The sequence below is a fragment of the Cotesia glomerata genome, linkage group LG8, assembly GCF_020080835.1.
Source record: "Cotesia glomerata isolate CgM1 linkage group LG8, MPM_Cglom_v2.3, whole genome shotgun sequence".
Taxonomy (NCBI): Eukaryota; Metazoa; Arthropoda; class Insecta; order Hymenoptera; family Braconidae; genus Cotesia; species Cotesia glomerata.
This window is the reverse complement of record NC_058165.1, coordinates 3,429,047-3,564,086: the sequence shown is the minus strand read 5'-3', so window position 1 is coordinate 3,564,086 and position 135,040 is coordinate 3,429,047. Positions and strand designations below refer to the sequence as shown.

At 26.9% G+C, this 135,040-nt stretch overlaps 1 protein-coding gene, 1 long non-coding RNA gene and 2 other non-coding genes across 4 annotated transcripts; all 4 read left to right on the top strand.

Annotated features, from left to right (window-relative positions):
- The first annotated feature begins 15,018 nt into the window (after positions 1-15,018).
- On the top strand, positions 15,019-127,445 carry LOC123270321 (gamma-aminobutyric acid type B receptor subunit 2). The gene is made up of 19 exons (XM_044736323.1): positions 15,019-15,212; positions 18,031-18,529; positions 36,930-37,711; positions 67,232-67,549; positions 70,890-70,994; positions 71,164-71,229; positions 84,616-84,804; positions 97,993-98,217; positions 98,378-98,438; positions 105,526-105,766; positions 106,001-106,133; positions 110,357-110,473; positions 110,772-110,933; positions 114,622-114,725; positions 114,821-115,114; positions 117,225-117,469; positions 121,764-121,964; positions 122,859-123,086; positions 126,409-127,445. The coding sequence occupies exons 3-19, from the start codon at positions 36,986-36,988 to the stop codon at positions 127,218-127,220; spliced, it is 4,227 nt and encodes a 1,408-aa protein (XP_044592258.1). The 5' UTR covers positions 15,019-15,212; positions 18,031-18,529; positions 36,930-36,985; the 3' UTR covers positions 127,221-127,445.
- On the top strand, positions 26,966-27,156 carry LOC123271101. Its single transcript, XR_006510782.1, has one exon. It is a non-coding gene; the product is annotated as a U2 spliceosomal RNA (small nuclear RNA).
- Positions 38,691-55,034, top strand: LOC123270322. The gene is made up of 3 exons (XR_006510566.1): positions 38,691-38,702; positions 54,079-54,081; positions 54,846-55,034. It is a non-coding gene; the product is annotated as an uncharacterized LOC123270322 (long non-coding RNA).
- On the top strand, positions 80,247-80,437 carry LOC123271099. The gene has a single exon (XR_006510780.1). It is a non-coding gene; the product is annotated as a U2 spliceosomal RNA (small nuclear RNA).
- Positions 127,446-135,040: the final 7,595 nt, after the last annotated feature.

Sequence of the window (135,040 nt, the reverse complement as noted above, 5' to 3'; positions counted from 1 at the left end):
TATATATATATATATATATATATATATATATATATATATATATATATATATATCAAAATGCATGTGGGTACTCAAATGAAAGGTCTTAATGAGTGTAACATCAGGATGAGCTTATATCTTTAAAAATGTTAATAATTAAGAAATTAGACTGTATTTAGTCAAGTGATGATATTTGTAGAGATATAAGCTCATCTCGATATTATACTCGTTGAGACCTTTCATTTGAGTACCCACATCAATTTTTCGTATATATATATATATATATATATGTATATATGAAAAATATATAAAAATGCATGTGGGTACTCAAATGAAAGCTCTTGATGAATGTAACATCGGGATGAGCTTACATCTTTAAAAATATCAATAATTAAGAAATGACTTAGTATCTTGTGGACAATTGAAATTTTTAAATATATAATCTCACCCTGACATTACACTCATCAAGACCTTTCATTTGAGTACCCTCATCAATTTTTCATATATTTATATATATATATATATATATATATATATATATATATATATATATATATATATATATATATATATGAAAAATATATAAAAATGCTTGTGGGTACTCAAATGAAAGCTCTTGATGAGTATAACAACGAGATGAGCTTATATTTTTAAAATATATATTATATATATGAATATATAAAAAATATATCAAAAATGCATGTGGGTACTCAAATGAAAGCTCTTGATGCGTGTAATATCGGGATGAGCTTATATCTTTATAAATATCAATAATTAAGAACTGACATTGCTATCTTGTCAATTGATGATATTTCTAAAGATATAAGGTGACTGCAAGGTTGCTAGTCGTTTAGAGATCTTTCTATCAATGATAATAAATTTAATTTTAGGTAAAATAACAATTAAGTAGTGGTGATGCTATTTAACTAGATTTTTCTAACTTATAGATCTATATTCTTTTCTCAGTGTTACGAAGAAATGAATATTCAGATTAAAAAAATGAAGGCTTACTATTTTCCAGAAGCACTTAGTCTCGAGCACGCTAGAAATCCAGGATCCAAATATTTGCCGGGTGAGTTTGCAGTACAGGTACGGTTTGTGAGCACAATCCCGCATGATTGCCCGCGGCTAAGTAATTAGTAGGTCGCGCGTCGTTTCGCCGGATATTAACCGTGGACCTTTTAGTCTAATAAAAATCCTTTTGTTTCAATGTAAACAATATTAATAATTGCTTCTCTGTATATATATCTAATTGTAATTAAAAATTGTTATTGCTGTCCTATAATTAATTTTACTTTCATCAGACTCTTTATCACAAAATAAAACAAATATTAGAAGTGAAATCGAAGACTGGAATTAAAAAGGACGTCAACCCCGTCGAATAAAATCCATTGGAAATAAAGTCCTTTCCGGTAAAACAGGAAGAAATAGAGTAACCCACGTGCGCTCGAGTTAAATAACTTGGAATTGTTCCTGCTGGAATGTATCGATGATAAAATTTTATTGACGGCACTTTTGTGGCAAGGACAAAGAATTTATAATAGAAGAGGAACAAGATCAAGAAGACACTAAAACTTTATTCAAGTCCTTCAATTTTCGCTGACTATTCAAGGAAGAAAGCTCTTTCCTTTATCGTTAGGAAAAGGCTATTGTAAATCTTAGTTTTGTTAACTTTTTCGAGCCCAATTTATTATTAAGGGCTTCTAGGGCCATTCAGTCCAAGCTGCAATTTTTGTGATCGATATGAGGTTGATAATTAAAGTTAGAAGCCTTTGAAATACACTGCTGGAAAATTTTGTTGATTTATTAACATTTTTTAATAGACCAAAATACGTTTAGAATTAAATATCGATGTTATACTTAATGAGATCTTTAATTCAAGTATCCACAAGAATATTTTATATATTTCATGAATATCATATATAGGTAATGATATTTGTAAAGATATAAGTTCATCTCGATATTACACTCATCGAGACCTTTCATTTGAATACCCACACGAATTTTTCATATATTTTATATATTTCACGAATATCATATTCATCAAATATATGAAATATATACAAAATTACATATGGGTACTCAAATGAAAGGTCTCAAGTTGTGCAGTACCAAGATGAGCTTATATTTTAAAAAGTATCATTACACAGTAAAAAAATTTTCGTAAAATTTAACATAAAATTTTGTGCAGATGATTTTTTTACATAAAATTTATGTTAATTCTACACAAACTGTTTGTATTGATCAATCCATCCATTTTTTAACACACTCAAGTGTTAATTCAAAGTAAAACTACACTTTTTTAATGTTACTGGCCAACCAACACAAAATTTATGTTAAAGAATACTCCCATTCGGTTAGTAGTATAAATAACACTTTTTAAATGTCAATTCAACATAAAGGCTATGTTGATTTCTTCCCCGTGCAAAAAAAAATTTGTTTCGTTATGAATTTCATTGTGAATTTGATAATGAAATTCAGATTTTGAAACAAATATGAGTTTGATAATGAATTAGCTATAAAAATCCTCTAATTTTCTATTGCAGCTGAATCTAACAGCTAACCAACAGCTGAAATCTAATAATTTAATGGGTTATTTTTAAAAACTTACTTTTCACTTTAAACAAGTGATAAGTATATTATAAAAATCGTATATTTCCAGCTTTGAAGAAGATTCAAAATTGTTGAATCTAAAGAAATTAAGACAACGAAGAGGAGTAATTCATGATGAATTTGATGATAATGATTATCAATTTAGTACGAGAGTCATATTGAATTAATTATAAGATAAATATGTTTTATTTTATAATTGTATTTTTTGTTTTTACCCCCGAAATTTCAAAAAAAAAAAAAAAAAAAACTATTTTATTTAACTTAGAGGAAATGTATTACTAATTTAACAGTAATCAACAAAAATCATGTAACCATATAAAATTAATACTTGATTCATAATAAATTTATCATAAAAAGGTTATAAATTTTATATTAATTTGATCTTACCTTAATACTTGATTCATAATAAGTTTATTATAAATCATAAATAATTATCATAAATAAATAAATAAATAAATAAACTTAATTTAATAATGCAGAATGAACTATATTTTTAGTTTATTTCTTTTTAAATTATTCAATAAATAAATTTTTTTTTGTAATAGCACAAACAACGAACTGTAAACAATAGATATATATTTTTAAAAATAAATTTTAAATCTTGTTAACGCTTACATAAGAGTCACAAATAATTTTTTTTTAAATAGATTTATTATCATCAAATTCATCATGAATTACTCCTCTTCGTTGTCTTAATTTCTTTAGATTCAACAATTTTGAATCTTCTTCAAAGCTGGAAATATACGATTTTTATAATGTACTTATCACTTGTTTAAACTGACAAGTAAGTTTTTAAAAATAACCCATTAAATTATTAAATTTCAGCTGTTGGTTAGCTGTTAGATTCAGCTGCAATAGAAAATTAGAGGATTTTTATAGCTAATTCATTATCAAACTCATATTTGTTTCAAAATCTGAATTTCATTATCAAATTCACAATGAAATTCATAATGAAACAAATTTTTTTTTGCACGGGTCTATAGTAACATAAATAATATGTTGAATTTACACAAATTATGACGCCGTTCCGCTTTATTTTGCGCGGGATCTCGGGAGTACGAGCTCAGTCACGTATGCCACACAAGATATTTAGACATTTGAATGTGATAGCCTCAACGTCATTTTAATTTGGTGGATTTTGATTTGTGTCATTTACGTGAAATACTTAAATGCAGCGTAAAAAAAAATTATTTTCCATTAATATATAATTAACGAGTTTATTAATAATTAATAATTAGAAATTAATACATCATTAATTCTAATCATCTATTGCCACTGACTTGTAATAAAGTAGCAACTATTGATTAAAATTAATTAATCACTATTTAAAAATTTGAATTCTTTATTAAGTTCTTTAACTTTGTATTTATGGAAAACAATTTATTTTTTATTCAGAAATTAAAATCTATTTAAATATATATTTAAATTATTAATAAAACTCACATATTTGACAGCTGATCTGATTAACACAAATAAAATGTTAAAATCAACACTTTATTTGTGTTACGGATAACATTTAAGTGTGTAGAAATCGAAGAATCAGCCGATGAAAGTTTTAACATATTTTTGTGTTACTTTTAACACAGAATTATGTTGATTTTATCAATACAAACAGTATGTGTAGAATTAACATAAATTTTGTGTAAAAAAATCATCTACACAAAGTTTTATGTTAAATTTTACGAAAATTTTTTTAACTGTGTATCATTAGTTGACCTTATCTTGTAGTTCACAGACAATTATTCTTTCTATTGATGTTTGATATGGAATTATTAAAGAATTAAAAATCATACTGAAGTTATAATTAAAAATTTATTTATTTAAGCTTTAGTATGATTCATTTACACAAAGTACGAGCGCTTAAGGCAGGTCATTATCTGTAGATTTACCAAACTTTATCTTTACATTAGTTTAATGGTTACAGTTAAATGAATGCTAGCGGCTCTATTATTTTAAACGGAATTTCCACTGATTATGAAGATAATTGAACGGATATAAATTGAACTACACCGAAAGAAAAATTTCTTGACTGGAGAACAAAATTCTTGGCTCAAGAAAATTTGTCCGGTGCCTGAAGGAAGACCGAAGTTGTGTTGGCCGAAGTTAAAATTTTTCTTTAAATTCTATTCTTGGTGGAAGTCATTTTTTCTTAATTCAGATCATAAATACTTGATACATTAAATTTTTATATTTGATCAAGATTTTAAGATACTTTAGGGAAGCAGCGCCACCTACTTCAGCTGAGGAAAAAATTTTCTCACCTTGAGAAAATTTTTCTCGAGAATATTTGATACTCATTTTATATTATTTTAGCGTGCAATTATACATATTGAATGAAAAAAAATGATGAAATATTATTCGATCTTCCCATTTGACATGTTAATCAATAGAAATATTAATGAAAATTTACTTCTATATTTATATTTAATTTTTTGGAGCAAGAGAGAAATTTTCTCAAGACAAGAAAATTAACTTCTATCAAGAACTAAATTTTTTGGAGCTCGAGGCTGAATTTTCTCAAAACAACAAGATTTTCTTGACTTAAATAAATTTTCTTGGATCAAGATACGTATTTCTTAAAGCAAGAGAATTAATTTTGTTGGAATAAGTGAAATTTCTTGTCAAAAAAAAACTTTTTTTCGCTCAAAAACATAATTAGGAAAATATTTTCTTGGCTCAAGTAAACCTTTTTTTTTGTGCAAAATGAAAAATTTCTGGACTGAAGAACAAATTTCTTGGCTCAAGAAAATTTTCGAGTGTCTGAAAGAAGACCGAAGTGAAAATTTTTCTTTAAATTCTCTTCTTGAGTACCCACATCAATTTTTCATATATTTTATACATTTCGTAAATATCATATACATAATATATATGAAATATATATAAAAAATCATGTGGGTACTCAAATGAAAGGTCTTGATGAGTGTAATATCAAGATGAGCTCGTATCTTCAATAACATCATTTGGTGACAAGATACAACATCATCTCTTAATTATTGACATTTTTAAAGATATAAGATCACCTTGATGTTACACTCATCGAGACCTTTTATTTGAGTACCCACATCAATTTTTCATATATTTTATATATTTCATAAATATCATATACATAAAATATATGAAATATATATAAAAAATCATGTGGGTACTCAAATTAAAGGTCTTGATGAGTCTAATATCAAGATGAGCTTATATCTTAAATAACATCATTAGGTGACAAGATTCAAGGTCCTATCTTAATTATTGATAATTTAAAAAATATAAGCTTACCCCGACATTACACTCATCAAGACCTTTTATTCGAGTACCCACATCAATTTTTCATATATTTTATATATTTCATAAATATCATATACATAAAATATATCAAATATATAAAATATCATGTGGGTACTCAAATGAAAGGTCTCGATGAGTGTAATATCAAGATGAGCTTATATTTTCAATAACATCATCATATGACAAGATACAACACCATATTTTAATTAGTGATATTTTTAAAGATATAAGATCATCCCGACATTACACTTATCGAGACCTTTCATTTGAGTACTCACATCAATTTTTCATATATTTTACATATTTATGTATTTTAATATATGAAAAATATGTCAAAATGCATGTGGGTACTCAATTGAAAGCTCTTGATGAGTGTAACATCGGGATGAGCTCATATCTTTGAAAACATTAATAGTTAAGAATGTAAAACCAATAACTTTCCGATATTAGAAAATTTGCAATTTTCTTAGCGGAAAGTTAAAAAATCTCGTTAATACCTTAACTTCGTTTTTTTTTATGACTGCAAATTGATGAAGCTCTACTTCTAGATAATTAGTGCCTATTCTTAGCACAGTCAATGCCTGGAAAACAATTAAAGGAAGGAGCAAAATTTCAGATGAAAACATGTTAACTTTGCAGCAATGAGCTGCATATGAGTGTGCCTAGATTTAGTGAATTCAGCTAAAAGTGAGAGAGATAGGATCATTTGCAATTCAAATTAGTGCATCCTTGAATACTCTTGTAGGAGCTCGAAATAAACAAGAATGAAGACGATAAGAGTTTGCGAGTTTCTGCTCACTCAGTAGATAAAGCTCCAGAAAATAATGTCGTACGCGACCAAAAATCCTCAAAACAATCCAGAGAATTAATATTCCTTGCAAATTAACACGCTTCAGAAAGTGCGGGCGCATTCATTTCCAAGCGGGGAGGAGTAACGTAATGTCGCCGAAGTTAATCTTTTCTCTACTAATTATTTACTATGTTTTCTCCAAGATTCCCTCACAAATTATCGTTTTATTGGTGAGAATTATTAACTCTAAGAAGAAGAAGAAGAAGAAAAACTAAAAAAAAAAAATTTTTATTTAGCTTAAAAAGTGATTTTAATTTCGGCGCTCGAAAATTTTGGCAAGATTTTTACGTTGATTGCTAGGGCTTTATATACTCTGGTTAGATTTTTCTGCAAACGAGAGACAATAGCCATCTAGTGGTGAGATCAAGTACTAATTATGAAAAGTATTCAAAATTTTTTTTCACCATTGAGCGTAAAAGTTTACAAAGTAATAAAAACCTAACAAGATTCATATGAATAGTGATTCGTTGCTTCAAAGACGTCTTAGAATTTAATTTTTAATAATTTTTTCACTAAGGGGGCATTCCATAGTGACTGGTGGGACATTTGACTCTGAAATTCCATCAATTATATATAATTATGTGACTGGAATTTATACTATAGTCAAATTTATCTTATAATAAAGAAGAATAACTAATTAACAACATCCTTTTAGCAAAAACCTTCATTTCTTTTTAAGTTTCTCATAATTATCATTTGACTGAGTGTGACTGGTGAGACTAAGAAAAATCCTTCTCTCTTACCAAAGACATACTTGAAGTCCAATTTCAGTTCGACCACTAAACTTTTAAAAAATACTTCCCTCTCAATACTAAATTTATCCTACAAACATTCAATATTATGAAGAATTAGACTGATTACCTACGTAGAAACAATTGAAAAAATTTGTTTTTATTGTGACTGGTGGGACAGGCATTTGTGACTGGTCGGGAAGTACAAAATGTCTACATCAAGTTGTTTATTACAGACTTTTATATTATTTCAACTTTAGAAATATTATTGTTTATATATTTAACTATATATTATTTAGGATAATTAAAAAAAACTAATTAAAAAACACAAATAAAGGATTTAGCATGCTGACAACACGATCTTGATAAACTTAGGTGATAATTAATAACGAACATAAACAAAATTTGTTCTTAAAACTATAATAATAAATATGTTAGTTAATAACAAATATAAAATGAGTTTGTTGTTAAAACTATTAAAACAACATTTGACCCGGATACAAATTAGTACGGCTGAAAAGTTACTAGGAGAGAAAAATCGATTTTCTTATTGATTAAAAAAAATTTTCTTTAGGGGCATCCCATAGTGACTGGTGGAACATTTGACTCTGGAATTCCACCAATTATAATCTATAATTATGTGACTGAAACTTATACTATAGTTAAATTTATCTTATAATATAGAAGAATAACTAATTAACAACATCCCGTTGTCAAAAACCTCCATTTCTTTTTAAGTTTCTCATAATTATCATTTAACAGTGTGACTGGTGGGACTAAGAAAAATCCTTCTCTCTTACCAAAGATATACTTAAAGTCCAATTTCAGTTCGACCATTAAACTTTTAAAAAATACTTCCCTCTCCATACAAAATTTATCCTACAAACATTCAATATTGTGAAGAATTAGACTGATTACCTACGTAGAAACAATTAAAAAAATTTGTTTTTATTGTGACTGGTGGGACAGGCATTTGTGACTGATCGGACAAGTACAAAATGTCTACATCAAGTTGTTTATTAAAGACTTTTATATTATTTCAACCTTAGAAACATTATTGTTTATATATTTAACTATAAATTATTTAGGATAATAAAAAAAAACTAATTAAAAAACACAAATAAAGGATTTAGCATGCTGACAACACGATCTTGATAAACTTAGGTGTTAATTAATAACGAACATAAACAAAATTTGTTCTTAAAACTATAATAATAAATATGTTAGTTAATAACAAATATAAAATGAGTTTGTTGTTAAAACTATTAAAACAACATTTGACCCGGATACAAATTAGAACGGCTGAAAAGTTACTAGGAGAGAAAAATCGATTTTCTTATTGATTAAAAAAAATTTTCTTTAGGGGCATCCCATAGTGACTGGTGGAACATTTGACTCTGGAATTCCATCAATTATAATCTATAATTATGTGACTGAAACTTATACTATAGTTAAATTTATCTTATAATATAGAAGAATAACTAATTAACAACATCCCGTTGTCAAAAACCCCCATTTCTTTTTAAGTTTCTCATAATTATCATTTAACAGTGTGACTGGTGAGACTAAGAAAAATCCTTCTCTCTTACCAAAGATATACTTAAAGTCCAATTTCAGTTCGACCATTAAACTTTTAAAAAATACTTCCCTCTCCATACAAAATTTATCCTACAAACATTCAATATTATGAAGAATTAGACTGATTACCTACGTAGAAACAATTAAAAAAATTTGTTTTTATTGCGACTGGTGGGACAGGCATTTGTGACTGGTCGGACAAGTACAAAATGTCTACATCAAGTTGTTTATTAAAGACTTTTACATTATTTCAACCTTAGAAACATTATTGTTTATATATTTCATTATTAATTATTTAGGATAATTAAAAAAAACTAATTAAAAAACACAAATAAAGGATTTAGCATGCTGACAACACGATCTTGATAAACTTAGGTGTTAATTAATAACGAACATAAACAAAATTTGTTCTTAAAACTATAATAATAAATATGTTAGTTAATAACAAACATAAAATGAATTTGTTGTTAAAACTATTAAAACAACATTTGACCCGGATACAAGTTAGTACGGCTGAAAAGTTACTAGGAGAGAAAAATCGATTTTCTTATTGATTAAAAAAAATTTTCTTTAGGGGCATCCCATAGTGACTGGTGGAACATTTGACTCTGGAATTCCATCAATTATAATCTATAATTATGTGACTGAAACTTATACTATAGATAATTTGTCTTATAATATAGAAGAATAACTAATTAACAACATCCCTTTGTCAAAAACCTCCATTTCTTTTTAAGTTTCTCATAATTATCATTTAACAGTGTGACTGGTGGGACTAAGAAAAATCCTTCTCTCTTACCAAAGATATACTTAAAGTCCAATTTCAGTTCGACCATTAAACTTTTAAAAAATACTTCCCTCTCCATACAAAATTTATCCTACAAACATTCAATATTGTGAAGAATTAGACTGATTACCTACGTAGAAACAATTAAAAAAATTTGTTTTTACTGCGACTGGTGGGACAGGCATTTGTGACTGGTCGGACAAGTACAAAATGTCTACATCAAGTTGTTTATTAAAGACTTTTACATTATTTCAACCTTAGAAACATTATTGTTTATATATTTAACTATAAATTATTTAGGATAATTAAAAAAAACTAATTAAAAAACACAAATAAAGGATTTAGCATGCTGACGACACGATCTTGATAAACTTAGGTGTTAATTAATAACGAACATAAACAAAATTTGTTCTTAAAACTATAATAATAAATATGTTAGTTAATAACAAACATAAAATGAATTTGTTCTTAAAACTATTAAAACAACATTTGACCCGGATACAAGTTAGTACGGCTGAAAAGTTACTAAGAGAGAAAAATCAATTTTCTTATTGATTAAAAAAAATTTTCTTTACAAATTAGTAAAATATAAACTTTTAATAATAAATTAGAATGAATTAGAGAAATTTTTTAATTTTAGTCATTTTCCCATTTTGCATGAAATGCCTCATTATCTTTTATTAAGTAAAAAAAAAAAATTTTATAAAAAACTAACTAGATTAATAAGAATAGTGATTCGTTGCTTCAGAGAGATCTTAGAATTTAATGTTTAATAAACTTTTTACTAAGGTATTATTATAAATTTTCCTGGAAAGCGATTCGATTACCTTAGGTACACATGTTCTTATTTCGCATATAAAATGAAACTTCACGGGCTCGGGTATCGGAAAAGTTATCAGATAAGTGAGAGAAAGACGCTCTCTTGACATTATAGACTCAGTAAGCTCCGATTTATTATATAAGTCTATATCTAGTTCGAAAACACAACGTAGAATTGAAATCCCAAGACAGTAAATGAAATGTCTTCTTGTAAAAACAAAGTCAAAACTCAACTATCACTGATAAAAGGATTTATTAACTACTAATAATTTAATTTATTTGAAGACAATTATTCAATTTTTTTAATTTTAATAAATATTTTTTAACATTCAATAAATATTTATTTCGGAGAAAAGTACATTTATTTATAGTTAATAAGTATTTATTAATAGTTAACAAATATTTATTAACAGTTAATAAATATTTTGTGAGTGAATTTGTTTAGCTCGCAATGTCATATGATTTCAAGATTGCTTACAAACAAAAATAATCTTTATAAATTATTTGCATTAATTATATTACATTATAATAACGTTTATTGTAAAATAGCAAATTCTATCACAGCTCATAATTATCTTTTATACTTTTAAATATTAAAAACGTTAATTTATTTAGTGAATTTAATTATTATTATGTATTCCATCTGAAGAGTTATAAAAAGTGCCAAAAGAAAATTGCTATTTTTGCTTTTTATTTTAAATAAATATTTGTTAACAGTTAATAAATATTCATTAACAGTTAATAAATAGTACTTAATAAATTACTTATTAACTGTTAATAAATATTTGTTAACTGTTAACAAATATTTATTGACATTTAATAAATCGTATTTAATAAATAATTTATTAACTGTTAATAAACATTTATTAAATCCTACGTTAAAAAATTATTTATTAATAGTTAATAAAACTTATTAAATATAAACAAATCCATCTTTCAGTAAATTGAAAAAAAAAGAAATATTCTGACAGAAAATTATCAATTTCAAGGCAGATGTTTCTAAAAAATAAAAAATTTAAAGAGAAAAAAATATATAAATAAATGAAACGTGTGTGTAAGATTTTTACATTCGCTGATAAATGTATAAGAAAGGAAAGTGACAAATAAAAAATGGAGAAATAAACCCAGTGTGATTTATTATAAAAATCTTATACGTTGACGTAAAGCCGATTTAATTTAACGAATCGCTTTGAAAAGTTTTGCAATTGAGTAATTTTCGAAGCGCTCGAAATAACAAACGAAGAGTTTTAGATTTAACGGGTACGAGATGCATTCAAATCTTGTTCTTGTTCATGTTCTTGTCTGTTATTATTCTCGGATCTATAAAGCGCGGGTGGAAGAAGAGGGTGAGCTTGTTTCGAGGATGAATAGACTATGAAACAGTGAAGAAGAACAAGGACCATTATACTTGCACGTAAAGTCGCGTCAGCTATAACTCAAGTGTTCGTTCTCATTCTCTTAAGCCTGTTGTGGTTCTTTTTTTTTTTTGACTTTTACTTTTCACGGGCTACCTCACTCTTCACACTGTTGTCCAAAGAAACAGAATACTGTTTTATGATAAACTTCACCATCTGAATTTTAAATTACGGTCAAATCTTTCTTTTTTTAACTTGAGATGTCATTCTTGTTTGTAATTCAACAAAAAAATTTTACATTTTACATTTTTTTTAAAGTATATGTATCTAAAAGTATTATGTTAAAGTTTTTAAGTAATCGGACTACTGTAACTATATTATTTTAGGATGTTTAAGCGAATTTTCGAGCGGAAGAAAATAAAGCCGCCGAAATTCCTTGTTTATAAAGTTGCAACCACTATGTTACTGCCGTGACTTGTGAACTATAAATAAATAAAATTTCGCTTTAATTCGTTAAATTGCACTGTACTTTCTTAAATATTGACGTTTTTAAAGATATAAGCTCATCCCGATGTTACACTCATTGAAACCATTCATTTGAGTACCCACATGCATTTTGATATATTTTTCATATATTCATATATATAATATATAAAATTATATGAAATATATGAAAAATTGATGTGGATACTCAAATGAAAGGTCTTGATGAGTGTAACATAGAAATGAGCTTATATCTTCAAAAATGTCAGTAGTTGACTAAATACAAGGTCATTTCTTAATTATTGATTTTTTTAAAGATGTAAGCTCATCCTGATGTTACACTCATCAAGAGCTTTCATTTGAATACCCACATGCACTTTTCATATATTTTATATATTTCACATATATATATATATATATATATATATATATATATATATATATATATATATATATATATATATAATATATATATAAATATATAAAAAATTGATGTAGGTACTCAAATGAAAGGTATTGATGAATGTAACATCAGAATAAGCTTATATCTTCAAAAATGTCAATATTTCATAAGATACAAGTTCATTTCTTAATTATTGATATTTTAACAGATGTAAGCTCATCGCGATGTTACACTCATCAAGAGCTTTCATTTGAGTACCCACATGGCATTTTTTATATATTTTATATATATGGTATATGTGAAATATATAAAATATATGAAAAATTGATGTGGGTACTCAAATGAAAGGTTTCGAAAAATGTAACATCGGAATGAGCTTATATCTTTAAAAATGTCAATCGGGCATAAGATACAAGGTCATTTATTAATTATTGATATTTTTAGAAATGTAAGCTCATCCGGATGTTCCACTCGTCAAGAGCTTTCATTTGAGTACCCACTTGTATATTTGATATATTTTTCATATATACATATATATATATATATATGTATACTATATAAAAATATATAAAATATATGAAAAATTGATGTGGGTACTCAAATGAAAAGTCTTGATGAGTTTAACATCGGGATGAGCTTATATCTTTAAAAATGTCAATAGTTTACAGGATACAAGGTCAATTATGTATCTAGAGATAGAGAATTTATGAATGCAGCCTAAATACTTTTCATCAAAAATTTACTATCGGTGAGAATGATATGAAACCTTGAAAAGGCACAAATTCAAATCAAAACCTTTGCAATGACACTAAACTTCACTAAAAAAAACCGATTTTATCATATGACTATCCTGAACACAAAATTTTTTTATTCTTTTAATAATATAGATTACGAATTATAAACAAACTATTATTTTATTACGATACATTCAAGTTTAATAATAATTATAATAATAATAAAATAGACACGATTAAAAAGTTAACAAAATTTCCGACCACAAAATCAAATAATTTAAATCATTTTTATGTATTGCTAACAATTTCTACTACTTAATTGGAAGTTAGTGTTTGATTTTTCCGCTAGATGGCTACCGTTTCTCGCTTGCAGAAAAATCTAACCAAAGTATATAAAGCTTCAACAATCAAAGCAAATTTCACCACAAAAACTCCTTATTTATAAAATTAGAATTATAAATAAACTATTATTTAATTACGATAGATTCAAACATAATAATAATAATAACAATAATAATAATGATAATACTAAAATAAACACGATTGAAAAGTTAACAAAATTTCCGAATACAAAATTGAATAATTTAAATCATTTTTATGTATTGCTTACAATTTTTACTGCTTGATTTAAAGTTAGTGTTTGATTTTTCCGCTAGATGGCTACCGCCTCTCGCTTGCAGAAAGATCTAACCAAAGTATATAAATCCCTAACAATCACAGCTTAATTTTTCACAAGAACTTCTTATTTATTAATAAAGAATAATAATAAAATTATAAAAATATTACAAAATAAAATAAAAAATTTAAATGATAAGCTCAATAAAATTAATTTTCAAATCAGTAAATCTATTAACACAAATAACTGAATAAATAATAATAACAATAGCATAGCTATTGGCAATAATACGATTTAAATGCATTGAATAGTCCTGCTGATACCGCTCGAGAGTTTCAAACAGTTCCGTTAAAATTGATGATAACTGTGGGCCAGCCAAAGGTAGGGAAAGCGTAAGTAGGAAAATTCCAGAGGGTAGAACAGAAATTGCAGAGAAGGGTGAGTTGAAGTGCAACTGTTGAAAGTTTTGCATACGTGTCTTTATGGCTTTTCTACTCTACAATATTGCTATGTAACTATTTAGCCATACATACATCCACAATCTTCTGTATACATATATCTATATATGTTTGTTTAAAATATAGAGTTCGTTCTATTCCATTTTATTGTTACATATGTATATGTATGTTTCAACTCAGTTGCACACATATTTTGTAAGGACAGTACAAGGGCGAAGAAAAAGGACACAAATTGAGCGCACGAGCGGCTGCGTCGTTTTCTCTTGGTAGATATATATCATATGATACGAAAGCTTTCCCTCGAGCTTTATTTCTAACAGCAGTTCCGATAGTGCGCGGCCCGCGAATACATCAAGTGTATTTTGTTCTATTGTTTCAATCTTACGATTGACGAAACTTTTTTTTTTGTTATAATAAAAAAAAATTTTTTTTAAGTAATTTTTTTTTCAAAAATTTTGAAATAATAAATTTTTTATTTTATTGGATGTTCTTTATCAGAGTACTGTCATTACGGATACTATCAAGTCAATGTAATTATATTTCGGCTGAATTCAAAAATGCATACATAATTAAGATATTACCGTGTATCTTGTGAACTATTGACATTTTTAAAGATATAAGCTCATCCCGATGTTACACTCATCGAGACCTTTCATTTGAGTACTCACATCAATTTTTCATATATTTTATATATATTTATATATATATATATATATATATATATATATATATATATATATATTAGGGTGTTTCAATATTAAGCGAATTTTTTTTTTCAACGAAAAAACAGGCTGAAAACTCGCATAAAGGTGAGAACAGAAGCCTGTTCAAAGCGGAGTTCATAATATTAATATTTAGAGGTGTCTGTCCCTAATTTTTCATTTCCCATTTAAATAACATAGGAAAAAAAATTATTTTTTTTGTTTATTTTTCTAGCTCGGCATACGCACCTCATATAAATAAGTCCATAGCATATTTTTGTAGGGAATTCAACGCTCTACAAAAAAGGTCTCCTACACTTTTATCATAACGACAGCCGTTCTAAAGTTATTCAGACGTAAACTTCTAAATGTATAAAATTTTGATTATTCAAGTATTAAACTGATACAAATTAATTTATTATTGTCTTAAAAATTATTCTTATATGTAAAATTGGTTCTGATGCGCTTACATTTTCATAAGGCTAAAAAAAAAATTACTCATGTATCAAATTTTTTTTTTCTTTATTTCATTTTTTGTAAGAAAATCATGACCCGAGTAGAATGAATAAAATTTTTAAAAAGTTTCACGGAATTATCAATTTCGATTATTTGTTAATTCATTCAAGAGTTATTGCACTTCGAAAGTTCAAAAAATAGTGTTATTTGAAACTTTTATCAGACTTTTGACTTGAAGAGCTCAAAAACCTCATAAGTGCAATGTTAAGCGCTTAGATATGGAATTAGCGGAAGTTTCAGGGATGGCCTTTAGGGTCAACCGTTTTCCAAATTTTTTTTTGACAAATCAGCGTTATGAGACGTGTACTTTTCTGATTTTCCAAACTTATCTTTTCTCTCCGTGTAGAGTAATAAATTAATAATTCCGTGAAACTTTTTAAAAATTTAATTCATTCTACTCGGGTCTTGATTTTCTTATGGTAAATAAAATAAAGAAGAAAAAAATTTGATACATAAGTAATTTTTTTTTTAGCCTTATGAAAATGTTAGCGTATCAGAACCAATTTTACATATAAGAATAATTTTCAAGGCAGTAATAAATTAATTTTTATCAGTTTAATACTTGAATAATCAAAATTTTATACATTTAGAAGTTTACGTCTGAATAACCTTAGAACGGCTGTCTTTATGATAAAAGTGTAAGAGACCTTTTTTGTAGAGCGTTGAATTCCTTACAATAATATGCTATGGACTTATTTATATAAGGTGCGTATGCCGAGCTAGAAAAATAAACAAAAAAAAGAATTTTTTTCCTATGTTATTTAAATGGGAAATGAAAAATTAGGGACAGACACCTCTAAATATTAATATTAAGAACTCCGCTTTGAACAGGCTTCTGTTTTCAGCTTCATGCAAGTTTTCAGCCTGTTTTTTCGTTAAAAAAAAAAAAGTCGCCTAAAATTGAAACACCCTAATATATTTATATATATATGAAAAATATATGAAAAATTGATGTGGGTACTCAAATGAAAGATTTTGATGAGTGTAACATCGGGATGAGTTTATATCTGTAAAAAAATCAATAATTAAGAAATGACCTTGTATCTTGTGAAATATTAACATTTTTTAAGATATATGCTTTCTCTGATGTTACACACATCGAGACCTTTCATTTGAGTACCCACATCAATTATTCATATATTTTATAAATTATATATATGTATATATGAAAAATATATCAGAAATGCATGAGGGTATTCAAATGAAAGATCTTGATGAGTGTAACATCGGGATGAACTTATATCTGTAAAAATATCAATAATTAAGAAATGACCTTGTATCTTGTGAAATATTGACATTTTTTAAGATATAAGCTTACTCTGATGTTACACTTATCAAGACCTTTTATTTGAGTACCCACATCAATTTTTCATATATTTTATATATTTATATATTTCATAAATGCCATATATATATAAAATATGTAAAATTTTTATGTGGTTACTTAAATGAAAGGCTTGACGAGTGTAACATCGTAATGAGCTTATATCTGTAAAAATATCAATAATTAAGAAGTGACGTTGTATTTTGTCACCTAATAATGTTATTAAAGATATAAGCTCATCTCTATATTACACTCATCGAGACCTTTCATTTGAGTACCCACAAGAATTTTTTTATATATTCTATATATATATATGATATTTATAAAATATATAAAATTTATAAAAAATTGATGTGGGTACTTAAATAAAAGATCTTGATGAGTGTAACATTGGGATGAGCTTATATCTTTAAAATATATATTATATATATTTATATATATACTTTTTATTAAATATATATATATATATATATATATATATATATATATATATATATATATATATACATATATATATATATATATATATATATTTAATAAAAAGTATATATATATATATATATATATATATATATATATATATATAAAAATTTTTATTAAGTAATTTTTGATTTTTTTCAAAAAAAATTTTGAAATGACAAATTTTTTATTTTTTCAAAAATGTTGTAGTGAAAAATTAAAAAATGATGAATTTTAATTTTTTTTTATAAATTTTTGGATTTTAAATTTAAAAATTATAAATGAAAAAAAAAACAATTTGCAAGTGTTAAGTGAAAGTTAATTAATAAAAACTCTAATTGTTTTCAGTGATTAAATTAAACAAAAAACTTTTTGGTGTAAACACAATGATAAAACACTTTAATTTAATTTATTGGTAATTGGAATAATAAAATAAAATGTACGGAGAAAAAACAAATGTATCAAGATAATCGCATAATTATGAGCCATAGAAAAACATACCCTGGTTAACAGTGTTTGTACTCAATCATCATCATCGTATTTGATCTGCCAACAAACACATCCAAGCAAATGAGATCGCTGCGGTTTGATAACAAACGGCTTCGAGTATTCATCGGAGATTTGTTCGCCATGACCATACTACCTCTTTATTTAATTACCAGATACATCCCGCCGAGTACACTTGCAAATCACCTATTTTGAGCTCTGATAATCAATCATAATTAATAATTATTATTATTTTATTTTTTTTAATTGTTAATGGAAAATTTTAATAAGAGAAAAGTTTATAGTTTTTATAATTTTGCGGCTGGAAATTGCAAATGGATATCTTCGAATTTTTAACGAGGTAATTTTAAGAATTTTTATTTAATAATTTAATTAGAAAATTTTTTAAAAAAGATTGAAATATTTTTATAATTTTTTAGATTGTATTTAAAAGAAAAATTTATTAGTTTAAAAAAATTTAAAAGAAAATGAAAAATAATTTTTAAAATTTCAAATAAAAATTTTTTATTTAAATTAAATTTTATTTTTTTATTTAATAAATAAATTATTTTTTTAAAAATAGAGGGAAAACTTTCTTTAATTAGAAAAATTTTTCTTTAATTAGAAAAATTTAATTAGAAAATTTTTTAAAAAAGATTGAAATAATTTTATAATTTTTTAAATTATATTTAAAAGAAAAATTTATAAGTTTAAAAAAATTTTAAGTAATTTTTGAAATTTAAAATAAAAATTTTTTATTTAAATTTAATTTTATTTTTTAATTTTAATAAATAAATTTAATTATTTAAAAAAAAATAAATGAAGGGTAAAATTTTCCTTGAATTTTTTAATTTTTAAATTATTCATAATATTTTTTTAAATAAAAATTTTCAGGGCTTGTAAAAGTCTCAGTTATATTTTAAAACTGAATAATACTGTAATGAGCACTTTAGAATTATTATAATGAATTATATTATAAAAGAGTAAAAATACGGTTTAATAGCAAACTAATTTAGCAAGAAAAATATGTTTAAGTTTTTTGAATAAGTTTATAAAAGAATACGAGTAATTAATAAAAAACAATATATTTTGTGTTGTAAAAAAAGTGAGGCAAGCTTAATAAAATTTTTGTAAATATTTTTAGAAGTAAAAATATAAAAATATCTTGAAAAGTAAGTTAGTTCTATAATAAAATGAATTTTATTGTAAATCATTCTTTTCTTATTCAAAATTACTTTCCAATTGTGAATAAAATTTACGATCGGTAAATTCATACAGGTCAAACTAATAAAAGCGACATAGAAAAGTTTTAACGACAATAAAAGTATTGTAAAAATTACAGTAATAGTTTTTCAAAATTTTTCTATATAAATCTTTTTCAAACTATTTTATTAATGCAATTATTAATGACAAAATTATTAAATTTTTACAATTTTAAGCGACTAATTAAATATTAATATCTCATAACATAAAGAAAATTAACTTTAATTGAATTAAGAGAAAACATTTTTGATCTGGAAAATTTTTTTCATCAAATCGATCAATTTTTTTATTAAATTGTTCGTTTTTTTATGTATTTAAAAAAAAACAATATTGATTACATCAAAAAAAGATAAAATTAAGATTTTATCTAAAAACATGAAAGCCAATATTTATTCCAACTTTTAAAGGCAAAAACGCTATCGAAATCTTTATTTTTTCCTTTTACGACTTTTTTATCATAAATGCGTGGAAAAAATAAGCGGAATAAAAAACAATTTTTTTAATGTTAATTTTTCATCCAGTTATGGTCCCTCTTGTAAATAATTACACAGAAAGAAAAATTTCTTGACTGGAGAACAAAATTCTTGGCTCAAAAAAATTTGTCGGGTGCCTGAGGGAAAACCGAAGTTGTGTTGGCCGAAGTAAAAATTTTTCGAGAAATTCTGTTCTTGGTGGAAGTCATTTTTTCTTAATTCAGATCATAAATACTTGATACAATTAATTTTTATATTTGATCAAGATTTTTAGATACTTTAGGGAAGCAGCGCCACCTACTTCAGCTGAGAAAAAAATTTTCTCACCTTGAGAAAATTTTTCTCGAGAATATTTGATACTCATTTTATATTATTTTAGCGTGCAATTATACATATTGAATGAAAAAAAATGATGAAATATTATTTGATCTTCCCATTTGACATGTTCATCAATAAAAACATTAATGAAAATTTACTTCTATCTTTATATTTAATTTTTTGGAGCAAGAGAGAAATTTTCTCAAGACAAGAAAATTAACTTCTATCAAGAACTAAATTTTTTGGAGCTCGAGGCTGAATTTTCTCAAAACAACAAGATTTTCTTGACTTAAATAAATTTTCTTGGATCAAGATACGTATTTCTTAAATCAAGAGAATTAATTTTATTGAATTAAGTGAAATTTCTTGTGTCAAAAAAAATTTTTTTTTTCGCTCAAGAAAATAATTAGGAAAAATATTTTCTTGGCTCAAGTGACCTTTTTTATTAAATAATTACTATTTATTGACTTGAAAATTTTTCATTTTGATTTAAAATTATTATTTTTTGGTTAATAAATTTTTTTCTTGATTCTAGTTAATTATTATACAAGTACAATAAGACACTAATTATTAAAATCAAAACGAAAATACAGTAAAATAATATCAACCCAAGGTAGTGAGTATAAATTTATTATTAACGTCGGTACTTATAGCAGTACGTGCTTACCGATCATGAAGGGTCATAACGGCATTAGGAACTTAATTTCCGGCGCCGAGTAAGCATCGCAACCCTCGTGTTCGTGTCTACATTTATATATAAGTGTATACATTTATATATAAGACACATAAGTCGTAAATCAGAAAATGTGAGACCATCTGTAGCCTTGGTCTCGACTCATAACGGAGATCTTTCATCCTGGACGTCTTCATTTATTTAAGTCACCCTACATCCCTAATTGACTTATTCCGTGTCTCATTATAATTATAATTACACTCGCTAAAGGTTATAATGAAAAATAATTAATAGATTATTTTTATTTTGACAAGTAATATTATTTATATTAGGACATAAAAAATAAGTTGTTGATTGTAATTAGCAATCGGTAATAAATTATAGAGTGTATAAGGAGAAATATTACTGATAATTAGGCAAACAAACTTGTCAGTAAGATTTAAGGCATGAGGTATATCTTGTAAAGTAATAGCAATTCTAAACTTCTTGCTTATTGCGGGGTTATAATGATAATAACGTTGTTGCTGTACGGTAGTAAAAGCACTACAAGTTACCTCAACACTGAATATTATAATGTGGAGGAAAATAAGTGTATAATTTACCGCGATCACTTACAGCGCAAACTAACCGTATAGAAACTGAAATTCAACTACTTTCATTAATTAATTCATTAATTATCGTAAATTTGTATATAATAATAATAATAATGATAATAATGATAATAATAATAATTATAATAATAATAATAATAATAATAATAATAAACTAGCAACCTTGCAGTTACTATGTGACTGCCGAGACTAGTGAGTTATAAATAAATAAAATTTTGCTTCATTAAATAATTACTTTTGTTAAATTGTAGTGTACTTTCTTAAATATGGACGTTTTTAAAGATATAAGCTCATCCCAATGTTACACTCATGAAGAGCTTTCATTTGCGTATCCACATGCATTTAGATATATTTTTCATATATTCATATACTTAAATATATAAAATATATGAAAAATTGATGTGGGTACACAAATGAAAGGTTTTGATAAGTGTAATGTCGAAATGAGCTTATATCTTTAAAAACGTCAATATCTAAGAAATGACATTGTATCTTGTCAAATAATGATATTTTAAAAAATATAAGCTCATCTCGACATTACACTCATCGAGACCTTTCATTTGAGTACCCACATGCATTTTGATATATTTTTCATACATACATATATATAATATATATAAATTGATAAATATATGAAAAATTGATGTGGGTATTCAAATGAAAGGTCTCGATAAGTCTAACATCGGGATGAGCTTATATCTTTAAAAATGTCAATAGTTCACAACATACAAGGTCATCTCTTAATTATTGATATTTTTAAAGATATAAGCTTATCATGGTGTTACATTCATCAAGAGCTTTCATTTGACTACCCACATTGATTTTTATATATTTTTCATATATACATATATATAATATATAAAAATATATGAAAAATTGATGTGGGTACTCAAATGAAAGGTTTCGATGAGTGTAACATCGGGATGAGCTTATATCTTTAAAAATGTCAATAGTTCACAAGATACTAGATCATTTCTTAAATATGTATCTATAGATCATTTTCAAATGCAGCCTAAATACTTATAATAAATTTTTTTTACTCTCTTAATAATAATAATAACAAAATTTACGATAAAAAAATGTTTCTTTAAAACTTTGACCGTTGAATTTTCAATGAATATTAAAAACCCTTGGGATAAGATTTTATTATACATATATACAAAATTTTTTTTTTATTTTTTTTATATTAGATCTGTTTAGTAGTTTATCTAATGCAAAATATGGATATGGATGCTCTGGTGTTCAAGTTTGCCGTGTCTATGTGTAGGAAAATAAATTCATGAATCTATTCTGTTGGAAAAGCCAACGAGTACGCGGGTAAAATCATAAACGGATGAGTGAGTTAGCATAGAGGATACGATAGTACATATATGATATATCTATATGATATATCTATATTATATATCTATATATCTATATATCTATATATATATATATATATATATATATATATATATATATATATATATATAATGTATATTTAATGTATATAGTGTAATGGGATTGAAGGAGCCAAGCTGTTGAAGGAATAGCAAAATATCTGTATACCTATATAGATAATCCAAATGATATATATATATATATATATATATATATATATATATATATATATATATATATATATATATATATATAGTTGTATGCAATAGCTACCGAATGGAACTTTCAGTAGTAGAGAACTCGAGCTCGAATGAACTTAAAGGAAGTTGATCGGGTAAAATTGAATCCTATGACCCGTCGGGATTTAAATTTGTTATTTTTAAACATTTTTATTACACGCATAATCTTACTTTCCGAGTTCAATTTTCAATTTTTACGGGCAATCTTTAAAAAAAAAAAATTAAGTAATAAAATTTTGCAAGGATTGAAAATAAATTTTATCAAAATAATGTCGTGAAAATTTTTAATAACTTTTTTTTTTTTGCAATTGAATTTAATTTACATAGTTAAATTACCTATCGATTACTTCGTTTGACATACGTCGTAAAAATCTAAAGTAGGTTAATATGTGTTTACTTTGAAAAATATCAAGTGCAAGACGCTGCGAAAGCTCAGACGCCCGATAAATTTTATTTGAATTTAATATGTACACATCTACTCTTATTACATGCTATAGAGTATATGTCAGATATATATATATATATATATATATATATATATATATATATGGTTGATTGTCTGTAAGGACGTCCTAAATCTGTACAAAATTGTCCGACCAAATTATTTTTGATTTTATTAGAAAAAAAATTAACAAGGGCTACAAAACTATCAACTTAATCATTATAAATAAACAGCCGATTTTATTTTTGCTTTTTCGATATTTGTGTGTCTTTTGCCTTATAATATGACAGGGGACTGTTTGCCAGGGGACTGTTTTTTTTTTATCAAATTGAGAAAAATCAAGCAAACTATTTCAATGCATTCAACCTTTCAAGTTCTCAATGAATTTTTACATTAATTAGATTAATATTAAGACTTATGGATCCAGTTTTATAAATAAATTATAAATAAAAATAGTTGCCAGGGGACTGAGTTTTCAAGTGGCCCAGACACATATTTCCAGCACAAACGGTGCTTTGACACTAAATAAAATGACGATAAAGCGCTAACAGCCCTATGGTTATTAACTTAAAACTAGTTAGATCCTTATAAACCTTACAAAAGGTAAAATAACACGCTGGATTTTTTTTTTGGCTTTGAACTTCTGGCAGGGGACTGTTCTTAAAATGCCTGGGACAAACTTTGGTTTAATGATTTTAATGAAACAAATTAATTTTCGGTACTTTTTATTGAAGAAGATTGTTAGTTAACTAATTAAGTTCATAAACATTATGGACCAAATTATATATTATGGACGATTAATTTAAAATTTAATCTTAAAGTTTTAATTTTGGGAATGGGACAGGCCCAGGGGACTGTTATTTCGGTGGTTTACGAATTCATAGCAAAAAAACCAAAATTTATTTCATTTTAGTTTTCAATGCTCCAAATAGAAATGTTTTTTTACTTTCATAACAAATATTTTTTAGTAACAAAATAACAATTTTACTAATAAAAAAATCCCTGGGACAGCGAAAAACATCCTTACAGAGAATCAACCATATACTGAGAAGATAAATTATTAAATGTTAATAAATTTATTTACACAGAAAAAAAGGTTCACTTGAGCCAAGAAAATATTTTCCTTCCTAATTATTTTTTTGAAAGATTATAAGATGATAATTATTTGTATACAAGCCAGTACAAAAAAAAAAAAAAACAAATTTTATGCATGAAAAAAAAAAATTTTTTCCCGAGTCAAAATTCGAGTCCCGTTTTGACCGTAAAATGTGCCAACTCTTTAAAGTCTAATATGCCGCTGAAAATCGAGTCTGTTTTGACCGTACAAGACGGTATCGGAGAATAAATACGGTTAAAACAGGCGTACGCACGTCTGTTTTGACCGTAAAAATTTCCAGGAGTATAATATTATAATATTATAATATTATAATATGATAATTATCATTATTAATATTATTACTATATTTGTCATCTTGTTGATTATTATTATTTCTCTTGCCATCTTGTAGTTCTTAGGCGCGAAAATTCAAATTAATAAAAAACATGAAAAGTTGACATTTAAAAATTAAAAATGAAATAATAATAATAATAATAATAATAATCTCAGAGAAGGGTTTTTTTTCAAAAATTTGAATTTTGGAAAAAAAATATCATTCTTTTCTAAATTCAGCTTAGTTCACATATTTTCACTGCAAAATATTTTAAAATATATATAAATCGCAGGTAATTGTTTAATTTCACGTTTTTTAAAAGTAATTAATTTTTTGATATTTTTTCATAGTTTTTTTTTAATCCAACAATTGACGTTTTTCATATTTTTTTTATTCTAAAATTCAAATTTTTCAAAAAATTAAAAAAAAATTTTTCTATTTTAGATTTACTCTGATAAAAAAAAATATTTTACAAGTAGAAAAAAAAAATTTTTTAAATTATCAATTTTTCGATATTTTGCTAAAACTTTTTTTTAACCCAAAATTTGAAATTTTTCATAATTTGTTTTTGAAAACATTTTTGAAAAAAATTTTTCTATTTTAGATTTACTCTAAAAAAAAAAAAAAAAAAATATCTATTAAATAGAAAATAATCTAATCATGTTGATTTCACACCCCGTGAAAATAAGCAATTACCGAATCTTACAATTGAAATTAGAAGTATAAGATAAATAATTGAGAATGGGAAACTAAATTTCAATTTTGAATGTCTATAAATAATAATAATAATAATAAAAAATAAAAATAATAATAAAATTATTATTATTCATTTAATTAATTTCCCCGTAAAGTTCTTTTTCAGATTCCACTCAGAACTTAGTCATTTCAAGACGCATCATTTAAAAAGTTTATGAGACTACTGAGATTCGCTTTTTACCAATCGGACGTGTAGCGATGCGGGTAGCGCGTAAGTCTTGGCGAGCGATAGGTTCCGAGTTCGGTTCTCGATTAGGGCAAAGCGATTTTTATTTATTTCTTTATTTACAAAGCGTATTAGGTTAAATTATCATAAGTAATCCTTTCCTCCTATCTCCTTACTCCTTAATCTGTACAAACTGGACAATAAATAACCCCTGTTCATAAAAAAAAACTCTCCCAAATTTAGGAAATCATTCATTTTTGTTTTTTTTATTACAAAATTAATTTATATATTTTTTTGTGCTCATAAACGATTTTGATAGTAGTAATTGTAATAATTGTTAGTTACAAATTTTTATGTTAATGACAGTTATTATTAATTACTACTACTTATTTTTTATAACAATAATAATTATTATTCATAATAATAATTATTATTATTATTCATAATAATAATTATTATTATTATTCATAATAATAATTATTATTATTATTCATAATAATAATTATTATTATTGCAGTGATTAAAACAAAAAAAAATAAATAAATGGGATTTCAGTTGGATTTGAACCCGTACCCCTAAGTATTTTAAAATTTAATTTATTATTTATTATTATTATTATTTCAAGCCTGGTTTGACCGTAATCGTGGTACAATGGGACAAAACTCCACTAGTTACGGTGAAACCAGGCTCAGTTTAAATGAGCTATCAATACAGCGCCAAGTCTATTTTGACCGTAAAATTGAGATGGGAAAAAATTACGGTTAAAACGGAACTCGAATTTCGACTCGGGTTTTCTTCCGAAAAAATGGCCCCTTTCGCTAGTTCCGAAAGTGGTTATATTTACACGAAAAAGAGAAAGCATTGCAATGAATGTTATTTTCTAATCTTTCATCAGGAGTGGGGAAAGATAGAAGGGGTAGTCAAGTATGCTTGACAGTGAGCGGAACTTCGTAAGTTAACGTGAGGTGTCGCACATAACAACTTTTTGTCCGTTTGAAGACAGTTATTTCAGAATGGATAAATTCTATTTATTTTGACGAATTGGTATCGCTTCTCGGCCTTATGGCTAAGATCATAGGTGTAGTATCTGTTCTTATCAGCTTAATATCTGGTACGATTCTCATCGAGAATCCAGTATATTAACCTGACTTTTAAACTTTACGGAACTATGGAGCTTGCTCCGAGTCTGTCATGAGTTGCCCGGTATTGCAGTGGCGCCGGAGTCAGCTTGATAATAAGATCGTAATATAACTGATGGAGGATGTTTCTGTCTAAGGACAGGAATACTTATATTATAGGAATAAAATTCTACTCATTCCTAACTAAATTTGAAATTAATACATGAAAATTTTAAAATTCCTAATTCTTTTCTTGAGCGAAAAAAAAATTTTTTCTCCCCTCCGGGCGGAAAGCGTCAATTTTCCGCCCGCTGCGCTAAATGAAAATGCCGCTTTCCGCCTCCGTCGAGGAGAAAAATAGTATTCTCACCACGGGCAGAAAATAAGAAAGCCTTAGATCACACGTTTGTCGACCTCGGCTTCGCCTCGGTCAACAATTACATGTAATCTGAGACATTTCTTATTTTCCTGTCCTAGGTAAGAAAAATACTATTTTTGAGAAGAAATTCACTTATTTCAACAAAAGTAATATACTTGCTTTAAGAAATACGTATCTTGATCCAAGATAATTTATTTAGTTAATAAATATTTGTTAACTATCAATAAATACTTATTAACTATTAATAAATGTACTTTCCTCCCAAATAAATATTTATTAAATGTTAAAAAATATTTGTTAAAATTTAATAAATTAAACAATTGTCTTCAAATAAATTAAATTATTAATAGTTAATATATACTTCTATCAGAGTACACTGATAGAAAGATTTGTTTATATTTAATAAGCTTTATTAACTTAATAAATAATTTTTTAACATGGGATTTAATAAATATTTAGTAACAGTTAATAAATTATTTATTAAATACGATTTATTAAATGTTAATAAATAATTGTTAACGGTTAACAAATATTTATTAACAGTTAATAAGTAATTTATTAAGTACAATTTATTAACTGTTAATGAATATTCATTAATGGTTAATGAATATTTGTTAACTGTTATCAAATATTTATTTAAAATAAAAAGCAAAAATAGCAATTTTCTTTTGACACCTTTATAACTCTATAGTTGGAATTCATGATAATAATTAAATTCACTAAATAAATAAACGTTTTTATTATTTAAAAATATAAAAGATAATTATGAGCTGTAATAGAATTTGATATTTTACAATAAACGTTATTATAATGTAATATAATTAATGCAAATAATTTATAAAGATGACATTTGTTTATAAACAATCTTGATATCATATGACATTGCAAGCCAAACGAATTCACTCAACATAATATTTGTTAACTCTTAATAAATATTTGTTAACTATTAATAAATACTTATTAACTATTAATAAATGTACTTTCTTCTCAAATAAATACACAGAAAAAAAGGTTCACTTGAGCCAAGAAAATATTTTTCTTCCTAATTATTTTCTTGAGCGAAAAAAAAATTTTTTTTTGACAAGAAATTTCACTTATTCCAACAAAATTAATTCTCTTGCTTTAAGAAATACGTATCTTGATCCAAGAAAATTTATTTAAGTCAAGAAAATCTTGTTGTTTTGAGAAAATTCAGCCTCGAGCTCCAAAAAATTTAGTTCTTGATAGAAGTTAATTTTCTTGTCTTGAGAAAATTTCTCTCTTGCTCCAAAATATTAATTATAAAGATAGAAGTGAATTTTCATTAATATTTTTATTGATTAACATGTCAAATGGGAAGATCAAATAATATTTCATCATTTTTTTTCATTCAATATGTATAATTGCACGCTAAAATAATATAAAATGGGTAAATATTCTCGAGAAAAATTTTCTCAAGGTGAGAAAATTTTTTTCTCAGCTGAAGTAGGTGGCGCTGCTTCCCTAAAGCATCTAAATATCTTGATCAAATATAGAAATTTATTGTATCAAGTATTTACGATAATTTGAATTAAGAAAAAGTGGCTTCCACCAAGAAGAGAATTTAAAGAAAAATTTTCACTTCGGTCTTCTTTCAGACACCCGAAAATTTTCTTGAGCCAAGAAATTTGTTCTCCAGTCCAGAAATTTTTCTTTTTGCACAAAAAAAAAGGTTTACTTGAGCCAAGAAAATATTTTCCTAATTATTTTCTTGAGCGAAAAAAAATTTTTTTTTGACAAGAAATTTCACTTATTCCAACAAAATTAATTCTCTTGCTTTAAGAAATACGTATCTTGATCCAAGAAAATTTATTTAAGTCAAGAAAATCTTGTTGTTTTGAGAAAATTCAGCCTCGAGCTCCAAAAAATTTAGTTCTTGATAGAAGTTAATTTTCTTGTCTTGAGAAAATTTCTCTCTTGCTCCAAAAAATTAAATATAGATATAGAAGTAAATTTTCATTAATATTTTTATTGATTAACATGACAAATGGGAAGATCAAATAATATTTCATCATTTTTTTTCATTCAATATGTATAATTGCACGCTAAAATAATATAAAATGGGTAAATATTCTCGAGAAAAATTTTCTCAAGGTGAGAAAATTTTTTTCTCAGCTGAAGTAGGTGGAGCTGCTTCTCTAAAGTATCTAAAAATCTTGATCAAATATAAAAATTAATTGTATCAAGTATTTATGATCTGAATTAAGAAAAAATTACTTTCACCAAGAATAGAATTTCTCGAAAATTTTTTACTTCGGCCAACACAACTTCGGTCTTCCTTCAGGCACCCGACAAATTTTCTTGAGCCAAGAATTTTGTTCTCCAGTCAAGGAATTTTTCTTTCTGAGTACTCAGAAAGAATAAATAAATTCATTTATTTGTTCGTCATCAAGATAACTATAAAGCCGACTATAATTAAAAATAGTTTAAGTAAACATGTAGGATAGGTAAATATTTAAATTTTGAACAAACTAGAACGCTTTTTGACTAATTAATTATTGAATAAAAAATCATTAAACTTAGCAGGAGTAAATAATCCTTCGTAAATAGATTCTATTTTTAAATTTAATCATTGAAAAAAAAATAACTAAATGTTAAATAAATAGGTAGTGTTCGCGCATAAAACTGCCTTATCTCAGGACCCATCATATATTCAACTAAATAAACTTTACTATAAAGAAATTACTAATAAAGGTACAACCAATATAATCGGAGAGATTGATTTAATTTTTTGGTTATTCTTTATTTTAGTTTAGATAACTTATAAGACAGAATTATTCAAATGCAGCTAGGTTAGAGTAGAAATCTAATTATCAACAAAAAATTTCATTTGCTATACTTTGATGTAGACCGCAAGAGAGTGCCAAAGGTAAATTATCTAGTTTAATTTTTTTAAACAGTGTTTAGAGTATTTACAGTCAATCTGATAACCTCCTTCAGTGCAATTTACATGTGTTTCAAATAAACAAACCGATATATTAAATTGGCATTTGTTGTCACTGGTACAGACTGAATTATCGACATCAGACTGTACTACATGTTCTTAAGTCAAGATGATAAAATTCAAGGCAAAAAATTGTTGAAACAAAACAACTAGCTATCTTTAAAATAATTTTCTTGGATCCGGATTATCTCTTTAAAATACAAGAAAATTTCTTAATTATCTTAACAAAGTACAATAAAAATAAGCTTTTTGCAGGGCCAGTGCAATTTAATTATTAGACCAAGTTCATATGCATTATATATATTGTTTTAAGCCATAAAAATCCTTGTTCTACACAAGACTCATGTGTTATGTAAATAAACAATAAGATTATTTTTTTAAGTAGTGTTTAAAGTATTTACAGTCAGTCTGATAACTTTCTTCAGTGCATTTTACATTTGTTAAATAAAACACCTCACCAAAGAAATTTTATATAGTTTTACAGTTTTAATAAAAAAAGAGTATATATATATATATATATATATATATATATATATATATATATATATATATATATATATATATATTTTAAATACTAAATTCAATATATTTTATAAAACGGACAATTTATTGAAAAATTTTTAATTAACTGATGAAAAAAACATAGGTAATTACGTAGGTAATTATTAACGGAATGTTATTTTTATTTCATAATTTCAATTAAAAGTTTTAAGTGGGGCGATGAATTGCTTGAGACGAAAAAAAAAGAACAGTAGCTGGAGGGCTTGCGGAAACAGAATTGTATGGGAGTTTGATTTGTTGGTTTAAAATGTTACTTTCGTGAGACTATATAAGTTTTATTCGAGAAATTCTAGGTTTTTTTTCGAGTGAGAATAGAAATTGGACAATTGGAAGGCAGAATTTTTTATCGCTGCAGTTGGATTGATCTTTTAGCTTTGATGGAAGGATTTCTCGTACTATTAGCCGTCAAAGGTTAAATTATACTTTTGACGTTAATAGCTCGCTAGGAATATGCAAGAAAAAAGTTTGACGTTTATATATAGGTCCATATACACTACTTTGGTTAGATTTTTCTGCGAGCGAGAAACGTAGCCATCTAAGCCACTTTTGATGAATGTAACATCAGGATGAGCTAATTTAAAAATGTCAATAATTAAAAAATAACACTCTATCTTGTTAAGTAATGATATTTTCGATAGTGTAAGCTCATCTTAATGTTACACTCATCGAGACCTTTTATTTAAGTACACACATCAATTTTTCATATATTTATATATATTTTATATATGTATATATAAAAAATACATCAAAATGCACGTGGATACTCAAATGAAAGCTCTTGATGAATGTAACATCAAGATGTGCTTATATCTTTAAAAATGTCAATAGTTCTAAAGATACAAAGTAATCTCTTAATTATCGACATTTTTCAAGATATAAGCTCACCCCAACATTACACTCATTAAGACCTTTCATTTGAGTACTCACATCAATTTTTCATATATTTTATATATTTAAGTATATGAATATATGAAAAATATATGAAAATGCATGTGGGTACTCAAATGAAAGCTCTTGATGAGTGTAATGTCGGGGTGAGCTTATATTTTTTAAATTATCAATAATTAAGATAGGATGTTGAATCTTGTCACCTAATGATGTTATTTAAGACATAAGCTCATCTTGATATTAGACTCATCAAGACCTTTCATTTGAGTACCCACATGATTTTTTATATATATTTCATATATTTTATGTGTATGATATTTATAAAATATATAAAATATATGAAAAATTGATGTGGGTACTCAAATGAAAGGTCTCGATGAGTATAACATCAAGGTGATCTTATATCTTTAAAAATGTCAATAATTAAGAGATGATGTTGTATCTTGTCACCAAATGATGTTATTGAAGATACGAGCTCATCTTGATATTACACTCATCAAGACCTTTCATTTGAGTACCCACATGATTTTTTTCATATATTTGATATATATATATATATATATATATATATATATATATATATATATATATAATATTTACGAAAAATATAAAATATATGAAAAATTGATGTGGGTACTCAAATGAAAGCTCTTGGTGAGTATAACATCGGGATGAGCTTATCCCGTGAAAAAATATTCTGATCAGACTTGATATGAGCTGATAAGGCCATATAAAAATTTTTGATATGTTCATATCTGGCCTGATATGATCTGATAAGTCCATATTTAATTTTTGATATGTCCTGATATGGCCTGATATGAAAATTGGCCATATCAGGCCTGATCGGGCCTTATCAATTTGATATGTCTATATCAGACTTGATATAGCTTGATATGCTCATATCTAATTTTACATTATTTTTTAATAGGTCCTGATATGCCCTGATATAACCTTATAAAGTTATATATACTTTGATAAACTTGAAAAAAAAATCCCTGATCAGGGTTGATATAACTTGATATGGATTCATATAGTCTGATATACTCATACCCTTACCAGCACATAAGTAGTCTTATGTACTCATATAAAGGCATACCCGAGTTAAAAAAACTATATATCATTATATATGATTCATATCTAATTATATAGAAGCATATGTAATTCATTTATAATTATATAGATGTATATATAATTCATATAGAATTCTATATGAATCATATAGAATTCTATATAATTTTTTTTACTCCAGTGGGTATTTTGTGATTATCATAACACATTCTCTTTTTCTATCTAAGCGTCTGTTACTCCAATGATTAACAATTTTTTAATATATAGTATTTTTCGGATGAAATAATAGGAACTTAAAAAAAAATTTAATTTCACAAAAATTATTAGTTTTGTCAAGTTCAAAAATTGTTAGCCAGGCCCTCCAGCAATATATAGTTCTATATACTAAACAAATAATTCCATCAAAATTTAAGCTTTCAATTCTGATTTTACCTCGATTATTTTTTTAATTTCAAAGAAATTATAAATTCTAAAGCAACGAAGTACCTTAACAATATATCGTAGAATCATTTTTGCGATTTCATGTATACATGTATAATTTTATAAATCTACATATAGATACCATTATTATATATAAATATTGACAGTTAATAATTAATTTAGGATAATATTTAGTTGAAAAATAAAACTCTTTAAAATTTCCAACAATTCAATTTTTTACAAACATTGACTAAAATTTTTTTAAATGATTTTTTTTTCTCTCTTTATGAAAAGATCCCTTATACAAAAAACAGTAGTAATAAAATTAATGACAAGTTGCATGTGTACATGTTATAAAATATTTCAACAAATGTATAAAAAATATCATCCCGTATTTTACACAATATTACTTCCCGCTAAAATCCTTTTTTACCTCATTTCTTGTTTTATTTCATCCCAACACATTGAAATTTAAAACTAGAGAAGAAACACACGGCGAATTGGTCACACCCATACGGCGACCGCGTGTTAAAAAGTTTCGAGTCCTCTAAAATCCAAGATAACACGACCCTGAAGACCTAAAGACCTTCCAGCACGTTCGAACCACTCAGAACTACCATTTTATTGCTGCTCCTTTTCTTCCTTTTCCTTTTTTTTTTAAGTTAAGAGATATTTTATCTTCAAATGTTATCCTTCTGTCTTTACAAACAATCCTGATGTAATTTTAAAAAAAAATATTTAATATTTTTAAACACTCTCAAAAATTTTAATATTTAATATTAATATTAAATATTAATATTTTAAATATTTTAATATTAAACCTTTAATATTTATAAACACTCTCAAAAATTTTATTTGAAGTTAAATAGAAAAATTTTATTTTCATTAAAAATATTTATTAGAGTGTAATTATTTAATTGAAATGATTTTTAATTAATGATATTTAGTGTCGACAGTAACTAGAGCATAAATTTTAAATTATTAATAATAATGGTATATTATTATCTATTGTTATAATTTTTATTGTCAGCGACGAGATTACGAACCAATCAGAAGATTTCTAAAAGATAAAGGGAGGGGAAGGGAAAAGGTTATTGGATAAAATAGCTTTTATATTATTATAACGGCGTAGTCTGACAATAGGTGATTTTACAACTCAGGCTGACTTAATACGCTCTTCACTACTCGAATACTACCAAAGGAGTGAATACTAACAAAGGAGTGAATTTTAGGAGCTCATTACTTGATTTTTTTTATATTTTCAGTTTATGGAAATCTTTATTAGCTATCTTGATAATTTACTACGGGTTTAAAAGGTTTTTTAGAATTTAATACTAAATAGAAATAATCGTTTTGAATAATATATGAAAAAATTTATAAAAAAATTCTTTTTGTTGAAAAAATTGTAAAATTTCTTTGTTAATACAATTGAAAAAAATTTTTTTGATAAGAAAATAATAAAAATGTATTCTTAAAAAAAATTCAGCGCCATTGATTGAGAATAAATTTAATTGATGTGACCGATTTTAGATTTTATATGAAAGTGTAATCTATTGTAAAAATGAATCGCAAAAAATTAATACATTGTTTATAATTGTGATGTAAATTATTATTTCTGATTAGAAAAAATAATTAAAAACTGACAACTATGCAGTCACTTCGTGACTGCCGTGACTAGTGACCTATAAATAAATGAAATTTTGCTTTATTAATCAATGACTTTTGTTAAATTGCACTGTACTTTCTTAACTATAGACGTTTTTAAAGATATAAGCTCATCCTGATGTTATGCTTATCAAGAGCTTTCATTTAAGTACCTACATGCATTTTTGATATATTTTCCATATATACATATATAATATATATAAATATATAAAATATATGAAAAATTGGTGTGAGTATTCAAATGAAAGGTCTCGATGAGTGTAATGTCGAGGTGATCTTATATCTTTGAAAATATCATCAGGTGACAAGATGCAATGTCATTTCTTAATAATTGAAATTTTTTAAGATATAAGCTCATCCCGATGTTACACTCATCAAGACCTTTCATTTGAGTACCCACATGCATTTTTATATAACTTTCATATATATATATATATATATATATATATATATATACATATATATAAATATATACATATATATAAATATATACATATATATAAATATATAAAAAAATGATGTGGGTACTCAAATGAAAGGTCTCGGTGAGTATAATGTCAGGGTGAGCTTATATCTTTAAAAATGTCAATAGTTCACAATATACAAGGTCATTTCTTAATAATTGATATTTTTTAAGATGTAAGCTCATCCTGATATTACACTCATCAAGAGCTTTCATTTGAGTACCCACATACATTTTGATTTATTTTTCATATATACATATATATAATATATATATAAATATATGAAAAAATAATGTGGGTACTCAAATGAAAGATCTCGATGAATGTAACATCGGAATGAGCTTATATCTTTAAAAATGTCAATCGTTTATAAGATACAAGGTCATTTCTTAATTATTGATATTTTTAAATATATAAGCTCATCCCGATGTTATACTCATCAAAAGCTTTCATTTGAGTACCCACATGCATTTTCATATATTTTTCATATATCCTTATATATAATGTGCATAAATATATGAAAAAATTGATGTGGGTACTCAAATGAAAGGTCTCGATGAGTGTAACATCAGGAAGAGCTTATATCCCTAGAAATGTCAATAGTTTTCAAGATACAAGGTAATTTCTTAATTATTGATATTTTTAAAGATGTACACAGAAAAAAAGGTTCACTTGAGCCAAGAAAATATTTTTCTGCCTAATTATTTTCTTGAGCGAAAAAAAAATTTTTTTTTGACAAGAAATTTCACTTATTCCAACAAAATTAATTCTCTTGCTTTAAGAAGTACGTATCTTGATCCAAATAAATTTATTTAAGTCAAGAAAATTTTGTTGTTTTGAGAAAATTCAGCCTCTTGCTCCAAAAAATTTAGTTCTTGATAGAAGTTAATTTTTTTGTCTTGAGAAAATTTCTCTCTTGCTCCAAAAAATTAATTATAAAGATAAAAGTAAATTTTCATTAATATTTTTATTGATTAACATGACAAATGGGAAGATCAAATAATATTTCATCATTTTTTTTCATTCAATATGTATAATTATTTATACATTTATTTATAATTATTTATTATTATAATTATTTCACGCTGAAATAATATAAAATGGGTATCAAATATTCTCGAGAAAAATTTTCTCAAGGTGAGAAAATTTTTTTCTCAGCTGAAGTAGGTGGCGCTGCTTCCCTAAAGTATCTAAAAATCTTGATCAAATATAAAAAATTATTGTATCAAGTATTTATGATCTACGAAAAAATGACTTCCACCAAAAATAGAATTTCTCTCAAAATTTTTACTTCGACCAACACAACTTCGGTCTTCCTTCAAATTTTCTTGAGCCAAAAATTTTGATAAAATCAAATTTACAAACTATTGACATATACTTCAAACTAAAATTTCCATCGACTCCCATCTTTGAAGCTTGATCCTTTTCAAACTTGAACAAAATAATGATCAAATATTAATCTGACAAACTCAAATTTTGTTCCAGATGTCCAAGTTGAGATTGAAAGTCCCCCGAAGTCGTCGAGTAAACGACGACTGACTATGTCGGATCACCGCAAGCGTCACCCTCACAATTTCCAACCCTCGCAGCCAGCCTGGTCCATTACGCTATTAATCCTCCTGCTCCTACCGATAAACTGTCACCGTAAGACCGTCGCCTTAGCTCAAGAATCGACTTCTGAACTAGCTAATAATAATCACAACATCGTCAACAACAACAACAACAACAACAGCAATTACAATAAATCTCTGGATGTAAGCACTAGCAGATTAATCTCTAGTTCAACAGACAATTACAAGGGGATCTTGGTCTTCGAACGAGATGTTAAAGACTCTCCAATCATCCAAGAAAACCACTCGGAATCCGAGCCAGCAATAATCCCGGAATGCGCGAGTATCGGGTGCCTTTATGATGATGATAATAAATCACCAAGTGACTCTGAGCTCGTCAATTCAACTCTTAACCCGATAGTGCCCTCGAAGATTCCTCCTCAGACGGAAAACCACTCCAAGATCTCTCGTAATAATAATAATAACGATAAATTAAAAGTATTGAGAAAACAGTATGACGGGAGAAGCAGAAATGAAAGCTTTGAGCACGATAAATTAGAGGTAACTATTCTCGGGCTCTTTGAGCTCTCTACGGGTAATGAACCACGTCATGAAGGACTCACCGAGTTGGCCGCTGCTCAGCTGGCTATCGACCGCGTTAATCAGATGAATATGCTGGACAATTTCCGACTCAGGCTCATTCACAACGATACTAAGGTAAAGTTATTTAATTTTTTAGTTAAATTTTTTTTTTTGGGGCTTATATATACTCTGGTTAGATTTTTTTGGAAGTGAGAAAGTTTAGCCACCTAGCGGTGAAATCGAAAACTAAGTTTGGAATAAATGGTTAAACGTAGAAGCAATCTATAAAAATGGAACATTATTAATATTTTGTGATTCTTGTGAATTTTAACAATTTTTTTGGTGCACTGATAGAAGGATTTGCTTATACTTGATAAGCTTTATTGATTGGTAATAAATGATTTTTTAACATCATAGGATTTAATAAATATTTATTAATAGTTAATAAATTGTTTATTGTATACAATTTATTAAATTTTTATAAATACTAATATAGATATAATTTATTTATTATAAATACTAGAATAGATAAAATTTTGCTTTATTAAATAATGATTTTTGTTAAATTGTACTGTAATTTCTTAACTATTGACATTTTTAAAAATATAAGCTCATCCCGATGTTACACTCATCAAGAGCTTTCATTTGAGTACCCACATGCATTTTTATATATTTTTCATATATACATATATATAATATATATAAATATATAAAAAATTGATGTGGGTACTCAAATGAAAGGTATCGATGAGTGTAACATCGGGATGAACTTATATCTTGAAAAAGATCAATAATTAAGAAATGACCTTGTATTTTGTGAACTCAAGTTCTCAAGATACAAGGTCATTTCTTAGATATTGACATTTTTTAAGGTATAAGCCTATTACTATGCTACACTCACCAAAAGCTTTCATTTGAGTACCCACATGCATTTTGATATATTTTTCATATATACATATATATAATATATATAAATATATGAAGAATTGATGTGGGTACTCAAATGAAAGGTCTCGATGAGTGTAACATCGGGATGAGCTTATATCTTTAAAAATGTCAATAGTTCAGAAGATACAATGTCGTTTGTTAATTATTGATATTTTTTAAGATATAAGCTCGTTCCGATGTTAAACTTGTTATGAGCTTCCATTTGAGTACCCACATGCATTTTTATATATTTTTCATATATACATATGTATAATATATATAAAATATATGAAAAATTGATGTGGGTACTCAAATGAAAGATTTCGATGAGTGTAACATCGGGATGAGCTTTTATCTTTAAAAATGTCTGTATTTCACAAGATACAAGGTCATTTCTTAATTATTAAAATTTTTAAAGATATAAGCTCATTCCGATATTACACTCATCAAGAGCTTTCATTTGAGTACCCACATGGCATAGTGTATATATTTTATATATATGGTATTTGTTAAATATATAAATATATGAAATATATAAAAAATTGATGTGGGTACTCAAATGAAAGGTCTCAATAAGTGGATTGTCGGGATGAGCTTATATCTTTAAAAATGTCAATAGTTCTCAAGATACAAGGTCATTCCTTAATTATGTATCTAAAGATAGAGCATTTAGAATGCAACTTAAGTACTTAGCATCATATATTTACTATTGATGAGAACGATTTAAAGTCTTGAAAAGGAACAACTCCAGGTCAAGACCTTTCTAACGATACTAAATTTAACCATGAAAACTCATTTTATCATATACATACACTAGCCACAAAATTTTGCTTATTTTCTTCATAATATAGATGATTAGTTAACTGTTAAAAAATATTTATTAAAATTTAATAAATTAAATAATTGTCTTCAAATAAATTAAATTATTAATAGAAAATAAATTCTTTTATCAGCGGGTTAGTTCTTGGTTTCACCGCCAGATGGCTACCGTCTCTCGCTTATAGAAAAATCTTACCAGAATATATATTAAGCAATCCAATTTTTTCTAAACTGACTAATCAGAAGAATTTGTTTTTAATTTTTTAATTTATTAAAAACTCAAAATAAAATAAAATTTATGAAAAAAATTTTCCAAAATAAAAAAAAAAGTATATTAAATATTTACCCTAAAAACTGTAAAATGTGCTTTACGTCTAAATAAATTTTATTAAATTAATCTTTCATACAATTTAAATTCACCGTGACTAATCATCACTGAAAATCATGAATTTATCATTGTATAAATTATCCAAGTGAATTTATAATATGGTTTGCCAGTAGTACGGTTGCATCAGTGAGATTAATTTAATATGAATTAACACACAACGTGTTGGTCTGTAAATTACATCCCTATTTGACGGACATTTGTTAATAATATTAACATTAATACATCAGTCAGATCTTGATGGAGTGCGACTAGTCCTGCATATTGAACATACAACCAAAGCGGATACGAGTAATCAAGCATATTGGATGTTAATGGGATATACGTTACAACTATGTTTCAATTTCGGTATTCTAGTACGCGTATATAACCAGATAATCCCCGTTATTTGATAAGCACTTGCACTTAATCTGCTTAGCTATATCCTTATAATATGAACGATGTCACTTTCATGAGATATTTAACTGTAACTCGATAACAATTATTCGAACTTGTAGATTGAATAATTAATACTTGACATTTGAGGAAGAGAATTCGATAATTTTTCTCTTAGGAAAAATTTTACTTTAAAATTTTTGAATTTCGCGCGCTTTTATAAAAAAAATTTATTAAAAAAATATATATTAAAAATGTAGCAAAAATAAATGTAGAAATATATATTAAATATGCATTTAAAATTATAAAAAAATTATTTAATATGTATATGTGTAATATAACGCGTGATGTAAGCAGGATAACTTCCACAATTCTTAACCAATCTTCATGAAATTTTGTGGACTTATTCTATGAATCAATAATAAGGTCAAGTTAAAAGATGAGCAAAATCGACCGGTTAGTTTAAGAGTTGTGGGTGTTTGAAAATTTTTTTTTATTTTTAAAAATTTTTAATTTCGTCCAATTTTATGGAAATAATTTTCCAGAAGTAAAAAATAGAGAAAATCTATTAAATTTATAATAAAGTTTACATAATTACCTTTAATTTATTTTATTTTTTGTCTAATTTTCATGATTTTAATTTAATTAATTGATATTGACGAACTTTTTAATAAATTTCGAGGCTTTTTCTTTGAATAATTTTTAAGCCGTGAAAGATAGCTCAAATTTATTAAATTTATATCAAAGTTCATATAATTATCTTAAATTTAAACTAGAATTCGTCGACTTTTGATACACTGATAGAAGGATTTAGTACGGAGTACTAAACTGATTTAGTAACAAAATTGTTAGTCATTTATTTGGGAGAAAAAAATATTTTTTACCTATCAATATTATTTGTTACAGTTTAATAAATCATTTTTTTATTCTAAATAAATTATATTAATATAAACAAAGCCTTATTACATCAAAATAAATATTTGTTTCCACCAAATATTATTTAGTAGTAGGTACTAAATATTTCTTTGGTAAGTATTGTCGGTAGATGGCTATGCTTTAATTCCAATGTGATACATAACCTATTCACTGACTCAGATTATTTTATTCAGCTCGATTTTGGGAGATTTATCTTCCCTTTGAAAATACACATACTCTCAAATGGCTTATATGTCATTTCTCAGTGGAGTTTAGTTTAAATTTTTCAATTAGTCTATTATTGATATGTTAAAAACTTGTTAAATTTTTAATTTTATAAATGTCAAATAAAAAATTATAATTTAATGAGATTATTTTCTTTATAATACCTTATATTTTTACTTAAAATTATTTATTTTAATTATTTTGAGTAAAAAAGTTAGGTTGTACGCTAAAATTAGTTAAAAAATGAATTTCTTTATTGGAAAGAATTCAATTTAATTTAAGGAGGTTCGAGCGAATCTAATGTAAAAAATAATTTCCAACTTTGAGCTTTGAAATTAAATATACGTATAAATAAATACGTCATTTATCTAATCCCAAAATTTAAAAAAGATTCACCGTTTAGTTACTTAGATATTAAATTTTTAAAATCACATATTTTATCTCCTTATACATGGGCTCTTATGGCGGACAAACGTTTTGTTGAGACTTTAATTATTTTTTTCAATATTAACCTCCCAACTTTAACGGATAAAAAACTATACACAAGAAACTTGGATTATTGCAAAATATAAAAACAATTTGATAATAATACATTACCGATATAATTTTTGAAATTTTTGAAGTCAAATTTTATGTTTGTAACTGGTTTATCGTCAGCCATTTATTCAAATAAAGATTTGACAATATCGCGTCAACAGTTGAGAAAAAAGAAAAAGATAGAAACATAGTTACAAAGAGAGAAATGTTTAACTCACACACTCATCCACGTCTCTGTTATGAGTATAATCAAGCGCGCTATTGCCAAATCTGTTTATTTATTCCGGCAAGTAATAAATACCAAAGTCATTTTATTACTTTATTTTATTAAAAAATTAAAAATCATCAATTATTAAACTGTTTAAATTATTTTAAATTAATATAAAGAATTTTGACAAATATTGGAAAAACTCCAATAAAAGAAAAATTTTAACACTTATGACTTTCTAGTTACGCTCGAACTTCCTTAATTCTTAAAAATTGTAAATGAGACAGTTTTATTTCTCAAACACACAACTCCCAAACGGCTTATATGTCATTTTTCAATAAAGTTTAGTTTAAATTTTTCTATTAGTCTATTATTGATATGTTAAAAACTTGTTTAATTTTAAATTTTATAAATGTCTCAAATAAAAAATTATAATTTAATGAGATTATTCTCTTCATAATACCTTATATTTTTACTTAAAATTATTTATTTTAATTATTTTGATTTATTTTGAGTAAAAAAATTAGGTTGTAAGTGGCATGATGGCCGAGCGGACTAAGTCATTATCCCGTTAGTTCGTTCATGCATCATGTCGTGAGGCGAGGGTTCGAGCCCCGACGGTTGTTCGAATAGTTCCAACACCAACCGTCGGAGATCGCTCCGGTAGCCGACTGTACTGGCATGGGTTTTCTCTGTGGTTTCCCCATCGCTACTATTCCAACAACCGATAGAAAGGGGTGAGGAATAGGGTAAATACAGTACAGAAAGCACAAGTCGGTCCACAGCCGCATTGAGAATAGAATTATGTGCGAAATGATATGTTGATTATAAAAAGCGGAGAACATGTTGATAATAAAAAGTGGAGAACATGTTGATTATAAAAAGAGCGGAGAACATGTTGATAAAATAAATAATAGTTTAAAAAAACTAAAAACACGCTTTTTATAGAAAACCAAACTAAAAAATAGAAAATAAATTTAAATTAAGAATAGTGTTAAAAATTTCAATAAATATAAATTAATAATAGTGTAAATAAAAAAAATGTATTTTATTTTAAAAAAAGCGTGAGGTGCATGGTGTCAATAGCTATAAATATTTTATTGACAGATATGAGTAGAGTGATTATCATTTTGATAATATCTTAAAAAGCACCCCACGCTTTTTTTAAAATAAAATACATTTTTTTTATTTACACTATTATTAATTTATATTTATTGAAATTTTTAACACTATTCTTAATTTAAATTTATTTTCTATTTTTTAGTCCACAGATTCGGTAGAATCTGGCGCCAAGTTCCGTTCAAATCCGTTGTAAACGGAGCGCCAGACTACCGACTGTGTTTACTGTAAGCAGAACGGTATTTCGAGGTTGCAAAATTTTATTTAATTATATGGTTCTCCTTTTTCCAAAATAATATATTATAAAAGTAATTTATACTTTATTTTACTAATATTAATTAATTATAATCAATTATAACACTTAATTCACTTAAAATTATTAAATTTTATCAGCACAAACTATAGTAAGCCCAGAAATTTCGATCCTGACTTTTTTTCGATGGGGAATATCAGCGCCACAGACTAGATAAAATAAAAATGTGTAGTAATCCTTCCTATAGACACGCAACTACAGTAAAAAGTGATTCATAGCTTGCATCTATGGCCGCCAGGGTGCACTGGAATTACATCTACATAAACTGTAGCTTTAAGGGGATAGTTTGCAGTAAAAAATGCAGTCAACACGAGATTTAAGTTGTTATCAATTGTAAATTTTCATTATAATTACAAAAAATACTAAAATCCGAACAAAAACAGTTTCACTGTAAAAAAGTCGCACCAAGTCCACGTTCATAAGACTATTAGGAAAAAAAATTTTTTTTTTCTTTACAAAAAGATACAAAATAAAAAAATTAAAAAATCCGAGTAACCGATATGATTGTTTATGATTTTCGGAAATTAAAAAAAATTTTTTTGTAAATTTAAAAATTAAAAAAAAATTTTAGAACGTACTTGGTGTGCGTCATTGTGTATTTCAATTTTTTTAAAGTCCTAGTAAATAGATTTTACGAATTTCATTAAAAGTAAAATATTTTGCAACCGCGCACACTAAATACGTTCTAAAATTTTTTTTTTAATTTTTAAATTTACAATAAAATTTTTTTTAATTTCCGAAAATCATAAACAATCATATCGGTTACTCGGATTTTTTAATTTTTTTATTTTGTATCTTTTTGTAAAGAAAAAAAAAATTTTTTTTCCTAATAGTCTTATGAACGTGGACTTGGTGCGACTTTTTTACAGTGAAACTGTTTTTGTTCGGATTTGGTTTTCTATAAAAAGCGTGTTTTTAGTTTTTTTAAACTATTATTTATTTTTTACTTTTTAGTTTGGTTTATTTATAAAAGCGTGATTTTTTAGTTTTTTTAAACTATTATTTGTTGATTATCAAAAATATTCAGGCGCGCAAATTACCCACGGAGAGTTACATACTGACATACTGACAAACTGACATACAAGTGAAGCTAATATAAAGCGTGTAATAAAAGAGTTGAAAGATTGTGTTGATAATATAGAGCGGAGCATATGTTGATAATAAAGAGTTGAAAAAAGACTATATGCGGAGAAGCTGAGACAATTAGCCTTGTAAAAACCAGAAAACGGTATACAAGTAAAACTCATAATAATAATAATAAATAATAAGTTAGGTTGTACGCTAAAAATTAGTTAAAAAATGAATTTCTTTAATACCAATAAACGACTTATTGCGTAGCAATAAATAATTTGTTAAATACTACTAAATATTTATTTGGTGGAAATAAATGGGCTTTAATAAATAATTTAGTAACTATTACTAAATATTTGGTAATTAAATTTTTGTTACTAAATCTTATTAAATAGAACTAAATTCTTCCATTAGTATCCTTTTTTTAATTTAATTCGTAGTTTGAAAAATTAAAAATAAATTTTTGGATTTCATCGTTGAACAATCTTTCATATATAATAAATTTTTTTTTTTTTAGATAAATTTCTTTTTTAATATTCATCATGAATATTAAATGGCGCTATTTTATCTTTCATTTGACTGAAAAATATCACAGAGATGAATAAAAAAAAAATATTTGTCCAATTTGTTTATCATTCCCGTTATTTGCTTTAATCTGTTTTTTTCAGATGATAAACAAATTTTTGGGGAGTGAGCAAATATTTTCTATTGTCACTAAAATATATTTTATCATCGGCATCGATAATGGAGAAAATGTACTACCTTTTTTTATTTATTTAATGTATCTTCACGTTCCGGTTGAATGAAAATATTTAATGATCATCATTTCTATTTATATTTCAACATGAAATTTCAGAAATAAATTTTCTAGGGCATTATGCAATAAGATAAGATGTAACAAGTGTAAAAATAATAATTCACCTGAGATCAGAGCCTATTATAGTTCACTGCGTGATCGGAATTTATTTCTGACTATTTGCTTTGTACTTATAAATTTATCCGATGAAAATTCATGCTACGTGGGTAATAAAAATGCGGGAGGAAACGAGAATAAAAAATGATTTTTATTCGGGACCGCTTAGATTACGCGAATTAATGGAATGAGGTTAATCAGAAAAAACTAATGTAGGATTTGTGAAGAAAAGGTGACAATTTTAAAATTTACTATGCAAAGACAAATAGCTAAATGGAAAAATAAATTAATAAATTACAAATTTAAAATTTATTTTTGGAATTTTTAATGAAAAAACTTCTTCAGTAAATTCAGAGTATACTGATAGAAGGATTTATTAACTATTAATAATTTAATTTATTTGAAGAGAATTATTTAATTTATTAAATTTTAATAAATATTTTTTAATATTCAATAAATATTTATTTTGGAGGAAAGTACATTTATTAATAGGGGCATTCCATAGTGACTGGTAGGACATTTGACTCTGGAATTCCATCAATTATAAGATATAATTATCTGACTGAAACTTATACTATTGTAAAATTTATCTTATAATATAGAAGAATAACTAATTAACAAGATCCCTTTGTCAAAAACCTCCATTACTTTTTAAGTTTCTCGAAATTATCATTTGACTGAGTGTGACTGGTGGGACTAAGAAAAATCCTTTTTTCTTATCAAGGTATACTTAAAGTCCAATTTTAGTTCGACCATTAAACTTTTAAAAAATATTTTCCTCTCAATACAAAATTAATCCTACAAACATTCAATATTATGAAGAATTAGACTGATTACCTACGTAGAAACAATTAAAAAAATTTGTTTTTATTGTGACTGGTGGGACAAGTACAAAATGTCTACATCAAGTTGTTTATTAAAAAGACTTTTATATTATTTCAACCTTAGAAACTATTGTTTATATATTTAACTATAAATTATTGAGGATAATTAAAAAAAACTAATTAAAAAACACAAATAAAGGATTTAGCATGCTGACAACACGATCTTGATAAACTTAGGTGTTAATTAATAATGAACATAAACAAAATTTGTTCTTAAAACTATAATGATAAATATGTTAGTTAATAACAAACATAAAATGAATTTATTTTTAAAACTATTAAAACAACATTTGACCCGGATACAAGTTAGTACGGCTGAAAAGTTACTAGGAGCGAAAAATTGATTTTCTTATTGATTAAAAAAAAATTTTCTTTGCAAATTAGTAAAATCTAGAATTTTAATAATAAATTAGGACTAAATTAGAATGAATTAGAGAAATTAAAAAATTTTACTCATTTTCCCATTTCGCATAGAATGCCCCTATAGTAAAATTTATCTTATAATACAGAAGAATAACTAATTAAAAACATCTCTTTCTCAAAAACCTCGATTACTTTTTAAGTTTCTCGTAATTATCATTTGACTGAGTGTGACTGGTGGGACTAAGAAAAATCCTTTTCTCTTACCAAGGTATACTTAAAGTCCAATTTCAGTTCGGCCATTAAACTTTTAAAAAATACTTTCCTCTCAATACAAAATTTATCGTACAAACATTCAATATTATGAAGAATTAGAGTGATTACCTACGTAGAAACAATTAAAAAAATTTGTTTTTATTGTGACTGGTGGGACAGGCATTTGTGACTGGTGGGACAAGTACAAAATGTCTACATCAAGTTGTTTATTAAAAAGACTTTTATATTATTTCAACCTTAGAAACATTATTATTTATATATTTAACTATAAATTATTTAGGATCATTAAAAAAAACTAATTAAAAAACACAAATAAAGGATTTAGCATGCTGACAACACGATCTTGATAAACTTAGGTGTTAATTAATAACGAACATAAACAAAATTTGTTCTTAAAACTATAATAATAAATATGTTAGTTAATAACAAACATAAAATGAATTTGTTGTTAAAACTATTGAAACAACATTTATCCTGGATATAAGTTAGTACGACTGAAAAGTTACTAGAAGAGAAAAATCGATTTTCTTATTGATTAAAAAAAATTTTCTTTGGAAATTAGTAAAATATAAACTTTTAATAATAAATTAGGACTAAATTAGAATTTTGCATGGAATGCCCCAATAGTTAATAATAATAAGTATTTATTAATATTTAACAAATATTTATTAACAGTTAATAAATATTTTGTTGAGTGAATTTGTTTGGCTTGCAATGTCATATGATATCAAGATTGCTTATAAACAAAAATCATCTTTATAAATTATTTGCATTAATTATATTACATTATAATAACGTTAATTATAAAATAGCAAATTCTATCACAGCTCATAATTATCTTTTATATTTTCAAATATTAAAAACGTTAATTTATTTAGTGAATTTAATTATTATCATGTATTCCAGCTATAGAGTTATAAAAAGTGTCAAAAGAAAATTGCTATTTTTGCTTTTTATTTTAAATAAATATTTGTTAACTGTTAACAAATATTTATTAACATTTAATAAATACGTATTTAATAAATAATTTATTAACTGTTCATAAATATTTATTAAATCCTTTGATGTTAAAAAATCATTTATTAATAGTTAATAAAGCTTATTAAACATAAACAAATCCTTCTATCAGTGTAATTTATATAATTACCAAAAAAGCGCAACTTTTTTTCCGCTGAAAGTTCGAATAATTATAAACGTATCGAGTTTATTTTCCCGGAAGAATTTATAATCCAACAGACAAAATTAAAACTTTTCCGGGCGCTTACTAAACTCGGATTACGATTTTCCGTCTGGTAATCGCGTTGAAATTTTAATACATCCTTTAATTTTATTAAACTCACTAGAAATAAATGATTAAACTTTTATTTAATTTTTTAATTAACCAACAATTTAATTTGTTTTATTTAACCTACTGTCCAATTAATCGGCATTAAAATTTTAAATCTCCAAGTCTGTAGCGGAAAATAAATAATTTATGTTGGCTATAAAATAAAAAAAAAACCGGAACATTAATAGAAGAAAATATTTCCATGACAATGAAGAGTTTTATGATCCATTAAACAGAAAAACTCGGCAATTAAAGTGGTTGCAGGGGACGGATGAAAACAAATGGACATAAATTCGATAGCTGGAAAAGCAAACTGGAGGCGAGTAAAAAAAGCTCGTCTCAATTGTTGAACATGAAAGCAATCCTAAAATATTTTTTGGTCTCGCGAATAGACATACTGTCTCTCCTTCGGGATATAATAGTCGTCAAGCGAGAGATTTGTTGCCGTATAGAATCTATGTGCTATAGAAGATCTGACGGGTTTCAATATCCGGCGATTTACCATTGACATAAACTATTTTAAGATACTTTTTTTTAAAGAACAAAGAATTTTTTCAATATCCGAATAAAAGGATACTTGTTAAATATTAATGCTTTTGTTTTCAACTAAATTTATGTTTTATTGTCTGACAATTCTGGGCTAACACAAATACTTTTTTATAAAAGACTTGGATATATAATTATTTTTTGAGAGAAATGATGAAATTTTTTATTTTAAAACACTATTAATAATTTTTATTTTATTAAAGAAATTTATTAAGGAGATCCAAATACCCTCCTAGTGTAAAGAATGTTTATAAAAAAATAATACGTAGAAATACTTTTGTCATGCATCTTAAAATTAATTTTTAAATTAATTAATAACATTTTTGAGAAAATTTTCCAGTAAATTTACTCATTGAATAATTATTAACATTTAATTCACGGAGAAAAATTAATTATACTACCTACTATACAAAAATAGTAACTCCTATTATCTAAAATGATAATAAAATTAATTAGTAATAAAATAATAGGTGGTATCATTGACAATTGTAATAGTTACTATTAATAATGGTAACGATTACTATCGAAAATAATAATTGTAATTATTATAAATTCTAACTGTTACAATCGAAGATTTACCATCTTAAGTTTACTTAATTAAATCAATTAACTACATCCATATTTTAGGTAATGTACATTTTTTTCTTTGAAATATTAAAATATTTTTTTGAAAATTTGATTTTTTTAATTAAATTTTTTTTTTTAATCTGAATTTTATTGAAAATTGTGATTATTTTGGAAATTTCAAATTTTTTTCGAAAAATTTGGCATTGAAACTTGTTTTAGACAAATAAAAATTTAAATATAAATTCAATCCGAATTTAATCCCGATTTTTTGTGCACTACACTGCACTACAGCTGATTTTAGTTTAGGGGGCGTCCATAAATTACGTGAGGCATTTTTGAGAATTTTTTAACCCCCCCTCCCCCCTTGATAAGATTTCGTAAGATTTTCCTCAACTCCCTCCCCCTCCCCTAATCTCACGCGAGATTATTCAAAATTTATGTTTTGGCTGTAAACGGGTTGGATTATTGAGAAAAAAAGTGCCATTCGGCTACACCCGACATGGATAGGTAGATTTCTTGTTTGAATATTGAAAAAAACACGTTATTAAAAGGCCGTAATGTCCTAAAATTTATTTTTTATTATATTTTTGCAAATAACGATATGAGACTGACTACAGCAAATAGATATCTAAAGATATCTACCTAAAAAATAGGATTTTTTACATATAAAAGTCATTTGATGATAAAAGCTAAAATTTAATTTATTATTGATTTTTTTTGAATTTTCTCAACTACGAAATAAATTGAAAAAAGTATTAAAAGTCGACGAACAATAGTTTAAATTGAAGATAATTAAACATATTATGACAAAATTGTATTAAAATTACGACATGAGACCGGCTACCACCGATAGATTTCTAAAGAAATCTATACCTAAAAAATTAGTGAATCCTATCGATCAATAATCAAATTAAACAATCGAGCGCTACTTTGCTGCTCTGCAGGGTTCAGACGAATACGACAAACACTACACTGATAGAAGGATTTATTTGTATTAAATAATATTTGTTAATAGCTAACAAATCATTTATTAGAGACCATTTTTTAATATTAAATAAATATTTCTTAGTATTTAAAATGATTTGTTTGTATTTAATAAATCTGATATTCATTTATTAAATATTAATAAATCTTTTTAAATACTAAGAAATATTTGTTAAGGACTAACAAATGGCTTCAAATAAATAATTTGTTAAATATTAACAAATCTTTTTAACTATAAACAAATCCTTCTATCAGTGTATTGTGTCAAATTTGGCCAAATTTTGTTATAGAAATACTTTTTCACGCAATTTTACATTGTTTTCTGCTAGAGAAAAAATTACGTGATATTTGTTAAGATCCCCCCCCCCTTCCCCTTAAGTGAGATTTGGTAAGATTTAGCATGATCCCCTCCCCCCCTAGAACACCTCACGTAATTAATGGACGCGCCCTTATTCAGAGAAGCATCCACAGTAATGCAGAATCTTAATTTTTTAAATATTTTTTTCTTCATACCTCGGTCGAAAGTACGTACTTTCGCCCCTAATAGCAGGGATGAAAGTTTAACATTTACTCCCTGTGAGAAGTACACGCTACAACTCTAACAGTAACAGCGGAAGGAAAGAATTTCTTATGCGTAATTACACTCGTAACTCAAAACTAAAAAAATTGTTAAAAAATAATTTATTTTAACAAATTTTCTCTCAAAAAATTGAAATTTCATTTATTTTTAATGATTTTATTTTACTTAAAAAAAAAAGCAAGCATAATTTTTATTAAATTTGCCAAAAAAAAAAAGATTTTGAAATAAAGAATTGTAATTTTTTATCAAAAATAAATGAAGCCTCACTTTTAAATAATTACACCAAAAATATTTTGTCGACAGACTAATGAAGGGCTTTGAACTCTGGCTGGATAATTATTGCGTTACCGCGTGTTACTAATTATCAATTATGCAGTGGTAAAATTTTAAAAACAAACCCGACAATGTTAACATTAGACAGCTCTTGAACTGTTATCACCGCTGCAATTATTCCAACTTTGGTTAGCATACAATTTAATTAGCTTGGAATAATTAGAGGATTGTTGATAACGAGCCGTGTTTCGAACAATTTAATTTTAATTATTTGAGTTGAAGATCTCGAAAAATAATGTAAAAAAATAGAACTGTACAATTATTTAACAAAAAGATTTAACTTGGAGTAAACGAACCCGGCATTAATGAGTACGAAATAGAAGATAAAATGAAAAGTTTATTCGATGACTTGTTTATCAAGTTTCAGTCCCCGACCTCAACAATTTAATAGTATTTTTTTTTATTAAACTTAAGTTTGGGCTTTCGTTGTGTCCGTCTTCGTCTCGTGAAACGAAATACTCTGACAGTAAGTACAAGCTACCAAATGAAACTCATAAAAAGATTGAAACTTTTTTTACTCAACCTCATACACTTAATTCCGCGTAGTGTCTGTATATACCAGAAAAATAATATCCGGTTGAACCAACAATTTAACTCTTTAAGAGTTATATAATTATCTGCTCGGGAAATTTATCACAAAAAAATAATCCAATAGCTCTTATTGAAAACGTGGTTGCTCTTTGAGAGCTTACTTTTTTCGCTTACTTCTCTCTAACGAGATTTACTTACGGCTAACAGAATTAATATTTGCTATTGCAACTTTTTACTAAATAAAATTTATAATTAAAACTATTTTAACATTAAACTTTTTTTACTTACTCAAAAACTTTTCACTTCTTCTGATAGTGCTCTTTGCGAAATTATTATTTTATAGTGATAATTAGATTTTAAATACTATAATCGCCACGTGAGTACTCAAATGAAAGGATAAGTGTAACATTGAGATGAGCTTATATCTCTTAGAATGTCGATAATTAAGAAATTACATTGTATCTTGTCAACTAATAATATTTTTAAAGGTATAAGCTCATCTTGAGATTATACTAATCGAGACCTTTCATTTGAGTACCCACATCAATTTTTTATATATTTTATATATTTCATAAATATCATACATATAAAATATATGAAGTATATAAAAAAAAACATGTGGGTACTCAAATGAAAGGTCTCAATGAATGTAACATCAAGATGAGTTTGTATCTTTAATTACATCATTAGGTGACAAGATACAACGTCATTTCTTAATTATTGATATTTTTAAAAATATAAGCTCATCTCGAGATTATACTAATCGAGACCTTTCATTTGAGTACCCACATCAATTTTTTATATATTTTATATATTTCATAAATATCATATATATAAACATATAAATATATAAAAAAATTCTTGTGGGTATTCAAATGAAAGGTCTCGATGAATGTAACATCAAGATGAGCTTATATCTTTAATTACATCATTAGGTGACAAGATACAACGTCATTTCTTAATTATTGATATTTTTAAAAATATAAGCTCATCTCGAGATTATACTAATCGAGACCTTTCATTTGAGTACCCACATCAATTTTTTATATATTTTATATATTTCATAAATATCATATATATAAAACATATAAATATATAAAAAAATTCTTGTGGGTATTCAAATGAAAGGTCTCGATGAATGTAACATCAAGATGAGCTTATATCTTTGATAACATCATTAGGTGACAAGATACAACGTAATTTCTTAATTATTGAGATTTTTAACGATATAAACTCATTACGATGTTACACTCATCGAGACCTTTCATTTTAATACCCACATCAATTTTTTATATATATATATATATATGGTATTTCTAAAATATATAAATATATAAAATATATGAAAAATTGATGTGGGTACTCAAATGAAAGGTCTTGATGAGTGTAACATCGGAATGAGCTTATATCGTTAAAAACATCATTAGTTAACAATATACAATAGTCGTTCCTAAATTATTAACATTTTCGTAAATATAAGTCCATTCTGATGTAATACTCATCGAGACCTTTCATTTGAGTACCCACATGAATTTTTTTATATATTTTATATATTATATATATGTGATATTTATGAAATATATGAAATATATGAAAAGTGCTTGTGGGTACTCAAATGAAAAGTCTCGATCAGCGTAACATCGGAATGAGCTTATATCTTTAAAAATATCATTAGTTTCCAAGATACTACGTCATTTCTTAATTATCAATATTTTTAAAGACTTTTCGTTTGTCAAAATGAGTACTAAAAATACATCGAACTTTTTAGCAAGGTAGTATTTTTTTTTATTCAGAGTGACCTCGTATAAAGCTTACAACGTTGAAAAAAAAAAATATATATATATATATATATATAAAAATTGACTCGACGAAAAATATTATTAATGAAAAGCTCGTGTTAAAAATAAAAAATAGCTGATACCAGCTTATAATACTGACTTGACTCTCTAGGGTCATTGATACGAACTTGATTAAAAAAAAAAGCTCGACATTTAATCTTAGTAATATTTATAAAATATTGCCCAGCATAAATTAATTAAAAATAAAATATATTCTATGTATAGAATAAATTCAGTGAAATTTATCTCTATCAAAGGTAATAATATATTGAAATAGAATATGCAAATGGATTTAAATCCTTGGAGACAATTCTTATAGTTTTCTCGATATTGGCCTTGTCCTTTTCAATCTAAAGTAGTTTTTAAAACAAAAAAAAATAAAATAATAAAAGGAATAAAAATCGGCTTGAGAAATAAAGGAATGATTTGATAAAAAAATATTTAAAAAAAAATTGTACGGTACCCCGAGCTGGTAAACGCGAGTCGTGACAATGGAAATTGATCACCTTGAACGCGTCGTAACACATTTCAAAGCTTCGTATTTATTTCACCCCTTAAATTTATTCTTCATCATTTATCTCCTCTACTTACTTATAAACTTTTTTTTCATCGAATTTTTTTTGTTTCGAGGGTTTTAAACACGCGTAGACTTTTAAATTCACGATTAAAAATTAACTCAGGAGCTAAAGTGACAGACACGTAAGGAAAATAAAAATACGCTCCTGACTTTCGACTGTAATTCAATTCGCAATTCGTTTCCAGAGGAAGTTTAATCAAAATAGATTTTATACAGAAACTACTTTGACCTCTAGAGCCTCTATGAATAAATTATTAGCCTTGAATTTCATGCCGAGCTTACAAAATTATACTTGACATTTCAACAAATTCCGTTACTTAGCCGCGATCTATTTCACTTTAAATTTTGACTCAAGAAAAATTTTGTTGGCTTGAAAAAAATATTTAAAAAAAAAAAACAAGTTGTCATAATTTAAAAGGTTCTTCAGAATGTTTAGTCATTTTTTTTAGGTGCACTAATAGAAGGATTTGTTAACTGTTAATAAATGATTTTTTACCATCATACACGGAAAAAAGTAAACTGTAATATTCACTCGGATTCCGGTTAATTTTTATAGTTTCAAACAGTAAAGCGGACATCGGGGTGGCAAAAATATAAATATTACAGAACAATGTAGAAAGTATAAAAGCCACAATTTATAATTTAATATCCAAAATAAGTGATGAGTAGCTGTCACTATAGTAAATAACGACTCTTTCATCTTAAGAAATTACAGATTCAAACAGTAAAAATTGCCATTTCAATATATAATCCATATTATGAAGAGAAGAGGAACTCAGATTAAAGAGAAGGGGGTCTCACTCTGGGAGAATTTAACATTTGAAACAGTAAAAATTATACTTTTAAAATATCCACAGATTCGGTAGAATCTGGCGCCAAGTTCCGTTCAAATCCGTTGTCAACGGAGCGCCAGACTACCGACTGTGTTTACTGTAAGCAGAACGGTATTTTGAGGTTGCAAAATTTTATTTAATTCTACGGTACTTTTTTTCCTCAATTGTATATTATAACAGTAATTCATACTTTATTTTACTGTTATTAATTAATTATATTCACTTATAACAATTAATCTACTTGAAATTACTAAATTTAATCAGCACAGACTATAGCAACGCAAAAATTTCGATCCTGACTTTTTTTCGATGGGCAAAGTGATCTGCCACAGACTAAATAATTCGAGAATGCATAGTAATCCTTCATTAGATGGGAAACTACAGTTAAAAAAAGATATTTCACGGCTTGCATCTACACCCGCCAGGGTGCGCTGGAATTATTTTTACATAAACTGTAGCTTCAAGAGGATAGTTTGCTATAAAAAATGCAGTCAACGCGAGACTTAAGTTGGTACCAATTGTAAATTTTTATTATAATTACAAAAAATACTAAAATCTGACCAAAAACAGTTTCACTGTAAAAAAAATCGCGCCAAGTCCACGTTCATAAGACTATTAAGAAAAAAAAATTTGTTTTTTTCTTTACAAAAAGATATAAAATAAAAAAATTAAAAAATCCAAGTAACCGATATAATTGTTTATAATTTTCGGAAATTAAAAAAAATTTTGTTGTAAATTTTAAAATTAAAAAAAAATTTACGGAACGTACTTGGTGTGCGTCATTGTGTATTTCAATTTTTTTAAAGTCTAGTAAATAAATTTTACGAATTTCATTAAAAGTAAAATATTTTGCAACCACGCACACTAAATACGTTACAAAATTTTTTTTTAATTTTTAAATTTACAACAAAATTTTTTTTAATTTCCGAAAATCATAAACAATTATATCGGTTACTTGGATTTTTTAATTTTTTTATTTTATATCTTTTTGTAAAGAAAAAAACAAATTTTTTTTTCTTAATAGTCTTATGAACGTGGACTTGGCGCGATTTTTTTACAGTGAAACTGTTTTTGGTCAGATTCATTTTACCAGTCCAAGTAAGTCAATAATTACAGTTTGATTTTTAGCGTTGCGTTAAAAATTTACCATTTTTCTTTATACCTCGGTCGAAAGTACGCATCTTTTGCACCTATTTTGATGCAGAAAGTTAAAGATTCGTGCATTGGTAAAGCTACACATTCGCTCTCTATAACAGCGGGAGCATAAAATGCTTTCGTTACCGCGATTGACATTAGTCATTTGTTACTAACTATGTTTTGTTTACGCAATAATCATGATCATATTCATGATCATTTACGATTGATGGTACAATACAAATTGGTTATATTTCTTTATTTCTTCTACTTACATGAAATATTTTATGTATAAATGGAGATATAGATAAAGATATAACTGCCGTAAGAGTGAGTAGATCATCCGATGTAACTTATAACCAGGTTGTACTGTACTAAGATTCATTTTGACAGTGACGTGTGTAAAATGGATCAACTTTATTTAATTAATGAATTATTTAGAAAAATGTACGCAGTAACAACTATTTAATTTAATCTTTATTAATTATTGTTAATTTTCAGATAATATGCTCGTTTTTTTTTTTTTTTTATTTTTAACCGAGAATAATCTTTATTATGTTTGTTGAATTCAAGAAATTTCAGTTTTATTTAATCTAAAAATTTTTCAAAAAAAATGTTTGTTAATTATTTTTTATTTGATTTTACATTAATTTTTTTTTATTTGATGCCTGGCCCCCGACCAGAAGCACTCGCTTCGCTCGTGCCGCAAATGTCGGGGGCAGGCATCAATTTTTTTTCGATGCAGTACATTAAATATTTTACGTACTTTCGACCGGCTATAAAGAAAAATAGTATACACTACACGGGCAGAAGTTTGAGAGCTCTGAACTGCGCGCCGTGATGCCCTCGGCTACGCCTCGGGCATCATGACGCGCAATGCAGGAATCTCAAACTTTCTGCCCTAATAGTGTAATATACTATTACTTTGTAAATATTGACGTTGCTTGTATTAGAAATTTACTAACTTTATTTTATACTTTTCACATATCATAAGATCATTTTTCAGGTACGAAATGATAAATATCAAAGTCTGAATTCTTAATTATTATACTTTAACATTTTAGACATTTACATAGCGAATATTACTGTTTGAATAGTATATTTCTTACCTAGGGCAGGAAAATAAGAATTGTCTCAGATTACATGTAATTGTTGACCGAGGCGAAGCCGAGGTCGACAAACATGTGATCTGAGGCTTTCTTATTTCCTGCCCGTGGTGAGAATACTATTTTTTTGCCCTCCGGGCGGAAAGTGACAACTTTCGTCCCGCTGCGCTAAACTAAGTTGCCGCTTTCCGCCTTCGTCGGACAAAAAAATAGTATACACTCCACGGGAAGTAAATAAGAAAGCCTCAGATCACATGTTTGTTGACCTCGGCTTCGCCTCGGCCAACAATTACATGTGATCTGAGACATTTCTTACTTTACTTCCCGAGGTGTGTAATATACTATTTCTCCTCGACGGAGGCGGAAAGCGGCATTTTCATTTAGCGCAGCGGTCGGAAAATTGACGCTTTCCGCCCGGAGGGGAGAAAATAGTATTTTCTTCTATGTAAAGAGTAAATTGTAATGTTTAAATGGTAAATATTATAAAGTGAATAGTAAAAACACGATTTTACTGTTTGAAATGGTAATTTTTAGCAGTTGATTATTACTTATTATAAATCGACTATTATTTATTACAGTTTACTTTTTTCCGTGCAGTTAATAAGTAATTTATTAAGTACAATTTATTAACTGTTAATGAATATTTATTTAAAATAAAAAGCAAAAATAGCAATTTTCTTTTGACACTTTTTATAACTACATAGCTGGGATACATGATAATAATTGAATTCACTAAATAAATTAACGTTTTTAATATTTAAAAATATAAAAGATAATTATGAGCTATGATAGAATTTGCTATTTCACAATAAACGTTATTATAATGTAATATAATTAATGCAAATAATTTATAAAGATGATTTTTGTTTATAAGCAATCTTGATATCATATGACATTGCAAGCCAAACAAATTCACTCAACAAAATATTTATTAACTGTTAATAAATATATGTTAATTATTAATAAATACATATTAACTATTAATAAATGTACTTTTCTCCCAAATAAATATTTATTGAATGTTAAATAATATTTATTAATATTTAATAAATTAAATAATTGTCTTCAAATAAATTAAATTATTAATAGTTAATAAATCCTTCTATTAATGCAGAATTCAAACTTAAACATGTTCTAATTTTTTTCCATACTTTAATGTGATTGTTGTCAACAGATTTAACGATTTTTTTGGCTTCAATCGAGATTTTAAAAGAAATTTGTTGGCCAGCCTTCAAAAAACTAAAAGAATATATGATGCCCTTTATTAGATTTGAAATAACTGAATTAGCAGATAAAGTGAAAAGCAAGGCAATTTCATTTTTATTTATAATGCTTTCACGAAAATTGAATCAAGTTAATCTGTGAATTTTAATGGCTATACTTTCTTGTTCTATTCTGACGTATAGAATATACTCCGCTTTCATCAAATACATTTGTATATATGCCGAAAGTTATAGAGACAAATTTTCGTTTGATCGTCGGAGGGTTTTCAAATTAATGGTGATGCAACCTAAATTTATCTCCTACCAGATTATTTAACAAACTTTTCCAGTTTCTGATTAATAAAATGATTACTATTATTATTATAAATTATAACTATTACTGTATTAGCATTATAAATTGTAGACTGAAATTAAATGTCTCAGTTCACTTACTGGGACAACTTTCAGGCAGTTATTTAATAAAGTAGTGTAACTTTTTTTGATTAATTGCTGGTGATTCTACCAAAAGACATCAGAAACTCATTTGCTATTTTTTATATCGCTCAAACTTTTTTCATTTTTACTATAAATTATCGTTTGTCTTAAAAGTAGTGTGTCAGAATAGTTCACCAAAACTTGGACTTTTGGATGTTTATTTCTTTCGTATAAATAAAATATTAAAACAAAAAATTCAGTACAATTTTAGTCTCGGGGCATTCCATAGTGACTGATGGGACATTTGACTCTGAAATTCCATCAATTATAAGCTATAATTATGTGACTGAAACTTATACTACAGTAAAATTTATCTGATAAGATAGAAGAATAACTAATTAACAACATCCCTTTATCAAAAACCTCCATTACTTTTTAAGTTTCTCGAAATTATCATTTGACTGAGTGTGACTAGTGGGACTAAGAAAAATCCTTCTCTCTTACCAAAGGTATTTAAAGTCCAATTTCAGTTCGACCACTAAACTTTTAAAAAATACTTCACTCTCAATACAAAATTAATCCTACAAACATTCAAAATTATGAAGAATTAGACTGATTACCTACGTAGAAACAATTAAGAAAATTAGGAAAACGGTTGACCCTGAAGGCCATCCCTGCAACTTCCCGCTAATTCCATACCTAGGCGCTTAAAATTGCATTTACGATGTTTTTGAGCTCTTCGAGCTCAAAAATACAATTTGTGTGTTGTTTTAAGCTCTTCGAGCTCAAAAAGATAACTTTTCTATGCTTTTGAGCTTTTCAAGCTCAAAAGTTTGATAGAAGGTTGATAAAACACTATTTTTTGAGTTTTCAAACCGCAATAACTTTTGAATGAATGAACCGATTTTCACGCGGTTGGCGGCATTCGACGTAGTTTTTTAAGTCTTATGAAAAATTTTCAAGTTTATATTGATCAAACTAGAAATTTTGGAGTAATTCCGAAAAAACACTTTTTTAGGTTTTCTTTTCTGCACGATATCTCTCGAACGAATTAACCGATTTTGACCGGATTAGCGGCGGTCGACGTAGTTTTTCAAGGTTAAGAGCTGATTAGTTTTTGAAGTTGATCTATAGAGCCGTTCGAAAGTTATTTCAAAGAAACCACTTTTGAAAAAAATTGTTTTTTCCGTTTTTTTTAGATTTTTCGAAATCTATCGGTTCGAATCGATCCAAATTGTATCCAAAATCTAAATTTGGACAAGCCCTTTCGAATGGCGCCAACCGCGATCGAATCGGTGGAGCCATTCAATAGTTATGAGAGGTTTACATACTTACACACACACACACACACACACACACACACACACACACACACACACACACAGTGACACCCTCACGGGGATAGTCAGGGAAGCTTCCTGTGACCCTCAAACGTCGAGATCTGATGAAAACTCGATTTTTGTAAAATGGGGTAAAACCAATAACTTCCCGATTTTTGAAAATCTTCGATTTTCTTAGCGGGAAGTTAAAAATTTGTTTTTATTGTGACTGGTGGGACAGGCATTTGTGACTGGTGGGACAAGTACAAAATGTCTACATCAAGTTGTTTATTAAAAAGATTAAAATATATACTTTTAATAATAAATTAGAACTAAATTAAAATGAATTAGAGAAATTTTTAAATTTTAGTTATTTTCCCATTTTGCATGGAATGCCCCATTTCTATATAGTTACAATAAAGTCCCGTGGTAATGATTTGAAATCTAAATTACGGGTGAAATATTGAAAATACGAAAAAATAATACGAAACCTTTTTTTGTAGAAAATTATATTTTCTATAAAAAAAGTTCTTATCAATTTTTCTGTATCTCGAATAGTTCCCTAACAATTTTGATTTTAATTTTTCACAAATAACTTTTCCGTCCAGCCCCTTAAAAGTTATTTTTATCAGACTTTATAGCAAAAATTTAAAAATGAAATTATACAAGTGATTTAAAAGTGAAATATAGGAGATGCAAAAGAATTATTAGAGACATTTTTTATAGAAAATTAAATTTTCTATAAAAAAAAGTTCTTTATCAATTTCATCGTATCTATAGTAGCTTACTCAAAATCTTGATTTCAATTATTCACAAATACTCATTCCGGATATATTCGCTACATCCAGATTATTTATTCTCTCTCCAAGATGCTCTTTCCTTTCAATCCCCAGTACTCTCAAAATTACATCCAAGTAACTTAGTTCTCTTCTAAAAAGTATCACGTAAATCCGTGGATTTACCACAAAGAACTTCCTTTGATCAACAAACTTCAAAGCTAAAAGCCTCAAGCGATTTTTAACGGACAACATAAATTAAAGGTTTGGCGCGAGTGTAAACCAGGATATGCGTGAAATATTAGTTTACAAGCAAATACACGAGATAGGAGGTTAAGTACACACACCGGTAGCAAAATATGTACTGGGCATATTATCGATGTTGCGGAGAGTTCGCATAGTATTAGAGAGTGAAGTTTGTTCAGTAGTAAGCAGTGGATCCTTAGCTTTTAAAGCTTCCGTACCTTTAGTTTGTAAACTCCACAAAGATAGAGACGTGAACATGCATATATTTAACCACCGGACTTATGTATTATTAACTAATCTGTTATCGTTATCCAACACACCGCGGATTACATCATGAATCCCTTCATTATGCTCCTTTATTACAACGTCTTCTTTAACTTGTATAAATTTTACGCTTTAGTTATTTTCGCTGCTAAAATAAAATCTTTTTTATTAAATTTTTCATTGACGAAAGTAACTCCCTGCACTGATATACGGAAAAAAGTAAACGGTAATATTCACTCGGATTTCGGTTAATTTTTATAGTTTTAAACAGTAAAGCGCACAGTAAAAAAATTTTCGTAAAATTTAACATAAAACTTTGTGTAGATGATTTTTTTACACAAAATTTATGTTAATTCTACACATACTGTTTGTATTGATAAAACCAACATAATTCTGTGTTGAAAGTAACACAAAAATATGTTAAAACTTTCATCGGCTGATTCGCGGATTTCTACACACTTAAATGTTATCCGTAACACAAATAAAGTGTTGATTGTAACATTTTATTTGTGTTACTCAGATCAGCTGTCAAATATGTGAGTTTTATTAATAATTTAAATATATATTTAAATAGATTTTAATTTCTGAATAAAAAATAAATTGTTTTCCATAAATACAAAATTAAAGAACTTAATAAAGAATTCAAATTTTTAAATAGTGTAATTAATTTTAATCAATAGTTGCTACTTTATTACAAATCAGTGGCAATAGATGATTAGGATTTATGATGTATTAATTTCTAATTATTAATTATTAATAAACTCGTTAATTATATATAAATGGAAAATAATTTTTTTGCACGCTGCATTTAAGTATTTCACGTAAATGACACAAATCAAAATCCACCAAATTAAAATGACGTTGAGCCTATCACATTCAAATGTCTAAATATCTTGTGTGGCATACGTGACTGAGCTGTACTCCCGGGATCCCGCGCAAAATAAAGCAGACGGCGTCATAATTTGTGTAAATTCAACATATTATTTATGTTACTATAGAAGACATCAACACAGCCTTTATGTTGAATTGACATTTAAAAAGTGTTATTTATACTACTAACTGAATGAGAGTATTCTTTAACATAAATTTTGTGTTGGTTGGCCAGTAACATTAAAAAAGTGTAGTTTTACTTTGAATTAACACTTGAGTGTGTTAAAAAATGGATGGATTGATCAATACAAACAGTTTGTGTAAAATTAACATAAATTTTATGTAAAAAAATCATATACACAAAATTTTATGTTAAATTTTACGAAAATGTTTTTACTGTGCGGACATTAGGGTGGCAAAAATATAAATATTACAGAACTTAATGTAGAAAGTATAAAAGCCACAATTTATAATTTAATATCCAAAATAAGTGATTAGTAGCTGTCACTATAGTAAATAACGACTCTTTCATCTTAAAAAATTACAGTTTCAAACAGTAAAAATTGCCATTTCAATATATAGTCCATATTATGCGGAGAAGGGGAACTCAGATGTAAGAGAAGGGGGTCTCACTCTGGGAGAATTTAACATTTGAAACAGTAAAAATTATACTTTTAAAATATTCATTTTACCAGTCCAAGTAAGTCAATAATTACAGTTTGATTTTTAGCGTTGCGTTTAAAATTTACCATTTTACTTTGTAAATATTGACGTTGCTTGTATTAGAAATTTACTAACTTTATTTTATACTTTTTACATATCATAAGATCATTTTTTAGGTACGAAATGATAAATATCAAAGTCTGAATTGTTAATTAATATATTTTAACATTTTAGACATTTACATAGCGAATATTACTGTTTGAAATCGTATTTTCTTCCATGTAAAGAGTAAATTGTAACGTTTAAATGGTAAATATTATAAAGTGAATAGTAAAATTACGATTTTACTGTTTGAAATGGTAATTTTTAGCAGTTGATCATTACTTATTATAAATCGACTGTTATTTATTACAGTTTACTTTTTTTCGTGTAGAAGGATTTAGTTCTATTTAATAAGATTTAGTAATAGTTACTAAATTATTTAGTAACAAACCTTTAATTACCAAATATTTAGTAATAATTACTAAATAATTTATTAAAGCCCATTTATTTCCACCAAATAAACATTTAGTAGGATTTAACAAATTATTTATTGCTACGCAATAAATCGTTTAATGGTATCAAAAAAATTCATTTTTTAACTAATTTTAGCGTACAATTTAACTTTTTTACTCATAATAAATCAAAATAATTAAAATAAATAATTTTAAGTAAAAATATAAGGTATTATAAAGAAAATAAACTCATTAAATTATAATTTTTTATTTGAGACACTTATAAAATTTAAAATTAAACAAGTTTTTAACATATTAATAATAGACTAATTGAAAAATTTAAACTAAACTCCACTGAATCATGACATATAAGCCTTTTGGGAGTATGTGTGTTTGAGAAATCAAACTGTTTCATTTTACAATTTTTGAGAACTAATATTGCGTCAAAAAATTTTGAGTTCAATATTTAATACTTTTTCGTGTGAATTCTCTTAATTTAACCCTAATAAGTGTTAAGTATTTAAAGCAAATTTTTCTTTTGTGTAGTTATAGAGCGTCGACCGCTAGGTGGCGCATGGAAAGATTCCTTCTCGGTGGCAGAGCGGGCAACTTCAGTGATAGAAGAATTTAGTTCTATTTAATAAGATTTAGTAATAGTTACTAAATTATTTAGTAACAAACCTTTAATTACCAAATATTTAATAATAGTTACTAAATCATTTATTAAATCCATTTATTTCCACCAAATAAATATTTAGTAGTATTTAACAAATTATTTATTGCTACTCAATAAATCGTTTGTTGGTATTAAAGAAACTCATTTTTTAACTAATTTTAGCGTACAACCTAACTTTTTTACTCAAAATAAATCAAAATAATTAAAATAAATAATTTTAAGTAAAAATATAAGGTATGGTAAAGAAAATAATCTCATTAAATTATAATTTTTTATTTGAGACATTTATAAAATTTAAAATTAAACAAGTTTTTAACATATCAATAATAGACTAATTGAAAAATTTAAACTAAATTACACTGAGAAATGAAATATAAGCCATTTGGGAGTATGTGTGTTTTCAAAGGGAAGATAAATCTCCCAAAATCGAGCTGAATAAAATAATCTAAGTCAGTGAATAGATTATGTATCACATTGGAATCAAAGCATACCCATCTACCGACAATATTTACCAAAGAAATATTTAGTACCTACTACTAAATATTATTTGGTGGAAACAAATATTTATTTTGATATAATAAGGCTTTGTTTACATATTTTTTTCTCCCAAATAAATGGCTAAAAATTTTGTTATTAAATCAGATTATTATTTCGTAATAAATTTTTTTATTAGTGTCTTTTTATTTTTGAAAGATATGTCACCTGAATTTAAACTTTGTTTTTTTTTTTTTACAATTTTATAATTAAAATTATTGGTTCTTTTGTCAAGTTCTACTGGTAACGCAATTGAGAAAATTTAATCTTGATTAAATTATTAATTAATATTTCTTGATGAAAACTCTTGCATCAAAAGTTATTGAAGAAAATTGTCTAGTACATTTTGAGATGACTTTTCATTATCTTCTAATGATTTAAGGGAAAATGATTAAAAAGCCGAAAAAAAACGATTTTTTATCATTTTTTCTACATCTTTTTTATTAATTAATATGAAAATAGATAGATCGTAGTCACTTTTAATTATGATACATCGTTTTACTTAAAATTATCGTAAAATAATTGACATAACAATTTTTATTAAAACATTTAATGTTTCTATGTTAGTTAAAAAACTCGGTAAATACAAAAATATGAGACGAAAAATTTATATTTTAGATAGTTAATTTATTTATTATGATAGAAATATTATTTTCATAAATTCTAAAAAATATAAATTTGTTTTACTTTTTAATAAAAAAAATAAAATAAAGTCGTTAGAGAAAAATTTCAGACAAGTAAATAAAAGTTTCATTGAAAACTAGATGGTGTTTGAATATTGAACTTTATATATGTCAAAAAAAAAAAGTTACTTATATTAAAAAAATTATGAAGAAATATTTTACAGAAGCAGTAACTTTTCATAGAATCTTTTCTTTCTTTCTAAGTGAATATAACTTCTTAAATAAATAAAACTATTTTGCACGACTCATGATGCGAAGCATCAGACAGTACTTACATAGCGCCTAAGCATATCGTACTTTTACAGCTGTTTTATATTTCTTCTTTCACATTTTCTATTTTATTATTATTTCATAATTATATGAGCGTTATGAGCCGTGCACTTTTGGATTTTTTAAACTTTTTATAATTTAAATTTTTTGGGCTTTTATATACTTTGGCAAGATTTTTCCAAAAGCGAGAAACGGTAGCCACCTAGCGGCAAAATTAAATACTACCTAGTAAAATAGCGGGAGTTATAAGTAAAATACAATATTGTAACAGAACCAAAGATTTTTAATAAATTATGAGTTTAAAAAAAAAATATGAGCATAAAAATAATTTTAATTATCTGCATAACAAATAAAGTTTCAACAGTTAGTTCCTAAAAAATTTTAAGGTTATTTAATTGTCTTTTTTCTCCCGACAATATTCACCTGACAAATATTTCTATTCTACCCTTCTCTCATTATCCGCAAATTTGTTATTTCGCAAATATTCGCCCAAGCATAGTCAAACAACCAATTTCTTGTCGAGTAAACTTAAAATCTTCATGTAATCCCGTTTTAGTGTTTCCACCAAAATCTTTACCTCCCAGATGCTTCCAATTTTCCTCCTTGCAAACAAGATTTCTTAATACAGAGCTTTTCAAACAATACACAAGTTTCTGCAGTAATGTAAAATATGTTGCTTAACTACTGTTGTACGCAGTGATAGAATACTCAAGGAGAGAAATTAATATTGTATTTTGTTAACTAATGATGTTTTTTACTATATAAGCTCATTCTGATGTTACACTCATCGAGACCTTTCATTTGAGTACCCACATCAATTTTTTTATATATTTTATATATTTCACAAATATCATATATATAAAATATATGAAATATATACAAAAGTGCATGTGGGTACTCAAATGTGAGGTCTTGATGAGCGTAACATCAGGATAAGCTTACATCTTTAAAAATATTAATAATTAAGAAATGAACTTGTATCTCGAGAACTATTGACATTTTTAAATATATAAGCTCACCCCGACATTATACTCATCGCGACCTTTCATTTGAGTACCCACATTAATTTTTCATATATTTTATATATTTATATATATAAATATATAAAAAATATATAAAATTGCATGTGGGTATTCAAATGAAAGCTCTCGATGAGGGTATCATCAGGATGAGCTTATATCTTTAAAAATGTCAATATTAAAGAAATTACAGTGCGATTTAACAAAAGTCCACTGAAAAAAAAATTAACTTGAACCAAGAAAATAATTTTGAAGAGTTTCATTGTCTTAAATCAAAATTAAAAATTCTTGAATTAAGTAAAATTTATTTAAATCAAGAAAAATTTCTTAGTTTAAGAATTTTTCTACTCAAATCAAAAAGATAAAATTCTTCAAAATTATTTACTTGATTCAAGTAAATTTTTTAATTCTGTGTCATTATTTAATAACGTAAAATGCTAATTTTTTATAGTTTACAAATCACATAGTAACTGCAAGAATGTTAATTTTAATTATTTGCTTAATTATTTTTTTTTTTTCAGTCTGACCCAGGCGTAGCAGTGGACCGTTTCTTCTACGCCCTCTACACCGAAAAAAAGTCAACATTGATGCCATTTCTCCTCGGAACAGCGAGTTCGGAAGTAACAGAAACTCTAGCAAAGATAGTTCCCTACTGGAACGTCGTCCAGGTGTCGTTCGGGTCGACAGGGCCTGCGCTGTCCGACCAGTTCGAGTTTCCGCTGTTCCTCCGCACGGTGGCGCCAGATTCGAGCCACAATCCCGCGCGAATCGCCCTTATCAAGCACTTTGGATGGGACACCGTAACAGCTTTATCGCAAAATGGAGACATGTACTCACTGGTAAAGTAAAATTAGTTTATAATACTTAGATGGGTGGCCGAGACTTTGACTTTAAATTAAGCTTGTAGTGATAAATTGTAGCATATATGTTGCATATTGTATAACTTAAGATAACACATGTACGTTTAGATAAACGTTAAATGTTTCTTAGACCTTATATCATACGACAGTTCGGAAGTTAGATATAACACAAGTTAGAAAACTCGATCATCAAAGTAGTAGTACTTCCTGACTGTGTTAGTCTTCCGGATATTGTTCAGCCATCCAACAACTACAGGTACTTGTTGCTTAGGTCACGGCCATCTGACACAGTTTTTATTTTTTATTTAATTTTATTCTAAGTATGTTTTTTAGCGAAAAAAAATATTTTTTTTTTTTCAATTATTTAGAAGATACAATTTTAGAGTTTTTAAGGTAGTACCCTTAGTTACACATAAATAAAAAAGGGAAAAATTACATTATAAATAGGGGCATTCCATAATGACTAGTGGGACATTTGACTCTGGAATTCCATTAATTATAAGTTATAACTATGTGACTAAAATTTATACTATAGTAAAATTTATCTTATAATATAGAAGAATAACTAATTAACAACATCCATTTATCAAAAACCTCCATTACTTTTTAAGTTTCTCTCTTACCAAAGGTATACTTAAAGTCCAATTTCAGTTCGACCACTAAACTTTTAAAAAATACTTCCCTCTCAATACTAAATTTATCCTACAAACATTCAATATTATGAAGAATTAGACTGATTACCTACGTAGGAACAATTAAAAAAATTTGTTTTTATTGTGACTGGTGGGACAGGCATTTGTGACTGGTGGGACAGGCATTTGTGACTGGTGGGACAAGTACTAAATGTCTACATCAAGTTGTTCATTAAAAAGACTTTTATATTATTTCAACCTTAGAAATATTATTGTTTATATATTTAACTATAAATTATTTAGGATAATTAAAAAAAACTAATCAAAAAACACAAATAAAGGATATAGCATGCTGACAACAAGATCTTGATAAACTTCGGTGTTCATTAATAAAGAACATAAACAAAATTTGTTCTTAAAAGTATAATAATAAATATGTTAGTTAATAACAAACATTCAATGAATTTGTTCTTAAAACTATTAAAACAACATTTGACCCGGATACAAGTTAGTACGGCTGAAAAGTTACTAAGAGAGAAAAATCGATTTTCATATTGATTAAAAAAAATTTTCTTCACAAATTAGTTAAATATAGACTTTTAATAATAAATGAGGACTAAATTACAATGAATTAGAGAAATTTTAAAATTTTAGTCATTTTCCTATTTCGCATAAAATGCTCTTATAGTAAAGTTTATTTTATAATATAAAAGAATAACTAATTAACAAGATCCCTTTGTCAAAAACCTCGATTACTTTTTAAATTTCTCGTAATTATCATTTGACTGAGTGCGACTAGTGGAACTAAGAAAAATCCTTCTCTCTTACCAAAGGTATACTTAAAGTCCAATTTCAGTTCGACCACTAAACTTTTAAAAAATACTTCCCTCTCAATACAAAATTTATCCTACAAACATTCATTATTATGAAGAATTAGACTGATTACCTACGTAGAAACAATTAAAAAATTTGTTTTATTGTGACTGGTGGGACAGGAATTTGTGACTGGTGGGACAAGTACTAAATGTCTACATCAAGTTGTTTATTAAAAAGACTTTTATATTATTTCAACCTTAGAAACATTATTGTTTATATATTTAACTATAAATTATTTAGGATAATTAAAAAAAAACTAATTAAAACACACAAATAAAGGATTTAGCATGCTGACAACACGATCTTGATAAACTTCGGTGTTAATTAATAACGAACATTAATAAAATTTGTTCTTAAATCTATATTATTAAATATGTTAGTTAATAACAAAGATAAAATGAATTTGTTGTTAATACTATTAAAACAACATTTGACCCGGATACAAGTTAGTACGGCTGAAAAGTTACTAAGGGAGAAAAATCGATTTTCTTATTGATTAAAAAAAATTTTCTTTACAAATTACTTAAATATAGACTTTTAATAATAAATTAGGACTAAATTAGAATGAATTAGAGAAATTTTAAAATTTTAGTCATTTTCCTATTTCGCATAAAATGCTCTTATAGTAAAGTTTATTTTATAATATAAAAGAATAACTAATTAACAAGATCCCTTTGTCAAAAACCTCGATTACTTTTTAAATTTCTCGTAATTATCATTTGACTGAGTGCGACTAGTGGAACTAAGAAAAATCCTTCTCTCTTACCAAAGGTATACTTAAAGTCCAATTTCAGTTCGACCACTAAACTTTTAAAAAATACTTCCCTCTCAATACAAAATTTATCCTACAAACATTCATTATTATGAAGAATTAGACTGATTACCTACGTAGAAACAATTAAAAAAATTTGTTTTTATTGTGACTGGTGGGACAGGCATTTGTGACTGGTGGGACAAGTACTAAATGTCTACATCAAGTTGTTTATTAAAAAGACTTTTATATTATTTCAACCTTAGAAACATTATTGTTTATATATTTAACTATAAATTATTTAGGATAATTAAAAAAAAACTAATTAAAAAACACAAATAAAGGATTTAGCATGCTGACAACAAGATCTTGATAAACTTCGGTGTTAATTAATAACGAACATTAATAAAATATGTTCTTAAAACTATAATAATAAATGTGTTAGTTAATAACAAACATAAAATGAATTTGTTGTTAAAACTATTAAAATAACATTTAACCCGGATACAAGTTAGTACAGCTGAAAAGTTACTAGGAGAAAAAATCGATTTTCTTATTGATTAAAAAAAATTTTCTTCACATATCAGTAAAATATAAATCTTTAATAATAAATTAGGACTAAATTATAATGAATTAGAGAAATGTTTTAATTTTAGTCATTTTTCCATTTTGCATGGAATGCCCCTATTATAAAGTGATTGTTAAAATCACGATTTTACTATTTGAAATAGTAATTTTTTCTAGTTGATCATTACTTATTATAAATCGAATATTATCTATTATAGTTTACTTTTTTCCGCGTACTAAAACTGAACGAAAATCAAAATTAAACCCCTAGCAAAATGTCAAAAAAATTTTTTTCATGTCTAAAAAAAGTGCCAAAAGTTTTTCTTTTCTAAATTATTAAATTTTTTATGAATTTCAAAAAAAAAAAAAATATCTAATTGTTAAAAAAAATTTTAACTAGCGCTTTTATGAGTTGAATTCTTCTCTTCGGTGAAATTCAACAATAACAATTATTTTTCCACTATTACAAATGAAAAATTATCATTTGTTACAGGCAGTTAATGATCTCGTAACCGAATTAGAACAAGCCAACATAACCTGCACCGCAACAATAACTTTCGGGGAGAACGACTATAAAGAACAATTAAAACTACTCAAGGTAATAAACAACAAACTAACCAAATTTGTCTATCCCGATAATTTATTTTCAGCGCCCTTTCTACACAAGACAGTAATTAATCATTAGTTCGATTAAATTAATTAAATAATAATTGATAATTAATTAACTTAATCGTTTTTTTTTTTTTTTTTTTTTTTATCTTTTTCAGGAATTCGACACAAGAATAATTATCGGAAGTTTTTCACCCAAGCTCGCACCTCTTCTATTTTGTGAGGTTTGTATTGATATTATGGATGTTTTAAAAGTAACTTTTCATATTTCAGCATGATCAATAGAGTGTAATCATAAGAAAAGTAGATTGATTGAATTTGTACCTGGAAAATTTCATATCATGATTTTTATCGTATATATAAATTGAAAGACTTTTATTGGATTGGAAAAAGGAAAAAACAATTTTCGGATTTAGTGAATTGGGCTTCTCTTATTTTTCTTTAGCCCTCAAATGAAAAGGGATGATTGAAAACCTTTTTTTATTTCACCAATTGACGAGCTACATTTTTTTTCTATTCATGTTTTTCCGCGTCAAGAACAAATGATTGAAATCAAGAACATTCTCCATTTAATTAGAACATTTTTTTTGTAGACATTAAAAAAAAATTATTTTATTTTTAAAAAATACTCTTGAAATTTTCACTTTTGTTATAAAATATTCAGTTCGAATTTATTCAAAAGGCTCATGAATAGAATCAGAAAATTGAAACTTTAGAATATAATCATCGCTATTCAGGAATTTTACGAATTGATCCTAAAATTTGAATTTTGGACTAAGCTATAGGAGATGTAAAAAAAAAAATTGTAAAAAACCTTTTTTGTAAGAAATTTAATTTTATAAAAAAAAAATTTTGATAAATTATTTTATATTATCTTTAATAGTTTAGCCACAATTTCAATTTACAAATAATTTTTTTAGACATACAATAACAATTATTTACATCAGCAACTGTGGTAAAGAATTGAAATCAGAATTATAGGTGATATATTGATGATACAAAAAAATGATAAGATACCTATTTTTGTGAAAAATTTAATTCTTAACAAAAAAGATTCTTATATCAATTTTTGCGTATCTCTAATAATTTATAATTTAAATTCTTTGCAAAATATTTTTTCATACCGTCGCTCCATACCGATTATTCACGACCTATGTTAAAAATTGTGTCCTAAATTACGCGTGAAATATTGAAGATACTAAAAATTGAAAAGAAACCTTTTTTATAGGAAATTTAATGCTCTACTAGCAACCTTGAAGTCACACGCAGAAAAAAATTTTGTTAAAATAACCTAAGATATGTTCTAGTAACAAATGCATTTGTTAACATAGGGATAACAAATTATATGTTAAAATAACAAAATTTAGGTTATAGCAAGTTATTAATATGTTATAACAACAATACAATTTGGTTACTATAGCAAAATCTTTAAGTAGATTCGACTAAATAATTCAGTTGGTATAACAAATTTTTTTGTTGAAACAGCAAAATTATTCTATTAAAATAACAAATAAATTTACATTAAATTTTATAAGAATCCATAATTTAAAAATATGCTATAATCAGTGATATCTGATTTGAAAAATATTTTAGCAACAAATTAGTTTTGTTATTGCAATAAAATGATTTCGTTAGGACAACAAATTGATTTGGTGATTTATCAGACTGGTTTGTTAGTACAACTTGAAACATTTTGTTAATGCGATTAATGGATTTGTTACTATAACTAAACTCATTTGTTACCAGAACATATTTTTCAGTTATCCCGTCTTTTGTTATTTCAATAAAATCATTTTTATGCGTGCACTACATGACTGCCGTGAATTGAAAACTAAAAAAAAATAAAATTTTACATTATTAAATAATGACTTTTGTTAAATTGCACTATACTTTCTTAAATATTGACGTTTTTAAAGATATAAGCTCATCCTGATGTTACACTCATCAAGAGCTTTCATTTGAGTACCCACACAGTAAAAAAATTTTCGTAAAATTTAACATAAAACTTTGTGTAGATGATTTTTTTACACAAAATTTATGTTAATTCTACACACACTGTTTGTATTGATAAAATCAACATAATTCTGTGTTAAAAGTAACACAAAAATATGTTAAAACTTTCATCGGCTGATTCTCGGATTTCTACACACTTAAATGTTATCCGTAACACAAATAAAGTGTTGATTTTAACATTTTATTTGTGTTAATCAGATCAGCTGTCAAATATGTGAGTTTTATTAATAATTTAAATATATATTTAAATAGATTTTAATTTTTGAATAAAAAGTAAATTGTTTTCCGTAAATACAAAGTTAAAGAACTTAATAAGGAATTCAAATTTTTAAATAGTGATTAATTAATTTTAATCAATAGTTGCTACTTTACTACAAGTCAGTGGCAATAGATGATTAGGATTAATGATGTATTAATTTCTAATTATTAATTATTAATAAACTCGTTAATTATATATTAATGGAAAATAATTTTTTTTCACACTGCATTTAAGTATTTCACGTAATGACACAAATAAAAATCCACCAAATTAAAATCACGGTGAGGCTGTCACATTCAAATGTCTAAATATCTTGTGTGGCATACGTGACTGAGCTCGTACTCCCGAGATTCCGCGCAAAATAAAGCAGAGCGGCGTCATAATTTAACATATCTTTGTATAAATTCAACACATTATTTATGTTACTATAGAAGACATCAACACAGCCTTTATGTTGAATTGACATTTAAGAAGGGTTTACATTTTTTCTCTCTCTCGCCCTCTATTGGACAAACGAAAGTATCTCTGTCATACTTGTACAACAAATGGAATCTTAAAACGCATTTTATGCATAAATAAATGAAAATTTTCCAAAAAAGCGCTTCGCTTTTCGATAGATAATTTAATTATCTATCGAAGAGCGAAGCGTTTTTTTTCGAAATTTTATCACATACATGAGAAAAACACGTTTGAAAATCAACTATAAACTGCTCTTTAAACGATTCGACTGAAATTATGTGAAGTTATATGAAGTTATCTCTTAAACGAATCGACTGAAATTATGTGAAATTATGTGAAATTACATGAAGTTATGTGAAATAATCTCTTGAACGATTCGACTGAAATTATGTGAAATTATATGAAGTTATATGAAGTTATCTCTTAAGGGGTTAGTTAGGGGTAGTCAGAATTTTCAAAAAATCAATTATTTTTTTTTGCATTTTCGTTATATGTAATATCTTAAAAATATTCTCTGAAAATTTCAAGTCGATCCGATAATTAGTTTTTGAGTTATTCGACAAATAACAAAGAGAGCTCGGGTACTTCAAAGCGCTCGGAAGCAGATAGCTAGCGGCAGCTTCAAGAAACCTCCTTTTAGGGTTCTATTGTCATCCTATTCTGGAATTATAAAAGCAGATCCTTACAAAAATACAACCATAAATAAAAAGGAATGTATAGGCCATGTTCAGAAGCGGATGGGAACTCGACTGCGTACTCTGAAAACTAAACAAAAAGGTCTTGGTGGTAGAGGTAGGCTTACAGGAAAAGTAATAGACAAATTAACTGTGTACTATGGTTTATCAATACGTCGTCATTGCGATTCTGCTATTATGGCAACTTTTTACCACTACGGTTCGACTGATGAAAATCCGAATCATGATATGTGTCCCAAAGGCGAAGATTCTTGGTGCTCTTACCAGCGCGCTGAAGCAAGTGGAGAGCTTGATACTTATACTCAAGATTATTCTCCCTTACCTCTTGATGTTTTAAAAGCTATTAAACCGATTTACGACGATGTCAGTAATGATAATTTACTTTTAAGATGTGTAGGTGGATTCAATCAGAATAATAATAAGAGCTTCAACCAACTAGTGTGGAAAATATGCCCAAAAACCGTGAATACTAGTTCTACTATCGTACAAATTGCTGCATACATAGCTACTTGTATATTTAATGAAGGTACAAATTCATGATTAATGATTATGGATACCCTAGTAGAAATGAAATCAAGTTTTTAGCCAGTAACTGGCCAGTTTTACTAGACTTAAACCAGTAACTGGCCAGTGTAATATCAAGTTTCTGTCTAGTAACTGGCCAGTTTTACTAGAGATCTAACAAAACATTATGGCGGCTTTAGTGAAACTGTCAGTTTCGAATTCTGAGGTTATTAGGCGTTATTAAAATTGTCAAATAAATTCAAAATAATGTTTAATAAACGATATGATATAAAAAAGTTTCATTTATGTGTACATTATAAAATAGATAACATCATTAGACTGATAGACTAATAATAAATCTAACAATAGAATAAGAAAATAATTATTTTGAATTGGAGATTTGTTTTTAATGCCCACAGTCGCAATTTATATATTGTGTCATTTTTTTTCACTGCATCCATTTTGAAATATATACTGGAAATTATTTACACGTTAATAAACACTAATTTTGATTGATTTATACTGTTTTTTAATAATAATAATTACAATAATGATGCGTACAGGTTAACAAAAAAAATAAACAAACATACACACACTAGTAAAGATATACTGTCGGTGTAACTAATGTTTATGACTTAGTTGTAGGTGGCGCGATTTCAAGTTTTTACTCGATATCACTGGCCAGTTACTGGTTTATGTCCAGTGAAAACTCGATTATTTCTACTAGGGTACCCTAGGACTTAATTGTGGGTCTAATTTCCATCAGTATGCTGAAAAATTGGATGCTGCACGTGTGAAAGTGGCAGATCAGCGCGCCAACGACAACACTCGGGAAGGCAGAACCCGAGTAAAAACAGAATTCCGCCGCACCACCGCCGCAACACCGCTGCACGGCTTTTTAAGCGCCGCACCACCGCTGCACTACAGCCGTGACAATTTTGGTTATTTTATAAGTGCCGTATCACCGCCGCACCACCGCCGTGACAAGTAAAGAATTTATCTATTCGCCGCACTACCGCCGCACCAGCGCCGTGACAAGTAAATAAATTTCTATTCGCCGCACCACCGCTGCACCACCGCCGCACCACAGCTGTGACGCGCCCGGGTAAAAATAAAATTATTAATTTTGACGAAAAAATAATAAATTTCGTTCGACCGCCGCACCACCGCTGCACCACCGCCGCACCATACCACTGTTTGATGGTATATACATTGAAATAATATATTCGTTGATCATTCAAATAGCTTAACTAAATTTTTTAAGTTAAGTATGGCTTGCAGTGCAGTTGGCAATGTTCGAGACTTCCATGCAGACGATCCAGGTTCGAATCCCATCACAGTTCAATTTTTAAAATTCTTTCAGAGTATTTCAATAGGCGTACCGCTTCTGTGCAACCCGAGGACGAAATTAAAAATCTACATCAACAATACGACTAAAAAAATCAATAATTTTGCGGTGCTTTGGCCTGATTTAAAAAAAATTTTTTTTTTTTAATATTAGGCATTCGATTAAAAGGAGGTTGATCAATAGGTCTTACATAAAGATTTCTAGTCGCATTATTTATTAATTAATTATTGCGTGATAAATTAATTATGATACCATTTTTTGTGAAATTGTAGGTATGATTTAGCATTGGTGCGGCGGTGGTGCAGCGGTAGTGCGGCGATGCTAGGGGGAGTAAATTTTTAGCGTGCGGCGTAATAGTCCGCCAAACGGCGGTGGTGCGGCGGTCGAACGAAATTTATTATTTTTCCGTAAAAAATAATAATTTCATTTTTACTCGGGAATGCTTCGTAGGCAACAGCAAATTGATGTTTTGGAAACTTCCACAATGGCTGAAGAACTATTATATGGCCCAGGAATAGATGGCTCGATGTAAGTAATTTAATAACTCGTATTTCTGTACGTGAATCTAGTGTGAAACTTTAAACGCGTTTTATTCAAAACTATGTTTTTTGAACTGGTGACAACTCTAACTCGAAAACCGCTCAGTAGATTTTAATAAAATTTATACAGCTTTTAGAATATATAATAAACTCGGGCCTGATCGAAGGATTTTTTTTTTTTCAAAAATTTCGATTTTTTAAGACCAATTAACTGTTGATTTTTTCCCAAAAATCTAGACAAAAATTTCCTGAGGCCGCCATTTTGTTAATTTTTGAAAAAAAAAAATCCTTCGATCAGGCCCAGGATTATCTATTTATAAAACTAATTTCTTTCATCCGATTGATTTTTGATGAATCTCCAAGGACTTATGATTGTCACCGCAAGGACCTTTTTTTGGAACTGGGTCAACACAGACAGCTATAACTTTGGAAATTAAATTTTTTTTTTTTTTGAAATTTTCGTGACTTCAAGTCAAAACATTGTATAATAATGCCATATTACTACTTTTGTAAAATAACATGATTTAATAGCAAAAAAAAATACTGAAAATTCTCATTTTTTCGTGCCTCTGACTACCCCTAACCCCTTAAACGAATTGACTGAAATTATGTGAAATTATGTGAAATTACATGAAGTTATGTGAAGTAATTATCTCTTGAACAAATCGACTGAAATTATGTGAAATTATGTGAAATTATGTGAAGTTATCTCTTGAACGAATCGACTGAAATTATTTGAAATTATGTGAAGTTATTCAAATGATTGCAAGCAGAGGACTGAAATTTGGAGGCAAGTAAGTATAACTCTAACGCTCTAGGATTTTTCAAATCAATATAAAACAATTTTAAAGCCTAAAATTTCTTGTAACAAAAATTGAACTTTTTTTCAAAATAATTTTCTTGGATCAAACCCTCTGATTTATTCTTATTGATCAATGATCTCTTTTGTAAGAATTTCGACACGAGTATTTGCATAACCTAGTGGGTAGAAGGAACCCAATACAAAACTCAAGTGAAAAAGTCACGTAGGTAAATATTTACCGCTTGAGGGTGTATTCTGATGGTTTTTAGTGTTCGACATAACATTATTCCTTGCATAACACATTCCTGTGACACGACCTCTCTCATCCTTGAGCTTGTATCTTGTATCTTGTATCTAAGCCTCCATTGGGCACTGGATATAGTTGAGAGGAAAGCTTATATCTGCCCCACTTGTAAGAGATACATCTCAACAATATCATTCCCCATTTATCTTTCCTTACCCATTTTCCAAGGAGTTACTCTTGTCGTGAGTGGCAATAAAATTCTAAATTCATTTTTAATATTCTAGAAGGGGTATAGAAGCCTTTAGATTTTAAATTACACTCAATTTAAATTTAATTTTCGCGAATATCGTAATTGGTTCGTTCCAAAAATTACTTTAAGCTGATTTAATCAATTTTATTATTCAAATTTGTCTTTGTCGCTTTGAAAGACAGTCGTTAGAGGTACAGATGTCCATCCGAGAATTTAATTTGGATGATCAGTCCTAAGTAAATCTGTTTCAAATTGAAACACGCTTGCTGAATAAATAAAACAGTTTAATTTCATTACATAGATATACGGCTTACACAGTTCGGATTTTCGGCTTTTTTATTCAAGTGCTAAATGGATTTTAAAAAATTTAATTGCTAGGAAAAAAAAAATTGTAGCTCGTTAAATTTTCTGTGCTAAAAAAAAATAATCGGAGGAAAAATAAAAGAGGATAATTATTTTTCCAATTTAAAATTGTAATAATTAGTATGCTATTTTGTAACGAGGATTTTTTAGACGAGTGTCAATTTACAGAGCAATTTTCCACGAATTTAAATAAAGCGACTTTTAAAAAGTTTTTCCAATTTTTCTAAAAATTAGAGAATTAAATTTCCTACAAAAAAGGTCTCATAAATTTCCCTAGTTTTATTATTTTAGAATTTCAATTTAAAAATTTTTCTTATAATTTGTCGGCGGAATTATGGTAATTTTGTTTGAAAATTTGAAAGTTCATTTAGAGAATTAATTTTTTAGATCAGTGTATTGATTTTACAGCATAGTGCGACAAATTTCTCAAAGGTACAAAAATCATAAAATTTAAAAAAAGCAATAATTAACTCTTAGAAATATTTGAAATTAAAATTTGAATTCTAAACATCATACACTGATAGAAGGATTTGTTTATATTTAATAAGCTTTATTAAATGTTAATAAATGATTTTTTAACGTAGGATTCAAGAAATATTTACTAACAGTTAATAAATTATTTATTAAATACGATTTATTAAATGGTAATAAATATTTGTTAACAGTTAACAAATATTTATTAACAGTTAATAAGTATTTTATTAAGTACAATTTATTAACTGTTAATGAATATTTATTAATGGTTAATGAATATTTGTTAACTGTTAACAAATATTTATTTAAAATAAAAAGCAAAAATAGCAATTTTCTTTTGACACTTTTTATAACTCTATAGTTGGAATACATAATAATAATTAAATTCACTAAATTAATTAACGTTTTTAATATTTAAAAATATAAAAGATAATTATGAGCTGTGATAGAATTTGCTATTTTACAATAAACTTTATTATGATGTAATATAATTAATTCAAATAATTTATAAAGATAATTTTTGTTTATAAGCAATCTTGATATCATATGACATTGCAAGCCAAACAAATTCACTCAACAAAATATTTATTAACTGTTAATAAATATATGTTAACTATTAATAAATACTTATTAACTATTAATAAATGTACTTTTCTCCCAAATAAATATTTATTGAATGTTAAATAATATTTATTAAATTAAAATTTAATAAATTAAATAATTGTCGTCAAATAAATTAAATTATTAATAGTTAATAAATCCTTCTATCAGTGTGTAATGTAGCTAGTTATATAATTTTTTAACTACAAGCTAGTAAACAATAGAACAAAAATTTTCGTATAAAAAAAAAAATTTTTTTTGTTTTTTTTTTACATAAAAAAGGGTTTTTTCATCCGACGCCCAAAAAAAATTTTTTATTTTTAATTCAATTTTCTTATTAAAATACTTTTATAAAAAAGAAAGATTATAATATGACTATTTGTATACAAGCCAGTACGCAAAAAACAAAAATTTTATACATGAAAAAAAACATGTTTTTTTTTTCGAAAAAATGGCCCCTTCGCTAGTTCTGTAAGTCGTTATATTTTCACGAAAAAGAGAGAGTATTGCAATGAATGGTATATTCTAATCTTTCATCAGGAGTGAGGAAAGTTGAAAGGGGTAGTCGAGTATGCTTGACAGTGAGCGGTACTTCGTAGGTTACCGTGAGGTGTCGCACATAACAACTTTTTGTCCGTTTGAAGACAGTTATTTCAGAATGGATAAATTCTATTTATTTTGATGAACTGGTATCGCTTCTCGGCCTAATGGCTAAGATCAAAGTGTAGTATCTGTTCTTATCAGCTTAATATCTGGTACGATTCTCATCGAGAATCCAGTATATTAACCTGATTTTTGAAATTTGACGGAACTATGGAGCTTGCTCCGAGTCTGACGTGAGTTGCCCGGCATTGCAGTAGCGCCGGAGTCAGCTCGATAATATTATTAAAAAATAACTGTGGGAGGTAAATTCTGTCACAAACAGATATTAGGTGAAGTAGCCCATACTTGAGCACTCTTAAAAACGGAACCAGGGTGTAAACAGACTTTTCGAACTGTTGTAGTACGAAATCCATATATTTGTTATGAGTAATATGCGCTTATTACAATTATTCAGTGATAACGTAACCAATAATATAGTAATAGTTACTAAATGATTTAGTAACAAACCTTTAATTACCAAATATTTAGTAATAGTTACTAAATCATTTATTAAAGCTCATTTATTTCCACCAAATAAATATTTAGTAGTATTTAACACATTATTTATTGCTACGCAATAAATCGTTTATTGGTATTAACAGGCGAGACCATCTTTTTCTCGCTTTGCTCTCACGGAGTTCAACGGAACTATCTCTGTCGCACTCCCAACAGCAGACCAATTGCAGTCTCGATTGGTTTCACGAAACAAATGAAATTTTTGAAAAAAACGCTTTGTGGTGAAATAGTTTATTAAATTATCCATTATCTCTAAAAACGTTTTTTCAAAATTTCCATCCGTTTCGCTAAGCCGATTGAAACTGCAATCACTGGTCGCGGCTGTTAAAGAAATTCATTTTTTAACTAATTTTAGCGTACAACCTAACTTTTTTACTCAAAATAATTAAAATAAATAATTTTAAGTAAAAATATAAGGTATTATAAAGAAAATAATCTCATTAAATTATAATTTTTTATTTGAGACACTTATAAAATTTAAAATTAAACAAGTTTTTAACATATCAATAATAGTCTAATTGAAAAATTTAAACTAAACTTCACTGAGAAATGACGTATGGTGCATTCTATGCGAAATGGGAAAATGACTAAAATTTAAAAATTTCTCTAATTCATTCTAATTTAGTCCTAATTTATTATTAAAAGTTTATATTTTACTAATTTGTAAAGGAAATTTTTTTTAATCAATAAGAAAATCGATTTTTCTCTCCTATAGTAACTTTTCAGCCCTACTAAATTGTATCCGGATCAAATGTTGTTTTAATAGTTTTAGCAACAAATTCATTTTATGTTTGTTATTAACTAACATATTTATTATTATAGTTTTAAGAACAAATTACGTTTATGTTCGTTATTAATTAACACCTAAGTTTATCAAGATCGTGTTGGCAGCATGCTAAATCCTTTATTTGTGTTTTTTCATTAGTTTATTTTAATTATCCTAAATAATTTATAGTTAAATATAAAAACAATAATGTTTCTAAGGTTGAAATAATATAAAAGTCTTTTTAATAAACAACTTGATGTAGACATTTAGTACTTGTCCCACCAGTCACAAATGCCTGTCCCACCAGTCACAAAAAAAAAATTTTTTTAATTGTTTCTACGTAGGTAATCACTCTAATTCTTCATAATATTGAATGTTTGTAGGATAAATTTAGTATTGAGAGGGATGTATTTTTTAAAAGTTTAGTGGTCGAACTGAAATTGGACTTTAAGTATACCTTTGGTAAGAGAGAAGGATTTTTCTTAGTCCCGCCAGTCACACTCAGTCAAATGATAATTACGAGAAACTTAAAAAGTAATGGAAGTTTTTAACAAAGGGATGTTGTTAATTAGTTATTTTTCAATATTATAAGATAAATTTTACTATAGTATAAATTTCAGTCACATAATTATAGCTTATGATTGTAGATGGAATTCCAGAGTCAAATGTTCGACCAGTCACTACGGAACAAATATTTAGTACTTACTACTAAAAATTATTTAGTGGAAACAAATATTTATTTTGATATAAAAAGGCTTTGTCTATATTAATATAATTTATATAGAATAAAAAAATGATTTATTAAATTGTAGCAAATAATATTGATGGGTAAAAAATATTTTTTTCTCCCAAATAAATGACTAAAAATTTTATTACTAAATTTTTCTATCAGTGTAAAAATTTCAAAAGTTTTTTTCCCCAGAACTAATTAAAAATATTAATCAATCTTGAATGCAAGCAAAAATAAAAAAATCGGCGTATTTGAAGAAAAATTTGAATAATTTTTCCCATATAATTACATTTTAATATACTAGTAAGCCCAGCTTTAATAAATATCAGCGAACACGAGTAACGATGCAGTAACGTGGAAGAAAAAAAAAAAGTAGAAATGAAACTAAAACACTAAAAATAGAACCGGAGCTAGGTGAGATAAAATTTAAAAAATACAGAGTAGAGTCCCGAGTACAGAGCAACAATATCGAGTAAAGTGTGAAAAAGTTGATTCCACTAATTAACGCAGTGCCAAGCTTCGTCTTTGTACCGTATCTCGTTTATTTAATGAAAAATAAAAAAAAAATTCAAAGTATTTTTTAACAATTGCATATTTTGTGCTCGATCATTTTTTTTTTTATTCGTGAATTGCTTCAATTAATTTTGGGGCATTTCATAGTGACTGGTGGGACATTTGACTCTGCAATTCCATCAATTATAAGCTATAATTATGTGACTGAAACGTATACTATAGTCAAATTTATCCTATAATATAGAAAAATAATTAATTAACAACATCTCTTCGTCAAAAACCTCCGTTACTTTTTGAGTTTCTCGTAATTATCATTTGACTGAGTGTGACTGGTGGGACTAAGAAAAATCCTTCTCTCTTACCAAAGGAATACTTAAAGTCAAACTTCAATTCGACCACCAAACTTTTAAAAAATACTTCCCTCTCAAAACTAAATTTATGCTACAAACATTCAATATTATGAAGAATTAGACTGATTACCTACGTAGAAACAATTAAAAAAATGTGTTTTTATTGTGACTGGTGGGACAGGCATTTGTGACTGGTGGGACAAGTACAAAATGTCTACATCAAGATGTTTATTAAAAAGACTTTTATATTATTTCAACCTTAGAAACATCATTGTTTATATATTTAACTATAAATTATTTAGGATAATTAAAAAAAACTAATTAAAAAACACAAATAAAGGATTTAGCATGCTGACAACACGATCTTCATAAACTTAGGTGTTAATTAATAACGAACATGAAAAAATTTTTTCTTAAAACTATAATAATAAATATGTTTGTTAATAACAAACATAAAATGAGTTTGTTCTTAAAATTATTAAAAAATCATATTTGACCCGGATATAAGTTAGTACGGCTGAAAAGTTACTAGGAGAGAAAAATTGATTTTCTTATTGTTAAAAAAAATTTTTTTTACAAATTAGTAAAATTTTATAAACTTTTAATTATGGTAAAATTATAAACTTTTATTGATAAATTAGGACTGAATTAGAGAAATTTTTAAAATTTTATTCATTTTTCCCGCATGGAATGCCCCTATAGTAAGATTTATCTTTTAAAATAGAAGAATAACTAATTAACAACATCCCTTTGTCAAAAACCTCCATTACTTTTTAAGTCTTTCGTAATTATCATTTGACTGGTGGGACTAAGAAAAATCCTTCTCTCTTACCAAAGATATACTTAAAGTCCAACTTCAATTCGACCACCAAACTTTTAAAAAATACTTCCCTCTCAATACTAAATTTATGCTACAAACATTCAATATTATGAAGAATTAGACTGATTACCTACGTAGAAACAATTAAAAAAATTTGTTCTTATTGTGACTGGTGGGACAGGCATTCGTGACTGGTGGGACAAGTACAAAATGTCTACATCAAGTTGTTTATTAAAAAGACTTTTATATTATTTCAACCTTAGAAACATCATTGTTTATATATTTAACTATAAATTATTTAGGATAATTAAAAGAAACTAATTAAAAAACACAAATAAAGGATTTAGCATGCTGACAACACGATCTTGATAAACTTAGGTGTTAATTAATAACGAACATAAACAAAATTTGTTCTTAAAACTATAATAATAAATATGTAAGTTAATAACAAACATAAAATGAATTTGTTGTTAAAACTATTAAAATAACATTTAACCCGGATACAAGTCAGGACGGCTGAAAAGTTACTAGGAGAGAAAAATTGATTTTTTTATTGATTAAAAAAAATTTTCTTCACAAATTAGTAAAATATAGACTTTCAATAATAAATTAGGATTAAATTAGAATAAATTAGAGAAATTTTTTAATTTTAATCATTTTCCCATTTCACATGGAATGCCCCTTTTATTATTTTTGGTAAAAATAAACTTATACATTTTTCAGGCCTACAAATTGGGAATGCATGCGGGGGACTACGCCTGGATTTTACCAGGAGAAACAATCGACATGTCGGGAATGACTCGGGTTTCCGGAGGCTGCTCACCCTCTCAACTCACGCAGACCCTCAACGGTCTCATTATTGTTAATAGCTACGGCAGGGCTTTAAGTCAAGAACTAAGCTCTTCTGGTCTGGTATGTAATGCATTTTCACACTCTTGCTCGAACAATGTGTGTCTTGAGACTTAAGCACTTAAAGAATTTAACATTTAACATTTAACATTAATGCGAGTTTGAATACAATGATAGAAGGATTTGTTAATATTTGATAAGCTTTTTTTGACTGTTAATATATATTTTTTTTTAGTTAATAAATATTTATTAGGAGTTAGTAAATATTAACTTAGACATTTTGAAGGAAAATTTTGTGGGAAAGAATGACTATTGTATTTTGTTAACTAATGATGTTTTAAATGAAATAAGTCCATTCTGATGATACACTCATCGAGACTTTTCATTTAAGTACCCACATCAATTTTTATATATATTTTATATTTATGATATGTATGATATATTATAAATATATAAAATATATGAAAAGGGCATGTGGGTAGTCAAATAAAAGGTCTCGATGAATGTAACAACAAGATGAGCTTATATCTTCAATAACATCATTAGGTAATAAGATACATAGTCATTTCTTAATTATTGATATTTTTGAAGATATAAGCTCATTGCGATGTTATACTCATCGAGACCTTTCATTCGAATACCCACATCAATTTTTCATATATTATATATATATATATATATATATATATATATATATATATATATATATATATATATATATATATATATGGTATTTGTGGAATATATAAATATATGAAATATATGAAAAATTGATGTGGGTACTTGAATGAAAGGTCTTGATGAGTGTAACATCGTAATGAGCTTATATCGTTAAAAACATCATTAGTTAACAAAATAAAATATAAAATTCTTAATTATTGATATTTTCGTAAATATAAGCCCATTTTGATGTTATATTTATCGAGACCTTTCATTTAAGTACCCACATAAATTTTTTATGTATTTTATACATATAATATTTGTGAAATACATAAAATATATAAAATATATGAAAAATTGATGTGGGTACTCAAATGAAAGGTCTCAACGAGTGTAATTTCGGAGTGAGCTTATATCGTTAATATCATCATTAGTTAACAAAATACAATAGTCATTCCTTAATTATTGACATTTTCGTAAATATAAGCTCATTCCGATGTTATGCTCATCAAGACCTTTCATTTGAGTACCTACATGAATTTTTGTATATATTTTATATATATGATATTTGTGAATTATATAAAATATATGAAAAGTGCATGTGGCTACTCAAATGAAAGGTCTCGATGAGTATAACATCGGAATGAGCTTATATCGTTAAAAACATATTTAGTTAACAAAATACAATAGTCATCCCTTAATTATTAACATTTTCGTAAACATAAGTCCATTCTGATGTTATACTCATCAAGACCTTTCATTTGAATACCCATATGAATTTTTCCATACATTTGATATATATGATATTTGTGAATTATATAAAATATATGAAAAATGCATGTGGATACTCAAATGAAAGGTCTCGACTTTTATGATTTCGAGGTGAGATTATATCGTTAATACCATCATTAGTTAACAAAATGAAATATTCATTTCTTAATGATTGACATTTTCGTAAATATGTCCATTCTAATGTTATACTCATCAAGACCTTTCATTTGAGTATTTACATGAATTTTTTTTATATATTTTATTTATGATATTTATGAAATATATAAAATATATGAAAAGTGCATGTGGGTACTTAAATAAAAGGTCTCAATGAGTGTAACATCGGAAAGAGCTTATATCGTTAAAAACATCATTATTTAACAAAATACAATATTAATTTCTCTCCTTGAGTATTCTATCACTGCTTACAACAGTAGTTAACCAACATATTATAAATTACTGCATAAACTTGTGTATTGTTTGAAAAGCTCTGGATTAAGAAATCTTGTTTGCAAGGAAGAAAATTGGAAGCATCTGGGAGGTAAAGATTTCGGTGGAAACACTAAAACGGGTTTACATGAGGATTTTATATTTACTCGACAAGAAATTGGTTGTTTGGCTATGGTTGGGTAAATATTTGCAGAATAACAAATTTTCGGATAATGAGAGAAGGGTTAAATGGAAATATTTGTCAAGTAAATACTGTCGGGAGGAAAAAGACAATTAACTAACCTCAAAATGTTTGAGGAATTAACTGTCAAATCTTTATTTGTTACGCAGATAATTAACATTATTTTCATGCTCATATTTTTTTTAAAGCATAATTTATTATCAATCATTGATTCTGTTACAATATTGTATTTTACTTGTAAATCCTACTATTTTATTAGGTAGTATTTCATTTCTCCGCCAGATGGCTACCGTTTCTCGCTTCTAAAAAAATTTTACCAGAGTATATAAAAGCCCAAAAAAATTAAATTATAAAAAGTTTGAAAAAAGTGTCGTACAATTTTTTTTTGTCGTTTTTTTAAACTGATAGAAGGAATCATTAACTATTAATAATTTAATTTAATTATAGACAATTATTTAATTTATTAAATTTTAATAAATATTTTTTAACATTCAATAAATATTTATTTGGGAGGAAAGTACATTTATTAATAGTTGATAAGTATTTATTAATAATTAACATATATTTATTAACAGTTAATAAATATTTTGTTGAGTGAATTTGTTTGGCTTGCAATGTCATATGATATCAAGATTGCTTATAAACAAAAATCATCTTTACAAATTATTTGCATTAATTATATAACATCATAATAACGTTTATTGTAAAATACCAAATTTTATCACAGCTCATAATTATCTTTTATATTTTTAAATATTAAAAACGTTAATTTATTTAGTGAATTTAATTATTATCATGTATCCCAGCTATATAGTTATAAAAAGTGTCAAAAGAAAACTGCTATTTTTGCTTTTTATTTTAAATAAATATTTGTTAACAGTTAACAAATATTCATTAACCATTAATGTTTTATTTACACTGATAGAAGGATTTGTTTATATTTAATAAACTTTATTAACTGTTAATAAATGATTTTTTAACGTAGGATTTAATTAATATTTATTAACAGTTAATAAATTGTACTTAATAAATTACTTGTTAACTGTTAATAAATATTTTTTAACTGTTCACAAATATTTATTACCATTTAATAAATCGTATTTAATAAATAATTTATTAACTGTTAATAAATAATTTATTAACTGTTAATAAATATTTATTAACTGTTAATAAATAATTTATTAACTGCTAATAAATATTTATTAAATTCTACGCTAAAAAATCATTTATTAACAGTTAATAAAGTTTATTAAATATAAACAAATCCTTTTATCAGTGTAAATAAAACTGTTTAATTGAATATTAAATTATCTTGAAATTCAAAAATTTTAACGCGTTTCATACCATTTAATATTGACAGCATCTTAAAAGCCTATAATAATTCAAAAAGGCGGTATCGGTTAAAAAATCCAATAAATAATTTATCGCATTTTTCTGGGCAATAAATTCAGATGTTAAGTGCGCACTAAAATTGAATTGCTAACACAACACACTTAAAAATGATTTTTCCTTTACAATAATGCATCCTTGTCGTGAAGCGCTGCCGTAAAATATATCGTGCAGAATAAAAGCGACGTTAAAATTAATTATCCTAGTTCCCAATAGAAAATGATCATTAATAACTATATCTTGGGCATCGCGTTAGAAAAAAAAATATTAAGAAACACAAAAGACAAGATAATCAATATGATGGTTGAATTTTAGCAGCAACGTGACTATTAGTGCCCGATGCTGTCAGGAAATCGATTAAAGAAGAATACAACATCTATTGGGCAATGTCGTATTGGCTATCGGGTATTGGGGCTGCTTGAAACACGTCTATTGTTAATACACTAGGATAGCGTGCACTGAATTTATATGTATATTCAGGGTACGTTCTAGTGACTAGAAACAAGTAACCCGTCCATTAGCCAGCGCTATAAAAAATTAACCGCTAGTTCGTCGTTCGTATATCGGAACGAGGGTTTAACTGTTCGATACTTTTTGTGTTTTTTATTTTGTGACACAACAAACTATATATTTTTTAGGGGTTGCAGGTAAAAAAAATACTTTTAATGTTTTTTTTTTTTTTTAAAGAGCTTTAATTTAAAATCTTTCCATTTAGGAGCATTCCATAGTGACTGGTGGGACATTTGACTCTGGAATTTCATCAATTATAAAATATAATTATGTGACTGAAACTTATACTATAGTAAAATTGATCTTATAATATAGGAGAATAACTAATTAACAACATCCTTTTGTCAAAAACCTCGATTACTTTTTAAGTTTCTCGTAATTATCATTTGACTGAGTGTGACTGGTGGGACTAAGAACAAATCCTTTTCTCTTACCAAAGGTATACTTAAAGTCCATTTTCAGTTCAACCACTAATTTTTTAAAAAATACTTCCCTCTCAATACATAATTTATCCTACAAACATTCAATATTATGAAGAATTAGACTGATTACCTACGTAGAAACAATTAAAAAAATTTGTTCTTATTGTGACTGGTGGGACAGGCATTTGTAACTGGTGGGACAAGTACAAAATGTCTACATCAAGTTGTTTATTAAAAAGACTTTTATATTATTTCAACCTTAGAAACATCATTGCTTATATATTTAACTATAAGTTATTTAGGATAATTAAAAAAAACTAATTAAAAAACACAAATAAAGGATTTAGCATGCTGACAACACGATCTTGATAAACTTAGGTGTTAATTAATAACGAACATAAACAAAATTTGTTCTTAAAACATTAATAATAAATATGTTAGTTAATAACAAACATAAAATGAATTTGTTGTTAAAACTATTAAAACAACATTTGACCCGGGTACAAGTTAGTACGGCTGAAAAGTTACTAGGAGAGAAAAATCGATTTTCTTATTGATTAAAAAAAATTTTTTTCACAAATTAGTAAAATATAGAATTTAAATAATAAATTAGGAATAAATTAGAATAAATTAGAGAAATTTTAATATTTTAGTCATCTTCCTATTTTGCATAGAGTACCCCTATAGTAAAATTTATTTTATAATATAAAAGAATAACTAATTAACAACATCCCTTTGTCAAAAACCTCCATTACTTTTTAAGTCTCTCGTAATGATCATTTGACTGAGTGTGACTGGTGGGACTAAGAACAAATCCTTCTCTCTTACCAAGGTATACTTAAAGTCCAATTTCAGTTCGACCACTACACTGATAGAAGGATTTATTTGTATTAAATAATATTTGTTAATAGTTAACAAATCATTTATTACAGGCCATTTTTTAGTATTAAACAAATATTTCTTAGTATTTAAAATGATTTGTTTGTATATAATAAATCTGATTTTCATTTATTAAATATTAATAAATCTTTTTAAATACTAACAAATATTTGTTAAGGACTAACAAATGGCTTTTAAAAAAAAAACTTTTAAAAAATACTTCCCTCTCAATACTAAATTTATCCTACAAACATTCAATATTATAAAGATTTAGAGTGATTGAAATATCGCGTGCCTAAAGGTAAAAGGGCTTATGAAAATTTATATGCCCTTTTACCTTTGCAAAGGTAAAAGGGCGCATATTTTTTTTTGTTATTGCTAATCGGGTAGTAGACACATTCTACGCTTAAAATTGAAAAAAAAAATTGCAAAGGTCGAAGGGCGTATGTCTTCAATTATACGCACTTTTACTTTTAAGAATTCGAAATTTTGGTGATCTAAAGGTGAAAGGATGTATAATTTTTTTTTCAGCCAGTTTACAAAAGAACATATTCGTAGTTTAAAAATGTGAAAAAAAAACTTTCTGTGGTAGTAGCGGCGTAAAACCTCAACTACAGTCGACGCTCTCTGTATTGGACCTCTCTGTATTTGACCGCTCTCTGTATTTGACCACATTCTTCCTCTGTATTTGACGATTTTACACAGCTCTTAGGGGGCGTCCATTAATTACGTGAGGTGTTCTAGGGGGGGAGGGGATCATGCTAAATCTTACCAAATCTCACTTAGGGGGAAGGGGGGGGATCTTAACAAATATCACGTAATTTTGTCTCTAGCAGAAAACAATGTAAAATTGCGTGAAAAAGTATTTCTATAATAAAATATGGCCAAATTTGACACAATAGTGTTTGTCGTATTCGTCTGAATCCTGCAGAGCAGCAAAGTAGCGCTCGATTGTTTAATTTGATTATTGATCGATAGGATTCACTAATTTTTTAGGTATAGATTTCTTTAGAAATCTATCGGTGGTAGCCGGTCTCATGTCGTAATTTTAATACAATTTTGTCATAATATGTTTAATTATCTTCAATTTAAACTATTGTTCGTCGACTTTTAATACTTTTTTCAATTTATTTCGTAGTTGAGAAAATTCAAAAAAAATCAATAATAAATTAAATTTTAGCTTTTATCATCAAATGACTTTTATATGTAAAAAATCCTATTTTTTAGGTAGATGTCTTTAGATATCTATTTGCTGTAGTCAGTCTCATATCGTTATTTGCAAGAATATAATAAAAAATAAATTTTAGGACATTACGGCCTTTTAATAACGTGTTTTTTTCAATATTCAAACAAGAAATCTACCTATCCATGTCGGGTGTAGCCGAATGGCATTTTTTTTCTCAATAATCCAACCCGTTTACAGCCAAAACATAAATTTTGAATAATCTCGCGTGAGATTAGGGGAGGGGGGAGGGATTTGAGGAAAATCTTACGAAATCTTATCAAGGGGGTAGGGGGGGTTAAAAAATTCTCAAAAATGCCTCACGTAATTTATGGACGCCCCCTTATGGACAAGGACGAGTCAAATACAGAGAATGGTCCTGTACGGGTGAGTCAAATACAGAGAGCGTTGACTGTATACAATTTTTTAAAGTCAAAAAAGAAAAAATATCCAAAAAACAATAAAATACGCGTGATTATTTTCTCGCTTTTTATTTTAAGAAATAGTTATTATAAAATTTGGATTCTGGATTGTTGATCATGATGAAACAGCTGTTGTGTGAACGGCACCAGTAATTATATTCAATAGGGCGATTAAAGCGAGAAATTTCAAAATATTTGAATGTTATCTGCCTTTGTGATTTTTTTTATTACTTAATTTTTACGTAATTTATTTTTGATTGAATTATTTTCTATTTGTTTATATCAAACTTTTTATATGAGGCTATTGTTTTAGTATAACTTGTTTTGTGAATCTATTATTTAACATTTGGTATCAAAACTACAATTTTTTTTTATACGCCCTTTTACCTTCAAGTAGTACTTTTCTTAAAGCTGAAAGGGCGTATGTCTTGAGATACGCCCTTTCAGCTTTAGAATACCAACTTTTTTTTCACAGATTTTTACGTTTCAGACAATTTCAAACCGAATGGCAAAAACAAATTTTTTTACACGCCCTTTTAGCACAAATCCCTATTAATCCTTAGCAATATGCCCATTTACTTCTAGGCACGCGATTTATTTAAAACGGTTTTAACGAATTGTACGCACTTAGAGCCTTTTTTATTGATTAATATGAGAATTCAAAAATCCAAAAAATTTTTGATCAATATAAAATATTATTTAGTTATAATCGAAAAATCATTTGGAATTATCAAAATAAAAAATTACACAGAAAGAAAAATTTCTTGACTGGGGAACAAAATTCTTGGCCCAAGAAAATTTGTCGGGTGTCTGAAGGAAGACCGAAGTTGTGTTGGCTGAAGTAAAAAATTTTCTTTAAATTCTATTCTTGGTGAAAGTCATTGTTTCTTAATTCAGATCACAAATACTTGATACAATAAATTTTTATATTTGATCAAGATTTTTAGATACTTTAGGGAAGCAGCGCCACCTACTTCAGCTGAGAAAATAATTTTCTCATCTTGAGAAAATTTTTCTCGAGAATATTTGATACCCATTTTATATTATTTTAGCGTGCAATTATACATATTGAATGAAAAAAAATGATGAAATATTATTTGATCTTCCCATTTGACATGTCAATCAATAAAAATATTAATGAAAATTTACTTCTATCTTCATATTTAATTTTTTGGAGCAAGAGAGAAATTTTCTCAAGACAAGAGAATTAACTCCTATCAAAAACTAAATTTTTTGGAGCAAGAGGCTGAATTTTCTCAAAACAACAAGATTTTCTTGACTTAAATAAATTTTCTTGGATCAAGATACGTATTTCTTAAAGCAAGAGAATTAATTTTGTTGGAATAAGTGAAATTTCTTGTGTCAAAAAAAAATTTTTTTTCGCTTAAGAAAATAATTAGGAAGAAAAATATTTTCTTGGCTCAAGTGAAACTTTTTTCTGTCTGTACATAAAAAAATTAGGAAAACGATTGACCCTAAAGGCCATCCCTGCAACTTCCCGCTAATTCCGTTAATACCTGGCCACTTTTTTGAGCTCTTCGAGCTCAAAAGTACAGTCTGTGTGTTGTTTTAAGCTCTCCGAGCTCAAAAAGATACCTTTTCTATGCTTTTGAGCTCTTTAAGCTCAAAAGTCTGATAGAAGTTTCATAGAACACTATTTTTTGAATGTTCATACTGCAATAACTTTTGAATGAATGAACCGATTTTTACGCGGTTGGCGGCATTCTACGCAGTTTTTTAAGCCTCATAAAGAATTTCTAAGTTTCAATTGGTCAAACTAGAAATTTCGGAGTAACTCTGAAAAAACACTTTTTTCGGTTTTCTTTCGTTCACGATATCTCTCGAACGAATCAACCGATTTTGACCGGATTGGCGGCGATCGACGTGGTTTTTCAAGGTTGAGAGCTGATTAGTTTTTGGAATCGATCGGTTGAGCCGTTTAAAAGTTATCCCAAAAAAACCACTTCAGAAAAAATTTTTTTTCCTACTTTTTTTTAGATTCCTCCAAATTTCTCAAAATCTATCGGTCCGAATCGGTTCAAATTAACAGGAACTCTAAGTTTGGCGAAGCCCTTTCGAATGACACCAACCGCGATGAAATCGGTTCAACCGTTCAAAAATTATAAGAGGTTTACATACTTACACACACACACACACACACACACACACACACACACACACACACACACACACACACACACACACATACATACAGACATAGTGACACCCTCGCGGAAATAGTCAGGAAAGCTTCCTAGGACCTCAAAACGTCGAGATCTGATGAAAACTCGATTTTCGAAAAACGGGGTAAAACCAATAACTTCCCGATTTTTGAAAATTTTCAATTTTCTTAGCGGGAAGTTAAAAATTATTTTGGAGAAAATTGGTCAGAATTATAATTAAAAATTTTTCTAAACATTATATATTCCAAAAGTGAGCATAATTTTTGGGTTTATATTTCATTTATATAAAATACTTCAACACAACAATTTAAGTTGACGTTTTGTCAAGGGACTTTTTGTTCTATCGAACACTTTACTGTCAAAATTTAAGTATATGTCCATATGTCGATTACTTTTTATCCCAGATATGTTATCCTTGATGTTTTATTCTCGATACTTTGTACACACGTGTGTCAGTTTTAAAAACAAAAAAGCAACACTGTTTTGACCTGGTTGTTGTTATTATTATGATTATTATTATTATTAATATTATATATTTACACTCACATATGTTCGAAATGAGGCAAAAAGAACAGTAGAGGAGGATATAAATTTTTAAATAACCGTAGAGTGAATTCGACTGAAAACAATTTTCTCAATTTATTAAAAACGTTTTTGTTTGACAAGCACGTAAATATTTATGATAAATAAACTTTATAGATGATTAAAAAATGAAAATCCATATTGATAGTTTTAATAAAAGAAGTCATTGCTTTTTTAAAATGTATGTTAGTATTTTTTTTTTTAATATATATAAAGTTCAAACAGCATCTGGCTATCAATGCAACTTTTATTTACTCATCTGAAATTTTTCTATAACACCTTTATTTTTTTTTATTAAATTGTAAAATAAATATTTTTTAGAATTTATAAAAATAATATTTCGATCAAAATAAAATAACTATCCACAGTAAGAATTTTTTTTCTTATATTTATCTATTGAGTTATTTAATTGACAGAAAAACCTTGAATTTTTTCCACATTAAGTAATTAAGTCGGTGAATTTTTTTCAATCCTTAGACAGAAAAAAAATTCTCACCTTCACCCTTTTTTGTATAATTTTTTTTATCCCGAATCAAATATAAAGGCGCCTACGATAAAATTAAGTGAAGAGATTCAAGTCATTTCTTCTTAAAAATAGTGAAGAAATAAATTCTGGATTAATTAAAAATTTTTTAAGGCGTTATAAGCACTTTAACTTTTTATTACATTTTTGTAATGTAGATATATTAAAGTAGATACAAAAAGAAATTGAATGCCAATTGGAGAAGTATTTTCAAAGTTATACGGATATTTGTAAAGCCTAATCGGAGCGTGTCGCACAAAAATGGGGCTCAAGCCGAATAACTTCAAACACTTTTTTCTCACAGCTGTATTTTAAAAGTCGGTGAGTAAGATTTATCGAACAACGGTTCAACCGATCAGTCTCTAATTTTTAAACGATTTTCTCAACTATATTTTTCAGTAATCGATCCAAGGATTAATAATTCCGATAAATATATTATATTTTTGTAAAAAATTTAAGGCTGAAATTTTCATTGAAAATCGATATTTTTTTTAACCCGCCATTTTAAGACTAGATATTTCAACAGTTCCTTCGATTAATCACTAGATAATATTTTATATCAACGAAATTTTTTTGGATTTTTGCATACCGATGACTCAAATCGGCGATATCAGTTTGAGTTTAAATTCTGACTAAAAAATAAGAAATACGGGGAAATTGATAATTAAATAATTGTCTTCAAATAAATTAAATCATTAATAGTTAATAAATATTTCTATCAGTGTATAATTAAAAAAATTTTTAATTCAAAAAATTTTTATGATTTTTTTTTCATCAAAATTTTAAAAAAAGAAACTCGTGAGATCTAAAAAACATAAACTTTCATCTACTGGGGCATTCCATAGTGACTGGTGGGACATTTGACTCTGAAATTCCATCAATTATAAGCCATAATTATGTGACTGAAACTTATACTATAGTAAAATTTATCTTATAATATAGAAGAATAACTAATTAACAACATCCCTTTGTCAAAAACCTCCATTACTTTTTAAGTTTCTCGTAATTATCATTTGACTGAGTGTGACTGGTGGGACTAAGAAAAATTCTTCTCTCTTACAAAAGGTATACTTAAAGTCCAATTTCAGTTCGGCCACTAAACTTTTAAAAAATACTTCCCTCTAAATACATAATTTATCCTACAAACATTCAATATTATGAAGAATTAGACTGATTACCTACGTAGAAACAATTAAAAAAATTTGTTCTTATTGTGACTGGTGGGACAGGCATTTGTGACCGGTGGGACAAGTACAAAATGTCTACATCAAGTTGTTTATTAAAAAGACTTTTATATTATTTCAACCTTAGAAACATCATTGTTTATATATTTAACTATAAATTATTTAGGATAATTAAAAAAAACTAATTAAAAAACACAAATAAAGGATTTAGCATGCTGACAACACGATCTTGATAAACTTAGGTGTTAATTAATAACGAACATAAACAAAATTTGTTCTTAAAACTATAATAATAAATATGTTAGTTAATAACAAACATAAAATGGATTTGTTCTTAAAACTATTAAAACAACATTTGACCCGGATACAAGTTAGTACAGCTGAAAAGTTACTAGGAGAGAAAAATCGATTTTCTTATTGATTAAAAAAAATTTTTTTTACAAATTAGTAAAATATAGAATTTAAATAATAAATTAGGAATAAATTAGAATAAATTAGAGAAATTTTAATATTTTAGTCATTTTCCTATTTCGCATAGAGTGCCCCTATAGTAAAATTTATTTTATAATATAAAAGAATAACTAATTAACAACATCCCTTTGTCAAAAACCTCCATTACTTTTTAAGTTTCTCGTAATTATCATTTGACGGAGTGTGACTGGTGGGACTAAGAAAAATCCTTCTCTCTTACAAAAGGTATACTTAAAGTCCAATTTCAGTTCAACCACTAAACTTTTAAAAAATACTTCCCTCTCAATACATAATTTATCCTACAAACATTCAATATTATGAAGAATTAGACTGATTACCTACGTAGAAACAATTAAAAAAATTTGTTTTATTGTGACTGGTGGGACAAGTACAAAATGTCTGCATCAAGTTGTTTATTAAAAAGACTTTTATATTATTTCAACCTTAGAAACATCATTGCTTATATATTTAATTATAAATTATTTAGGATAATTAAAAAAAACTAATTAAAAAACACAAATAAAGGATTTAGCATGCTGACAACACGATCTTGATAAACTTAGGTGTTAACTAATAACGAACATAAACAAAATTTGTACTTAAAACATTAATAATAAATATGTTAGTTAATAACAAACATAAAATGAATTTGTTGTTAAAACTATTAAAACAACATTTGACCCGGGTACAAGTTAGTACGGCTGAAAAGTTACTAGGAGAGAAAAATCGATTTTCTTATTGATTAAAAAAAATTTTGTTTATAAATTAGTAAAATGTAAACTTTTAGTAATAAATTAAGACTAAATTAGAATGAATAGAGAAATTTTTAAATTTTAGTCATTTTCCCATTTCGCATGGAATGTCCTAATTGAATAATTGTCTTCAAATAAATTAAATCATTAATAGTTAATAAATCCTTCTATCAGTGTATAATTTTTAAAATTTTAAATTAAAAAAATTTTTATGATTCTTTTTTCATAAAAATTTGAAAAAAAACTCGTGAGATCTAAAAAACATAAACTTTCATCTACTATTAAATTTACGCTCGAACATATTCTTAACTTCCAACTCGTATCACCTCAAAGGGAAAAAACTTGAATTTCTAAATAAAAAAAAAAATCATTCCTCGCATTTATATTACTTTTGATATTTCCTCGCAACAAATATCTAAATATTAGCTCTGCCAAGAACAAGGGTTGAATTTATATTTATATTTCAAGATCTCATTCACGTTCAATCACAAAATCGTTCTGCACGTACATACTTTTTGTTTCTATTCGCTTGACGTCATATTACCGCTTATGTATTACATCTCACATCCCACATATCAGATTGCATATAAAAAAAAAATTTGTTATGTTCACAAAATATAATATACAATATATTCGAATGTCTGCAACAGACGAGTGAAGATTTCGCATCAGAGCTGAACAAAAGAGGTGTCACGATGTCACGATTCGCAGCCCAAACATTTGACGCGGTTTGGTCAATAGCAGTGTCCCTCTCGAACACCGAATTAATATTAAATGAACGCAACACGAGTATTGCTGAGTACACACACGCACGGAAGGATATTGCTTATGACCTGCTCAACGAATTGAAAAATCAAAATTTCCTCGGCGTTTCCGTAAGTTTTTTTTATCTATAAAAATATAAGATTAATTTTTTCTCTCGCTCATTCGAATTCAGATCGCGCTATTTTTTTTTATTCATATTATTTATTAGTTTAATAACTATCGAAGTTTTTTCATGAATACTTATTACATATTTTCTTTATTTTCTTTCAGGGGCCTGTTTCTTTCGATGGAGCCGATCGAGTTGGAATTACCGCCTTTTATCAAATGCACAGTGAGTATATTTTTTTTAAATAATTTTTTTCTTTTTAATTATAAAAACAAATTGAATTTTCTCACTGAGAAAAAAAATTTTTTTTTCCTTAAACTAAGAAACTATTGTCATTTTTGAAGATATAAGCTCATCTTAATGTTACACTCATCGAGACGTTTCATTTGAGTACCCACATCAATTTTTTATATATTTTATATATATGATATTTGTTTTTTATAAATATGATTATATATGATTAAAATATGATTATATATATATATATATATATATGAAAAGTGCATGTGGGTACTCAAATGAAAGGTCTCGATGAGAGTAAAATCAAAATGAGCTTAAATCACAAAAAATGTCATTAGTTGTCGACATACAATATAATTGCTTGATTATTGACATTTTTGAAGATATAAGCTCATTCCGATATTATACTCATCGAGACCTTTCATTTGAGTACCCACATCAATTTATATATATATATATATATATATATATATATATATATATATATATATATATATATATATATATATATATATATATATAAAATATATGAAAAATACGTGTGGGTACTCAAATGAAAGGTCTCGATGAGTATAATATCGGAACGAGCTTATATTTTTAAAAATATCATTAGTTGTCAAAACATACAATGTAATTGCTTAGTTATTGCACAATATAATTGCTTGATTATTAACATTTTTGAAAATATAAGCTCATTCTAATGTTATACTGATCGAGACTTTTTATTTGAGTACTCACATCAATTTTTCATATATTTTATATATTTTATATATATGATATTTGTAAAATATATGAAAAATTGATGTGGGTACTCAAATGAAAAGTCTCGATTAGTGTAATATCAAGATGAGCTTATATCTTCAATAACATCATCAGGTGAGATGATACAAGGTCATTTCTCAATTATTGATATTTTTAAAGATGTAAGCTCATCCTGATGTTACACTCATTGAGACCTTTCATTTGAGTACCCACATGACTTTTTCATATATTTTATATATTTGATATATATATGATGTTTCTGATATGTATAAAATATATGAAAAGTGCATGTAGATACTCAAATGATAGGTTTCGATGAGTGTAATATGAAGATGAGCTTATATATTTAATAACGTCATTAGGTGACAAGATACAATATCATTTTTTAACTATTGATATTTTTGAAGATATAAGGTCATTCCGATGTTACACTTATCAAGACCTTTCATTTGAGTATCCACATCAATTTTTTATATATTTTATATATATGGTATTTGTGATATATATTAAATATATAAAAAATTTATGTGGGTACTCAGATGAAAGGTATTGACGAGTGTATTACTGAGATGAGCTTACATCTTCAAAAATGTCAATAAACGTCTTCTAAATTTGGCAATATTCAATTTTTATTACTCTAGCAAAAAATTTAAATTGCTCAAAATTTTTGATAAATAAATTTCTTACCACAAAATTGCTCATTTTTTCCAAAGAAATTTTTTCTCTCAGTATAGTGCTTGGTTTCTCCGCTAGATGGCTAACGTTTCTCGCAAGTAGATTAATTTTATCAGAATATAATATAACCTCGGAAAATAATCAATTTTCAAACTATAATTCCTTTGTAACGTGACCTTAAAACTTTTAAGAAAACATTTATCTTTAATCGAGTTTATTTTCATCTTTATTTTCTCGGCTACTGATAAGTTCAACTAGCAAAATAAAAGAAAATGTAATTAAAAAAAAAAAAAAAGAAATTTACTTTTTAAATAAATAGAAAGAAGGCGAGTAGATGAAAAGATTAAAATCTAAAGCATATACTATGAGATGAATAGTTTCTTTTATCTTAAAAAATCCTAAAAATCTCTCAGTTTTTCACTCCCTGCCTTATCTCAGTACGAATAAAAAATAAGAAGCATTCCACGAAAGTCTGTAAAAATAAATGATTGCCCTCTTTTTCGTACTCAATTACACAAATTGATCGTCAATCCAAGTTATTTATTAGATCACCAAAAATACGCCTTTCATTTGAGAGTTTCGGAGATCTTTACTTTTCTTTTAGCTCCTATTAAGACGTTATTTTATTTCTCGAGTTGAATTTTCTCGGAAAAGAAAGTTTATTTCTCGGTGAAGAAGATGATTAAAATAATTCGCCGGTTATTATTTTCGCGAGACAAAATTAGTAAGAATAAGATCGAGTAAGCGAAAAAAAATAAAAGGAAACCGCATTGCGACGGCACAACAATGAACAATGGGTCAAGTGTTTAGTACAGGGTGCTCGCGTGCAACAATGTCAGAACATAATTTAAGTGGCAATGCCACCCGCGACTTGACAACTTGTTGTAGCTGTCACTACTCATTAAATACACACGATTTTTTTTTCTTTGTAAATTATTTTCATTTGGTTGGAAAAAAAATGAACATATGTTGGATTATGAGTTACGATTAACTATTTTCTATCATTTCTTTTTTTTTCCGTGGTTTTAATCCATCAATGTCCAAGTACTCAGCTGAGTTTAAGATATTTCTAAACGGCGAAAACTTTGTCCGTTTGGGGTATATAAGGGATGACTGTCAGAATTCGTGTGAAAATTTTATGAACATTCATTCTTACAGACTAAAATAGTTTTCTATTTTATATTACTTCCACGTTATATACACGAACATTATTTTATTGTAAAAGTGGGTTTATAAAAAAAAATATTAGTAATTTTTTAGAGTACACTGAGAAAAAAAATACTTTTACTCAATTAACAATTTCTTGGTTCAAGAAACTCGCTGACGATCAAATATTCTATTATTATTAATTTTTAATTTCTGAAGAGAAGAACATCAATATTTATCTTTGGATAAAAGATAAACAGAAGAATAGCTTTATTTACACGGAAAATAAATTGTGGTAGTGGCAACAACAACTGTAGTTCCGTTTACCGCAGGCTGTAGTATAACCTGAGACAACTCCAAACTGTAGGTAGATTTACTCCAATATTGTAGTTAAGCGTTAACTGTTGTAAAAAGTAAGATATGCTACAGCATGCGGTATTTCCCGTACAAAAAAAAATTTGGTTCATGATGAATTTCCAGACGAACTTCAGATAGTGAAACAAATATGAATTTTATGATGAATTTCACGGCGAATTCCAGCTGAATTTCGTGATGAATTTGAAACATATTGTGTATGAAACTTACTTTTTATAATCAGTAAAGAAACCTTTGAGTCAATTATATTGGCATTTTTATTTTTATTTACACTGACTTAACATTTACGATTCTTAAGGTTCTATTTGGATAATTTTTTGGAGTAAAAAAACACAATATGCAAAATAATAATTCGAAATTCATCATGAATTACAGGGCGAATTCCAGCTGAATTTCATAATGAATTTGAAACAAATTGAATATGAAACTTAATTTTTTTAATCTATAAAAAAATATTCGTAGTCAATGATATTGGAATTTTTAGTTTAATTTATACTGACTCATAAATTATGAGTCATAATTTACGATTCTTAAACTTCTATCTGGATAAATTTTTTGGAGTAAAAGAACACAAAATGCAAAATAATATTTCGAAATTCATCATGAATTTCACAGCGAATTAATTATTATTATAATGTTTTTATTTATTTTTTTTTATAAATTAATTATAATTAAAAATTGTCAAAAAAAAATATGTAGATATATATATATATATATATATATATATATATATATATATATATATATATATATATATATATATATATATATATATATATATACTAGCGGACCCGACAGACGTTGTCATGTACACACGTCTTAAATTTAGAAATTTTAGGAATGAGCTTGTATAGTTAAAAACATCATTAGTTAACAATATGCAATGGGCATTCTTCAATAATGAACATTTTCGTAAATATAAGCCCGTTCTTATTTTATACTCATCAAGAGCTTTCATTTGAGTACCCACATGCATTTTTGATATATTTTATATATTTATATATTTCACAAATAACTTATATATAAAATATATAAAAAATGTTATGTAGGTACTCAAATGAAAGGTCTTGACGAGTGTAACATCGTGATGAGCTTATATCTTTCAAAACTTCAATAATTAAGAAATGACATTGTATCTTGTCAACTGATGATATTTTTAAAGATATAAGCTCATCCCGATGTTACACTCATCAAGACCTTTCATTTGAGTACCTACATCAATTTTTCATATATTTTATATATTTATATATATTATATATATGTATATATGAAAAATATATCAAAAATGCATGTAGGTACTCAAATGAAAGGTCTTGATGAGTGTAACATCGAGATGAGCTTATATATTTTAAAACGTCAATAGTTAAGAAAATAAAGTGCAATATTTGTAGTTCACAAGTCGCGGCAGTCACATAGTGACTGCAAGGTTGCTAGTTTATAAGTAAGAAATTTTTGCGGCTTTATTTTTTTCCGAAAATCCACATAAACGTCGTAAAATAAATTAATACATAGTAATGTTTCGGAAAAACTTATTTTTATTCTTCTTAGTATATGCCTGGTCAATATTTGGTTTTTTTTATCCTATCATTGCAAGATAAATAAAATAAAAAATTGTTGAAATTTAAAAGTTTTGTTTCAAAGCTTGCGGGTGAACATAAATTTAAAATTCAAACAAAATTTCGGTAAAATTTTGGTTTATTTAGTAAAAATTTTTTCCAGCAATCAGCTGAATTTTACAGAACATTGATGTCAAATGGAACGACATCAACTACCGGCACTGGGATGTGACGCCGCGGGCAGTAATTTAAATTTCATAACTAAACGGAGTATAGATCTATAGATGCGGCAAGTGGATCTGAATTCCGGGGTAGTGTGTAGATTTAGGGGAGGTTTAGGCACACTTGATACAGTACACAGTACACAGTACACACTAGAGAGAGCACGTCACATTTAGCACAAGTGGAATGTCAGAGCGAGACCCAAAAGTGACTTTAACTCTCGGCTATTAAACTTTATGGATATATGAGTATGAAAACCGCCCCCACCCTCCACTCTCTCTCTTCGTTATGTTCCGCGAGCGATTCGATTATTGAAGAATCGATTTTACACACGTGACATTTATTTAATTTAATTTTAACTTGCTGTCACTAAAATCCACTACCTTTTTATACCGATAATTTATTTAATTACTTTAATGAAGTGAAAGCACTACACTTGTGATTGACACTAACAAACTCCCAAGATTTTTTTTTTGTTTTTAAGATTATCAATTCAATCCGATTGAAAAATTTTTAAGTGCAAAATTGATTAAAAATATTTTTTAATTGATTAATTATATTAGAGTAGGGCTTCGCTAATTTTTAACCAGAAAAAATTGGGAAAAAATTATTGTTTTTATTATGAACTTAAAGAATAAAAAAATAAATTTTTAATCTAATTTTTTTTAGGATAATTCTAGTTTGTAACTTGAAGAAAAAAAATTTTTTTTCTACATTTTTTGAAAGTCCTTATACATAAAAGTATTGTGTTAAAATTTTTAAGTGATCGAACTGTATCTAGATTATATTATTAAGAGAATAAAAAAATTTTGTTTCCGGGATAGTCATTTGATGAAATCGGTTTTTTTTAGTAAAACAGTATCATTACAAAGGTCTTGACTTTAATTTGTGCCTTTTCAAGGTTTCATATCATTCTCACCGATAGTCAATTTATTATGATAAGTATTTAGGCTGCATTCAAAAATGCTGTATCTTTAGATACAAAATTAAGAAATGACCTTATATCTTGTGAACTATTGACATTTTTAAAGATATAAGCTCATCCCGACGTCACACTCATCGAGACCTTTCATTTGAGTACCCACATCAATTTTTCATATATTTTGTATATTTCATATATATTATATATATATGTATATATAAAAAATATATCAAAATGCATGTGGGTACTCAAATGAAAGCTCTTGATAAGCGTAACATCAGAATGAGCTTACATCTTAAAATATGTCAATAATTAAGAAATTATCTCGTATCTTGTAAACTATTGACATTTTTAAAGATATAAGATCATTCCGATATTACACTCATCGAGACCTTTCATTTGAGTACCCACATCAATTTTTCATATATTTTGTATATTTCATATATATTATATATATGTATATATGAAAAATATATCAAAATGCATGTGGGTACTCAAATGAAAGCTCTTGATAAGCGTAACATCAGAATGAGCTTACATCTTAAAATATGTCAATAATTAAGAAATTATCTTGTATCTGGTAAACTATTGACATTTTAAAAGATATAAGATCATTCCGATATTATACTCATCGAGACCTTTCATTTGAGTACCCACATCAATTTTTCATATATTTTATATTTTTATATATATATATATATATATATATATATATATATATATATATATATATATATATATATATAAAATGTCATGTAGGTACTCAAATGAAAGGTCTTGAGGAGTGTAACATCGAAATGAATTTATATCTTAAAAAATGTCTATATTTAAGAAAGTACACTGCAAATTAAAAAAAGTCATTGTTGCTAGTAAGTATTAATTATTTACAAGTATTTATAAGTATGAATTCTATTTTATATCAATAAATTTAATTGTTAAAAAATAAATAAGAGTTTTGTCACAAATAAAATTGTATTAGAATTAGAAATTTTGAAGTAAAATTATTAAAAAATTCGATAAATTATTTAATTTAGATTTTTAAAAATGAAGCTTTGATCAAATTTCGAATTTCTATAGCCAAATCAAATTTTTTTATGTATGCCTTTTTTATTATAACAACTTTTTTTCTTGAAAAAAAATTTATTTTTCATTTTTTCACAATTTTAATATTCCTGAGTTAAAAAAAATGCTGAGTTTGTAGCAAAAAATTTTTTTTTATACGCACTTTTTCCTTTATAAAATAAAGGAAATTTATTGAAAAAGAATTAATTAATTGAATGATAATAAATATTTAAAAATAATTAAAAAAATATTTAGTTACATTTAATAAAAAAAAAAAAATCTTTTTAAATAAATAAAATCAATTAAAAATTACATAAATTTTTATTTCAATGTAAAAAAATTAAATTTTCAGGTCACACCGTGAGAAGAATCGCAATTTACACCCCCGAGGACGAAAACCTGACACTAGATTGTCCTGGATGTGGGCAGGTGCGTTGGCCAGGGGGAGTTCCCCCTGTAGCTCGGCGCGTCTTTCGCATTCGCATGATGACGATAGACACCGCGGCTTTTCTGACAGTATCATGTCTAGCGAGCATCGGAATGACATTGGCGCTGTCATTTCTGGTCTTCAATCTTCATTTTCGGCGACACAAGTAAGAGATTACATTTTTATCTTCTCCCGAATTTCCATCCAATTTATGATTTTTTTCCAAACCCGTAAGAGGGTGTCGTAAAATATTTTACTGCCTCTTAATCTTGACATTTTATTATATCGTCTTCTTTATTATATTTTATATTTTATATATTATATATATTACTTATTGTGTATTGTGGAGAAAAATGTACGGTGAAATAAAAAGTAAAAAAAAAATTTATATAAAATATAGGAGCATTAAACTCTCGAGTCCGAGACTCAACAATATGGCTGCAGTTGGATGCGTTCTAGTTTATGGAGCTGTTATTCTTCTTGGATTAGATCATAAGACGCTGCCTAATGATTATTTTCCTACTATTTGTACGGTAAGTTCATTTAAAAATTCTTTTGTAAAATAAAAAATAATTGACTTGATTTAATTAAAAATTTTTTAATTTAATAACAACGTTTTTGTTTGACGAGCACGTAAATATTGATGATAAATAAACTTTATAGATAATTAAAAAATGAAAATCCATATTGTTAGTTTTAATAAAAGAAGTCATTGCTTTTTTAAAATGTATGTTAGTATTTTTTTTTTTAATATATATAAAGTTCAAACAGCATCTGGCTATCAATGCAACTTTTATTTACTCGTCTGAAATTTTTCTATAACACCTTTATTTTTTTTTATTAAATTGTAAAATAAATATTTTTTAGAATTTATAAAAATAATATTTCGATCAAAATAAAATAACTATCTACAGTAAGAATTTTTTTCTTATATTTATCTATTGAGTTATTTAATTGACAGAAAAACCTTGAATTTTTTCCACATTAAGTAATTAAGTCGGTGAATTTTTTTCAATCCTTAGACAGAAAAAAAATTCTCACCTTCACCCTTTTTCGTATAATTTTTTTTGTCCCGAATCAAATATAAAGGCGCCTACGATAAAATTAAGTGAAGAGATTCAAGTCATTTCTTCTTAAAAATAGTGAAGAAATAAATTCTGGATTAATTAAAAATTTTTTAAGGCGTTATAAGCACTTTAACTTTTTATTACATTTTTGTAATGTAGATATATTAAAGTAGATACAAAAAGAAATTGAATGCCAATTGGAGAAGTATTTTCAAAGTTATACGGATATTTGTAAAGCCTAATCGGAGCGTGTCGCACAAAAATGGGGCTCAAGCCGAATAACTTCAAACACTTTTTTCTCACAGCTGTATTTTAAAAGTCGGTGAGTAAGATTTATCGAACAACGGTTCAACCGATCAGTCTCTAATTTTTACACGATTTTCTCAACTATATTTTTCAGTAATCGATCCAAGGATTAATAATTCCGATAAATATATTATATTTTTGTAAAAAATTTAAGGCTGAAATTTTCATTGAAAATCGATATTTTTTTTAACCCGCCATTTTAAGACTAGATATTTCAACAGTTCCTTCGATTAATCACTAGATAATATTTTATATCAACGAAATTTTTTTGGATTTTTGCATACCGATGACTCAAATCGGCGATATCAGTTTGAGTTTAAATTCTGACTAAAAAATAAGAAATACGGGGAAATTGATAAAGACTATTTATATATAAAATAAAATTTCCTGCGCTAAAGCTTTGTTACAATTTATTCGTATCTTATTTATTACAGAATTTCGATTTTAAAGTTTCTAAACACCGGATCTAATCCGAGACGATTGAAATCAAGTTTGAAATTGAAATTCCAGGCAAATAATAAGAGATAGGTGGAAATCGATTCGGACTTTTTTGGTAGAAAATTTAATTTCCTAGAAAAGTATCTCGAGATTTTTTTATATCTTTAGTATTTAATACAGAATTTAAAAATTTTATAATTTTGTATTGTTTTTTTTTTACACGGAAAAAAGTAAACTGTAATATTCACTCAGATTCCGGTTAATTTTTATAGTTTCAACCAGTAAAGCGGACATCGGGGTGGCAAAAATATAAATATTACAGAACTTAATGTAGAAATTATAAAAGACACAATTTATAATTTAATATTTAAAACAAGTGATTAGTAGCCGTCACTATAGTAAATGACGACTCTTTCATTGAAAAAAATTACAGTTTCAAACAGTAAAAATTGCCATTTCAATATATAGTCCATATTATGCGGAGAAGGGGAACTTAGATTAAAGAGAAGGGGGTCACCTTCTGGGAGAATTTAACATTTGAAACAGTACAAATTATACTTTTAAAATATACATTTTACCAGTCCAAGCAAGTAAATAAGTATAGTTTGATTTTTAGCGTTGCGTTTAAAATTTACCATTTTACTTTGTAAATATTGACGTTGCTTGTATTAGAAATTTACTAACTTTATTTGATACTTTTTACATATCATAAGATCATTTTTTAGGTACGAAATGATAAATATCAAAGTATGAATTCTCAATTATTATACTTTAACATTTTAGACATTTACATAGCGAATATTACTGTTTAAAATAGTATTTTCTTCCATGTCAAGAGTAAATTGTAACGTTTAAATGGTAAATATTATAAAGTGAATAGTAATATCACGATTTTACTGTTTGAAATGGTAATTTTTAGCAGTTGATCATTACCTATTATAAATCGACTGTTATTTATTACAGTTTACTTTTTTTCGTGTAACAAAAAAACTGAGCCTACCCTTTAATTTTTCATTTGATGATTCCAAATGACTTATTCGATTATTACTAAATAATACTTTATATTAATCTGAAATTTTTTGGATTTTTGAATTTTTATATTAGGGGCATTTCATAGATAGTAATGGGACGTTTGACTTTGGAATTCCATCAATTATAAGCTATAATTATGTGACTGAAACTTACACTATAGCAAAATTTATCTTATAATATAGAAGAATAACTAATTAACAAGATCCCTTTGTCAAAAACCTCCATTACTTTTTAAGTTTCTCGTAATTATCATTTGACTGAATGTGACTGGTGGGACTAAGAAAAATCCTTCTCTCTTACCAAAGGTATACTTAAAGTCCAATTTCAGTTCGACCCCTAAACTTTTAAAAAATACTTCCCTCTCAATACTAAATTTATCCAACAAACATTGAATATTATGAAGAATTAGACTGATTACCTACGTAGAAACAATTAAAAAAATTTGTTTTTATTGTGACTGGTGGGACAGGCATTTGCGACTGGTGGGACAAGTACAAAATGTCTACATCAAGTTGTTTATTGAAAAGACTTTTATATTATTTCAACCTTAGAAACATTATTGTTTATATATTTAACTATAAATTATTTAGGATATTTAAAAAAAACTAATCAAAAAACACAATTAAAGGATTTAGCATGCTGACAACACGATCTTGATAAACTTAGGTGTTAATTAATAACGAACATAAACGTAATTTGTTCTTAAAACTATAATAGTAAATATGTTAGTTAATAACAAACATAAAATGAATTTGTTGTTTAAACTATTAAAACAAAATTTGACCCGGATACAAGTTAGTACAGCTGAAAAGTTACTAGGAGAGAAAAATCGATTTTCTTATTGATTAAAAAAAATTTTTTTTACAAATTAGTAAAATATAGAATTTAAATAATAAATTAGGAATAAATTAGAATAAATTAGAGAAATTTTAATATTTTAGTCATTTTCCTATTTCGCATAGAGTGCCCCTATAGTAAAATTTATTTTATAATATAAAAGAATAACTAATTAACAACATCCCTTTGTCAAAAACCTCCATTACTTTTTAAGTTTCTCGTAATTATCATTTGACTGAATGTGACTGGTGGGACTAAGAAAAATCCTTCTCTCTTACCAAAGGTATACTTAAAGTCCAATTTCAGTTCGACCACTAAACTTTTAAAAAATACTTCCCTCTCAATACTAAATTTATCCAACAAACATTCAATATTATGAAGAATTAGACTGATTACCTACGTAGAAACAATTAAAAAAATTTGTTTTTATTGTGACTGGTGGGATAGGCATTTGCGACTGGTGGGACAAGTACAAAATGTCTACATCAAGTTGTTTATTAAAAAGACTTTTATATTATTTCAACCTTAGAAACATTATTGTTTATATATTTAACTATAAATTATTTAGGATATTTAAAAAAAAACTAATTAAAAAACACAATTAAAGGATTTAGCATGCTGACAACACGATCTTGATAAACTTAGGTGTTAATTAATAACGAACATAAACAAAATTTGTTCTTAAAACTATAATAATAAATATGTTAGTTAATAACAAACATAAAATGAATTTGTTGTTTAAACTATTTAAACAAAATTTGACCCGGATACAAGTTAGTACAGCTGAAAAGTTACTAGGAGAGAAAAATCGATTTTCTTATTGATTAAAAAAAATTTTTTTTATAAATTAGTAAAATATAGAATTTAAATAATAACTTAGGAATAAATTAGAATGAATTAGAGAAATTTTTAAATTTTAATCATTTTCTCGCATGAAATGCCCCATTAATTAATTAAGAAGCCACTAATTATTTAAAACCGTTTTAAATAAAATTATTAATCATAATTTTTTATGACATTTCAAGGAAAAAAGTTTTAATATAATTTTAAATACTAAAAAATGAAAAATTATCTAGGCACGTGTCTATTTACTGTCAGCCGGGTTTTCGCTGGCATTTGGTTCAATGTTTACAAAAACATACCGGGTTCATCGGATATTCACACGAAGTCGCAGCGGAGTTGTTAAGAACAAGGTACAACAACAAATTCAATTAAATTATTCGTTATATAATTATTTTACGGATAAAATTACAACTACCGTAAAATATAATTAACTGTAATTTATTATTGAAATTCTAATTACTCTCTGAGTAAAATAAAATTAATTTAATTTACAATTAACTTTTGTTATGTTTCAAATTTACCAGAATAATTTTTAATTATTAAAAAAATTAATTTCACAAAAAGTGAATAAATTTTATATTTATTAATTAAAATAAATCCGAGAGAATAAAATACCGACAGGTAATTAAAATTGAATTAATCTTTTAGCTACTGCAAGACACTCAACTAATTAGTTTAATATGTGTGCTTTTACTGATCGATGGACTTGTGGTAACGCTGTGGGTGACATTGGATCCAATGGAGCGATATCTTCGTAACCTCACGTTAGAGATAAGCCCTCAGGATCGCGGCGTTGTCTATCAACCACAGGTAACTATATCCACCAATTCTATTATAATAATAATAATTATTATAATTAATTTAGCAACCAACTGTGACGATGTCACTGTCGAAAATTATTAAATTAAGAAAGCGTAATTTTTTTTTTGAAAAAAATTTTTATTTAAAATTTATTTTTTTTTTAATTTAGAAAACTTTTTTTTTAAACTAATGATATTTTTTAAGGTATAAGCTCATCTCGAGATTATACTCATTGATACCTTTAATTTGAGTACCCACATCAATTTTTGATATACTTTATATTTAATAAATATCATATATATATAAAATATATGAAATATATAAAAACATCATGTGGGTACTCAAATGAAAGGTCTTAATGAGTGCAATCACAAGATGAGCTTATATCTTGAAAAATATCATTAGTTGACAAGATACAACGTCATTTCTTATTTATTGAAATTTTTAAAGATATAAGATCATTTTGATATTACACTCATTGAGTCCTTTAATTTGAGTACCCACATGCATTTGTCATATATTTTACTAGCCGTTACCCGCCCGCTTTGCGGGGCGTACAATATACGCCAAGCGCGAAAAATATTAATTTTGTTATCTAACTACGTAAGTAGTTATATCATAAATGAATTTTATGAAATTTACACACTCAGATAATAAATTAGGGCATTATAAATTTATATGAGTTAAAAATAATGATTGACACAGCTTTCCACATCACCATGGAGGTACTGTGTCATGCGATGCGTCCCCGTTATTTTACATGGCGGCATCCCCAGTAGGCCTACACCATGGATAGATGTGAGCATGAATGTCAGGGTTTGAAATATGTTATTCATATTCAATTTATAAAAATATAGATTAAATATGAAAAATTCAAACTCAGGCTATCATGTTCACGTCTATGAAAATTAATTTAGCAGATGTTTAATAATTTTAATAGCTTTTTAACAAATAAATTATGGCAAAAAAAATTATTAAAAAAAATTAACATCTATAAATTTTAACAAATTAAAAATGCAGTTTTTTAAAAATAACTTTTTGGAATAAATTCGGCGGGTAACGGCTAGTATAGGTATACAAATACATAGAGTGATCATATAATGGTACATGATCATCTATTAGGGCTTTTACCTTATATAAAAATTTTTAATTTTTTTTATATTTAATGCCTTCTTATTATCCTTTAGGAATTGAATTTTATAATTTTTTAATTAACGCCCACGCAAGGATTTGTGAGGGTGGTATTTCATAAAATTCATTCTTTACAGCTCAAAAACTCCAAAAAAATCAATCTGGCCAAGTTTCAATCCTTTAGCTGCTATAGATTAAAAGGTACAATTTCTTTTAATTTTACGCCCACGCACGGACATGTGGGGGTAGAATTTAATGAAATTTATTCTTAACAGCTCAAAAACGCCAAAAATGCATTCTGGCCATGTTTCAAAGTATTAATAGCTATAGATTGAAATTTACGAATTTTTTCTTAATTTGACGCCCACGCACGGGCACGCCAGGGGGGTGGAATGTCACAGAATTCGTTTTTAAAAAATTTCTAAATGTAATTTGAAACATTCTGACCAAGTTTTGAACTATTAAAAGCCATAATTGAAAAATATGAATTTTTTTTCGTGAACACCCCCGCAACCCCCCTTGTGGGTGGAATTTCGTGAAATCCGTTCTTAGCTGACCTCTACTTGGCAAAAGGAATATTCCTGCCAAATTTCAAGTCTCTAGGTCTTATAGTTCCAGAGATATCGTGATGAGTGACTATCTATATCTATAGAAAGTCTCCTATATATATATATATATAGATATATTTGATATATATATATATATATATATATATATATATATATATATATGATATTTGTGATTTATATAAAATCCGAACAAAAACAGTTTCACTGTAAAAAGTCGCGCCAAGTCCACGTTCATAAGACTATTAGGAAAAAAAATTTTTTTTCTTTACAAAGATACAAAATAAAAAATAAAAATCCGAGTAACCGATATGATTGTTTATGATTTTCGGAAATTAAAAATTTTATTGTAAATTTAAAAATTAAAAGTAAAATTTTAGAACGTATTTAGTGTGCGCGGTTACAAAATATTTTACTTTTAATGAAATTCGTAAAATCTATTTACTAGGACTTTAAAAAAATTGAAATACACAATGACGCACACCAAGTACGTTCTAAAATTTTTTTTTTACTTTTTAAATTTACAATAAAATTTTTTAATTTCCGAAAATCATAAACAATCATATCGGTTACTCGGATTTTTATTTTTTATTTTGTATCTTTTGTAAAGAAAAAAATTTTTTTTCCTAATAGTCTTATGAACGTGGACTTGGCGCGACTTTTTTACAGTGAAACTGTTTTTGTTCGGATTTTAGTATTTTTTGTAATTATAATGAAAATTTACAATTGATAACAACTTAAATCTCGTGTTGACTGAATTTATTACTGCAAACTATCCGCTTGAAGCTACAGTTTATGTAGATGTAATTCTAGTGCACCCTGGCGGCCATAGATGCAAGCTGTGAATCACTTTTTTTTACTGTAGTTGCGTGTCTATAGGAAGGATTACTACACATTTTTATTTTATCTAGTCTGTGGCGCTGATATTCCCCATCGAAAAAAAGTCAGGATCGAAATTTCTGGGCTTACTATAGTTTGTGCTGATAAAATTTAATAGTTTTAAGTGAATTAAGTGGTATAATTGATTATAATTAATTAATATCAGTAAAATAAAGTATAAATTAATTTTATAATATATCATTTTGGAAAAAGGAGAACCATATAATTAAATAAAATTTTGCAACCTCGAAATACCGTTCTGCTTACAGTAAACACAGTCGGTAGTCTGGCGCTCCGTTTACAACGGATTTGAACGGAACTTGGCGCCAGATTCTACCGAATCTGTGGATATATGAAAAATTGATGTGGATACTCAAACGAAAGGTCATGATCAATGAAATATGAAGACGAGCTTATATCTTTAATAACGTCATTAGGTGATAAGATACGATGTCATTTCTTAATTATTGATATTTTTGAAGATATAAGCTCATTCCAATGTTACAATTATCGAGACCTTTCATTCGAATACCCACATGATTTTTTTATATATTTTATATATATGATATTTATTAAATATATAAAATATATAAAAAATGCATGTGAGTACTCAAATGAAGGGTCTCGATCAGTATAACATAGAAATGAGCTTATATCTTTAAAAAAGTCAATAATGAAGAAATTACCTTGTATCTTGTCAACTAATGATATTTTTAAAGGTATAAGCTCATCCTGATGTTACACTCATCGAGACCTTTCATTTGAGTACCCACACGAAATTTTTCATATATATTATATATATGATATATATATGAAATATATAAATATATAAAATATATAAAAAATTCATGTGGGTACTCAAATAAAAGGTCTCGATGAGTATAATATTAAAATCTACATTAAATTTTTAAAATCTCATTTTATCACACAAAATTTTCTTTAATCTTTTAAAAATATATAAACTATCACAAAATTAAAAACATCTTTTATCTAACATTGCCCAATTAAATTTTTCGCAATATCAATCCACTCAAAAAAAGTATAACATAGAAGCTCGGAAGTAATTGTCAAAGCCTTTTAGACTCCATTATATATATTTATATTTAAAATATCTTTTTCAGGTTGAAGTATGCCGATCACAGCACACTAATGGCTGGTTGGCTTCTTTGTACGCTTACAAAGGCCTTTTGCTGGTAGTCGGTGTCTACATGGCCTGGGAAACTCGGTAAAAAATAAAAATATATTATTATTCTTGATTATTAATTTTTCTCAGACAGAAATTTCATCACTAAAAGTGTGTTAATTTTTTGTTGATTCAAGACACGTGAAAATCCCGGCGCTTAACGACTCCCAGTACATTGGAATGAGCGTATATTCAGTAGTAATTACCTCTGGAATAGTGGTAGTACTTGCGAATTTAATGTCAGACCGTGCGACCCTCGCGTTTGTTACAATCACTGCCCTAATTATGGCCTCCACGACGTCGACACTTGTCCTGCTCTTTCTCCCTCAGCTCAACAATATCATGGGTGGCGAAAGGACTGATCCAGTTGTTCAGAGCTTGGGGTTGAAAATTGAGTTCAATACCAGGAGATTTGTCACCGATGATAGAAGGTATTATTTCTCAATTAAGTCATTTATTTGAAATAGTAATTTTGCATGACTTACATCGAGAAAAAAAAATTTAATTAAAAAAAAAAAAACGAAAATTTTTGGGGCAAAAAATAAATTTTTCAGTTTTCAAAGATTTTTATTGATATCATATAAATATAATTAACATAGTTATTACAATATTATTACAATATTTATGGTTTCGGACCGTTGGTTATTACTCACATTCAATATATTTAGTTTTCATTTATGTTTTATATATTTTATGAAAAATAATATACAAAATATTTATTATTTTTAGAAAAAAAGTTTATAAAAACCTAATTAGATTTATAAATCTATTTTTTAATATTTTGTATTATATACTCTCATCAGATTTTTCTACTGGCGAGAGACGTTAGCCATCTAGCGGAGAAACTAAGCACTTAACTTAAAAAAATTTTATTTAAAAAAAAACAAGCATTTTTGGAACACAAAATTAATTTTTTTGATTATTTTGTATTATATACTCTCATCAGATTTTTCTACTTGCGAGAGACGTAAGCCATCTAGCGGATAAACCAAAAACTATACTGAGAAAAAAATGTATTTTAAAAAAATGAACAATTTTGTATTGAGAAATTTGTTTGTTGAAGAATAGTTTTCTAGAATTGAAAAAAATCAATGTTAGATAGATAACGTGCAAATTTTTATAAAAAATTGTTCATTGCAAAATTTTGAAGGGTTTTATTGACATTTTTAAAGATATAAGCTCATCTCGATAATATGCTCAGCGAAACCTTTCATTTAAGTAACAACATGCATTTTTTATATATTTTATATATTTCACAAATATCGTATATATCATTTATATGAAATATATGAAAAATTGATGTGAGTACTCAAACAAAAGGTCTTGATGAGTGTAATATTGAAATGAGCTTATATCTTAAAAAATGTCAATAATTAAGAAATGACGTTGTATCTTGTCACCTAATTATGTTATTAAAGACATAAGCTCATTTTGATATTACCCTCATTAAGACCTTTCATTTGAGTACCCACATGATTTTTTTCATATATTTTATATATTATATATATGATATTTATTAAATATATAAAATATATGAAAAATGCATGTGGGTAGTCAAAGGAAAGGTTTTGATGAGTGTAATATCAAAATGAGCTTATATCTATAAAATTATCAATAATTAAGAAATGACGTTGTATCTTGTCACCTAATGATGTTATTAAAGATATAAACTCATTTTGATATTATACTTATCGAAAACTTTCATTTAAGTACTCACATGATTTTTTTCATATATTTCATATATTATATATATATGATATTTATCAAATATATAAAATATATGAAAAATGCATGTGGGTACTCAAATGAAAGGTCTCGATGAGTGTAACATCGGAATGAGCTTATATTTTCAAAAAAGTCATTAATTAAGCAATTACAATGTATGTTGAAAACTAATGATATTTTTTTAGATTTAAGCTCATTCTTATTTTACTTTCATTAAGACCTTTCATTTGAATACCCACATGCATTTTTTATATATTTTATATATTTTACAAATATCATATATATCACATATAAAATATATGAAAAATTGATGTGGGTACTCAAATGAAAGGTCTTGATCAGTGTAATATTAAAATGAGCTTATATATATAAAAAAATATCAATAATTAAGAAATGGCACTGTATCTTGTCACTTAATGATGTTATTAAAGATACAAGCTCATCTCCATATTACACTCATTGAGACCTTTCATTTGAGTACCCACATGCATTTTGATATATTTTTTATATATACATATATATATAATGTATATAAATATATAAAAAATTGATGTGGGTACTCAAATGAAAGGTCTCAATGAGTATAACATCGGAATGAGCTTATATCTTAAAAAATGTCAATAATTAAGTAATTACATTGTATGTTAATTTTGAATAAAACATGATAATTTATTTGTTAATCAAATAAATTAAATCAATTTTAATCACTAAAAATTTACAAAGCTCAACAGATTAAATTAATGTAATTAAAACCGACAAACGATAATTATAAATTACCAAGTAAATAAATGATTTTTTGGTAAATTTGGTCACCAGAGAGCTTCAATACAGAGTGGAAGTACAGAACCGTGTGTACCGCCGTGAAATGGCACAATTGGAATTAGAATTAGCAAGACTGGAAAAACAATTAGGCCAAGAGCCAGTGGATCCCTCTCACGCCTCGTCGAGTGCGTCTATACCCCAACGAAATCCAAGCATCGGAGGTGGATTACCTTTGTTATTGCTGAGTGTGCTTCCACCAGTTATTCCGCGGGCCAGTTGGCCGTCCGCGAATTCTTCTGGTAAGAACTCATTTATTTTTCCCTTTTTTTATTTAACAAACCGTCAGATAATTAATTTATTATTAAAATTAAATATAAAATCTATCGGGATAAATATAATAAAAATAAAAAAATCATTTATTAAAATATCGCTTCATCCTACTTGCTATTTTTTTTTCTTTCATCCAGGTATTACAGAGAGGTGATACTATTTAGGTTTTTATTTGCACGCATTTGCTTGTCCGTCACTATTGTTTCAATTTAATTTTAAGGTATCATTGCAGTGCTTGGTACAGTTTTAATTAATCAGGTTTTATTAATTTTATTTATTTATTTATTTATTTATTTAAAGCTATCGGTTGGTATTTATTTATTTACCGTGTTAAAATGTGTGATTTTTTATAATAGAAAATTGGACGATGCTTTTCACTCGCTATCAGATTAATATTTTATTATTCAGATGTTGATTTTATTTTTTAATAGAGAGTTTAATGAAAAATTGATTGAATTTCTGCAAGCTCGACTTTTATATTGCCATTTTAATTTATTTTATACGTAATTTTTATTAAAATTGAAGAGAAATTTTTAAAGGGTGTAGTCTAGTTTGTCGGCTGAAAAAATAAGCGATTTTGGGGAATTTATCGTGAGCTTGCTATGAAAGATATGTTTAGAAAAGTTGTTAGAGATGATAAATCAAGTGTAATAAAAATAAAAATTTTTTGAAGTTTTTTTTAGAAAAAATTCGTAAAACGGAACGCCATTATTCGGAAGCAGGTCGGCTACACGATATCTCGGCAACGGCTTATGTGAAACGAAAAAACTTAAGTGTTTTAGATTCGGTATGACAATGGCTTTAAAATAGACTATTGATATTAATTTTGAAAAATTGTTGGTAATTTTAAGTAACAAAAATCAAAAAAATATTGTTTTTTGTTTCGCTGTTATTTGTAAACAAAAAATAGTAAAAATCAATATTTCAACATGATAGTAGTATATTTTGTGAATACTTATGTGCGGAATATGTGATTAAAATTTCAGAACAATCGGCGAACTGGTTCCAGAGAAATCGTGTTGGCCGTCCGTGAAAACATACTTTTGAGAAAAAACGCGTTTTAAGTTTCTTTAAATAAAAAATAAAAAAAAAATCTTACCTAAATTCTATTTGCAAGCCTTTACCCGAAACAGTTAACACATCCCTAGGAATTTTATATACATGTATATTCGAAAAATGTCAAAAAGAAAAATTAAATTTTCGAAAGCGACCAACTAGACAACTCCAAAATAGATTAAAAAAATTAAAAATATTAATCCTAAAAAATCAATTTTTATTTTAATGATATTTTACTTCAAAAACTTGTAATTTTACCATACAAAAATTTCTAATAATTACTGAGTGTGCAGCGCCACCTAGATAAATTTTTACTGTGCAAAGAAATGAAATTAAAAGTCCTCACTTGTAAAATTTCAAATTAAATTTCTTAAATAATTTAAATCTCTTGAGATGACAATTTAAAAATTCTTCGAGTTTAAATAATATATGTTACCGGGTTCCTAATTGATTAATCAAAAGGAACCATAGCGGCGCATGCGCATAAGTCATTATTTGGGGCATTAGTAAAATATAGAATTTTAATAATAAATTAGAACTAAATTAGAATAAATTAGAAAAATTTTTTAATTTTAATCATTTTCCCATTTCGCACGGAATGCCCCCAGAGTTAAATTTATCTTATAATATAAAAAAATAATTAAAAACCTCGATTACTTTTTAAATTTCTCGTTATTATCATTTGACTGAGTGTGACTAGTGAGACTAAGAAAAATCCTTCTCTCTTACCAAGGTATACCTAAAGTCCAATTTCAGTTCGACCACTAAACTTTTAAAAAATACTTTCCTCTCAATACTAAATTTATCCTACAAACATTCAATACTATGAAGATTTAGACTGATTACCTACGTAGAAACAATTAAAAAAATTTGTTTTTATTGTGACTGGTGGGACGGGCGTTTGTGACTGGTGGGACAAGTACCAAAGTCTACATCAAGTTGTTTATTAAAAATATTTTTATATTATTTCAACCTTAGAAACATTATTGTTTATATATTTAACTATAAATTATTTAAGATAATTGAAAAAAACTAATTAAAACACACAAATAAAGGATTTAGCATGCTGACAACACGATCTTGATAAACTTAGGTATTAATTAATAACGAACATAAGCAAAATTTGTTCTTAAAACTATAATGATAAATATGTTAGTTAATAACAAACATAAAATGAATTTATTTTTAAAACTATTAAAACAACATTTGACCCGCATACAAGTTAGTACGGCTGAAAAGTTACTAGGAGAGAAAAATTGATTTTCTTATTGATTAAAAAAAAATTTTCTTTACAAATTAGTAAAATCTAGAATTTTAATAATAAATTAGGACTAAATTAGAATGAATTACAGAAATTTAAAAATTTTACTCATTTTCCCATTTCGCATAGAATGCCCTTATAGTAAAATTTATCTTATAATACAGAAGAATAACTAATTAAAAACATCTCTTTCTCAAAAACCTCGATTACTTTTTAAGTTTCTCGTAATTATCATTTGACTGAGTGTGACTGGTGGGACTAAGAAAAATCATTCTGTCTTACCAAAGGTATACATAAAGTCCAATTTCAGTTTGACCACTAAACTTTTAAAAAATACTTCCCTCTCAATTCTAAATTTATCCTACAAACATTCAATATTATGAAGAATTAGACTGATTACCTACGTAGAAACAATTAAAAAAATTTGTTTTTATTGTGACTGGTGGGACATACATTTGTGACTGGTGGAACAAGTACAAAATGTCTACATCAAGTTGTTTATTAAAAAGATTTTTATATTATTTCAACCTTAGAAACATTATTGTTTATATATTTAACTATAAATTATTTAAGATAATTGAAAAAAACTAATTAAAACACACAAATAAAGGATTTAGCATGCTGACAACACGATCTTGATAAACTTAGGTATTAATTAATAACGAACATAAGCAAAATTTGTTCTTAAAACTATAATGATAAATATGTTAGTTGATAACAAACATAAAATGAATTTATTTTTAAAACTATTAAAACAACATTTGACCCGGATACAAGTTAGTACGGCTGAAAAGTTACTAGGAGAGAAAAATTGTTTTTCTTATTGATAAAAAAAAATTTTCTTCACAAATTAGTAAGATATAAATTTTTAATAATAAATTAAAAATAAATTAGAATGAATTAGAGAAATTAAAAAATTTTAGCCATTTTCCCATGGAATGCCCCATTTGGAGAAAAAAATCAATTAAATCATTAAACTCTCAAAAAAAAAATAAATAAACAAAATTTCGCGTTTGTATTAGTGATAATAATAATAATATAGACATAGAATATAAAAAAAAATATTTTCCAATAGTTACAATCTCTTCCGAAGTGAACAAAGTATAAAAAGTATTTTATTCTGTTGAAAAAAGCTTGTTGGAATTGTGACCTAGTCTTAAAATTAAAAAATTTATAAAAAAATATACAAATATAAATATACAAATATATTTAATTGTAGTGTAGATATAGAACGGGTAATTATTTTTTCCACGCTTTCATCTTCTCCTATTTAATCAAATTTTATTTTATTTTATTGTATTATTGTCCGTCTAATTCTTTTTATTACTCAGCATTTATTTCTGGTCTTTCTCTCTTTTTTCATCGACCTTTTCGTGCTCACTTGGTAATTTTTATAGTTGAGCAACGCCCGAGACTCGCCATCAGCAAAACTGTTTTATTTCTCGCGGAAAAAAATTTAAAAAAAAACATCCGAGTGACTAGAGAAGAGGCATTGGGAATACTAGGGTCCAGGGGGATCTGCCAAGTCTGAATAAAAACTAAAGTATTGCATTTTAAATATTTAGTTTCTTGTTCATTACCATATAAAAACAATGAGTTGCTGTTTAATTCGTTGTTTTTAAAATAATTATAAATTCGTCGAGTGTAAATAAAATACATTATTTTTTATACCCTTCATTATGTTCATTTGTAAATATCATGTGCTTTTTAAGGTTTTTTGCACAATAAAAGAAATTAGATGTAAGAATTTTTTTAATAAAATTATTTAAATAATTTTTGGCTAGGTATTAATTTAGAAAAATTAATTGACCTTTTAAATTGGGAAGCTTATGATAATAAATACGGAAAAAAAATTATTTAAATAATTTGTTGATTATATTAATATAATAATGTATTGTAAAGTGCATTGTGATTGAAATTATGGGACAATTGCTCGTAAAACTTAGGCATGCGTCGCGGAACCGTAGCATTTAGCAGCCAGCCAGATTTGGACCCAGCTGGACCCAGGAGAAGCTTAGCAGACATTTATAAGCTTCAGTGGAGACGCGAAACTGAGGGTCCTAATCGATTGGGAGTTTTTCAAAGGTTGTTTAGTCTGTTTGGGAGCCGGCCTAACAGCAGAAAGACTTCAACTGCTTCATTTACTGGTGATTTTTATAATTTTTAATTACAATTCTTGTAAAAAAATAAATGAATCTCTAGATAAATAATTAAAAAATTACCTTGTATCTGGTGAAATATTGACATTTTTAACGATATAAGCTCACCCCGATATTACACTCATCAAGACCTTTCATTTGAGTACCCACATCAATTTTTTATATATTTTATATATTTATATATATATATGAATATATAATTATATATATGAATATATAAAAAATATATCAAAATGCAGGTGGGTATTTAAATGAAAGATCTCGATGAGTGTAACATCAAAATGAGTTTATATCTTAAAAAATGTCAATAATTAAGAAATTACATTGTATCTTTTCAACTATTGACATTTTTAAAGATATAAGCTCACCCCGACATTATACTCCTCAAGACCTTTCATTTGAGTACCCACATCAATTTTTCATATATTTTATATATTTATATACATTATATAGATGTATATATCAAAAATATATCAAAAATGCATGTGGGTACTTAAATAAAAGCTCTTAATAAATGTAACATCAGGATGAGCTTATATTTTTAAAAATGTCAATAATTAAGAAATTACATTGTATCTTGTCAACTTTTGACATTTTCAAAGATATAAGCTCACCCCGACATTATACTCCTCAAGACCTTTCATTTGAGTACCCACATCAATTTTTCATATATTTTATATATTTATATATATTATATATATGTATATATGAAAAATATACCAAAAATGCATGTGGGTACTCAAATGAAAGCTCTTGATGAGTGAAATATCAAGATGAGTTTATATCTTTAAAAACGTCAACATTTAAGAAAGTACAGTGCAGTTTAACAAAATTCATTATTTAATAAATTATTACAATTAATAATTTTGTTAAAAATTACAGGTGTAGCATCAGCATTAAAAGTACACATGGGTTACATAGCGGGACTGGTACCGGGTACAAAAGCCTCATCAACATGTCAAATGAACATGCCCCAGGGCTTGCAATCGAGCCACCACTGCGGATCGGGACCCATTATCAACATCACCAGCGACGAGGAGCGGCGCTTAAGTTTGGGCTTAAGGCGGAAGGAAAGCAGCGAGCCGAGGGTTAATTTCAGCCTCCCTTCAAGTAAATATTTTATTCCATCCATTATTAACATAAAAAGAAGAACTTACCTTGATTAAGAAATCTAATTGAAAATGATTAAAATTTTTGGGTACCAATAATTGAAAATTATAGAATTGTGATGTAGAGTAATTTAAATAGAATTGAAATTCTTAGTACTAGGAATTTTAAATCATCTATATTATTAAGAGTTATTAAGTTGAGTGCTATTAAGTTATATATAAAAATATTAATAATTAAGAAATGACTTCGTATCTTGTCAACTAATGATACTTTCTGAGATATAAGTTCATCTCGATATTACACTCATCGAGACCTTTCATTTGAATACCCACATTAATTTTTCATATATTTTATATATTCATATATATCAATATATGGAAAATATATAAAAAATGCAAGTGGGTACTCAAATGAAAGCTCTTGATGAGTGTAACATCAAAATGAGCTTATATCTTTAATAATATCAATAATTAATAAATGACCTTGTATTTTGTCAAGGATTGACATTTTTGAAGATATAAGCTCATCTCGATGTTACACTCATCGAGACCTCTCATTTGAGTATCCACATCAATTTTTTATATATTTTATATATTTATATATATATTATATATATGTATATATGAAAAATATATCAAGAATGCATGTGGGTACTCAAATGAAAGCTCTTAATGAATGCAACATCGGGATGAGCTTATATCTTCAAAAATACCAATAATTAAGAAATGACCTTTTATCTTGAGAATTATTGACATTTTTAGAGATATAAGCTCATCCCAATGTTACACTCATTGAGACCTTTCATTTGAGTACCTACATCAATTTTTCATATATTTTATATATTTATATATATATGAATATATGAAAAATATATGAAAATGTATGTGGGTACTCAAATGAAAGGTCCCGATGAGTGTAATATCAAGATGAGCTTATATCTTTAAAAACGTCCAAATTTAAGAAAGTACAGTGCAATTTAACAAAAGTCATTATTTAATAGAGCAAAATTTTAATTTTTCATAGCTCACGCGTCACGGCAGTCACGTAGTGACTGCAACGTTGCTACTAATTTTACTATCTAAACTAATTTGAAATTTCATCTTAATAGATTTAGTAATTTTTGATTTTTTTAATCTATTAAATTAGAACTAAAAAATATTTTTTCAAATTGCACTTATATTTCTTCAAATTCTTCACAAATTACATTTTTTTTTTTATTTTTTGTCAAAACAAATTATAAAAATTTTTAAATGTCGGCTAACTTAAAATTTTCATTGAAATTTCCCATTTTAAATCTTAAAATTATAATTAAAAATTTTTTTTTATCAACTTCGATTATTAACAACAAAAATCAATAATTAATGATTTTTACAATTCTTAATCACTATAAAAATTAAAAATTAAAAAAAAAAATCTACACGGAAAAAAGTAAACTGTAATAAATAACATTCGATTTATAATAAGTAATGATCAACTGCTAAAAATTACCATTTTAAACAGTAAAATCGTGATTTTACTATTCACTTTATAATATTTACCATTTAAACGTTACAATTTACTCTTGACATGGAAGAAAATACTATTTTAAACAGTAATATTCGCTATGTAAATGTCTAAAATGTTAAAGTATAATAATTGAGAATTCATACTTTGATATTTATCATTTCGTACCAAAAAAATGATCTTATGATATGTAAAAAGTATAAAATAAAGTTAGTAAATTTCTAATACAAGCAACGTCAATATTTACAAAGTAAAATGGTAAATTTTAAACGCAACGCTAAAAATCAAACTGTAATTATTGACTTGCTTGGAGTGGTAAAGTGTATATTTTAAAAGTATAATTTTTACTGTTTCAAATTTTAAATTCTCCCTGAATTAGACCCCCTTCTCTTTCATCTGAGTTCCCCTTCTCCTCATAATATGGACTATATATTGAAATGGCAATTTTTACTGTTTGAAACTGTAATTTTTTTCGATGAAAGACTCGTTATTTACTATAGTGACGGCTACTTATCACTTATTTTGGATCCACAGATTCGGTAGAATCTGGCGCCAAGTTCCGTTCAAATCCGTTGTAAAGAGCGCCAGACTACCGAGTGTGTTTACTGTAATAAGCAGAACGGTATTTCGAGGTTGCAAAATTTTATTTAATTCTACGGTACTTCTTGTTCCTAAATTTTATATGATAACAGTAATTCATACTTTATTTTACTGATATCAATTAATTATATTCAATTATAACAATTAATCTACTTGAAATTATTAAATTTTATCAGCACAAACTATAGCAAGCTCAAAAATTTCGATCCTGACTTTTTTTCGATGTAAAAAGTGACATGCCACAGACTAAGTAATTCGACAATGCATGGTAATCCTCCAATAGATGGGAAACTACAGTTAAAAAAATAAATTTCACAGCTTGCATCTACACCCGCCAGGGTGCGCTGCAATTATTTTTACATAAACTGTAGCTTCAAGGGGATAGTTTGCTATAAAAAATGCAGCCAACTTGAGATTTAAGTTGGTACCAATTGCAAATTTTATTATAATTACAAAAATACTGAAATCCGAACAAAAACAGTTTCACTGTAAAAAATCGCGCCTAGTCCACGTTCATAAGACTATTAAGAAAAAAAATTTTTTTTTCTTTACAAAGATATAAAATAGAAAAATTAAAAATCCAAGTAACCGATATGATTGTATATGATTTTCGGAAATTAAAAAATTTTGTTGTAAATTTAAAAATTAAGAAAAAAATTTTGGAACGTACTTGGTGTGCGTCATTGTGTATTTCAATTTTTTTAAAGTCCTAGTAAATAGATTTTACGAATTTCATGAAAAGTAAAATATTTTGCAACCACGCACACTAAATACGTTCCAAAATTTTTTTCTTAATTTTTAAATTTACAACAAAATTTTTTTTAATTTCCGAAAATCACATACAGTCATATCGGTTACTTGGATTTTTTAATTTTTCTATTTTATATCTTTTTGTAAAGAAAAAAAAAATTTTTTTTTTTCTTAATAGTCTTATGAACGTGGACTTGGCGCGATTTTTTTACAGTGAAACTGTTTTTGTTCGGATATTAAATTATAAATTGTGGCTTTTATACTTTCTACATTAAGTTCTGTAATATTTATATTTTTGCCACCCCGATGTCCGCTTTACTGTTTGAAACTATAAAAATTAACCGGATTCCGAGTGAATATTACAGTTTACTTTTTTCCGTGTACAAAAATCAATAATAAAAAAAAAATTTAGAAAATCTACCTCAATTTTCGAAAATGAATCTTTCATTAATTTTTAATTAATTTCCAGAAGCAAATGCAAGCCAGAGTTCGTCCCGTGAGAAGATCCGAGGATCTCCGCGGTTTCCGCACCGAATAATGCCAGCAACTAGCCTGAACACTATTTCCGTGGATGTCAACGCTTCTCAGCCTCTGCGATGGCACTCCATGGAAGACGCATCGCGTTCGAAGAACCAAAATTTGACGCGTCGAAATATTGACGTTAATATTTATTTAAACGCTAATAATAATAACAATAATAATAATAATGTTAATGTCAATAATAGCAACAGTCTATTGGGACAATACAGTTACGCGGTTAATTACGACGTTTGGGCGACGCACCAAGTTGGGATTCCCCTGAGTGAATTAGCAAACACTGCTCGAGGACAGCGACAACGACAACTTAACAATGATCCTCGAAATAATCAACAGTCCCTGATTATTCCGGCTGATTCTGATGTCAGAGCTGATGATTTGCTCGCTTGTGATTTCAGCGAACTCTTTAGGGACAAAAATATTTTATTCGCTCAGAGTAATATTGATGAAACGCCTAAGGGAATTAATACTGAGGCTGAGGCTCAAGCTGAAGAAGAAAATCTAATAAATAATTCATTAAGCAATTATACTGATAATGATAATTATAATTATGATAATGATAATGATAATGATAATGGAGAACCTTCTCATAGAGATGTAGAGACTGTTATTGTTGAAATTGAAAATACTTATCAATCGAGGTGTGATGATAGTGATAATAGGCAAGGTTGTATAAGTGAGGGTGATAATGCTGCCGTTGGATCTAATTGTGATTTATCTGATCGCAATTATGATACACAATAATTTATTCAATGTATTTTAATTATTATTTCTTACTCTGGTAATAAGAAATTTTTTTATTTTATTTATAAGAAGAAATTAATTGATAAGGGGTTTTAAAAATTCAATTATTTTTAGTTTTATAACTGAGGGAGCATTCTGGTTCCGCTCGAAAAAAAGGTAAATTTATTAACTATTAAGAATTTTATTTATTTGAAGACAATTAATTGATTTATTAAATTTTAATAAATATTTTTTAACATTCAATAAATATTTTTTTGGGAAAAAAGTACATTTATTAATAGTTAAAAAATATTTTGTTGAGTGGATTTGTTTTGCTTGCAATGTCATATCGCGTGTCAAAAAGTAAAAGGGCGCATAGAATAGTATGCGCCCTTTTAGCTTTGCAAAGTATAATTTTTTTTTTTTTCACCAATCGACTGGTTGACATATTCTATTCTTCGCCTAAAAATGAAGCATTGATTTCCTAAAGCTAAAAGAACATAAATTTTTTTTCTAAACAATTCATTAAAATGCTCATTTTTAGCCTAAAAATTAAAAAATTGGTAGAGTCAAAGAGGCGTATTCTAACTATATGTACACTCTTTTAATTAAAATTACAATTAAAAATATTTTTAAAAAATTGCAAAATAAGCGCGATTGTATTAATTTATTTTCAATTGAAAATTATTTTAATCCCATTAGTTTTCGATTAATTTATTTATCCATTGATTGTATGAAATAGTTTAAAATTATTATTATTTCAATATTATTTAAGTACTTAACTAATTTCGAAAAAAACGCTTTGCTACAAAATAGATAATTAAAAAAAGGCCATTCGGCAGCCGAAATGGAAGTAGATTTTTCAAATAAAGAAAATTGATTTTTAATAAAGTAATATAATAACACCAATAATGTATAACTTATTTATGAATTAAAAACAAAATTCAATAATAAATTTAAAACTATTTAGAAGAAATTTTGGAAAAAAAATTAACTTTTGAAGAAAAAGTTTCTCAAAGAATTGCAAAGATTATAAAATTTGAATTATAAATGACTAAATTTTAAATAACTGCTTAGGAACAACAATTTGCAAATCAATCAGATGTTTGAAACCGGATAAAATTTTAATTGAAGAAAACAATATATAGAACTAATTTGTGACATATTTACTGACGAATTACCTGAAAACATTACACGAAAGACTAATCGTTATCGTAATTATTGAATTTACATCATGATTAAGCTATAATGCAGACAATAATTCTAAAACGGCTGCAACAGTAAAACTGTTTTATTAAACGAACTCTAAAAGGAGTAATATTGAGGCTATTACCACTTCTGAGTAGTGGAAATTGAAGCTTATTAAAAGAGCTTTACGATGCATTTTACCGAATTTTGATATCTTGTCTCGATCAGTAATTATATCAAGTTGAAGTAGTAAAAACATCAATTTTTACGATTTTCAAAATTTCAAAATCCTGTCATTTCCAAATTACTCGTCCGATTAAGCTCATCTTCGAACTTAACCTTGGTCTTGATCGATAGATAAAGCATGTTGAGTTTGAGAAGAACCAAACGATCCGGGTTCGAGTCCCGGTCTGGGCTGTCTGAATTATTTTTTCGGTTACCGAAAAATTCCTACTGAGTAAGGTCCCTCCTCCCCCCTTTATCCTTTATTTCCCCAGTTCCCAAATTTGTCTTTAATGACAAATTTAGCTATAAATTATGGCCATATTAAAGCAAATTTTAAGGGAGTTGGGAAAGAACGGATAGAGGAAAGGGGGGACCTACTCAGTGGGAATTTTTCCGTAGTTGAAAAAATAATCAGACAGCCCAGACTGGGAATCGAACCCAGATCTCTCGGTTACGCGCCAAGGGCTCTACCAGTTAAGCTATCCGAGACAAATACTGACTACTTTATTCAGTCACGTATATAAGACCCACCGAGCAAACAACGCCACCATCCATCTTACGGTAAAGAGCCGTTTGTTATAAATTCCGGTTATAAATTGAAAACGCTATCGTGCTGACAAGCCGCGTTATATCGTATAAATATATATATATATAAACTTTTGAACTATATACATTTTCTGACTCAGCTCAACAAACTGAGTCAGAAAACGACTAAATTTTTTCTGCGCCATGAGGACGGCTGCAATAGTTAGATTTTTATAAAATCTACTAAAAATCTATTACATAGCAGAGCGTTTTTTTTTTCAAAATTCTTCTTTGTCTATTAAGAGAGGAATATAAAGATGCAATCGTAAGGACCGGCTGTTAAGAAATTATTTTTTATTTATTAAACTTTTTTATAAAAAATTAAATTTTTTTTACTTACCTGTAGCTATGCGCCCTTTTTGCATTAAGCGCACGATATAATATTTTCAAAATTACAAACCAAAATGATCCCTTAATATTGTTGGTTAGTAATTGAAGATATGAAAAGAGTAATAAATAATAGTTTTAATATTCTATATAGTTTATTTAAATGTGCCAAATGAAATATGGAATGTTTTAATCACTATCGGGACCAATGGAGTATTTTAGGGAAGTAAGAAACGCTTCAGGTTGATATTCAAGGGAATTGTCTGGCAATAAATATTATAAGAAATAAAATTGTAATTATTCGCTATTAAATCTGAGGATTTTGAGAATTGGTAGCTTTCCAAAAATAATTATAATAAAATTGTTGTAATTTAATTTTTTTTACTTAAAAAACCAATTTATGTTAAAAAATAATAATATAACAAAGAATCTTATACATTCAGCTTTACTTAAAAAAAAAAAAAAATGTATCTTTAAATAATTATACAAAATTTAAACATAATTAATGATATTTTCGAATTATATAAGAAATTAATGATCAAGTATTGATATTAACAATTTATAATAATTTGTTAAAAAAAAAAGTAAAACTTATTTAATAAGAAGTTAGCAAAAATGAGAGTTAATGCACAAATGTATTGTTATTATTATTATTATTGTAAAAAAGATATTTAGAATAACTAAATTATGTTTATATTGAACTTCATAAATTGATTTTTATTTTTCAATAAATTTATGTTTAAAGAAGAAATTAAAGAAATTAAAAATTTTTAAATACAAACAAGAAATAAAAAAATTAAAAATTTAGAAAATACAAAAAAGAAAGAAATAAATTTTTATTTAAAAAAAATAACGAAGAAATGAAAAAAATTAAAAATTTTTTAATTTAAAGACGAAGTACAAAATTTAAAATACCAAGAAGAAACACACTCGCTGAGAGGCGCATTTGTGCTGAATTTGCCTTTGCTACTAAGCTCTTCAATAATCTGGTGCATTGTCCACAACTTCTAGCTATGTTTAAATTTAAAGAGCCGATTCTAGGCTTGAGAAGTCATGTGCCTATGTACACGTCAGAAGCTAGAAATAATTTAGCGCAGACTGCGCCAATTTACCGCATGTCTGAAACGGTAAATCGTTTCTATACTTTAGAATCTTCTCTTGATCCATTGAGCTGCCCCAATGGGTATGTAACCGCTTCACTCGGTAACTTGGCGACGAAGTGGAGATGACTTCGCGCAACTCAACTCAATTTAACTTAACTTACCTTACTTAACTTGTTTTATTTTCCTTTTTGGTATTTTTTGCTGCTCCGGAAACATTGATTCTCCAAGTTATCATATCATATAATTACACCTGTGTTACTTTACTTTCCCATTACTTTTACTTTATATTAGTACTAGCCGTTACCCACCCGCTTCGCGTGGCGTACAATATACGTGTATTTATCCCATAATAAAATCCCATAATAAAATTGAGATGAAATGTATGTGGCATCAAACTATTCGTAACGTGATTGGTCGAATGTATCATAAGCATGAAAATATATGCAAACTCTATAGTCAGGCGCGCGCTTGCGCGCGCAAATTGAAATTCTAGTATATCTATATTCACAAATATAGGTATACAAATACATAGAGTGATCATATAATGGTACATGATCATCTATTAGGGCTTTTACCTTATATAAAAATTTTTAATTTTTTTTATATTTAATGCCTTCTTATTATCCTTTAGGAATTGAATTTTATAATTTTTTAATTAACGCCCACGCAAGGATTTGTGAGGGTGGCATTTCATAAAATTCATTCTTTACAGCTCAAAAACTCAAAAAAAATAAATCTGGCCAAGTTTCAATCCTTTAGCTGCTATAGATTAAAAGGTACAATTTCTTTTAATTTTACGCCCACGCACGGACATGTGGGGGTAGAATTTAATGAAATTTATTCTTAACAGCTCAAAAACGCCAAAAAAGCATTCTGGCCATGTTTCAAAGTATTAATAGCTATAGATTGAAATTCACGAATTTTTTCTTAATTTGACGCCCACGCACGGGCATGCCAGGGGGGTGGAATGTCACAGAATTCGTTTTTAAAAAATTTCTAAATGTAATTTGAAACATTCTGACCAAGTTTTGAACTATTAAAAGCCATAATTAAAAAATATGAATTTTTTTTCGTGAACACCCCCGCAACCCCCCTTGTGGGTGGAATTTCGTGAAATCCGTTCTTAGCTGACCTCTACTTGGCAAAAGGAATATTCCTGCCAAATTTCAAGTCTCTAGGTCTTATAGTTCCAGAGATATCGTGATGAGTGACTATCTATATCTATAGAAAGTCTCCTATATATATATATAGATATAATTTAAATATAATTTAAATTTGGTTATCTTGTCATACTTTAATCATTATTGTAAATTAATTATAAGTCTATATTCATGTAACCCTGTTAATGGTTTAAACTGTTGGGTTTATTATTCAATAAAATAAAATAAAAATAAAAATAAGAAATAAAAAAATTAAATGCAAAACTACCAATTCTAATAGCGAAATTACTTGAATCATTAACGCAATAATAAAATACTCGAGTAAGTAGATATAAATAACCGCAAGAATTATAAAGAAATATAAAAAGAATTGAGCATGGATTAAAAAATGTAAAAATGGTCCTGTTATTCAGTACCCTCGTCTATTCTCTAGTACCTGCGTCTGTTAACAATGTCAACAGTATTAAACTGCATCTTGATTAATTATTTTGTCTCAAAAATGACGATTGAAATTAATAAAAGTGATAATAATGTTTTTCCTGTGGTTTATTGAGTGTTTACATATTAAGAATAAAGTGTTTCATATATTTGTGTATAGATGTTTTAAGAATGATGTCTATTTATTAATTAACTGTAATTTATTTAACTAAACGTATACTGTTAATAATTGTGCAATAAATATAATTAATATTAATTATATCAATTGAAATGACAAATCGAAAATATACATATATGTAAATATATTCTTCTCTTTTACTTGTATTTATTCATTTTTTCCTTATTTTTGCACGCCTCATAGCGCGAAGCGCGTGAAGTTGTGCTTTATACTCGACTCGTCAAGGTCAAGCAATTTTGTGATCTTTAAATGTCTCTATCGTAACCATATTACACTTATACAATAATATAAGTAGATGTACACCGAGAAAACACTTAAATTAAACCATCTTTTACTTTCTAAAATCATTTCATATAGCTATTATGAAAAAAAAAACGTTTTGAAAAAAATTTTACGTGGACGTCCGGATGTCACCCCATTTTGGATGTACCAACGATTACTCCCGAACAAATTGATATTTCAAGACCGGACTTTTTTTATTAGTTTTAGAATGCGATGAACTGGGTCCGTATTTCATATCAGTAGCCTAGTTTACGTACTTTTTTTTTAAATTGAATTTTTATTAAAATTCATTAGGGGCTGTTCATAAATTACGTAAGCACTCATTAGGGGGGGGGGGGGCAAGCTGAATCTCTATGCATGCTTACTTAGGGGGGGGGGCGCTAGTAGACAAATCTTACGTAAGCAAAATTTTTAAATTATTTCAGTAGTCAGTAACTTAAATTACTTTTCTACTAAGATTCTCGATCGATAATGTCACACACAGTATTGTTTGGTAATAAGTTGTTAAAACAAGGCAGAAAGAGCGAAGCTGACATGAGTGTCAGAATCTTTTATTTTTGTTAAAAAATGCTAGTTGATGTACATAGTAAAAATTAAAGTAATAGAATCCTATTCAGTTGGAATAGTTTAAATAATCCATTTGGGGTTTATAAGGTTGAATCTTACCCAGTTGGTGTTAATTTGAAAATTCAACCTTGTCCGTCAAGTTTAATTAATCCGTTTTGCCTATTTTGTAATAAATAGTTTGATTCACTTTGCCTGTTCAGTCAGAACAGTTTGATATATTATTAGTAATATTCGAAGCACCTAATATTACTAATTAGCTCCAGTTCGTGTGTGAATGTTGCCAAGTTAGGCATCAGTGGTTAAAATAATTTATTTTATAGTTAATAAGCAAATTATCCAACGAATAAGTCAATCAGTTATTTGCATCTTGCCATTACATCCCACTCCTAGTACGCGGGTTAAGGTGGATTCACCAGAACATGTACCAGAGGCCACGTGTTCCAGTTCACCCGGAGAAGTAACACCTACTCGAAGTCCTAATTAATAATCTATACATAAGTATTGGTGTTGGTTTTATTAGTTTTACGGCCAAAGTTCGAGGTATTTATTCTTAGATTTTATAAGTAACCGAGTCTCTGGAGCCAGGCAGAACTCACATTTTGAAACGTACCTTGAATGGTTAGAATCTAAGATTTAATTTATTAATTGATAAATTCTCTAAATAAGAAGTGGCGCATTCCATAGCGTTCCCTTTAAATCTACTACGTTTCAATGGCATTTGTTAAAATTAAAAAATTTTTTTTAATTTATTTAAAGCCCAAAATTGATGTATATCTTACGTAAGATTTCAGAGGGGGGTGGATGCATCAGTTCAAAATCTTACTAATGCTTATCATGGGGGGAGGGGGGTTGTAAAATGCTCCAAATTATGCTTACGTAATTTATGAACAGCCCCTTACGATACAATCGTACAAAGACAAACAAATTTTTATTATTTGTCACGTGAAAACTATGGCGCCACTTGATCAAGCTAGATTTTTTTAGATTGCGTGCGCATATGACAAAAAAAAAGGCGCTGATATTTAAAAAAAAAAAAATACTCTAAGAAATTACTTAATTATAATTTTTTTTTTTTTTTAATCAATTACACAATTTTTTTTTCTTAAAAAAGGATGAGCGTTATGAGGCGTGCACTTTTGGATTTTCCAAACTTTATTTTTTTTTAATTATAAAGAAAAGCATTTCATAGTGACTGGTGGGACATTTGACTCTGGAATTCCATCAATTATAAGCTATAATTATGTGACTGAAACTTATACTATAGTCAAATTTATCGTATAATATAGAAGAATGATTAATAAACAACATCCCTTTGTCAGAATCCTCCATTACTTTTTAAGTTTCTCGTGATTATCATTTGACTGAGTGCGACTGGTGGGACTAAGAAAAATCCTTCTCTCTTACCAAGGTATACTTAAAGTCCAATTTCAGTTCGACCACTAAACTTTTAAAAAAATACTTCCCTCTCAATACTAAATTTATCCTACAAACATTGAATATTATGAAGAATTAGACTGATTACCTACGTAGAAACAATTAAAAAAATTTGTTTTTATTATGACTGGTGGGACAGGCATTTGTGACTGGTGGGACAAGTGCCAAAGTCTACATCAAGTTGTTTATTAAAAAGACTTTTATATTATTTCAACCTTAGAAACATTATTGTTTATATATTTGACTATAAATTATTTAGGATAATTAAAAAAAAACTAATTAAAAAACACAAATAAAGGATTTAGCATGCTGACAACACGATCTTGATAAACTTAGGTGTTAATTAATAACGAA

Excerpts from the sequence above, each read along its gene's own strand:
- LOC123270321 (XM_044736323.1), top strand. The coding sequence starts at position 36,986 with ATGTCGGATCACCGCAAGCGTCACCCTCACAATTTCCAACCCTCGCAG. Across the intron at positions 84,805-97,992 it reads AACTAAGCTCTTCTGGTCTG|ACGAGTGAAGATTTCGCATC; the intron begins GTATGTAATGCA and ends TGTCTGCAACAG. Across the intron at positions 106,134-110,356 it reads ATTTTCCTACTATTTGTACG|GCACGTGTCTATTTACTGTC; the intron begins GTAAGTTCATTT and ends AAAATTATCTAG.